The 144,179-nt window shown below is 45.1% G+C and overlaps 2 protein-coding genes and 1 long non-coding RNA gene across 5 annotated transcripts; all 3 read right to left on the bottom strand.

Annotated features, from left to right (window-relative positions):
* Positions 1 to 29,403: 29,403 nt before the first annotated feature.
* On the bottom strand, positions 29,404 to 32,357 carry LOC142217531 (uncharacterized). 3 transcript variants are annotated; one of them, XR_012717388.1, is made up of 4 exons: positions 32,294 to 32,357; positions 31,858 to 32,084; positions 31,425 to 31,519; positions 29,404 to 29,779 (listed from the first exon to the last, which is right to left on the bottom strand). It is a non-coding gene; the product is annotated as an uncharacterized LOC142217531 (long non-coding RNA). The 3 variants fall into 3 exon arrangements; XR_012717387.1 differs by lacking the exon at positions 32,294 to 32,357 and having other exon boundaries at positions 31,858 to 32,121; XR_012717389.1 differs by lacking the exons at positions 31,425 to 31,519; positions 31,858 to 32,084; positions 32,294 to 32,357 and adding exons at positions 30,249 to 30,297; positions 30,596 to 30,777.
* A 45,640-nt stretch (positions 32,358 to 77,997) lies between these two features.
* INHBB (inhibin subunit beta B) lies at positions 77,998 to 90,429 on the bottom strand. Its single transcript, XM_075284700.1, has 2 exons — positions 89,598 to 90,429; positions 77,998 to 81,149 (listed from the first exon to the last, which is right to left on the bottom strand). Exons 1-2 carry the CDS (start codon positions 90,232 to 90,234, stop codon positions 80,377 to 80,379), a joined length of 1,410 nt encoding a protein of 469 aa, XP_075140801.1. The 5' UTR covers positions 90,235 to 90,429; the 3' UTR covers positions 77,998 to 80,376.
* A 29,235-nt stretch (positions 90,430 to 119,664) lies between these two features.
* RALB (RAS like proto-oncogene B) lies at positions 119,665 to 139,887 on the bottom strand. The gene is made up of 5 exons (XM_075284697.1): positions 139,779 to 139,887; positions 126,317 to 126,490; positions 124,981 to 125,189; positions 122,600 to 122,777; positions 119,665 to 121,915 (listed from the first exon to the last, which is right to left on the bottom strand). Exons 2-5 carry the CDS (start codon positions 126,428 to 126,430, stop codon positions 121,796 to 121,798), a joined length of 621 nt encoding a protein of 206 aa, XP_075140798.1. The 5' UTR covers positions 126,431 to 126,490; positions 139,779 to 139,887; the 3' UTR covers positions 119,665 to 121,795.
* Between the last annotated feature and the right edge of the window lie 4,292 nt (positions 139,888 to 144,179).

Below are 144,179 nucleotides of genomic sequence, written 5' to 3'. Positions count from 1 at the left end.
GGACATAGGGAACCTTAGAGGCAGCCGGCCCTACAGGACCATGGTATGGACATGGGAGCCTTAGAGGTAGCCCGCGGCACAGGCCCATGGTATAGACATTGGAACCACAGAGGTAGCCCGCGGCACAGGACCATGCTACGGACATGGGGAACCTTAGAGGCAGCCGGCCCTACAGGACCATGGTATGGACATGGGAGCCTTAGAGGTAGCCCGCGGCACAGGCCCATGGTATAGACATTGGAACCACAGAGGTAGCCCGCGGCACAGGACCATGCTACGGACATGGGAACCACAGAGGTAGCCTGAGGCACAGGACCATGGTATGGACATGGGAACCTTAGAGGTAGCCCACCCTACAGGCCCATGTCACACAGCGACCACCTCTAGTCTATGTTTGTACCATATGTTCGTTAGATAATCGCTTACCTCGGGACAGAATTATACAACACAATTTTGGTGCATTGTGGAGTATTTAAAGAGAACCTGTCAGGTCGATTTGGAGGATCAAAGCACCCACAGGTCCTTATAGACTGAGGGTTTAGTGTCCCAAGCCCCCTGTATTAAATCCACCTGTGCCCGCATACCCTTAATGTTTACCTAGAGACGCGCCCAATGACTTTCACTGGACTCCTCTCTGGTAGACCCTGACTCCGGCATGTGTACTGAAGTTGAGGTGCCCTGCGCGATGCGGGTATACAGATTTTTATATTTTTATTGCGGGCATGGATGGCTTTATAACAGGGCAGCCTCTTTTTTCTGCCCCCCCCCCCCCAACACACACACACACACACACACACACACACAGTATATGACCCCCCTTTTTATAATCCATGACAGGATATATACCTCCAATTTTTATGCCCCCCTCCCCCACAGTATATGACCCCACCCAGTATATAACTCCTTTTTGCGTCATTCTCGCATCATATGACCTTTGACCTTTTTTCGCCCTCCCCCTACACAGTTTTGGACTCCCCCCCGACACGTACAGTATGTTAGACTGCTCACACCTCCAGAGCGCACTGTAGCCAATGCTGAAGAACGCCAGAACTGTGCAGTGCTGTGACGTAAGGATGGCGGTGGATGGCGGCCTGGACAGGGGCGTGGACAGGTGAGTAAGAATTATCATCTGCTGCCTACTGCAATATTACAATAAATAGCAGCTGATTTTAAAAAGATGACCCCCCCACCCCATGGACGATGCACCCCTGCCCCTTGTCCATGTACCTGTGGGTGGTGTAATGTCCTATATCGCCCTGACACATTCCCTTTAAGCCAAGACTCTTTTTCAGAGAATCCATGCCCATATGTCTAACAAGTCGCAATTATTATCCCAAACTAGATGCACCGCATTACTCCAAGGATGTCCAGACCGGCACCAATGTCTAGTTATAGTAAATCTGGTCACTGGGTTTGTTGTCTCTGTACGGTGACATTACATCTGCATTCTGTGGGCATGCTCTATTGCTATTATTGCAGGACATGGGTTACTGGTTGTGGATCCAGGGATAGCTCTCCAGTAGTCTACAGATTGCACTGAATTGTCAAGGTGACAAGTCCTCTTTAGGGTCAGCAGACAGGTCACTCCTGCCCCTGGGCTAGGTCTAGGCAGTACATGTGCTCCGAGCTGCCTGCACAAGACTTGATGCCACTTACTTGTGATTCACAACTTTCTCTCCAGCTGCTTTCCTTTGTAAAGTGAGTGTGACCATTGTCATGTCATGTGACTTCTATGGATGTGACAGTTATAGCCAGAAGGTGACTCACACAATCCCCTAAGGCGGCTGCTACATGGCACAAGCTGTGACTGACCCAAATCCTACTACTTGGGTCATTCTTGTAGGAGGGGGCACGTCACATCCAAACAGCCCCTGACACATCTGCCATAATCCCTCTTACCTATTAACCTTTATTTACAATGAAGGGTTCTGACGTTTCGGACTTTGTTCTATATTTTTGTAAGATCTCTGCTTGCCAACCTCAGTCTGTGAAGTGAATTCCCCGGCAGGACCCTGACCCAGGGGAGCGACTGAGCGCCAACATCCTCCGCCGAACTTCACAAAGCAGAGGGGACGTGAACCCACAATATCAGATGTTACAGTGTATCAAAACAATTAATATATCAAACAACTAGCCCCTGACCGCGACTTCATCTGCGTGTTGTTGGAGTCGATGATCCGCCTATGTTCAGCAAATTGCTGCTGCCGATGGTTTGCCTGCTCCGGCGTTTCGGCAGCTCTCTAGCTGTCCTGCTGCTGAACTTGTTCCTCCCACCGTGCCTGCGATTGTTCCGGCATCTCAGCAGCTCGCTGGGACACCCGTCAGCTCCGCTTGAGGAGACCTCTGTGACTTCTGGCCCCTTCATAGCTCTCATTGTTATAGAATTTTGCAACAAATAATTTTCTTTTTCCCGACATGTTTAAAAGTAGCAAACTGACAATTTGGATTAAAGGTGTTTTCCCCTCCAGTGTGTCAGCACTGCCTGGAGCAGATCAGATAATATGCAGATGCTTGTACACAATGGACTGAGGGTTAGCTGAGTGTTACATAGAGAGATAACAGACCTGGGACCTGAGATAAGCAGCTGCAGGAGCAGTGTAATATAGTATGTGACCATAAATCCAGAACAGTAGTGAAGCCATGTCATTTACCGGGATACAAAGTAGCCGATGTGTTAATCGAGTTTACACCTAATTCGTCATAAGGGAGCCTTCACACGGAGTTACGCTCCGCTCATTCAGACACGTAAACACATGTCAAAGTGCCGCTGTAAAACACAATCCCATAGACTTCAATGGGTGCCGGTCTTACGTTGAAATGAATGGGTTTAAAAGCCTCCCATCGATATCAATGTGTAGCGCGCGTAAGACCGGCGCACATTGAAGTCTATGGGATTGTGTTTTACAGTGGGCACTTTGACACATGTTTACGTGTCTGAATGAGCGGAGCGTAAACTCCGTGTGAAGGCTCCATAAGTCCGTTTTTTTCAGAAATTTTGTGTCTGAAAAAATGGATTGTTGATTAATGGCAAGTGTCCATTATTTTTTTAACATTGAAGTCTATGGGCAACGGACTAATAATGGATAGTAATGGACACCTTCATATCAAAATTCATCAGTAGTGTGAATCCTAGCCCTAAGGAACTCCAACCACAAGGGGCCGAGGAGAGGATATCACCAGCGAATGACACACTATAGGAGCGGAGTGTCCCTACGGACGACAGAGCGGAGCACAGTGAGGAGGAGATGATGGCTGCAGTGTCAGATGCTGCTGAGAGATCCAGAAGAATAAGACGAGAATATTTGGCTTTAAGTTTAGCTGTCAGGAGTTTCTTGGAGACTTTATACTCACAGCACTACATACAGACAGTATACAGAGCCATATAGCCTATTATGTAATATACCGGGTGGAATATTTCAGTCGCGTGCCCATGCTCATTCACTTTGCAATAACTTCTATTTTTGATAGATTTCTTATTTTGCAGTATTTTTCCTCACCTGCCTACATTTTTTGCACAGTACTGTTTGCAGACATTTACCCTGCATGTGCCATAGATCTGTTGTGTCCACCCCCACAATTCTCACAACACCCAGACCAGGGCTCATGTAAATTTCTGGTTTCTGCCTTTTGACTTCCTTTGAATATTTCATGCAAAATAAAATCTCTTTGCATGACATTTTGTAAACCATTCGTATCCTCGAAGTAACGGCCGAGCGTTTCCTCTACAGGGGCGTAGTCAGCAGGTGATGGATGGAGGTATAAAAAGTGATGGCATGAAACAGAAATAAAGGTAAACAGATGCAAATGTGAATAAGATGACCCCCTCCCCCTCCACAGCGGTGTAGGGGGGCAGTAGGAGCGCTTAATGCCGGGGTCCAATTGTAAAAGCTTATATTCTTATATCCCACCACCATAGAGGAACATCAGGGCTCCTCACAGGTGTAGGGGGTGGAGAGGCAGCAGCATTTGGTGCATGAGAAGGCATCAGAAAAACATGAATGGCATATGAGAGGTGAGGGGGGACAGTTGCAGATTTTGCATTGGGGCCAGCATCTTCTGTCACTGCTGTTCTCCTGTGACCCCTGATGGAATTTGGGGCTGCTTACCATTGCTACCTCTGCAGGGTGCAGTTGCTCCATTTGCAGCATATCAGTGTATAAGGTCTCGTCATCTGGAATCTGAGTGGCACAGAGCATGCCAAATGACCAGAACTAGATGGGTTTTATGTTTTGGAGGTGATGCCCCTGAATGGAGTATGACACAGCGACTGACAACACACAAGCATTTTCTGCCGTAGGTTTAGTCTCATCTCCTATAGCGGGGGTAGAGCGGTGGTACCTGGGCGGCTGTCACCTGCTGATCTCTACCACTCAGCACTACAATGACAAGCTGTGTTTTCTACCTATGACAAAGGTTATGAGAAGGTCAACAAGAAACTGGAGACGACCTACCTGGATGAACGAAGGAAAAACAAGGTGAAGGCCAGAGGAGCTGCCGAACCCCAGCAAGCTGCAAGTCTACCCGCTGCCCCCCTGGCCGCTCACACTTGTTATCTGGTCAGGCTTTGGTGTCAGAAATTGTCCCCTACATTGAGAGAACTTTATGGCCTTTCCCTTATATTTGATGGAGGGCAAAGGAGAATACTGGAACATTGGGGGAGAGAACAGCTCAGCCCCAGGGACATTGTGCAGATGGGGCAGATCTAAGAATATCTGGAAGAATTTACAGTTCTGCTCTAAATAAATTAAAGGGGTTTTCTTGGTCCAGAATATTAATGGGCTATTGATAGAAAAGGTCATCAATATCAGAAGGGTCCAAACGTCAGAACCTCCTCTGATCAGCTACATCAGCAATATTAGTAGTGATGGACGGTGCAGGGTATTGCAGATTTACTGGAATAAGCAGAACAATAAGCTGCAATGCAAACCAGTGCGAACCCTGCAGCTCCTTCTAATACAGTCCTATGAAAAAGTTTGGGCACCCCTATTAATCTTAATCATTTTTAGTTCTAAATATTTTGGTGTTTGCAGCAGCCATTTCAGTTTGATATATCTAATAACTGATGGACACAGTAATATTTCAGGATTGAAATGAGGTTTATTGTACTAACAGAAAATGCGCAATATGCATTAAACCAAAATTTGACCAGTGCAAAAGTATGGGCACCTCAACAGAAAAGTGACATTAATATTTAGTACATCCTCCTTTTGCAAAGATAACAGCCTCTAGTCGCTTCCTGTAGCTTTTAATCAGTTCCTGGATCCTGGATAAAGGTATTTTGGACAAACAATTCAAGTTCAGTTAAGTTAGATGGTCGCCGAGCATGGACAGCCCGCTTCAAATCATCCCACAGATGTTCAATGATATTCAGGTCTGGGGACTGGGATGGCCATTCCAGAACATTGTAATTGTTCCTCTGCATGAATGCCTGAGTCGATTTGGAGCGGTGTTTTGGATCATTGTCTTGCTGAAATATCCATCCTCGGCGTAACTTCAACTTCGTCACTGATTCTTGAACATTATTCTCAAGAATCTGCTGATACTGAGTGGAATCCATGCGGCCCTCAACTTTAACAAGATTCCCGGTGCCAGCATTGGCCACACAGCCCCAAAGCATGATGGAACCTCCACCAAATTTTACAGTGGGTAGCATGTGTTTTTCTTGGAATGCTGTTTTTTTTTGGACGCCATGCATAACGCCTTTTTGTATGACCAAACAACTCAGTCTTTGTTTCAACAGTCCACAGGCTTGTCCAAATGTGCTTTTACATACCTAAGGGGGCTCTATTTGTGGCGTACGTGCAGAAACGGCTTCTTTCTCATCACTCTCCCATACAGCTTCTCCTTGTGCAAAGTGCGCTGTATTGTTGACCGATGCACAGTGACACCATCTGCAGCAAGATGATGCTGCAGCTCTTTGGAGGTGGTCTGTGGATTGTCCTTGACTGTTCTCACCATTCTTCTTCTCTGCCTTTCTGATATTTTTCTTGGCCTGCCACTTCTGGGCTTAACAAGAACTGTCCCTGTGGTCTTCCATTTCCTTACTATGTTCCTCACAGTGGAAACTGACAGGTTAAATCTCTGAGACAACTTTTTGTATTCTGCCTATGAACAACTATGTTGAACAATCTTTGTTTCCAGATCATTTGAGAATGGGCTGTCCATGCTCGGCGACCATCAAACTTAACTGAACTTGAATTGTTTTGTAAAGAGGAATGGTCCAAAATCCCTTCATCCAGGATCCAGGAACTGATTAAAAGTTACAGGAAGCGACTAGAGGCTGTTATCTTTGCAAAAGGAGGATCTACTAAATATTAATGTCACTTTTCTGTTGAGGTGCCCATACTTTTGCACCGGTCAAAGTTTGCTTTAATGCATATTGCACATTTTCTGTTAGTACAATAAACCTCATTTCAATCCTGAAATATTACTGTGTCCATCAGTTATTAGATATATCAAACTGAAATGGCTGTTATAAACACCAAAATATTTAGAACTAAAAATGATTAAAATTAATAGGGGTGCCCAAACTTTTTCATAGGACTGTAGCTGATCAGTGCGGGTGTGAGAGCTGATCCCTATTCATCCCAACAATAGGCTATCAGTATTATAATCCCAGAAAATGGCAAATAACAGATCCAGCAACATCTATGTCTGTGCTACATATACTGCTAATAAATGCAGAAAAACAGGGTGACAACACCCCAAGCCTTTAGAATCTGATCAAATTAAAGGGGTTGTCCAGCTTTATAATAAATTCATCTAAATGGGATCAATTAACTCCAACAGAAGAACTGCAGGTTGTGGCTATCATTGAGCCCGTATATGGGTTCCTATTACTATATCAGCCCCTCCATGACCCAGTGTGTGCATGCAGTCAGTATCCCACATCTCTGGAGGTCGGAGTGGTCCTGCCAGTGACGTGTCAGCAGGTGATCTGCCATTGTAAGCTTTTGTTCACTGCTCCTGCTGTAATAATACAGGCTGACGCTCACATTTTCCCAGGGACTAACTGGTGACACTTGACACTAAAGCCTCTGCCGCACAAACTGAATTATTAAATCCTGACTTACAAAGTGCTGGCATTTTTCCCAAGTTACTTCTGGAGTTATGTTTGTCTAAAATATTAGCAGGGCTGAAAGACGTCCTCGCCGAACGAGAGCCGTGACGTGAGAAAAATGCAGTTACTAAAACATTACGGTGATGGCCAGGACTCAGGAGCGCTGACAATCTGCAGTCACTGTCCAAGACTGCAAAACGCCAGGCAAGGAGGTGACCAGGGATAGGGCATACCTCCAGCCATCAATACCTAGGTGACCAGGGATGGGGTGCACCTCCAGCCATCAATACCTAGGTGACAAGGGATAGGGCGCACCTCCAGCCATCAATACCTAGGTGACCAGGGATGGGGCACACCTCCAGCCATCAATACCTAGGTGACCAGGGATGGGGTGCACCTCCAGCCATCAATACCTAGGTGACCAGGGATGGGGCACACCTCCAGCCATCAATACCTAGGTGACCAGGGATGGGGCGCACCTCCAGCCATCAATACCTAGGTGACCAGGGATGGGGCACACCTCCAGCCATCAATACCTAGGTGACCAGGGATGGGGCGTACCTCCAGCCATCAATACCTAGGTGACCAGGGATAGGGCATACCTCCAGCCATCAATACCTAGGTGACCAGGGATGGGGCGCACCTCCAGCCATCAATACCTAGGTGACCAGGGATAGGGCGTACCTCCAGCCATCAATACCTAGGTGACCAGGGATGGGGCACACCTCCAGCCATCAATACCTAGGTGACCAGGGATGGGGCGCACCTCCAGCCATCAATACCTAGGTGACCAGGGATGGGGCGCACCTCCAGCCATCAATACCTAGGTGACCAGGGATGGGGCACACCTCCAGCCATCAATACCTAGGTGACAAGGGATGGGGCGCACCTCCAGCCATCAATACCTAGGTGACCAGGGATGGGGCGCACCTCCAGCCATCAATACCTAGGTGACCAGGGATAGGGCATACCTCCAGCCATCAATACCTAGGTGACCAGGGATGGGGCACACCTCCAGCCATCAATACCTAGGTGACAAGGGATGGGGCGCACCTCCAGCCATCAATACCTAGGTGACCAGGGATGGGGCACACCTCCAGCCATCAATACCTAGGTGACCAGGGATGGGGCGCACCTCCAGCCATCAATACCTAGGTGACCAGGGATGGGGCGCACCTCCAGCCATCAATACCTAGGTGACCAGGGATGGGGCGCACCTCCAGCCATCAATACCTAGGTGACCAGGGATGGGGCGCACCTCCAACCATCAATACCTAGGTGACCAGGGATGGGGCGCACCTCCAGCCATCAATACCTAGGTGACCAGGAATGGGGCGCACCTCCAGCCATCAATACCTAGGTGACCAGGGATGGGGCACACCTCCAGCCATCAATACCTAGGTGACCAGGGATGGGGCGCACCTCCAGCCATCAATACCTAGGTGACCAGGGATGGGGCACACCTCCAGCCATCAATACCTAGGTGACCAGGGATGGGGCGCACCTCCAGCCATCAATACCTAGGTGACCAGGGATGGGGCACACCTCCAGCCATCAATACCTAGGTGACCAGGGATGGGGCGTACCTCCAGCCATCAATACCTAGGTGACCAGGGATGGGGCACACCTCCAGCCATCAATACCTAGGTGACCAGGGATGGGGCGCACCTCCAGCCATCAATACCTAGGTGACCAGGGATGGGGCGCACCTCCAGCCATCAATACCTAGGTGACCAGGAATGGGGCGCACCTCCAGCCATCAATACATAGGTGACCAGGGATAGGGCATAACTCCAGCCATCAATACCTAGGTGACCAGGGATGGGGCGCATCTCCAGCCATCAATACCTAGGTGACCAGGGATGGGGCGCACCTCCAGCCATCAATACCTAGGTGACCAGGGAAGGGGCATACCTCCAGCCATCAATACATAGGTGACCAGGGATAGGGCATAACTCCAGCCATCAATACCTAGGTGACCAGGGATAGGGCATAACTCCAGCCATCAATACCTAGGTGACCAGGGATAGGGCATACCTCCAGCCATCAATACCTAGGTGAGCAGGGATGGGGCGCATCTCCAGCCATCAATACCTAGGTGACCAGGGATGGGGCGCACCTCCAGCCATCAATACCTAGGTGACCAGGGATGGGGCGCACCTCCAGCCATCAATACCTAGGTGACCAGGGATGGGGCGCATCTCCAGCCATCAATACCTAGGTGACCAGGGATGGGGCGCACCTCCAGCCATCAATACCTAGGTGACCAGGGATGGGCCGCACCTCCAGCCATCAATACCTAGGTGACCAGGGATGGGGCGTACCTCCAGCCATCAATACCTAGGTGACCAGGGATGGGGTGCACCTCCAGAAATCAATACCTAGGTGACCAGGGATGGGACGCACCTCCAGCCATCAATACCTAGGTGACCAGGGATAGGGCATACCTCCAGCCATCAATACCTAGGTGACCAGGGATAGGGCATACCTCCAGCCATCAATACCTAGGTGACCAGGAATGGGGCGCACCTCCAGCCATCAATACCTAGGTGACCAGGGATGGGGCGCACCTCCAGCCATCAATACCTAGGTGACCAGGGAAGGGGTGCACCTCCAGCCATCAATACCTAGGTGACCAGGGATGGGACGCACCTCCAGCCATCAATACCTAGGTGACCAGGGATAGGGCATACCTCCAGCCATCAATACCTAGGTGACCAGGGAAGGGGCATACCTCCAGCCATCAATACCTAGGTGACCAGGGATGGGGCGCACCTCCAGCCATCAATACCTAGGTGACCAGGGATGGGACGTACCTCCAGCCATCAATACCTAGGTGACCAGGGATAGGGCATACCTCCAGCCATCAATACCTAGGTGACCAGGGATAGGGCATACCTCCAGCCATCAATACCTAGGTGACCAGGGATGGGGTGCACCTCCAGCCATCAATACCTAGGTGACCAGGGATGGGGTGCACCTCCAGCCATCAATACCTAGGTGACCAGGGAAGGGGCGTACCTCCAGCCATCAATACATAGGTGACCAGGGATAGGGCATACCTCCAGCCATCAATACCTAGGTGACCAGGAATGGGGCGCACCTCCAGCCATCAATACCTAGGTGACCAGGGATGGGGCGCACCTCCAGCCATCAATACCTAGGTGACCAGGGAAGGGGTGCACCTCCAGCCATCAATACCTAGGTGACCAGGGATGGGACGTACCTCCAGCCATCAATACCTAGGTGACCAGGGATAGGGCATACCTCCAGCCATCAATACCTAGGTGACCAGGGAAGGGGCATACCTCCAGCCATCAATACCTAGGTGACCAGGGATGGGGCGCACCTCCAGCCATCAATACCTAGGTGACCAGGGATGGGACGTACCTCCAGCCATCAATACCTAGGTGACCAGGGATAGGGCATACCTCCAGCCATCAATACCTAGGTGACCAGGGATAGGGCATACCTCCAGCCATCAATACCTAGGTGACCAGGGATGGGGCGCACCTCCAGCCATCAATACCTAGGTGACCAGGGATGGGGCGTACCTCCAGCCATCAATACCTAGGTGACCAGGGATGGGGCGCACCTCCAACCATCAATACCTAGGTGACCAGGGATGGGACGCACCTCCAGCCATCAATACCTAGGTGACCAGGGATGGGGCACACCTCCAGCCATCAATACCTAGGTGACCAGGGATGGGGCGCACCTCCAGCCATCAATACCTAGGTGACCAGGGATGGGGCGCACCTCCAGCCATCAATACCTAGGTGACCAGGGATAGGGCATACCTCCAGCCATCAATACCTAGGTGACCAGGGATGGGGCGTACCTCCAGCCATCAATACCTAGGTGACCAGGGATAGGGCATACCTCCAGCCATCAATACCTAGGTGACCAGGGATGGGGCGCACCTCCAGCCATCAATACCTAGGTGACCAGGGATGGGGTGCACCTCCAGCCATCAATACCTAGGTGACCAGGGATGGGGCACACCTCCAGCCATCAATACCTAGGTGACCAGGGATAGGGCATACCTCCAGCCATCAATACCTAGGTGACCAGGGATAGGGCATACCTCCAGCCATCAATACCTAGGTGACCAGGGATGGGGCGCACCTCCAGCCATCAATACCTAGGTGACCAGGGATGGGACGCACCTCCAGCCATCAATACCTAGGTGAACAGGGATGGGGCACACCTCCAGCCATCAATACCTAGGTGACCAGGGATAGGGCATACCTCCAGCCATCAATACCTAGGTGACCAGGGAAGGGGCGCACCTCCAGCCATCAATACCTAGGTGACCAGGGATGGGGCGCACCTCCAGCCATCAATACCTAGGGGACCAGGGATGGGGTGCACCTCCAGCCATCAATACCTAGGTGACCAGGGAAGGGGCGCACCTCCAGCCATCAATACCTAGGTGACCAGGGATGGGGCGCACCTCCAGCCATCAATGCCTAGGTGACCAGGGAAGGGGTGCACCTCCAGCCATCAATACCTAGGTGACCAGGGATGGGGCACACCTCCAGCCATCAATACCTAGGTGACCAGGGATGGGGCGCACCTCCAGCCATCAATACCTAGGTGACCAGGGTTGGGGCGCACCTCCAGCCATCAATACCTAGGTGACCAGGGATGGGGCGTACCTCCAGCCATCAATACCTAGGTGACCAGGGATGGGGCGCACCTCCAACCATCAATACCTAGGTGACCAGGGATGGGACGCACCTCCAGCCATCAATACCTAGGTGACCAGGGATGGGGCACACCTCCAGCCATCAATACCTAGGTGACCAGCGATGGGGTGCACCTCCAGCCATCAATACCTAGGTGACCAGGGATGGGGCGCACCTCCAGCCATCAATACCTAGGTGACCAGGGTTGGGGCGCACCTCCAGCCATCAATACCTAGGTGACCAGGGATGGGGCGTACCTCCAGCCATCAATACCTAGGTGACCAGGGAAGGGGCGCACCTCCAACCATCAATACCTAGGTGACCAGGGATGGGACGCACCTCCAGCCATCAATACCTAGGTGAACAGGGATGGGGCACACCTCCAGCCATCAATACCTAGGTGACCAGGGATAGGGCATACCTCCAGCCATCAATACCTAGGTGACCAGGGATAGGGCACACCTCCAGCCATCAATACCTAGGTGACCAGGGTTGGGGCGCACCTCCAGCCATCAATACCTAGGTGACCAGGGATGGGGCGTACCTCCAGCCATCAATACCTAGGTGACCAGGGATGGGGCACACCTCCTGCCATCAATACCTAGGTGACCAGGGATGGGGTGCACCTCCAGCCATCAATACCTAGGTGACCAGGGATAGGGCATACCTCCAGCCATCAATACCTAGGTGACCAGGGATGGGGCGCACCTCCAGCCATCAATACCTAGGTGACCAGGGATGGGGCGCACCTCCAGCCATCAATACCTAGGTGACCAGGGATGGGACGCACCTCCAGCCATCAATACCTAGGTGACCAGGGATGGGGCGCACCTCCAGCCATCAATACCTAGGTGACCAGGGATGGGGCGTACCTCCAGCCATCAATACCTAGGTGACCAGGGATGGGGCGTACCTCCAGCCATCAATACCTAGGTGACCAGGGATGGGGCGCACCTCCAGCCATCAATACCTAGGTGACCAGGGATGGGGCGCACCTCCAGCCATCAATACCTATGTGACCAGGGATGGGGCGTACCTCCAGCCATCAATACCTAGGTGACCAGGGATGGGGCGTACCTCCAGCCATCAATACCTAGGTGACCAGGGATGGGGCGCACCTCCAACCATCAATACCTAGGTGACCAGGGATAGGGCATACCTCCAGCCATCAATACCTAGGTGACAAGGGATGGGGCACACCTCCAGCCATCAATACCTAGGTGACCAGGGAAGGGGCGCACCTCCAGCCATCAATACCTAGGTGACCAGGGATGGGGCGCACCTCCAGCCATCAATACCTAGGTGACCAGGGATGGGGTGCACCTCCAGCCATCAATACCTAGGTGACCAGGGAAGGGGCGCACCTCCAGCCATCAATACCTAGGTGACCAGGGATGGGGCGCACCTCCAGCCATCAATGCCTAGGTGACCAGGGAAGGGGTGCACCTCCAGCCATCAATACCTAGGTGACCAGGGTTGGGGCGCACCTCCAGCCATCAATACCTAGGTGACCAGGGATGGGGCGTACCTCCAGCCATCAATACCTAGGTGACCAGGGATGGGGCGCACCTCCAACCATCAATACCTAGGTGACCAGGGATGGGACGCACCTCCAGCCATCAATACCTAGGTGACCAGGGATGGGGCACACCTCCAGCCATCAATACCTAGGTGACCAGGGATGGGGTGCACCTCCAGCCATCAATACCTAGGTGACCAGGGATGGGGCGCACCTCCAGCCATCAATACCTAGGTGACCAGGGTTGGGGCGCACCTCCAGCCATCAATACCTAGGTGACCAGGGATGGGGCGTACCTCCAGCCATCAATACCTAGGTGACCAGGGAAGGGGCGCACCTCCAACCATCAATACCTAGGTGACCAGGGATGGGACGCACCTCCAGCCATCAATACCTAGGTGACCAGGGATAGGGCACACCTCCAGCCATCAATACCTAGGTGACCAGGGTTGGGGCGCACCTCCAGCCATCAATACCTAGGTGACCAGGGATGGGGCGTACCTCCAGCCATCAATACCTAGGTGACCAGGGATGGGGCGCACCTCCAACCATCAATACCTAGGTGACCAGGGATGGGATGCACCTCCAGCCATCAATACCTAGGTGACCAGGGATGGGGCGCACCTCCAACCATCAATACCTAGGTGACCAGGGTTGGGGCACACCTCCAGCCATCAATACCTAGGTGACCAGGGATGGGGCGTACCTCCAACCATCAATACCTAGGTGACCAGGGTTGGGGCGCACCTCCAGCCATCAATACCTAGGTGACCAGGGATGGGGCGTACCTCCAGCCATCAATACCTAGGTGACCAGGGATGGGGCGCACCTCCAACCATCAATACCTAGGTGACCAGGGATGGGATGCACCTCCAGCCATCAATACCTAGGTGACCAGGGATGGGGCGCACCTCCAACCATCAATACCTAGGTGACCAGGGATGGGATGCACCTCCAGCCATCAATACCTAGGTGAACAGGGATGGGGCGCACCTCCAGCCATCAAAACCTAGATATATAGAATGACCAAAAGAAGGATCTGCGCTCCACTTGTCCAATAGATTTCACACAGGTGTGTCCGAAATAATAAACGATTGAAATCGATTGGACGAGTGGAGCGCAGATCCTTCTTTTGGTCCTTCTATGTATTGTTCTCACCATCGGTGACGGAAATATCTGCTGCTACTATCCACCCCGGGAGGGAGCCCCCTGTGATTGGTTCCTAAGCACTATAAGTAGTTGTGAATATCTCACAACTACTCCAGGTGAGAGTCCTACGCACTAACAAATTGTCATCTCTCACCTGTAATACTACTATACTACACTAGATACAGCTTGGTGTTATTCTCTCTTCTTTTTGTTTCATCAAAGCTTAGATGACCAGGGATGGGACGCACCTCCACCTCGATGCGGGCCAGCACAACACACCTGCTGCAAACCGATCTGCCACATCACTGTCCATAGGCACACCTCCTAGATACTGCCCCCTGCAGGTCACATGTGTCTTTCATTGTCTACATAACACATTACATAACATCCAATGATCCATACAATGCCAAACTACAGCTCACTAACTTATTAAACCTGCGCTCTTACAGGAACTTGCCCAACTGATCAAGGTCTGTGCCCGCACCACCTTATAGTTACACAAATTTTCTTGCAGTAACATGGATGTGGAAATTGCCAGACCCATTACTGGACACCTGTAGACTATGGAGAAGTCTGCTCTTGTATTTAACCCTTTCCCGACATCCGCCATAACAGTAATAATAGCGACGCTCAGGAGCTCTACTGTAGTATTATCCAGGGAAGAGGGCAATGCCCACAGGCAGTGCCAGCAGTAATACCCTGGAGCCTCGATCACAGCTGGATCTACGGCCCCTGGAGCGAGATCGGGTGCGGGCTACTCACTTCCGTATTACTTCTATTACAAGTCGCTCAATGCAATGCACTAATTCCATACAACGTACATAAAACCATATACATATTTGGTATCCCCGGAAACATAGCATATTTTTCCAATTCCACCCCATTCTGATTTTTTTTTCCAACTTTCTAGTACATTGTACAGAATATTTAATGCTATTATTATCCAGTACACAAACATAAAGCCCTCATATAACTCTGTGAACGGAAATATAAAAATGTTATGGTGTGTTCTGAAAATCAGAAAGTGCTTGTGGCAGGAAAGGGTTAAAGGGGATTCCAGGAACATAAAAATGTTTAACTTTAATGTATACAATTAGATATGTTTGCCAAAATATTTATATATTATACATTATTATACCAACTCATTCTAGTTCTCTGTTGCATAATAGAAATCTACACAAATACCTAATAGAGTCTACATAAATCAGCCATCCCCTGCACCAGACGGGGTCTTTATTGAGGAATTAATTTCACTAATTATCTATCATTGATCCTCAGTTATATGCTGTAGTATACTCCAGAGCTGCACTCACTATTCTGCTGGTGCAGTCACTGTGTACATACATTACATTACTTATCCTGTATTATACCCCAGAGCTGCGCTCACTATTCTGCTGGTACAGTCACTGTGTACATACATTACATTACTTATCCTGTATTATACTCCAGAGCTGCACTCACTATTCTGCTGGTGCAGTCACTGTGTACATACATTACATTACTTATCCTGTATTATACTCCAGAGCTGCGCTCACTATTCTGCTGGTGCAGTCACTGTGTACATACATTACATTACTTATCCTGTATTATACCCCAGAGCTGCGCTCACTATTCTGCTGGTACAGTCACTGTGTACATACATTACATTACTTATCCTGTATTATACTCCAGAGCTGCGCTCATTATTCTGCTGGTGCAGTCACTGTGTACATACATTACATTACTTATCCTGTATTATACTCCAGAGCTGCGCTCACTATTCTGCTGGTACAGTCACTGTGTACATACATTACATTACTTATCCTGTATTATACTCCAGAGCTGTGCTCACTATTCTGCTGGTGCAGTCACTGTGTACATACATTACATTACTTATCCTGTATTATACTCCAGAGCTGCGCTCACTATTCTGCTGGTGCAGTCACTGTGTACATACATTACATTACTTATCCTGTATTATACTCCAGAGCTGCGCTCACTATTCTGCTGGTGCAGTCACTGTGTACATACATTACATTACTTATCCTGTATTATACTCCAGAGCTGCGCTCACTATTCTGCTGGTACAGTCACTGTGTACATACATTACATTACTTATCCTGTATTATACTCCAGAGCTGCGCTCACTATTCTGCTGGTACAGTCACTGTGTACATACATTACATTACTTATCCTGTATTATACTCCAGAGCTGCGCTCACTATTCTGCTGGTACAGTCACTGTGTACATACATTACATTACTTATCCTGTATTATACTCCAGAGCTGCGCTCACTATTCTGCTGGTGCAGTCACTGTGTACATACATTACATTACTTATCCTGTATTATACTCCAGAGCTGCGCTCACTATTCTGCTGGTGCAGTCACTGTGTACATACATTACTTATCCTGTATTATACTGCAGAGCTGCGCTCACTATTCTGTTAGTACAGTCACTGTGTACATACATTACATTACTTATCCTGTATTATACTCCAGAGCTGCGCTCACTATTCTGCTGGTACAGTCACTGTGTACATACATTACATTACTTATCCTGTATTATACTCCAGAGCTGCGCTCACTATTCTGCTGGTGCAGTCACTGTGTACATACATTACATTACTTATCCTGTATTATACTCCAGAGCTGCACTCACTATTCTGCTGGTGCAGTCACTGTGTACATACATTACATTACTTATCCTGTATTATACTCCAGAGCTGCGCTCACTATTCTGCTGGTGCAGTCACTGTGTACATACATTACATTACTTATCCTGTATTATACCCCAGAGCTGCGCTCACTATTCTGCTGGTACAGTCACTGTGTACATACATTACATTACTTATCCTGTATTATACTCCAGAGCTGCGCTCATTATTCTGCTGGTGCAGTCACTGTGTACATACATTACATTACTTATCCTGTATTATACTCCAGAGCTGCGCTCACTATTCTGCTGGTACAGTCACTGTGTACATACATTACATTACTTATCCTGTATTATACTCCAGAGCTGTGCTCACTATTCTGCTGGTGCAGTCACTGTGTACATACATTACATTACTTATCCTGTATTATACTCCAGAGCTGCGCTCACTATTCTGCTGGTGCAGTCACTGTGTACATACATTACATTACTTATCCTGTATTATACTCCAGAGCTGCGCTCACTATTCTGCTGGTGCAGTCACTGTGTACATACATTACATTACTTATCCTGTATTATACTCCAGAGCTGCGCTCACTATTCTGCTGGTACAGTCACTGTGTACATACATTACATTACTTATCCTGTATTATACTCCAGAGCTGCGCTCACTATTCTGCTGGTACAGTCACTGTGTACATACATTACATTACTTATCCTGTATTATACTCCAGAGCTGCGCTCACTATTCTGCTGGTGCAGTCACTGTGTACATACATTACATTACTTATCCTGTATTATACTCCAGAGCTGCGCTCACTATTCTGCTGGTACAGTCACTGTGTACATACATTACATTACTTATCCTGTATTATACTCCAGAGCTGCGCTCACTATTCTGCTGGTGCAGTCACTGTGTACATACATTACTTATCCTGTATTATACTGCAGAGCTGCGCTCACTATTCTGTTAGTACAGTCACTGTGTACATACATTACATTACTTATCCTGTATTATACTCCAGAGCTGCGCTCACTATTCTGCTGGTACAGTCACTGTGTACATACATTACATTACTTATCCTGTATTATACTCCAGAGCTGCGCTCACTATTCTGCTGGTGCAGTCACTGTGTATATACATTACATTACTTATCCTGTATTATACTCCAGAGCTGCGCTCACTATTCTGCTGGTGCAGTCACTGTGTACATACATTACATTACTTATCCTGCATTATACCCCAGAGCTGCGCTCACTATTCTGCTGGTGCAGTCACTGTGTACATACATTACATTACTTATCCTGTATTATACTCCAGAGCTGCGCTCACTATTCTGCTGGTGCAGTCACTGTGTACATACATTACATTACTTATCCTGTATTATACTCCAGAGCTGCGCTCACTATTCTGCTGGTACAGTCACTGTGTACATACATTACATTACTTATCCTGTATTATACTCCAGAGCTGCGCTCACTATTCTGCTGGTACAGTCACTGTGTACATACATTACATTACTTATCCTGTATTATACTCCAGAGCTGCGCTCACTATTCTGCTGGTACAGTCACTGTGTACATACATTACATTACTTATCCTGTATTATACTCCAGAGCTGCGCTCACTATTCTGCTGGTACAGTCACTGTGTACATACATTACATTACTTATCCTGTATTATACTCCAGAGCTGCGCTCACTATTCTGCTGGTGCAGTCACTGTGTACATACATTACATTACTTATCCTGTATTATACTCCAGAGCTGCGCTCACTATTCTGCTGATGCAGTCACTGTGTACATACATTACATTACTTATCCTGTATTATACTCCAGAGCTGCGCTCACTATTCTGCTGGTGCAGTCACTGTGTACATACATTACATTACTTGTCCTGTATTATACTCCAGAGCTGCGCTCACTATTCTGCTGGTACAGTCACTGTGTACATACATTACATTACTTATCCTGTATTATACTCCAGAGCTGCGCTCACTATTCTGCTGGTACAGTCACTGTGTACATACATTACATTACTTATCCTGTATTATACTCCAGAGCTGCGCTCACTATTCTGCTGGTACAGTCACTGTGTACATACATTACATTATTTATCCTGTATTATACTCCAGAGCTGCGCTCACTATTCTGCTGGTACAGTCACTGTGTACATACATTACATTACTTATCCTGTATTATACTCCAGAGCTGCGCTCACTATTCTGCTGGTACAGTCACTGTGTACATACATTACATTACTTATCCTGTATTATACTCCAGAGCTGCGCTCACTATTCTGCTGGTACAGTCACTGTGTACATACATTACATTACTTATCCTGTATTATACTCCAGAGCTGCGCTCACTATTCTGCTGGTACAGTCACTGTGTACATACATTACATTACTTATCCTGTATTATACCCCAGAGCTGCGCTCACTATTCTGTTGATGCAGTCACTGTGTACATACATTACTTATCCTGTATTATACTCCAGAGCTGCGCTCACTATTCTGTTGATGCAGTCACTGTGTACATACATTACTTATCCTGTATTATACTCCAGAGCTGCGCTCACTATTCTGCTGGTGCAGTCACTGTGTACATACATTACATTACTTATCCTGTATTATACTCCAGAGCTGCGCTCACTATTCTGCTGGTGCAGTCACTGTGTACATACATTACATTACTTATCCTGTATTATACTCCAGAGCTGCGCTCACTATTCTGCTGGTACAGTCACTGTGTACATACATTACATTACTTATCCTGTATTATACTCCAGAGCTGCGCTCACTATTCTGCTGGTACAGTCACTGTGTACATACATTACATTACTTATCCTGTATTATACTCCAGAGCTGCGCTCACTATTCTGCTGATGCAGTCACTGTGTACATACATTACATTACTTGTCCTGTACTGATCCTTAGTTACATCCTGTATTATACTCCAGAGCTGTGCTCATTATCCTTCAGATTTCAGAAATCTCCCATAATTTCCTACTTGCTTGGAGTCTGGACAGAACTTGTTCAGGAGATTTGTATTCAGAACATATAGTTACCCTCTGTTACTGACTTTCTTTTGCCTTGCTGATGGTTTCCTCTATGATGTAGATTAGATCTGTATATAGTGTTTTATGATGAATTCCTATCGTGTTGCCCTGATCTTATACGCATTACTTATCGTCGTCTCTCCCACCGACCTTGTAGTATAAGGAGAGTTCTGTTCTGTCAGGATGGGGAACCCAAGCAGGGCGTATGGACAGGACTTGTCTTCTTGGGCTCTGTCTATTGGTTGCTCACATTTACAAGTGGATTGTTAGAAACATTTAAGGTTCTTTATGTTGTGTTATTGGAGACCCCGGGGCCCATAACCTGTTCTTACATGGGGGCCCTCAGCTGCTTTGCTCTGGCCCAGTGCACTACTATGGTACTTGATCTTGGATTCCACCATCATTTGGCCTGGGCCTTGACTCTTTGATGCTATCACCCAGGTTATATGGAGTGTACTGAGCCAGACAATGGGGCCCATTCATCACTGCAATCATATCAGTGTTCTGAGGTAACTGCAGTGAAGAGAAGACAATCCCAGCTGAATGCCGCGTCTATTCATGGGGGTCACATCATGTGCACTTGACAATATTGGCTCTGTGTGACCTGGTCAGTTGCACATCAATAAGATTTGATGGTGACGGTTGCTGGACATTGCAAGGACTGTCAAGGAAACCCCGGACAACCCCTTTATAATTCTCAGCAAGATTTATCAAGTCTTTCCATCTATTCGGTTTTCACATCAGGCTCATCACTTATTAGACGAGGTTTATCTGCAGTACATTGTGCGCAGGACTCATCACACGATTGTGACTGTCTATGAAATTAGAACCACAGAATGCCGAGGTGCAAAGAAAGGCGAAGGTGCAAATAACTTGCACAAATGATAAGTGACCACCGAGGCTCATGTTTGCAATCCAACATTCTGCGCTCCCCTTCACATCTGAGCAGCTGCAGAACATTAAAATATATTCCTCAGCTGCTGCAGAACATCGTAATACACAAATAATATGGTACAGGACATCAAAAAGTAACACTGGTATGATAAGCTGCTGCGGAGCATCAAAATATAGACCCGCAGAACAGACAACTGCTGCCCCTTATGATGTTCTGCAGCAGCCTGGGTGTGTATTATGATGTTCTGCAGCAACTGAGGTGTATAATACCCTGTTTCCCTGAAAATAAGACCCCCCCTTCACCTTCTGGATCACATACAACCGGCAGTCATGCCGGCGCTCCGCTAAGGAAGCATCAGCATGACTGCCGATTGTTCCCCGCTCCAGCCGCTGCATAAGACATCCCCCGAAAATAAGAAAGGTCATATATTTCGTTTGATAATTAATTATAAGAAACTGTCTTATTTTCGGGGAAACAGGGTATGATGTTCTGCAGCAGCTGAGGTGTATATTGTTATGTTCTGCAGCAGCTGTGGTGTATATGATGATGTTCTGCAGCAGCTGAGGTGTATATTATGATGTTCTGCAGCAGCTGAGGTGTATATTATGATGTTCTGCAGAAGTCAAGGTCTGTATTATGAGGTTCTGCAGCAGCCGAGGTCTGTATTATGATGTTCTGCAGCAGCTGAGGTCTGTATTATGATGTTCTGCAGCAGCTGAGGTCTGTATTATGATGTTCTGCAGCAACTGAGGTCTGTATTATGATGTTCTGCAGCAGCTGAGGTGTATATTATGATGTTCTGAAGCAGCTGAGGTCTGTATCATGATGTTCTGCAGCAGCTGAGGTGTATAGTATGATGTTCTGCAGCAGCCAAGGTCTGTATTATGATGTTCTGCAGCAGCTGAGGTGTGTATTATGATGTTCTGCAGCAGCTGAGGTGTGTATTATGATGAGGTTCTGCAGCAGCAGAGGTCTGTATTATGATGTTCTGCAGCAGCTGAGGTCTGTATTATGATGTTCTGCAGCAGCCAAGGTCTGTATTATGATGTTCTGCAGCAGCTGAGGTGTATATTATGATGTTCTGCAGCAGCTGAGGTCTGTATTATGATGTTCTGCAGCAGCTGAGGAGTGCATTGTGCTACACATACACGTATTCATTTGTCAATCATCTGGATAAATGGAGGTAGTTGTAGAACAATAAGGAAGGGGAACCTGCGGCTTTTCTCAGTCCCTGCACAAATATCGTCTATTTAGCTGCGGATTATTCGATAAATTAAGTAGCAAAACGCGTTGTGAAGAGTTTGTTTTGCTGAAGCGCGGGCTATTCACAGCGGATCCCCGTCCTCTCCGGCAGCTGCACAGGACGATTATTTCGGCTTAGCATGCAGGCTACCCAACAACAATGGCTTAAGAATGCAATCCAAATCAAAGAATCCTTGTCTCTGTGCTGAAGATACTGTCAGCGCTGATGGACATTTCAACCTTCTGATAAAAATGAAAAGCCGACAAAGGGGAAGACGACAATCTAAGAACGGGAACCAATGACATCAAAGGGAATCACTCGGCTCAAAACTTAAAAGGGGGAATGTTCCACCTGACGCCTTAATCCTTATCTAAACAGATGACACACAAAGTCTCTTCTCATCCCCGAGGCGCAGCAGAGATTCCCCTCAGAACAGCACAACGGACATAAAGTGTGCAAGATACAATATAACACATACCAAGGGGATAATGTTCTGCAGCAGCTGAGGTGTGTAGTATGAGGTTCTGCAGCAGCTGAGGTGTGTATTATGAGGTTCTGCAGCAGCTGAGGTGTGTATTATGAGGTTCTGCAGCAGCTGAGGTGTGTATTATGATGTTCTGCAGCAGCTGGGGTGTGTATTATGAGGTTCTGTAGCAGCTGAGGTGTGTATTATGAGGTTCTGTAGCAGCTGAGGTGTGTATTATGAGGTTCTGCAGCAGCTGAGGTGTGTATTATGAGGTTCTGCAGCAGCTGAGGTGTGTATTATGAGGTTCTGCAGCAGCTGAGGTGTGTATTATGAGGTTCTGCAGCAGCTGAGGTGTGTATTATGATGTTCTGCAGCAGCTGAGGTGTGTATTATGAGGTTCTGCAGCAGCTGAGGTGTGTATTATGAGGTTCTGCAGCAGCTGAGGTGTGTATTATGAGGTTCTGCAGCAGCTGAGGCGTGTATTATGAGGTTCTGCAGCAGCTGGGGTGTGTAGTATGAGGTTCTGCAGCAGCTGAGGTGTGTATTATGAGGTTCTGCTGCAGCTGAGGTGTGTACTATGAGGTTCTGCAGCAGCTGAGGTGTGTATTATGAGGTTCTGTAGCAGCTGAGGTGTGTATTATGAGGTTCTGCTGCAGCTGAGGTGTGTACTATGAGGTTCTGCAGCAGCTGAGGTGTGTAGTATGAGGTTCTGCTGCAGCTGAGGTGTGTATTATGAGGTTCTGCAGCAGCTGAGGTGTGTATTATGAGGTTCTGCAGCAGCTGAGGTGTGTATTATGAGGTTCTGCTGCAGCTGAGGTGTGTATTATGAGGTTCTGTAGCAGCTGAGGTGTGTATTATGAGGTTCTGCAGCAGCTGAGGTGTGTATTATGATGTTCTGCAGCAGCTGAGGTGTGTATTATGAGGTTCTGTAGCAGCTGAGGTGTGTATTATGAGGTTCTGCAGCAGCTGGGGTGTGTATTATGAGGTTCTGTAGCAGCTGAGGTGTGTATTATGAGGTTCTGCAGCAGCTGAGGTGTGTATTATGAGGTTCTGCAGCAGCTGAGGTGTGTATTATGAGGTTCTGCTGCAGCTGACGTGTGTATTATGATGTTCTGCAGCAGCTGAGGTGTGTATTATGATGTTCTGCAGCAGCTGAGGTGTGTATTATGAGGTTCTGCAGCAGCTGAGGTGTGTAGTATGAGGTTCTCCTGCAGCTGAGGTGTGTATTATGATGTTCTGCAGCAGCTGAGGTGTGTATTATGAGGTTCTGCAGCAGCTGAGGTGTGTATTATGAGGTTCTGCAGCAGCTGAGGTGTATATTATGAGGTTCTGCAGCAGCTGAGGTGTGTATTATGAGGTTCTGCAGCAGCTGAGGTGTGTATTATGATGTTCTGCTGCAGCTGAGGTGTGTATGATAATGTTCTGCAGCAGCTGAGGTGTGTATTATGAGGTTCTGCAGCAGCTGAGGTGTGTATTATGAGGTTCTGCAGCAGCTGAGGTGTGCATTATGAGGTTCTGCAGCAGCTGAGGTGTGTATTATGAGGTTCTGCAGCAGCTGAGGTGTGCATTATGAGGTTCTGCAGCAGCTGAGGTGTGTATTATGATGTTCTGCAGCAGCTGAGGTGTGTATTATGAGGTTCTGCAGCAGCTGAGGTGTGTATTATGAGGTTCTGCTGCAGCTGACGTGTGTATTATGATGTTCTGCAGCAGCTGAGGTGTGTATTATGATGTTCTGCAGTAGCTTAGTCATATTATGACTGAGGTATGTGTAATGATCAGAGATGGGCGAACTCCTCAGGATTCGTTTCAGCCGAATGTTCAGGTCCCTGATTCTTTTCATGTCGATCAAGTTCAGCACAAACCGCAACTTAAATTGTCTTAAAACATATTGTGCAGTCCTGTCAGGGCGACTAGAGAAGTACCTGGCGCTCTTGTCGTCCGGTTATAGGACAGCACTGCTGCTATTGATTGTGTCATCGACTCTCCTGTGATTGGCCCAATTGAATTTATCGCCAGAGCCACCATGTTTTTTACTATCCCTGTACGGTGAATGTGATATGTGATAGAGAAGAGATAAGCAGTGTCTATGTAGCGCCGCTCATCTCTGTATAATCATTAGGTTTATTATTTACTGACACACCTGGCCCTTCACATTGCCCTGTATGTAGGAGCCGGAGGTGTAACTTGCATTTCCTTGGCCCGAGTGTAACATAAGTAATGGGCCCCGCCTGCCTTCTGAATATAGAATAGTAGTATATTGTAGAGATGAGCGAATATACTCGGCCGCATGGCTCCCGCTGCAAAAACACTTCTGGGGCTTCGAATTTTTACTGCCCCTCCCACCTTCCCTGCCGCCGGGAGCTATGTGGCCGGGATATTCCATGGAGTATATTCGCTCATTTCTAGTATATTGTATGTTGCAGAGAGATCTTTAGGGTCCCATCAGAGTCCTGGGCCTGGCAGCATCTTCTACCGCTATACCCCCTATAGCTACACCCTTGGAAGGAGCGGAGATTGAAGCTGCTGTTCCCTGGTCCAGAATATATACCAGATGTCACCATGAGAGATGTTGAGTATCATCTACATCTACACCCTGGTACCTGCAGGACCCAATACGTTTTCTCATTAGCTGGAGCCCTAGTACATATTTGGACTCAGAATCATTAGGCATTGTGGGGTCCTGGGGATCAATGAGCGTCACAACCCCCATTGCCCAGGTACATACTTCCCAACTTTTTAAGAACTGAAAGAGGGACAAATTTACATTACGCGCCGTGGCAAATTTATCCCCACCCACTTTTATGTTGACTCCGCCTATTCTCATTCATTTTTCATGTGCTCCCACACAGTATAATCCTCCTACAGTCACCCGTAAATTATGTCCCCCCCTCCATCTCTGCCCCCAGATTCATGTCCCCTCCATCTCTGCCCCCAGTTTCATGTCCCTCCATCTCTGCCCCCAGATTCATGTCCCCACATCTCTGCCCCCAGAATCATGTCCCCCCATCTCTGTCCCCAGATTCATGTCCCCCCATCTCTGCCCCCAGATTCATGTCCTTCCATCTCTGCCCCCAGATTCATGTCCCCTCCATCTCTGCCCCCAGATTCATGTCCCCCATCTCTGCCCCCAGATTCATGTCCCCTCCATCTCTGCCCCCCGATTCATGTCCCCCCATCTCTGCCCCCAGATTCATGCCCCCCATCTCTGCCCCAGATTCATGTCCCCCATCTCTGCCCCCAGATTAATGTCCCCCCATCTCTGCCCCCAGATTCATGTCCTTCCATCTCTGCCCCCAGATTTATGTCCCCCCATCTCTGCCCCCAGATTCATGTCCCCCCATCTCTGCCCCCAGATTCATGTCCCCCATCTCTGCCCCCAGATTCATGTCCCCCCATCTCTTCCCCCAGATTTATGTCCCCCCCATCTCTGCCCCCAGAATCATGTCCCCCCCATCTCTGCCCCCAGATTCATGTCACCCCATCTCTGCCCCCAGATTCATGTCACCCCATCTCTTCCCCCAGATTTATGTCCCCCCATCTCTGCCCCCAGATTCATGTCCCCCCCATCTCTGCCCCCAGATTCATGTCACCCCATCTCTTCCCCCAGATTTATGTCCCCCCCATCTCTGCCCCCAGAATCATGTCCCCCCCATCTCTGCCCCCAGATTCATGTCACCCCATCTCTGCCCCCAGATTCATGTCCCTCCATCTCTGCCCCCAGAATCATGTCCCCCCCATCTCTGCCCCCAGATTCATGTCACCCCATCTCTGCCCCCAGATTCATGTCCCTCCATCTCTGCCCCCAGAATCATGTCCCCCCCATCTCCTCTGCCCCCAGATTCATGTCACCCCATCTCTGCCCCCAGATTCATGTCCCCCATCTCTTCCCCAGATTCATGTCCCCTATCTCTGCCCCCAGATTCATGTCCCCCCATCTCTGCCCCCAGATTCATGTCACCCCATCTCTGCCCCCAGATTCATGTCCCCCCATCTCTTCCCCCAGATTTATGTCCCCCCATCTCTGCCCCCAGATTCATGTCCCCCCCATCTCTGCCCCCAGATTCATGTCACCCCATCTCTGCCCCCAGATTCATGTCCCTCCATCTCTGCCCCCAGAATCATGTCCCCCCCATCTCTGCCCCCAGATTCATGTCACCCCATCTCTGCCCCCAGATTCATGTCCCCCCATCTCTTCCCCAGATTCATGTCCCCTATCTCTGCCCCCAGATTCATGTCCCCCCATCTCTACCCTCAGATTCATGTCCCCCCATCTCTGCCCCCAGATTCATGTCCCCCCATCTCTGCCCCCAGATTAATGCCCCCCCCATCTCTGCGACCAGAATCATGTCCACCATCTCTGCCCCCAGATTCATGTCCCCCCGTCTCTGCCCTCAGATTCATGGACCCCCTTCATTATGTTCCACCTCAATGTTTAACACAAAACCCCCTTATACTCACCTTTTCCTCGCTCCCCCGCCACTCTCTCCGCAGTTTCACTCAGAGTTGTGAGCGCGATGTGACGTTATCACATCGCACATACACAGCCACCAGCCAGAGCGCCGCAGCAAAGCAAAGAGCTGAGCTGTGACAGCTCCTTGCTTTAGTCGTGTATGTATTCATGCCGACCGGGACCGCAGGACAGGACACCGAAATCGTGAATGTCCCGTGGAAATGGGGATGGTTGTGAGGTATGCAGGTAGGACAGCCACTACTGCACCCCACAAGCCTCCACACTGTATGGGCAGTAGGAATGAGGCCCTTTCCAAGCGATGACACAGATAGAGATTAAAGGACATGTTGGACAATGTGCTTACGATTAAACAAGATATTGTGACAGAGCGGTGGGTGTGGTCTGCGGACACGGGGGATGACTCCCAGCTATAATGGTTTATGAGAAGTCTTAGCTTCATGGTAGCTTGCGGCATTAACACTCTATCCCTGTCAATCTTCTGTTCCTTTGTCCTGAGAGCTCCTGGAGTGAGGCCATCGCTCAGTATTTGCACATATTAATACACTCAGTCATGGGCCGTAGCAAAGAGGTGAGCGTACAGGAACAAACATCTCATATCCCAAAATTATTTGCATTTATTATTCATTTTATACCAGTATTTGCTACAATCCAGACCCCTAATGCTACAATGTTGTATCAAAAGCCATAAAGACCAGCAAATTACACAAATCTATCATTTTCTGTGCAGGGCATTCCAAAAGTGTTAAACTTGGGCATGACTTACCTGGAGGGTGGCATCAATATATATTAGATTCCTTAAGTGAGTAAGGCTAGCGGGCAGCAGGCAGCAACCAAAAAGTGATGTGGTAAAAACCATGGCGGAAACGCATCACGGTTTTTCCCACAGCGCTTTTCACAGAAAGTTTGCAAAGTTTTTGTTTGGTTCATGACCATTCACATTTTCAAGGTTAATAAGTCTTAATATTTTGCACAAAAAGTTGCAACATTTTTTTACACTTTGCTCTCTTGAAAAGTGATTGCGGAGAGGGCGGGCAGGAGAGTGGCAGGAGGCGCAGGAGGGTGGGCAGGAGGGGGGGCATCAGCCGCATCAGATTTATCATCATATATGCCAGAAATTTGTCGTAAATGATGGGAGAAATGTACGCTAGTTATAAGCTGTCACAGCCCGGGGAAGGGGGCGCCACTTATCTATAATGGAGCAGCCTCCACTGGCTCTCAGTGATGTCACCGCTCTCTAGTATACGGATAGGCTGTATTCTCAGTGATGTCACTGCTCTCTAGTATACGGATAGGCTGTATTCTCAGTGATGTCACCGCTCTCTAGTATATGGATAGGCTGTATTCTCAGTGATGTCACCGCTCTCTAGTATATGGATAGGCTGTATAGTCAGTGATGTCACCGCTCTCTAGTATACGGATAGGCTGTATTCTCAGTGATGTCACCGCTCTCTAGTATACGGATAGGCTGTATTCTCAGTGATGTCACTGCTCTCTAGTATACGGATAGGCTGTATTCTCAGTGATGTCACCGCTGCTCTCTAGTATATGGATAGGCTGTATTCTCAGTGATGTCACTGCTCTCTAGTATACAGATAGGCTGTATTCTCAGTGATGTCACTGCTCTCTAGTATACGGATAGGCTGTATTCTCAGTGATGTCACCGCTCTCTAGTATATGGATAGGCTGTATTCTCAGTGATGTCACCGCTCTCTAGTATATGGATAGGCTGTATTCTCAGTGATGTCACCGCTGCTCTCTAGTATATGGATAGGCTGTATTCTCAGTGATGTCACTGCTCTCTAGTATACAGATAGGCTGTATACTCAGTGATGTCACCGCTCTCTAGTATACGGATAGGCTGTATTCTCAGTGATGTCACTGCTCTCTAGTATACGGATAGGCTGTATTCTCAGTGATGTCACCGCTCTCTAGTATATGGATAGGCTGTATTCTCAGTGATGTCACCACTCTCTAGTATATGGATAGGCTGTATTTTCAGTGATGTCACCGCTCTCTAGTATATGGATAGGCTGTATTCTTAGTGATGTCACTGCTCTCTAGTATACGGATAGGCTGTATTCTCAGTGATGTCACCGCTGATCTCTAGTATACGGATAGGCTGTATTCTCAGTGGTGTCACCGCTGATCTCTAGTATACGGATAGGCTGTATTCTCAGTGATGTCACCCTCTCTAGTATACGGATAGGCTGTATTCTCAGTGATGTCACTGCTCTCTAGTATACGGATAGGCTGTATTCTCAGTGATGTCACCGCTGATCTCTAGTATACGGATAGGCTGTATTCTCAGTGATGTCACCGCTGATCTCTAGTATATGGATAGGCTGTATTCTCAGTGATGTCACCGCTCTCTAGTATACGGATAGGCTGTATTCTCAGTGATGTCACCGCTGCTCTCTAGTATATGGATAGGCTGTATTCTCAGTGATGTCACCGCTGATCTCTAGTATACGGATAGGCTGTATTCTCAGTGATGTCACCGCTCTCTAGTATACGGATAGGCTGTATTCTCAGTGATGTCACTGATCTCTAGTATATGGATAGGCTGTATTCTCAGTGATGTCACTGCTCTCTAGTATACAGATAGGCTGTATTCTCAGTGATGTCACTGCTCTCTAGTATACGGATAGGCTGTATTCTCAGTGATGTCACCGCTCTCTAGTATACGGATAGGCTGTATTCTCAGTGATGTCACCGCTCTCTAGTATACGGATAGGCTGTATTCTCAGTGATGTCACCGCTGATCTCTAGTATACGGATAGGCTGTATTCTCAGTGATGTCACTGATCTCTAGTATACGGATAGGCTGTATTCTCAGTGATGTCACCGCTCTCTAGTATATGGATAGGCTGTATTCTCAGTGATGTCACTGCTCTCTAGTATACGGATAGGCTGTATTCTCAGTGATGTCACCGCTCTCTAGTATATGGATAGGCTGTATTCTCAGTGATGTCACCACTCTCTAGTATATGGATAGGCTGTATTCTCAGTGATGTCACCACTCCTAGTATATGGATAGGCTGTATTCTCAGTGATGTCACTGCTCTCTAGTATATGGATAGGCTGTATTCTCAGTGATGTCACCGCTCTCTAGTATATGGATAGGCTGTATTCTCAGTGATGTCACTGCTCTCTAGTATATGGATAGGCTGTATTCTCAGTGATGTCACCACTCTCTAGTATACGGATAGGCTGTATTCTCAGTGATGTCACTGCTCTCTAGTATACGGATAGGCTGTATTCTCAGTGATGTCACCACTCTCTAGTATACGGATAGGCTGTATTCTCAGTGATGTCACCGCTGATCTCTAGTATACGGATAGGCTGTATTCTCAGTGATGTCACTGCTCTCTAGTATATGGATAGGCTGTATTCTCAGTGATGTCACTGCTCTCTAGTATACGGATAGGCTGTATTCTCAGTGATGTCACCGCTGATCTCTAGTATACGGATAGGCTGTATTCTCAGTGATGTCACTGATCTCTAGTATATGGATAGGCTGTATTCTCAGTGATGTCACCGCTGATCTCTAGTATATAGATAGGCTGTATTCTCAGTGATGTCACCGCTCTCTAGTATACGGATAGGCTGTATTCTCAGTGATGTCACCGCTCTCTAGTATACGGATAGGCTGTATTCTCAGTGATGTCACCGCTCTCTAGTATACGGATAGGCTGTATTCTCAGTGATGTCACCGCTCTCTAGTATACGGATAGGCTGTATTCTCAGTGATGTCACTACTCTCTAGTATACGGATAGGCTGTATTCTCAGTGATGTCACCACTCTCTAGTATACGGATAGGCTGTATTCTCAGTGATGTCACCGCTCTCTAGTATATGGATAGGCTGTATTCTCAGTGATGTCACCACTCTCTAGTATACGGATAGGCTGTATTCTCAGTGATGTCACCGCTCTCTAGTATATGGATAGGCTGTATTCTCAGTGATGTCACCACTCTCTAGTATACGGATAGGCTGTATTCTCAGTGATGTCACCGCTGATCTCTAGTATACGGATAGGCTGTATTCTCAGTGATGTCACTGCTCTCTAGTATATGGATAGGCTGTATTCTCAGTGATGTCACTGCTCTCTAGTATACGGATAGGCTGTATTCTCAGTGATGTCACCGCTGATCTCTAGTATACGGATAGGCTGTATTCTCAGTGATGTCACCGCTCTCTAGTATATAGATAGGCTGTATTCTCAGTGATGTCACTGATCTCTAGTATATGGATAGGCTGTATTCTCAGTGATGTCACCGCTGATCTCTAGTATATGGATAGGCTGTATTCTCAGTGATGTCACCGCTCTCTAGTATACGGATAGGCTGTATTCTCAGTGATGTCACCGCTCTCTAGTATACGGATAGGCTGTATTCTCAGTGATGTCACCGCTCTCTAGTATACGGATAGGCTGTATTCTCAGTGATGTCACCGCTCTCTAGTATACGGATAGGCTGTATTCTCAGTGATGTCACCACTCTCTAGTATACGGATAGGCTGTATTCTCAGTGATGTCACCACTCTCTAGTATACGGATAGGCTGTATTCTCAGTGATGTCACCACTCTCTAGTATACGGATAGGCTGTATTCTCAGTGATGTCACCGCTCTCTAGTATACGGATAGGCTGTATTCTCAGTGATGTCACCGCTCTCTAGTATACGGATAGGCTGTATTCTCAGTGATGTCACCGCTGATCTCTAGTATATGGATAGGCTGTATTCTCAGTGATGTCACCGCTGATCTCTAGTATACGGATAGGCTGTATTCTCAGTGATGTCACCGCTCTCTAGTATACGGATAGGCTGTATTCTCAGTGATGTCACTGATCTCTAGTATATGGATAGGCTGTATTCTCAGTGATGTCACTGCTCTCTAGTATACAGATAGGCTGTATTCTCAGTGATGTCACTGCTCTCTAGTATACGGATAGGCTGTATTCTCAGTGATGTCACCGCTCTCTAGTATACGGATAGGCTGTATTCTCAGTGATGTCACCGCTCTCTAGTATACGGATAGGCTGTATTCTCAGTGATGTCACCGCTCTCTAGTATATGGATAGGCTGTATTTTCAGTGATGTCACCGCTCTCTAGTATATGGATAGGCTGTATTCTCAGTGATGTCACCGCTGATCTCTAGTATACGGATAGGCTGTATTCTCAGTGATGTCACCGCTCTCTAGTATATGGATAGGCTGTATAGTCAGTGATGTCACCGCTCTCTAGTATACGGATAGGCTGTATTCTCAGTGATGTCACCGCTCTCCAGTATATGGATAGGCTGTATTCTCAGTGATGTCACCGCTCTCTAGTATATGGATAGGCTGTATTCTCAGTGATGTCACCACTCCTAGTATATGGATAGGCTGTATTCTCAGTGATGTCACTGCTCTCTAGTATATGGATAGGCTGTATTCTCAGTGATGTCACCGCTCTCTAGTATATGGATAGGCTGTATTCTCAGTGATGTCACTGCTCTCTAGTATATGGATAGGCTGTATTCTCAGTGATGTCACCACTCTCTAGTATACGGATAGGCTGTATTCTCAGTGATGTCACCGCTCTCTAGTATATGGATAGGCTGTATTCTCAGTGATGTCACCACTCCTAGTATATGGATAGGCTGTATTCTCAGTGATGTCACTGCTCTCTAGTATATGGATAGGCTGTATTCTCAGTGATGTCACCGCTCTCTAGTATATGGATAGGCTGTATTCTCAGTGATGTCACTGCTCTCTAGTATATGGATAGGCTGTATTCTCAGTGATGTCACCACTCTCTAGTATACGGATAGGCTGTATTCTCAGTGATGTCACCGCTCTCTAGTATATGGATAGGCTGTATTTTCAGTGATGTCACCGCTCTCTAGTATATGGATAGGCTGTATTCTCAGTGATGTCACCGCTGATCTCTAGTATACGGATAGGCTGTATTCTCAGTGATGTCACCGCTCTCTAGTATATGGATAGGCTGTATAGTCAGTGATGTCACCGCTCTCTAGTATACGGATAGGCTGTATTCTCAGTGATGTCACCGCTCTCCAGTATATGGATAGGCTGTATTCTCAGTGATGTCACCGCTCTCTAGTATATGGATAGGCTGTATTCTCAGTGATGTCACCACTCCTAGTATATGGATAGGCTGTATTCTCAGTGATGTCACTGCTCTCTAGTATATGGATAGGCTGTATTCTCAGTGATGTCACCGCTCTCTAGTATATGGATAGGCTGTATTCTCAGTGATGTCACTGCTCTCTAGTATATGGATAGGCTGTATTCTCAGTGATGTCACCGCTCTCTAGTATACGGATAGGCTGTATTCTCAGTGATGTCACTGCTCTCTAGTATACGGATAGGCTGTATTCTCAGTGATGTCACCACTCTCTAGTATACGGATAGGCTGTATTCTCAGTGATGTCACCGCTGATCTCTAGTATACGGATAGGCTGTATTCTCAGTGATGTCACTGCTCTCTAGTATATGGATAGGCTGTATTCTCAGTGATGTCACTGCTCTCTAGTATACGGATAGGCTGTATTCTCAGTGATGTCACCGCTCTCTAGTATACGGATAGGCTGTATTCTCAGTGATGTCACTGATCTCTAGTATACGGATAGGCTGTATTCTCAGTGATGTCACCGCTCTATAGTATATGGATAGGCTGTATTCTCAGTGATGTCACTGCTCTCTAGTATACGGATAGGCTGTATTCTCAGTGATGTCACCGCTCTCTAGTATATGGATAGGCTGTATTCTCAGTGATGTCACCACTCTCTAGTATACGGATAGGCTGTATTCTCAGTGATGTCACCGCTCTCTAGTATATGGATAGGCTGTATTCTCAGTGATGTCACCACTCTCTAGTATACGGATAGGCTGTATTCTCAGTGATGTCACCGCTGATCTCTAGTATACGGATAGGCTGTATTCTCAGTGATGTCACTGCTCTCTAGTATATGGATAGGCTGTATTCTCAGTGATGTCACCGCTCTCTAGTATATGGATAGGCTGTATTCTCAGTGATGTCACCGCTGATCTCTAGTATATGGATAGGCTGTATTCTCAGTGATGTCACCGCTCTCTAGTATACGGATAGGCTGTATTCTCAGTGATGTCACCGCTCTCTAGTATACGGATAGGCTGTATTCTCAGTGATGTCACCGCTGATCTCTAGTATACGGATAGGCTGTATTCTCAGTGATGTCACCGCTCTCTAGTATACGGATATTCTGTATTCTCAGCGATGTCACCGCTCTCTAGTATATGGATATTCTGTATTCTCAGTGATGTCACCGCTCTCTAGTATATGGATATTCTGTATTCTCAGTGATGTCACCGCTCTCTAGTATACGGATATTCTGTATTCTCAGCGATGTCACCGCTCTCTAGTATATGGATATTCTGTATTCTCAGTGATGTCACCGCTCTCTAGTATATGGATATTCTGTATTCTCAGTGATGTCACCGCTCTCTAGTATACGGATATTCTGTATTCTCAGTGTTGCACAGGCTTTATTCTCGATGACGTCACTCGTTCCTAAAAGCTTTGTATAATGCTGATGCCTGTAAAGCTGTGTTCACATTATGTCACTTGGTGCTCACGCTCTGCCCATCACCTGCGCTCGTTCCTTATGATTCACTTCTATAATCTGTTACTTTCTGAACAGAACTTTCCAGTTTAACAAATAATGAAGAGAAGAAGCAGCAGCAGCAGTGGTAATACTCTGCAGCTAAGGTGTGACGGCGGCCATCAGCAGGGTCTCGTGTTCATACCTGCAGCAGGTTTCCGTCACTCTCGCCGCCTCGGGACTTTGATTAAGCGTCCTGGTCCTGTAATATTGATGAGTGAACGCAGAGGAATATCTGGTGTCCTCTTCTTCTTCTCACCCTAATGTGTCTGATGTTTGTTTTGAGCCTGTGCTGAGCGCTGAAGGGTTGGCGCTGCCCCATTAAATAAGAATCCCTTTCCCTTTGATACCTCTTGAAAGGAGGATGGATTACTGCTCATTTTATCGGATTACATTTATGGGAATTCCTTGGGCTTTTGACTCCCTGATTGATGCATTTTTACCAATCGCATTAGTTTCTTTGTCCCCGGTTATCAACAATGCACCGAGGTTTGTGAACATAACAGGATCAAAGGGTGCGAGGTTTGATTGCTCTAATGCCTTTTATCTTGTCCTGTCGTATGTCTGCTATTGTATGAATTAGCGCGGCATAATGGAGAACTGAGGCGTCTGCTCCGAAATATCCTGGGAGTGATTCGCTTCATGTCCGGGCAGTATGTATGTTGTTAGTACATGAGGCCATGGGGGCAGAGGAAGGATCCCTGACACTATGACTGTCGGCCCTAACTAGGCTGAGGCCTCACACTTATGGGGTAAGACTTAGGTCCAGGTCACATCTGCTTTCGGGTTTCCCCAAATGGAAGCCTATCCACATAAAAAATCAGTCACCTGCGGAAATCCACAGACCCCACAGACTATAATAGGGTCCGTGTGGTTTCTGAGATCAGTGCTGCATAGAAGGGAATAGAATGGCCAGAACGTAGATGTGAACTGGGCCCTAGCTCAATAAATCATATATCCTCCAAATATATATATATACACACACCATACCTCCCCAGGGGGATTCAAACCCCAACACTTTAGGGAATGCAAAGAAAAATCCAGGGGACGCAATAATTCCGCTTGGACCATCACTCACATCCAATAGCCCCACGTCCGTCTTATCTCCAGGACCCCGGATAGTTCTTCATGTCACAGCCAGTTCTGCTGCTCCAGTGAGTGACATTACAGTAGCCATGTGGCTACATAACATTACATAACCCCTGCCCTGACCTCCTCCAGCCTGTACATGGACCTGTTCAAGCAAAGCGCCCCCTAGTGAGAAAATGTCCCGACCGAGAAAAGGTAACAGAATATGACGTAGCATATACGCTCTCACACATGGTAGAAGGGCCTTCAGTGCCCCTATGTAATATAATGCAGTGCTAATGTATGGCAGCTGGAGAAAAGTATGGGCCAAGTATAGCATAATAATGTAATGTATGTACACAGTGACTGAGCCAGCAGAATAGTGAGCGCAGCTCTGGAGTATAATACAGGATAAGTAATGTAATGTATGTACACAGTGACTGCACCAGCAGAATAGTGAGCGCTACTCTGGAGTATAATACAGGATAAGTAATGTAATGTATGTACACAGTGACTGTACCAGCAGAATAGTGAGTGCAGCTCTGGAGTATAATACAGGATAAGTAATGTAATGTATGTACACAGTGACTGTACCAGCAGAATAGTGAGCGCAGCTCTGGAGTATAATACAGGATAAGTAATGTAATGTATGTACACAGTGACTGTACCAGCAGAATAGTGAGCGCAGCTCTGGAGTATAATACAGGACAAGTAATGTAATGTATGTACACAGTGACTGCACCAGTAGAATAGTGAGCGCAGCTCTGGAGTATAATACAGGATAAGTAATGTAATGTATGTACACAGTGACTGCACCAGCAGAATAGTGAGCGCAGCTCTGGAGTATAATACAGGATAAGTAATGTAATGTATGTACACAGTGACTGTACCAGCAGAATAGTGAGTGCAGCTCTGGAGTATAATACAGGATAAGTAATGTAATGTATGTACACAGTGACTGAGCCAGCAGAATAGTGTGCGCAGCTCTGGAGTATAATACAGGATAAGTAATGTAATGTATGTACACAGTGACTGTACCAGCAGAATAGTGAGCGCAGCTCTGGAGTATAATACAGGATAAGTAATGTAATGTATGTACACAGTGACTGTACCAGCAGAATAGTGAGCGCAGCTCTGGAGTATAATACAGGATAAGTAATGTAATGTATGGCCACAGTGACTGCACCAGCAGAATAGTGAGCGCAGCTCTGGAGTATAATACAGGATAAGTAATGTAATGTATGTACACAGTGACTGAGCCAGCAGAATAGTGAGCGCAGCTCTGGAGTATAATACAGGATAAGTAATGTAATGTATGTACACAGTGACTGCACCAGCAGAATAGTGAGCGCTACTCTGGAGTATAATACAGGATAAGTAATGTAATGTATATACACAGTGACTGCACCAGCAGAACAGTGAGCGCAGCTCTGGAGTATAATACAGGATAAGTAATGTAATGTATGTACACAGTGACTGTACCAGCAGAATAGTGAGCGCAGCTCTGGAGTATAATACAGGATAAGTAATGTAATGTATGTACATAGTGACTGTACCAGCAGAATAGTGAGCGCAGCTCTGGAGTATAATACAGGATAAGTAATGTAATGTATATACACAGTCACCAGCAGAATAGTGAGCGCAGCTCTGGAGTATAATACAGGATAAGTAATGTAATGTATGTACACAGTGACTGTACAGCAGAATAGTGAGCGCAGCTCTGGAGTATAATACAGGATAAGTAATGTAATGTATGTACACAGTGACTGTACCAGCAGAACAGTGAGCGCAGCTCTGGAGTATAATACAGGATAAGTAATGTAATGTATATACACAGTCACCAGCAGAATAGTGAGCGCAGCTCTGGAGTATAACACAGGATAAGTAATGTAATGTATGTACACAGTGACTGTACCAGCAGAATAGTAAGCGCAGCTCTGGAGTATAATACAGGATAAGTAATGTAATGTATGTACACAGTGACTGTACCAGCAGAATAGTGAGCGCAGCTCTGGAGTATAATACAGGATAAGTAATGTAATGTATGTACACAGTGACTGTACCAGCAGAATAGTGAGCACAGTTCTGGAGTATAATACAGGATAAGTAATGTAATGTATATACACAGTCACCAGCAGAATAGTGAGCGCAGCTCTGGAGTATAATACAGGATAAGTAATGTAATGTATGTACACAGTGACTGTACCAGCAGAATAGTGAGCGCAGCTCTGGAGTATAATACAGGATAAGTAATGTAATGTATGTACACAGTGACTGTACCAGCAGAATAGTGAGCGCAGCTCTGGAGTATAATACAGGATAAGTAATGTAATGTATGTACACAGTGACTGTACCAGCAGAATAGTGAGCACAGCTCTGGAGTATAATACAGGATAAGTAATGTAATGTATATACACAGTCACCAGCAGAATAGTGAGCGCAGCTCTGGAGTATAATACAGGATAAGTAATGTAATGTATGTACACAGTGACTGTACCAGCAGAATAGTGAGCGCAGCTCTGGAGTATAATACAGGACACAGTTCTGGATCAGTAATGGTAATCACTTTAAAATGTATTTCAGTAGACCATGTGCAGTAAAATCCAGAAGTTATTTGTGGTTGACTGAAAATTTCTACCAAAATGCAAATCACTTGCTTCATTTAACCTCTTGGTGATTCATCGGAAGCTTTGGATGAAACATTATTACAGATATAAAGTAGTTGGTGCTGAAGTTTCCAAACTACAGAAATTTCCAGCTAGCCCTAAAGGGTTCTGGGTTCTTTACTGACTTCTTCATCTTTTTTAACGTTTGGGATCTCTGTGCCAAAATTTAAGGTGAATTTCCCCTTTAATGAACTGGAATTTACCTTTTAAAGTTTCAGTCATTGAACAATTGCTGCATCCTAGAGAGGCTGGGGGTTGTGATTACATTTGTATGCAGAGTCCCAGCAGTGACGCCTGAGTCCTCCAGCGACTGCTCCTGCAGCAATGAAACCCCCTTTTTATTTCCGACATCAAAGAGCGGCTTATTATCCTGCTGAAAGGGAAGGACTGAGATTTTAATAGTTTCTCTCTTTTTTTTTTTTTTTTTTTTCTTCCCTTGAAATAATAAGTGCAAGCACAAGCCCGGACTTACAAAGTCACACCTCTTGATCTGAAGACGTTGGCTTATGGAGAAACCTGCTGGAAAGACACCTCTTAAGAGTTTCCATTGATGGCGTCAAATAATTCTTTGGCTAATACCCGTGATTGATTTCTACTCGCAGCCGGCGAGGTTAAACTGTTTCTAAAAAGGTTTCGACATCAAAGCCGAGATGTCCAGATTAGTGCAGAGACCTCTCCATAGGTGAATGAGAGGCAAGGCCCGTAATGTACTTCAGGGTCTTTTAAGTTGTTCCACTTGGGAAAGTTACCTGCTTCTTGGGAAATGACCTGCACGGGCGGCTTCACACAGGCCTCCCGCTGAGTCCTCGCCATCTTCGCCTCTCTGGGGCTTCACTACAAGTCGGACGTTGTCGTAATAAACATTCCCTGTAAATATTTACCAAGGAGAACTGAACATTTCCACTTATCTACCGCTTCCCTTCAATAGGGTCATTATATGGAGAAGATGACGAAAGCCAGATCTTCATCAAACCAGAGCGACATGGCGCCTCGCGCAGGATCTCATCTACAGGGGGAGGCCAGATGGCTTTTACAGATAAATTCCAACTTAAGGGAACATTGTATGAAAATAATTGTGCAAAATCAGATAAAATGACTGAAAATTGCTGCTGTTCTGTCTTGGTTTAACAGTCACCTATTAAAGTGGGTTGATCCTCCCCACTCATACGGGGGGGGGGGGAGGGGGGGGGTCTTCTCGGTCTCAGTCTTTGCTATCAGTTTTTTGGGTCCATTCTTAGCATTTACCCAGATAAATATTTGGCTAAGTTCACACCTGCATCAATAGGAGTCTCTGAGAGAAAAGTCTAGGGAGCTCTGTGGGTAACCACTGAACTTTAAGGCCCCACGGGATGTAAATGCCGTGATTTGCCCACAGCGGAGTTGCTGCGGGAAAAATCGTGGCATTTTACAGTGCAAACAAAGTGGATGGGATTCATGCTATTCCCATGCCAACCTTGCGGAAAAAACGCAGTGCGGACACGCTGTGATTTGCAAAGCCATTGCAGCAAATCGCAGCATGTCAATTATATCTACGGAAACGCCGGCGGCTTTCCTGTATATATAATGGGAAGAGAAAGTCCGCAGAGGAAAACTCAGTGAACTTTCTCTTCAAAGTGCTGCGGAAAGAACCGCAGTGCGATCACACCGCGGTTCTTTCCGCAGCGCTTTATCGCTGCATTTACAGCCCGTGGGGCCTTAGCCTTAAGGTATGGGATCTCCGTGGTTCAGGTCCCCCAGCAGACCCAAATGACAGAGAGCCTGGCACAAGTGGGGACTGGGGTTGAGCCGATCTTGAGATTTCAGGATCGTTTTTACAATCTGATTTTCGATCATTTTCCAGCCGATCCCGATTGTGAAATTTGCTCGATTGCCGATCGGGGTCGGTTCTGTAGCAAATCCTCAGCTGTGAGTAAGGCGAGGTTCACATCTGCTTCAGACTCCATTGGAGACTACACTGCAAAAACCACAGAAATTTGGTGACTCTGAAAAATCCAATATTATTATTTCTGACATTTTTGGATTTGTCGTTGCTAATGGACGTTGTGTCCGGTCATTTATTAACCATCTCTTTGCCAGGCTTTGACATTGCAGATAATGTTTCATATTTATTGCATTGGTAGAAGAATCCTCCTTGCTTTATGTCCTGTCGTCTTCTGCTCCTCCTGTTGTAATATCTGGATCTCCTTAGAAGGTAACGGGAGAATTTAGGGTCATTCCATGTCAAGTGGACCAGTGCTCCCTACTCGACATCTCCAGTGAAAGGTCAACAGTGCCCCAGGTATTTGATATCTGCCCCTAAAAATTTACAGAACCTCGTTTCAAACATACATGAACATCCATATAAATTGTAAATTGGTCAGGCTCCTCCCACTAAACCTCATTCACTTTAAAAAAAAAAGTGCCCAGACTGGCATAAAATGTCAGAAAGAGGCAACTGCTCCTGCAAAAATGGCGGGCGCTAAACTTTGCAACTGTTTATGCCACAAAAGTCGTGCAAAGATCTGGGGCCCCACATGGCGTAAATGCCACGGAAAAGAACGCTGCGTTTTGCAATCTCTTAGTTTTGGAATTCAGAACGTGCTCACTGCGTATATTTTCTTGCAGCATGTGAAGGGAAAAGTGACTGTAACTGGTAACAAAAGTCCAAAACATGAAAACTCAGTAACCTGCGGCACATGTGGCTGGGATCTGTGGCGATCCTGGACGATTTAGTTCATGGCTTGTATTTTGCTTTCCTCCACGTTTCCACTCGGCGGACTGTTCTTAATGTGGAGGATTCAATCACCTCCTCTGCGGGCGGCTTCCTGCCTATTTTCCCCTGTGTATTTGTGTTCATTCAGGGGGCCCCTGGCTTTTGAGCTGTGTCCCCTCACACTTTTTGCAAGCAATGAGTGAGGTTGTTAGTTAGATGTAATATACTATTAGTGGCGGGGACAATGGCGCTGCTATTTATTGCAATGTTATTGTCGGCAATTGATTGATATCTTGATTAATTTCCAGAAGGCGTTCCACCAGGTGTTAACTCCTCGCAGACTGGAAGCTGTGTCCATGCGCTTCATGGTATATTAGGAGCACAGACATGCTCAGTGACTGCCGTGAGCCTTTGTTTGCATTGGCAGGCTGTGGAACTCCCTGCGGCTGCCGCCATAAAGACGTTTCTGTTAGAAGCCGGAGAGCTCATTGTCGAAAAATTGTCCCTCAAAAAAAATTAGCATGGTACAAGGACGAAGGCATCATGTTGCACAAATGACAGCTGCCTGGCTGAAACAATGGGGACGAAATGGCTTTTTCGAGCGGAGCATTTCTCATGTAAATTTCCTTGCACGCTGCCCCATAGGAGAGAACGGATAAAACCAACTCTACAAGACGTTCTCCTGGAGGACGAAGCTTCTGCGCCTGGTCAAAGCCACGTCATGGCCTGCAGGCATTAAAGGGGCTCCCTGCTCTTTGGGAAATAAATCTCAGTCATTGCATAGAGAAGACTTCTGCAACTTCCTAAAGTAGTTTAGATTTCAGCTCTGCATCATTTTCATCATCTCGACTTCCCGTGACTGGACAGGAACCTTCTTGCTTAAGACTGAGGCCACATGAAGTGAAACACAGTGTAAAATAACATAAAATAACATAAAATAACACTGCTTCGCTACACAATATTTGTAGGAAAAATTGACATGCTGCGTTTATCTTTGTGGACAAGATTCAGGTTGAGGCCCGACATTGTGAAACGCAGCTTTTTTTGTTGCACATTTTGCTGGGTTTTTTGAGCAAAGAGAGAGGTATAAGAACCACTGAGCCACCTTACTGAGCACTGAGTAGCCATACTAACCACTGAGCCACCTTACTAAGCACTGAGCAGCCATACTAACCACTGAGCCACCTTACTGAGCACTGAGCCGCCATACTAACCACTGAGCCACCTTACTAAGCACTGAGCAGCCATACTAACCACTGAGCCACCTTACTGAGCAGCCATACTAACCACTAAGCCACCTTACTAAGCACTGAGCCACCTTACTGAGCACTGAGCCACCTTACTAAGCACTGAGCAGCCATACTAACCACTGAGCCACCTTACTGAGCACTGAGCCACCTTACTAAGCACTGAGCCGCCTTACTAAGCACTGAGTCGCCTTACTAAGCACTGAGCCACCTTACTAAGCACTGAGCAGCCATACTAACCACTGAGCCACCTTACTGAGCACTGAGCCGCCTTACTAAGCACTGAGCCGCCTTACTAAGCACTGAGCCGCCTTACTAAGCACTGAGCAGCCATACTAACCACTGAGCCACCTTACTGAGCACTGAGCCGCCTTACTAAGCACTGAGCAGCCATACTAACCACTGAGCCACCTTACTAAGCACTGAGCAGCCATACTAACCACTGAGCCACCTTACTGAGCACTGAGCCGCCATACTAACCACTGAGCCACCTTACTAAGCACTGAGCAGCCATACTAACCACTGAGCCACCTTACTGAGCAGCCATACTAACCACTAAGCCACCTTACTAAGCACTGAGCCACCTTACTGAGCACTGAGCCACCTTACTAAGCACTGAGCAGCCATACTAACCACTGAGCCACCTTACTGAGCACTGAGCCACCTTACTAAGCACTGAGCCGCCTTACTAAGCACTGAGTCGCCTTACTAAGCACTGAGCCACCTTACTAAGCACTGAGCAGCCATACTAACCACTGAGCCACCTTACTGAGCACTGAGCCGCCTTACTAAGCACTGAGCCGCCTTACTAAGCACTGAGCCGCCTTACTAAGCACTGAGCAGCCATACTAACCACTGAGCCACCTTACTGAGCACTGAGCCGCCTTACTAAGCACTGAGCAGCCATACTAACCACTGAGCCACCTTACTGAGCACTGAGCAGCCATACTAACCACTGAGCCACCTTACTAAGCACTGAGCAGCCATACTAACCACTGAGCCACCTTACTGAGCACTGAGCCGCCATACTAACCACTGAGCCACCTTACTAAGCACTGAGCAGCCATACTAACCACTGAGCCACCTTACTGAGCAGCCATACTAACCACTAAGCCACCTTACTAAGCACTGAGCCACCTTACTGAGCACTGAGCCACCTTACTAAGCACTGAGCAGCCATACTAACCACTGAGCCACCTTACTGAGCACTGAGCCACCTTACTAAGCACTGAGCCGCCTTACTAAGCACTGAGTCGCCTTACTAAGCACTGAGCCACCTTACTAAGCACTGAGCAGCCATACTAACCACTGAGACACCTTACTGAGCACTGAGCCGCCTTACTAAGCACTGAGCCGCCTTACTAAGCACTGAGTCGCCTTACTAAGCACTGAGCAGCCATACTAACCACTGAGCCACCTTACTGAGCACTGAGCCGCCTTACTAAGCACTGAGCAGCCATACTAACCACTGAGCCACCTTACTGAGCACTGAGCAGCCATACTAACCACTGAGCCACCTTACTAAGCACTGAGCAGCCATACTAACCACTGAGCCACCTTACTGAGCACTGAGCCGCCATACTAACCACTGAGCCACCTTACTAAGCACTGAGCAGCCATACTAACCACTGAGCCACCTTACTGAGCAGCCATACTAACCACTAAGCCACCTTACTAAGCACTGAGCCACCTTACTGAGCACTGAGCCACCTTACTAAGCACTGAGCAGCCATACTAACCACTGAGCCACCTTACTGAGCACTGAGCCACCTTACTAAGCACTGAGCCGCCTTACTAAGCACTGAGTCGCCTTACTAAGCACTGAGCCACCTTACTAAGCACTGAGCAGCCATACTAACCACTGAGCCACCTTACTGAGCACTGAGCCGCCTTACTAAGCACTGAGCCGCCTTACTAAGCACTGAGCCGCCTTACTAAGCACTGAGCCGCCTTACTAAGCACTGAGCAGCCATACTAACCACTGAGCCACCTTACTGAGCACTGAGCCGCCTTACTAAGCACTGAGCGCCTTACTAAGCACTGAGTCGCCTTACTAAGCACTGAGCCGCCATGCTTCCTGCGCTCACTATTCTGCTGGTGCAGTCACTGTGTACATACTGTACATTACATTACTTATCCTGTATTATACTCCAGAGCTGCGCTCACTATTTTGTTTTTGTGAACATTTGGGTCACATGATTTTGGGTGTATCACTTCTGTTTGTACAGATTGCACTCACAGACAACGTGTCATCCTTACACACTAGCGGTTACCCGTATTGTACCCAGTCTAGAATTATATAGCCAGGCTGATATATGCCATCTGCACGGATACCTTGTAACAGCCTGTCAGGAATGGAGAGAGAATTGTGCCGATGACAGAAGATATCTTGATGTCTAGATCTACACACAGTATCTCTCAGGTTCACGCTAGTGTCAGCTGTCCATTGCTCTGGTCTGTCAGAGGACCAAAACAATGGATAGGCTAAAATAGCAGCTACCTGCAGAGCCAAACAGACCCTATCGAACATAATGGGATCCGTCAGGTGTCTGTTGTGGCAGGAGAAGGCGTCCTGAGCGCTGGGCTTTTTCATCTGCCAATTTTAGGCAGACACTGCATTGAGTCCAATGCTTCCACTGGTTTTCAGACTCTGAATCTAAATTACAGTGTTTCTATTAACTGACAGCAAGCAGAGATCTCCAAAATGAACCTTAATGTCCATGAACCAAGACAAGGTGAAGGTGGCTGACTTACCATGTCTGCACATTCTATAGTTCGACTTCTCCTGTAAAATGCTGCAATAACCCCCCACAAATTGGTCACTTTTGCTGCCGCTCACCTGCAGGTTTCAGTCAGAAGTTACTTTTGCATTGCAAAGGTCAAAATCCATGGATGAAACCTGCAGAGCATGATACCTCTCCATTGTCAGATCCCACATCCACCCCTAGTTCTTCTGTCTCACTTTACTGCCACCAGAAAATGCAGATCCCTCCTAGGGCCGGCAGCGGCTGGAGTTCATGCCATGACCATGAGTCACTATACACCGCGGTGGTGGCATCTTCCCATGTTCCGGTGTAAGGTGACATCATGCCTATTGATATAAGATTGGTTATGAGGATGTCTATGGCCCTCAGTGTTTGCATTGCATAACAAGTAACACAATGAAGTCACTAAAATCTATTCTCAAACAATTTGTCTATTTTTTTCGGAGTGGGGAGGGGATGTGAACAATTGCATGCTCTGTAATGTTAAATAAACATTTGCGTTGGCTGCGGACGGAGCAAAGTGCATTAGAAACTCTCAGAGAGTATTGGTGGAGAAGCCAAGTGATTGACACATGTCCCGGAAGAAACTCTGCGCAGTCATATCATGTTTCCTTATTCTGCGTTTGTTTGCACTGTAAGGGTGCATTCACACTGAGTAAACGCTAGCTTATTTTGTAGAGTAAAATTACACTTGTAAATTTTGCTATCCCATTGACTTCAATGATATTTTTTTACAAGTGTAAAAATACGCCTGTAAAAAATACGCCTGTAAAAAATACGCCTGTAAAATGTCATTGAAGTCAATGGGATAGCAAAATTTACAAGTGTAATTTTACTCTACAGAATAAGCTAGCGTTTACTCAGTGTGAATGCACCCTTAATAAGATCTGGTATTGGTTTTCAGTTTTCTTGGTGTGATTTATGCCTTGTTTTTTGGATGACTAAGGGAGCCTGCACACAAAGTTATACTCTGCTCATTCTGAATGTAAAACTCGTTCAGAATGAGTGCGTAAAAACCAGATCCCATTGATTTCTATGGGTGCTGGCATAACGCGCGTATCACATTGAAAGCAATAGGGGGAAAAAACCCTCCCATTGATTTAAATGGGTAGTGCACGTATGCCGACACCCATAGAAATCAATGGGATCTTTTTACGTGATCATTCTGAACGAGTTTTATGTTCAGAATGAGCGGAGCGTAACTCCGTGTGCAGGCTCCCAGGCAGACCAGACTAGTGCTCCTAGAATTTTTAGGCTTTGCAGAAGGATGTGAACTTAAAAGGAATGTGTCACCAAAAATGACCTATTTTTCCTGCAGATATGACATAACAGTAGTTATTAGATATAATAAGTGATTCTTAGATTCAGGCATCTTCTTCTGGAAAAATGAATATACAGCAATAACCTCACACACTTCTAACCAGCCCTTACATGCAGGGGGCAATAAACCACTAAAGTGTAAATCCCCAAAGTAGACTCTGTGCAGAAGTGTAAAGTGGGTTTCCCACAAAAGTGAAGCATATCCATATGATAGGGCATAACATGCAGATCAGTGGAGGTATGACTGCTTAGACCCGCAATGGGAAGGAGATTGGGCGCTTTCATCCCCTGTTCTGCATGGAGCGGTGTTCATCAGAGTGTGCTCCATTCAGTTCAATGGGAGTAATGGAGAAAGCCAAAGTACAGCACTTAGCTCTCTGCAAGGCTCTCACTGCAATGAATGTGCTGTACGTCAGCTATCTCCAGCGCTCCTGTAATAATATATATATAGCCTCACTATACAAGCTCACCACTATAACAATGTGCTTCAGTGTCCAGCCATAAGGATAAGAAGCACAAGACCTGCTCAGTTTTGGCTCAGACTATTCCAGACATTTCAGAATCCCCAGGGTCAATGTCAGTCCAGTATGAACAAGGGGCTTGGAATGACCAGCAGCGATCACAGGCAAACTGACTAGATGGCACTCAGAAGCCTTGTCATGTAGCCTGGGGCCACTTCTCACATGTCCAGGCCTCCATAATCTCCAGTATTTTGATATTACAACTGGATTTGTTCTCCTAATGTAAAAGAAGCTCCGATGAACCAGCACGCCCCTCCATTATTATTATCTGCCTAAATCCTGCCCATTGTCTTCAATACAAGATATTATACATGCACTTTGTAAAATAATGCCTGGTAATGCTTACTAGATAAATGTACCAGTCTTACCTCGCAACGGAAGGCTTTTCATACGAAAACTAGTGTCACAAAGAGGTTTGATGGGGTCACGAATGATATGACGTAGATTGTAAAAACTTATTATATAACTTGTATACACATATAGGAAATCTCAAGTGAAAAATTAAAACTCATCTGTCTCACAGGGCGTGTATGAACTCCTTCTCCATAGCTTGTACTGTCTCCGATCTCAAAGTGTTCAATACTAATTTGTTTTCAATATTGTATCAGCTGCTAACTCTATGGTACTTTCTATTATACTCCAGAGCTGCGCTCACTATTCTGCTGGTGCAGTCACTGTGTACATACATTACATTACTTATCCTGTATTATACTCCAGAGCTGCGCTCACTATTCTGCTGGTGCAGTCACTGTGTACGTACATTACATTACTTATCCTGTATTATACTCCAGAGCTGCGCTCACTATTCTGCTGGTGCAGTCACTGTGTACGTACATTACATTACTTATCCTGTATTATACTACAGAGCTGCGCTCACTATTCTGCTGGTGCAGTCACTGTGTACATACATTACATTACTTATCCTGTATTATACCCCAGAGCTGCGCTCACTATTCTGCTGGTGCAGTCACTGTGTACATACATTACTTATCCTGTATTATACTCCAGAGCTGCGCTCACTATTCTGCTAGTACAGTCACTGTGTACATACATTACATTACTTATCCTGTATTATACTCCAGAGCTGCGCTCACTATTCTGCTGGTGCAGTCACTGTGTACATACATTACATTACTTATCCTGTATTATACCCCAGAGCTGCGCTCACTATTCTGCTGGTGCAGTCACTGTGTACATACATTACTTATCCTGTATTATACTCCAGAGCTGCGCTCACTATTCTGCTGGTACAGTCACTGTGTACATACATTACATTACTTATCCTGTATTATACTCCAGAGCTGCGCTCACTATTCTGCTGGTGCAGTCACTGTGTACATACATTACATTACTTATCCTGTATTATACTCCAGAGCTGCGCTCACTATTCTGCTGGTACAGTCACTGTGTACATACATTACATTACTTATCCTGTATTATACACCAGAGCTGCGCTCACTATTTTGTTTTTGTGCACATATGGGTCACATGATTTTGGGTGTATTACTTCTGTTTGTACAGATTGCACTCACAGACAACGTGTCATCCTTACCCACTAGCGGTTACCCATGGCCAATCTTTATACATTGTGCATTTACCCTGGTGTAACCCCAGTATCACACTGCACTTCCCAGTTACATCTCCTAGACAGAACCAACATTCTGCCCATATTGCACATGCAAAAGAAACAATACACAAATGATTTTCCAATACTAAGGCCTGGTTCACACCTACATTGGAGACCGCTTGGGGACCCCTGAATGCATTAAAAAATAATTAGCAAAGAAACCACATGGACCCAATAGACTACTACAAGCAGCACTTTTCTCTCTGCGTAATTCGTGTGGACACCACGTGGAAATTACACAGACCCCATTATAGTCTATGCAGTCGGTCTGGTTTCTTTGCTAACCGCTTTTTAATTACAGTCACAAAACTTTATTTACATTGACGATCCCTACTATGCCTGGACCATTAACACTTTGGTGACGGAGGTGCGAGGCGTTCTGTGTCTCAGGTTATGCGGCACACTCCTGCGGATACATACATCATTATGAAGGCCATAATTCTGATACATTGTTGCCTTTGACCAGGCAGGCAATAATTCTGTTTACCCAGGATTTACATTGGTGTGCCAGCTGCAGAGAGAGGTTTATTTGCCCACAATAAGGATATTACTGAGGAAATTGTGCAACGATAGCGGGCGAGCCCAACGTCTACACTGCTCCAAATACACAATGAGAGACAATGACACAAAGTGTAAAGCAATGATGGAAATTTACTGAAACAATCTATGTAAGCTCATACGCAAAAAATAGCTTCATCTGTACCTGGGAAAGATTGGTGATGAACATAATGGCCACACCCTGGTATGATCAGAGGGTTACTTGCTACGATCTACAGCAGCAAAACTATGGAAGGGATTAAACAAATCTCATCCACATGCTGCGATTAAAAATTGCTGCGATTAAAGGGATCCTATCATTCAGAAGTAATTTTTTCTGCCTAACACGTCAGAATAGCCTTAAGAAAGGCTATTCATCTAATACCTTTAGAAGCGGTCTCTGGCCTGCCGTTCAGTAGAAAAGTAAGTGGCCATTTTCTTGTGGCCTGTGAGCAAGCGAAGTAGGCTCTGCCCAAGGCCTACAATTTTCAAAGCCTGCACCGGAAGAAGACACAGTAAGACGACGTTCCTGACGAAGATGGTGGTGACGCTGGAGAGTTCTCTGGCAGCATTAGGAACGGCCCAAGTGCTGCCTGAGTGCTGGGGCCCGCCCCAGTGCTGCGAGAGAACTTATTTGCATACCGGTAAAAACCGATATTTCTACCGAACGGTGGGCCGGAGACCACTTCTAAAGGTAGGAGATGAATAGCCTTTCTTAAGGCTATTCGGACGTGTTAGGCAGAAAAAAATTATCTGAATGATAGGATCCATTTAAGAACTTCCTACACATTTCCTATTCCTTATGTAGCCATTCTTGGCTTTGGTTTAAAAAACTGCAACAAAAAAAGCAGCGTTTCCGCAACGTGAGGCCTTAGCCTGAAGGAGATTCTGCAGCATGTTTGCACAGTGTGGCCTCGCAGCTCTTCCATGGGTTGTCTTCAAGCATTCCTAGACCTCAAATTGGCCCAGGTCTCTCACACGGAGGCTGAAGAAATTCGATTGCGTAGCCCTGGTTGATAATCTGGAGGATCCATGGATCTGTGATGTTTTGATGCCAGTTTACAGAAAATTGAGATCGCCAACCTCCTACTGGAGTGTAAGCCACAGAGGGCCCCCCCGTCAAAAGTTGGTCTTCCTTTTGGGCTCTTCCCTAGGGCCCCCACGACCAGCTCCCCCTCGGACGATACCTGGAACGTCTCTGCCCCTGCTGGAATCTATAATAAGAGGTAGTGCCTCGACCTCTAGACGAGGGAGGTCTCCTGCCTCTGGAAGCTTGCGGGAGCGACTTCCCTCTACCTTCGGCTAACCCCTCCATGATATCATCCAGCCCCCGGGCGAACACCTTCCCGGGTTCAAAGGGAAGGGAGCATAGCGCAAACTTCGAGGCGACATCCGCTCTCCATGGTTTCAGCCATACGGGTCTTCTGGCCGCGGTGGTTAGGGCCATTGACTTGGAAGCCAGCTTCAGTTGCTGTCTAGAAGCCTCCCTTAGATAGTCGGAGGCTAAATGAAGGTCGCTCATGGAGGCAATGATGTCATTGCGGTTTACTCCGGTGTCAATGTCCCGCTGCAGACGCTCCAGCCGGGCTTGAATATTATCTGCCACTTCCGTAGTGGCGATGGAAACCGCAGCTTGGGCGGCGGCCGAGGCATAGGCCTTCTTAAGGGTGGAGTCAACTCTCCTATCCAGGAAATCCTGAAGATTCGACCCGTCATCCAGCGGGATTACGGTCCGACGGGACAATTTTGAGACCGCCAGGTCCACCTTCGGTGGAGGTCCCCAGTGCCCCAGTTGCTCCGAGTTGATGGGATACACGGATTTAAAGGCTCTTGTAGTGACGTAAGCTTTTTCAGGATGCTTCCACTCCTGCTCCATCAAACTGACCATGGAGGCGTCCACATGAAAAGCCCTCTGCCCTCCAGAGGTGGACGCGGAGGCTTCCCCTTCAACATCCTGGTCCCACGATCGGATGGACCTCAGCAGCCTATGGGTTTTATCCCGGTGAAACAGGGGTCTGCTGGAATCTGAGGACATTTGCTCCTCTGAATGAATGGAATCATCCTCAACTTGGAGCCTCTCCATAGAGGGCAAGGAGACAGAGCGTCTTTCCAGCCGTTGTTTCTTACTTGTGAGCTGAGATAAGGTGGCACGTATGTCTTTTAAAGAATCATCCTAAAAAGAAAGGATGCATAAGCCGAGTGAAAAAACCTTCCCACGTTCACGGCTATCGTACTCACCATATAATCCTTGACCCATGCTAACACATGGAAGTGTGCATCTGAAAAAGGGGTCTGACTGGAAACCCGGCCATAGAAGAAAGGTTCCGGCCGGAGAAGTGTTCCTGCAAAAGTAACCTTCTCACTGACTTCACCAAGGGGAAGCACAGAACTCTGCAAGAGAAGCACAGGAACCCGGACACGGGCCTGTAAAGAGGGAGTCGGACCCCGGTAAGCTGAATCTGACCCCTTAGGAGGACAATGTCCTCCCCACCTGTCCTGGTCACACAGGACAGAAAAAAAACACGCAGGGGAGAGAAGATTGTGTCCTCTTAAAGGGGTCAGCCATGTGAATTAGATACTGGCTAATTAAAAATCCGCCTGTCCTACCAGCGCACAGGGGCAGAAAACCGCAATTGTGCTGCCGGTATGGACGTCACGGAAATAAGGTTCCCGCTCAGTTTTGCTGTGGATTCCATGGCACAAGCTAAGGCTCTCGAAGCTGGCGGGTTTCAATGTCCTGTACCCCAAGTCTCAGTGTGTCACTGTCCTGTATGCCAGGCTTAATAAATTTGCCCCATAGTGTACAGGGACAGAGGCAGAAGTAAGTTCATTGTATATATACATGTTCACAGCTTTTTTCTGCTGCAGTTTTTCAAACCAAAACCAATAGGATTCATAAAAGGAGAGAAGATATAAAGGACGGGTGCTTCACATACTACAGCCAATAACCTGAATGTGAAAACCCAACTAAAACCTACTATAATAATGATTGCTGACAATATACACAAAGTATTTATATGTGTCATTGCTCCATATAAATGGACTATACTTCGTTCCTGCGTACAAGTGTCTAAGAATTGTCGCTATACAAAGATCATCCTGCATCTGTAAGACTCTGCTAGAGAACTGACTGGGTGGTCACAAATGGTGAAGCCGTTGACGGCTACAGGACGGGGACTCTGAGTATGGAGTTATAGGAGAGCGCCCTGGGCTCCCATCCACAACGCTCAGAGGTTAAAAGAAGTCACAAAATACATGAAAGTAATGAATATGTACCCCATATAATACAACTAAATATCTAATCCTATCCTGTGTGATACAGTATACGGAGCTGTGTATCTAATCTTATCCTGTGTGATACTGTATACTGAGCTGTGTATCTAATCCTATCCTGTGTGATACCGTATACTGAGCTGTGTATCTAATCCTATCCTGTGTGATACTGTATACTGAGCCGTGTATCTAATCCTATCCTGTGTGATACTGTATACTGAGCTGTGTATCTAATCCTATCCTGTGTGATACTGTATACTGAGCTGTGTATCTAATCCTATCCTGTGTGATACTGTATACTGAGCCGTGTATCTAATCCTATCCTGTGTGATACTGTATACTGAGCTGTGTATCTAATCCTATCCTGTGTGATACTGTATACTGAGCTGTGTATCTAATCCTATCATGTGTGATACAGTATACTGAGCTGTGTATCTAATCCTATCCTGTGTGATACTGTATACTGAGCTGTGTATCTAATCCTATCCTGTGTGATACTGTATACTGAGCCGTGTATCTAATCCTATCCTGTGTGATACTGTATACTGAGCCGTGTATCTAATCCTATCCTGTGTGATACTGTATACTGAGCTGTGTATCTAATCCTATCCTGTGTGATACTGTATACTGAGCTGTGTATCTAATTCTATCCTGTGTGATACTGTATACTGAGCTGTGTATCTAATCCTATCCTGTGTGATACTGTATACTGAGCCGTGTATCTAATCCTATCCTGTGTGATACTGTATACTGAGCTGTGTATCTAATCCTATCCTGTGTGATACTGTATACTGAGCTGTGTATCTAATCATATCCTGTGTGATACTGTATACTGAGCTGTATCTAATCCTATCCTGTGTGATACTGTATACTGAGCCGTGTATCTAATCCTATCCTGTGTGATACTGTATACTGAGCTGTATCTAATCCTATCCTGTGTGATACTGTATACTGAGCCGTGTATCTAATCCTATCCTGTGTGATACTGTATACTGAGCCGTGTATCTAATCCTATCCTGTGTGATACTGTATACTGAGCTGTGTATCTAATCCTATCCTGTGTGATACTGTATACTGAGCTGTGTATCTAATCATATCCTGTGTGATACTGTATACTGAGCTGTATCTAATCCTATCCTGTGTGATACTGTATACTGAGCCGTGTATCTAATCCTATCCTGTGTGATCCTGTATACTGAGCTGTGTATCTAATCCTATCCTGTGTGATACTGTATACTGAGCCGTGTATCTAATCCTATCCTGTGTGATACTGTATACTGAGCTGTGTATCTAATCCTATCCTGTGTGATACTGTATACTGAGCTGTGTATCTAATCCTATCCTGTGTGATACAGTATACTGAGCTGTGTATCTAATCCTATCCTGTGTGATACTGTATACTGAGCTGTGTATCTAATCCTATCCTGTGTGATACTGTATACTGAGCCGTGTATCTAATCCTATCCTGTGTGATACTGTATACTGAGCCGTGTATCTAATCCTATCCTGTGTGATACTGTATACTGAGCTGTGTATCTAATCCTATCCTGTGTGATACTGTATACTGAGCCGTGTATCTAATCCTATCCTGTGTGATACTGTATACTGAGCCGTGTATCTAATCCTATCCTGTGTGATACTGTATACTGAGCTTTGTATCTTATCCTATCCTGTGTGATACTGTATACTGAGCCGTGTATCTAATCCTATCCTGTGTGATACTGTATACTGAGCTGTGTATCTAATCCTATCCTGTGTGATACTGTATACTGAGCTGTGTATCTAATCCTATCCTGTGTGATACTGTATACTGAGCTGTGTATCTAATCCTATCCTGTGTGATACTGTATACTGAGCTGTGTATCTAATCCTATCCTGTGTGATACTGTATACTGAGCCGTGTATCTAATCCTATCCTGTGTGATACTGTATACTGAGCTGTGTATCTAATCCTATCCTGTGTGATACTGTATACTGAGCTGTGTATCTAATCCTATCCTGTGTGATACTGTATACTGAGCTGTGTATCTAATCCTATCCTGTGTGATACAGTATACTGAGCTGTGTATCTAATCCTATCCTGTGTGATACTGTATACTGAGCCGTGTATCTAATCCTATCCTGTGTGATACTGTATACTGAGCCGTGTATCTAATCCTATTCTGTGTGATACTGTATACTGAGCTGTGTATCTAATCCTATCCTGTGTGATACTGTATACTGAGCTGTGTATCTAATCATATCCTGTGTGATACTGTATACTGAGCTGTATCTAATCCTATCCTGTGTGATACTGTATACTGAGCCGTGTATCTAATCCTATCCTGTGTGATACTGTATACTGAGCTGTATCTAATCCTATCCTGTGTGATACTGTATACTGAGCCGTGTATCTAATCCTATCCTGTGTGATACTGTATACTGAGCTGTGTATCTAATCCTATCCTGTGTGATACTGTATACTGAGCTGTGTATCTAATCATATCCTGTGTGATACTGTATACTGAGCTGTATCTAATCCTATCCTGTGTGATACTGTATACTGAGCTGTGTATCTAATCATATCCTGTGTGATACTGTATACTGAGCTGTGTATCTAATCATATCCTGTGTGATACTGTATACTGAGCCGTGTATCTAATCCTATCCCGTGTGATACTGTATACTGAGCTGTATCTAATCCTATCCTGTGTGATACTGTATACTGAGCCGTGTATCTAATCCTATCCTGTGTGATACTGTATACTGAGCTGTATCTAATCCTATCCTGTGTGATACTGTATACTGAGCCGTGTATCTAATCCTATCCTGTGTGATACTGTATACTGAGCTGTGTATCTAATCATATCCTGTGTGATACTGTATACTGAGCTGTATCTAATCCTATCCCGTGTGATACTGTATACTGAGCCGTGTATCTAATCCTATCCCGTGTGATACTGTATACTGAGCCGTGTATCTAATCCTATCCCGTGTGATACTGTATACTGAGCTGTGTATCTAATCCTATCCTGTGTGATACTGTATACTGAGCCGTGTATCTAATCCTATCCTGTGTGATACTGTATACTGAGCCGTGTATCTAATCCTATCCTGTGTGATACTGTATACTGAGCTGTGTATCTAATCCTATCCTGTGTGATACTGTATACTGAGCTGTGTATCTAATCCTATCCTGTGTGATACTGTATACTGAGCTGTGTATCTAATCCTATCCTGTGTGATACTGTATACTGAGCCGTGTATCTAATCCTATCCTGTGTGATACTGTATACTGAGCCGTGTATCTAATCCTATCCTGTGTGATACTGTATACTGATCTGTGTATCTAATCCTATCCTGTGTGATACTGTATACTGAGCTGTGTATCTAATCCTATCCTGTGTGATACTGTATACTGAGCTGTGTATCTAATCCTATCCTGTGTGATACTGTATACTGAGCCGTGTATCTAATTCTATCCTGTGTGATACTGTATACTGAGCTGTGTATCTAATCCTATCCTGTGTGATACTGTATACTGAGCCGTGTATCTAATCCTATCCTGTGTGATACTGTATACTGAGCTGTGTATCTAATCCTATCCTGTGTGATACTGTATACTGAGCTGTGTATCTAATCATATCCTGTGTGATACTGTATACTGAGCTGTATCTAATCCTATCCTGTGTGATACTGTATACTGAGCCGTGTATCTAATCCTATCCTGTGTGATACTGTATACTGAGCTGTATCTAATCCTATCCTGTGTGATACTGTATACTGAGCCGTGTATCTAATCCTATCCTGTGTGATACTGTATACTGAGCCGTGTATCTAATCCTATCCTGTGTGATACTGTATACTGAGCTGTGTATCTAATCCTATCCTGTGTGATACTGTATACTGAGCTGTGTATCTAATCATATCCTGTGTGATACTGTATACTGAGCTGTATCTAATCCTATCCTGTGTGATACTGTATACTGAGCCGTGTATCTAATCCTATCCTGTGTGATCCTGTATACTGAGCTGTGTATCTAATCCTATCCTGTGTGATACTGTATACTGAGCCGTGTATCTAATCCTATCCTGTGTGATACTGTATACTGAGCTGTGTATCTAATCCTATCCTGTGTGATACTGTATACTGAGCTGTGTATCTAATCCTATCCTGTGTGATACAGTATACTGAGCTGTGTATCTAATCCTATCCTGTGTGATACTGTATACTGAGCTGTGTATCTAATCCTATCCTGTGTGATACTGTATACTGAGCCGTGTATCTAATCCTATCCTGTGTGATACTGTATACTGAGCCGTGTATCTAATCCTATCCTGTGTGATACTGTATACTGAGCTGTGTATCTAATCCTATCCTGTGTGATACTGTATACTGAGCCGTGTATCTAATCCTATCCTGTGTGATACTGTATACTGAGCCGTGTATCTAATCCTATCCTGTGTGATACTGTATACTGAGCTGTGTATCTAATCCTATCCTGTGTGATACTGTATACTGAGCTGTGTATCTAATCCTATCCTGTGTGATACTGTATACTGAGCTGTGTATCTAATCCTATCCTGTGTGATACTGTATACTGAGCTGTGTATCTAATCATATCCTGTGTGATACTGTATACTGAGCTGTATCTAATCCTATCCTGTGTGATACTGTATACTGAGCCGTGTATCTAATCCTATCCTGTGTGATACTGTATACTGAGCTGTATCTAATCCTATCCTGTGTGATACTGTATACTGAGCCGTGTATCTAATCCTATCCTGTGTGATACTGTATACTGAGCCGTGTATCTAATCCTATCCTGTGTGATACTGTATACTGAGCTGTGTATCTAATCCTATCCTGTGTGATACTGTATACTGAGCTGTGTATCTAATCATATCCTGTGTGATACTGTATACTGAGCTGTATCTAATCCTATCCTGTGTGATACTGTATACTGAGCCGTGTATCTAATCCTATCCTGTGTGATCCTGTATACTGAGCTGTGTATCTAATCCTATCCTGTGTGATACTGTATACTGAGCCGTGTATCTAATCCTATCCTGTGTGATACTGTATACTGAGCTGTGTATCTAATCCTATCCTGTGTGATACTGTATACTGAGCTGTGTATCTAATCCTATCCTGTGTGATACAGTATACTGAGCTGTGTATCTAATCCTATCCTGTGTGATACTGTATACTGAGCTGTGTATCTAATCCTATCCTGTGTGATACTGTATACTGAGCCGTGTATCTAATCCTATCCTGTGTGATACTGTATACTGAGCCGTGTATCTAATCCTATCCTGTGTGATACTGTATACTGAGCTGTGTATCTAATCCTATCCTGTGTGATACTGTATACTGAGCCGTGTATCTAATCCTATCCTGTGTGATACTGTATACTGAGCCGTGTATCTAATCCTATCCTGTGTGATACTGTATACTGAGCTTTGTATCTTATCCTATCCTGTGTGATACTGTATACTGAGCCGTGTATCTAATCCTATCCTGTGTGATACTGTATACTGAGCTGTGTATCTAATCCTATCCTGTGTGATACTGTATACTGAGCTGTGTATCTAATCCTATCCTGTGTGATACTGTATACTGAGCTGTGTATCTAATCCTATCCTGTGTGATACTGTATACTGAGCTGTGTATCTAATCCTATCCTGTGTGATACTGTATACTGAGCCGTGTATCTAATCCTATCCTGTGTGATACTGTATACTGAGCTGTGTATCTAATCCTATCCTGTGTGATACTGTATACTGAGCCGTGTATCTAATCCTATCCTGTGTGATACTGTATACTGAGCTGTGTATCTAATCCTATCCTGTGTGATACTGTATACTGAGCTGTGTATCTAATCCTATCCTGTGTGATACTGTATACTGAGCTGTGTATCTAATCCTATCCTGTGTGATACAGTATACTGAGCCGTGTATCTAATCCTATCCTGTGTGATACTGTATACTGAGCCGTGTATCTAATCCTATCCTGTGTGATACTGTATACTGAGCCGTGTATCTAATCCTATCCTGTGTGATACTGTATACTGAGCTGTATCTAATCCTATCCTGTGTGATACTGTATACTGAGCCGTGTATCTAATCCTATCCTGTGTGATACTGTATACTGAGCTGTGTATCTAATCCTATCCTGTGTGATACTGTATACTGAGCTGTGTATCTAATCATATCCTGTGTGATACTGTATACTGAGCTGTATCTAATCCTATCCTGTGTGATACTGTATACTGAGCTGTGTATCTAATCATATCCTGTGTGATACTGTATACTGAGCTGTGTATCTAATCATATCCTGTGTGATACTGTATACTGAGCCGTGTATCTAATCCTATCCCGTGTGATACTGTATACTGAGCTGTGTATCTAATCCTATCCTGTGTGATACTGTATACTGAGCCGTGTATCTAATCCTATCCTGTGTGATACTGTATACTGAGCCGTGTATCTAATCCTATCCTGTGTGATACTGTATACTGAGCTGTATCTAATCCTATCCTGTGTGATACTGTATACTGAGCCGTGTATCTAATCCTATCCTGTGTGATACTGTATACTGAGCTGTGTATCTAATCATATCCTGTGTGATACTGTATACTGAGCTGTATCTAATCCTATCCCGTGTGATACTGTATACTGAGCCGTGTATCTAATCCTATCCCGTGTGATACTGTATACTGAGCCGTGTATCTAATCCTATCCCGTGTGATACTGTATACTGAGCCGTGTATCTAATCCTATCCTGTGTGATACTGTATACTGAGCTGTGTATCTAATCCTATCCTGTGTGATACTGTATACTGAGCTGTGTATCTAATCCTATCCTGTGTGATACTGTATACTGAGCTGTGTATCTAATCCTATCCTGTGTGATACTGTATACTGAGCCGTGTATCTAATCCTATCCTGTGTGATACTGTATACTGAGCCGTGTATCTAATCCTATCCTGTGTGATACTGTATACTGATCTGTGTATCTAATCCTATCCTGTGTGATACTGTATACTGAGCTGTGTATCTAATCCTATCCTGTGTGATACTGTATACTGAGCTGTGTATCTAATCCTATCCTGTGTGATACTGTATACTGAGCTGTGTATCTAATCCTATCCTGTGTGATACTATATACTGAGCTGTGTATCTAATCCTATCCTGTGTGATACTGTATACTGAGCTGTGTATCTAATCCTATCCTGTGTGATACTGACTGCTGAGCTGTGTATCTAATCCTATCCTGTGTGATACTGTATACTGAGCCGTGTATCTAATCCTATCCTGTGTGATACTGTATACTGAGCTGTGTATCTAATCTTATCCAGTGTGATACTGTATACTGAGCTGTGTATCTAATCCTATCCTGTGTGATACTGCTGAGCTCTGTATCTAATCCTATCTTGTGTGATACTGTATACTGAGCTGTGTATATAATCCTATCCTGTGTGATACTGTATACTGAGCTGTGTATCTAATCCTATCCTGTGTGATATGTGATACTGTATACTGAGCTGTGTATCTAATCCTATCCTGTGTGATACTGTATACTGAGCTGTGTATCTAATCCTATCCTGTGTGATACTGTATACTGAGCTGTGTATCTAATCCTATCCTGTGTGATACTGTATACTGAGCTGTGTATCTAATCCTATCCTGTGTGATACTGTATACTGAGCCGTGTATCTAATCCTATCCTGTGTGATACTGTATACTGATCTGTGTATCTAATCCTATCCTGTGTGATACTGTATACTGAGCTGTGTATCTAATCCTATCCTGTGTGATACTGTATACTGAGCTGTGTATCTAATCCTATCCTGTGTGATACTGTATACTGAGCTGTGTATCTAATCCTATCCTGTGTGATACTATATACTGAGCTGTGTATCTAATCCTATCCTGTGTGATACTGTATACTGAGCTGTGTATCTAATCCTATCCTGTGTGATACTGACTGCTGAGCTGTGTATCTAATCCTATCCTGTGTGATACTGTATACTGAGCCGTGTATCTAATCCTATCCTGTGTGATACTGTATACTGATCTGTGTATCTAATCCTATCCTGTGTGATACTGTATACTGAGCTGTGTATCTAATCCTATCCTGTGTGATACTGTATACTGAGCTGTGTATCTAATCCTATCCTGTGTGATACTGTATACTGAGCTGTGTATCTAATCCTATCCTGTGTGATACTGTATACTGAGCTGTGTATCTAATCCTATCCTGTGTGATACTGTATACTGAGCTGTGTATCTAATCCTCTCCTGTGTGATACTGTATACTGAGCTGTGTATCTAATCTTATCCAGTGTGATACTGTATACTGAGCTGTGTATCTAATCCTATCCTGTGTGATACTGTATACTGGGCTGTGTATCTAATCCTATCCTGTGTGATACTGCTGAGCTCTGTATCTAATCCTATCTTGTGTGATACTGTATACTGAGCTGTGTATCTAATCCTATCCTGTGTGATACTGTATACTGAGCTGTGTATCTAATTCTATCCTGTGTGATACTGTATACTGAGCTGTGTATCTAATCCTATCCTGTGTGATACTGTATACTGAGCTGTGTATCTAATCCTATCCTGTGTGATACTGTCTGCTGAGCTGTGTATCTAATCCTATCCTGTGTGATACTGTATACTGAGCTGTGTATCTAATCCTATCCTGTGTGATACTGTATACTGAGCTGTGTATCTACTCCTATCCTGTGATACTGTATACTGATCTGTGTATCTAATTCTATCCTGTGTGATACTGTATACTGAGCTGTGTATCTAATCCTATCCTGTGTGATACTGTCTGCTGAGCTGTGTATCTAATCCTATCCTGTGTGATACTGTATACTGAGCTGTGTATCTAATCCTATCCTGTGTGATACTGTATACTGAGCTGTGTATCTAATCCTATCCTGTGTGATATGTGATACTGTATACTGAGCTGTGTATCTAATCCTATCCTGTGTGATACTGTATACTGAGCTGTGTATCTAATCCTATCCTGTGTGATACTGTATACTGAGCTATGTATCTAATTCTATCCTGTGTGATACTGTATACTGAGCCGTGTATCTAATCCTATCCTGTGTGATACTGTATACTGAGCTGTGTATCTAATCCTATCCTGTGTGATACTGTATACTGAGCTGTGTATCTAATCCTCTCCTGTGTGATACTGTATACTGAGCTGTGTATCTAATCTTATCCAGTGTGATACTGTATACTGAGCTGTGTATATAATCCTATCCTGTGTGATATGTGATACTGTATACTGAGCTGTGTATCTAATCCTATCCTGTGTGATACTGTATACTGAGCTGTGTATCTAATCCTATCCTGTGTGATACTGTATACTGAGCTGTGTATCTAATCCTATCCTGTGTGATACTGTATACTGAGCTGTGTATCTAATCCTATCCTGTGTGATACTGTATACTGAGCTGTGTATCTAATCCTATCCTGTGTGATACTGTATACTGAGCCGTGTATCTAATCCTATCCTGTGTGATACTGTATACTGATCTGTGTATCTAATCCTATCCTGTGTGATACTGTATACTGAGCTGTGTATCTAATCCTATCCTGTGTGATACTGTATACTGAGCTGTGTATCTAATCCTATCCTGTGTGATACTGTATACTGAGCTGTGTATCTAATCCTATCCTGTGTGATACTATATACTGAGCTGTGTATCTAATCCTATCCTGTGTGATACTGTATACTGAGCTGTGTATCTAATCCTATCCTGTGTGATACTGACTGCTGAGCTGTGTATCTAATCCTATCCTGTGTGATACTGTATACTGAGCCGTGTATCTAATCCTATCCTGTGTGATACTGTATACTGATCTGTGTATCTAATCCTATCCTGTGTGATACTGTATACTGAGCTGTGTATCTAATCCTATCCTGTGTGATACTGTATACTGAGCTGTGTATCTAATCCTATCCTGTGTGATACTGTATACTGAGCTGTGTATCTAATCCTATCCTGTGTGATACTGTATACTGAGCTGTGTATCTAATCCTATCCTGTGTGATACTGTATACTGAGCTGTGTATCTAATCCTCTCCTGTGTGATACTGTATACTGAGCTGTGTATCTAATCTTATCCAGTGTGATACTGTATACTGAGCTGTGTATCTAATCCTATCCTGTGTGATACTGCTGAGCTCTGTATCTAATCCTATCTTGTGTGATACTGTATACTGAGCTGTGTATCTAATCCTATCCTGTGTGATACTGTATACTGAGCTGTGTATCTAATCCTATCCTGTGTGATACTGTATACTGAGCTGTGTATCTAATCATATCCTGTGTGATACTGTATACTGAGCTGTGTATCTAATCATATCCTGTGTGATACTGTATACTGAGCTGTATCTAATCCTATCCCGTGTGATACTGTATACTGAGCCGTGTATCTAATCCTATCCCGTGTGATACTGTATACTGAGCCGTGTATCTAATCCTATCCCGTGTGATACTGTATACTGAGCTGTGTATCTAATCCTATCCTGTGTGATACTGTATACTGAGCCGTGTATCTAATCCTATCCTGTGTGATACTGTATACTGAGCCGTGTATCTAATCCTATCCTGTGTGATACTGTATACTGAGCTGTGTATCTAATCCTATCCTGTGTGATACTGTATACTGAGCTGTGTATCTAATCCTATCCTGTGTGATACTGTATACTGAGCTGTGTATCTAATCCTATCCTGTGTGATACTGTATACTGAGCCGTGTATCTAATCCTATCCTGTGTGATACTGTATACTGAGCCGTGTATCTAATCCTATCCTGTGTGATACTGTATACTGATCTGTGTATCTAATCCTATCCTGTGTGATACTGTATACTGAGCTGTGTATCTAATCCTATCCTGTGTGATACTGTATACTGAGCTGTGTATCTAATCCTATCCTGTGTGATACTGTATACTGAGCTGTGTATCTAATCCTATCCTGTGTGATACTATATACTGAGCTGTGTATCTAATCCTATCCTGTGTGATACTGTATACTGAGCTGTGTATCTAATCCTATCCTGTGTGATACTGACTGCTGAGCTGTGTATCTAATCCTATCCTGTGTGATACTGTATACTGAGCCGTGTATCTAATCCTATCCTGTGTGATACTGTATATTGAGCTGTGTATCTAATCCTATCCTGTGTGATACTGTATACTGAGCTGTGTATCTAATCCTATCCTGTGTGATACTGCTGAGCTCTGTATCTAATCCTATCTTGTGTGATACTGTATACTGAGCTGTGTATATAATCCTATCCTGTGTGATACTGTATACTGAGCTGTGTATCTAATTCTATCCTGTGTGATACTGTATACTGATCTGTGTATCTAATTCTATCCTGTGTGATACTGTATACTGAGCTGTGTATCTAATCCTATCCTGTGTGATACTGTCTGCTGAGCTGTGTATCTAATCCTATCCTGTGTGATACTGTATACTGAGCTGTGTATATAATCCTATCCTGTGTGATACTGTATACTGAGCTGTGTATCTAATCCTATCCTGTGTGATATGTGATACTGTATACTGAGCTGTGTATCTAATCCTATCCTGTGTGATACTGTATACTGAGCTGTGTATCTAATCCTATCCTGTGTGATACTGTATACTGAGCCGTGTATCTAATCCTATCCTGTGTGATACTGTATACTGAGCCGTGTATCTAATCCTATCCTGTGTGATACTGTATACTGATCTGTGTATCTAATCCTATCCTGTGTGATACTGTATACTGAGCTGTGTATCTAATCCTATCCTGTGTGATACTGTATACTGAGCTGTGTATCTAATCCTATCCTGTGTGATACTGTATACTGAGCTGTGTATCTAATCCTATCCTGTGTGATACTATATACTGAGCTGTGTATCTAATCCTATCCTGTGTGATACTGTATACTGAGCTGTGTATCTAATCCTATCCTGTGTGATACTGACTGCTGAGCTGTGTATCTAATCCTATCCTGTGTGATACTGTATACTGAGCCGTGTATCTAATCCTATCCTGTGTGATACTGTATACTGAGCTGTGTATCTAATCCTATCCTGTGTGATACTGTATACTGAGCTGTGTATCTAATCCTATCCTGTGTGATACTGCTGAGCTCTGTATCTAATCCTATCTTGTGTGATACTGTATACTGAGCTGTGTATATAATCCTATCCTGTGTGATACTGTATACTGAGCTGTGTATCTAATTCTATCCTGTGTGATACTGTATACTGATCTGTGTATCTAATTCTATCCTGTGTGATACTGTATACTGAGCTGTGTATCTAATCCTATCCTGTGTGATACTGTCTGCTGAGCTGTGTATCTAATCCTATCCTGTGTGATACTGTATACTGAGCTGTGTATATAATCCTATCCTGTGTGATACTGTATACTGAGCTGTGTATCTAATCCTATCCTGTGTGATATGTGATACTGTATACTGAGCTGTGTATCTAATCCTATCCTGTGTGATACTGTATACTGAGCTGTGTATCTAATCCTATCCTGTGTGATACTGTATACTGAGCTGTGTATCTAATCCTATCCTGTGTGATACTGTATACTGAGCTGTGTATCTAATCCTATCCTGTGTGATACTGTATACTGAGCCGTGTATCTAATCCTATCCTGTGTGATACTGTATACTGATCTGTGTATCTAATCCTATCCTGTGTGATACTGTATACTGAGCTGTGTATCTAATCCTATCCTGTGTGATACTGTATACTGAGCTGTGTATCTAATCCTATCCTGTGTGATACTGTATACTGAGCTGTGTATCTAATCCTATCCTGTGTGATACTATATACTGAGCTGTGTATCTAATCCTATCCTGTGTGATACTGTATACTGAGCTGTGTATCTAATCCTATCCTGTGTGATACTGACTGCTGAGCTGTGTATCTAATTCTATCCTGTGTGATACTGTATACTGAGCTGTGTATCTAATCCTATCCTGTGTGATACTGACTGCTGAGCTGTGTATCTAATTCTATCCTGTGTGATACTGTATACTGAGCTGTGTATCTAATCCTATCCTGTGTGATACTGACTGCTGAGCTGTGTATCTAATCCTATCCTGTGTGATACTGTATACTGAGCTGTGTATCTAATCCTATCCTGTGTGATACTGACTGCTGAGCTGTGTATCTAATCCTATCCTGTGTGATACTGTATACTGAGCCGTGTATCTAATCCTATCCTGTGTGATACTGTATACTGATCTGTGTATCTAATCCTATCCTGTGTGATACTGTATACTGAGCTGTGTATCTAATCCTATCCTGTGTGATACTGTATACTGAGCTGTGTATCTAATCCTATCCTGTGTGATACTGTATACTGAGCTGTGTATCTAATCCTATCCTGTGTGATACTGTATACTGAGCTGTGTATCTAATCCTATCCTGTGTGATACTGTATACTGAGCTGTGTATCTAATCCTCTCCTGTGTGATACTGTATACTGAGCTGTGTATCTAATCTTATCCAGTGTGATACTGTATACTGAGCTGTGTATCTAATCCTATCCTGTGTGATACTGTATACTGAGCTGTGTATCTAATCCTATCCTGTGTGATACTGCTGAGCTCTGTATCTAATCCTATCTTGTGTGATACTGTATACTGAGCTGTGTATCTAATCCTATCCTGTGTGATACTGTATACTGAGCTGTGTATCTAATTCTATCCTGTGTGATACTGTATACTGAGCTGTGTATCTAATCCTATCCTGTGTGATACTGTATACTGAGCTGTGTATCTAATCCTATCCTGTGTGATACTGTCTGCTGAGCTGTGTATCTAATCCTATCCTGTGTGATACTGTATACTGAGCTGTGTATCTAATCCTATCCTGTGTGATACTGTATACTGAGCTGTGTATCTACTCCTATCCTGTGATACTGTATACTGATCTGTGTATCTAATTCTATCCTGTGTGATACTGTATACTGAGCTGTGTATCTAATCCTATCCTGTGTGATACTGTCTGCTGAGCTGTGTATCTAATCCTATCCTGTGTGATACTGTATACTGAGCTGTGTATCTAATCCTATCCTGTGTGATACTGTATACTGAGCTGTGTATCTAATCCTATCCTGTGTGATATGTGATACTGTATACTGAGCTGTGTATCTAATCCTATCCTGTGTGATACTGTATACTGAGCTGTGTATCTAATCCTATCCTGTGTGATACTGTATACTGAGCTATGTATCTAATTCTATCCTGTGTGATACTGTATACTGAGCCGTGTATCTAATCCTATCCTGTGTGATACTGTATACTGAGCTGTGTATCTAATCCTATCCTGTGTGATACTGTATACTGAGCTGTGTATCTAATCCTCTCCTGTGTGATACTGTATACTGAGCTGTGTATCTAATCTTATCCAGTGTGATACTGTATACTGAGCTGTGTATCTAATCCTATCCTGTGTGATACTGTCTGCTGAGCTGTGTATCTAATCCTATCCTGTGTGATACTGTATACTGAGCTGTGTATCTAATCCTATCCTGTGTGATACTGTATACTGAGCTGTGTATCTAATCCTATCCTGTGTGATACTGTATACTGAGCTGTGTATCTAATCCTATCCTGTGTGATACTGTATACTGAGCTATGTATCTAATTCTATCCTGTGTGATACTGTATACTGAGCCGTGTATCTAATCCTATCCTGTGTGATACTGTATACTGAGCTGTGTATCTAATCCTATCCTGTGTGATACTGTATACTGAGCTGTGTATCTAATCCTCTCCTGTGTGATACTGTATACTGAGCTGTGTATCTAATCTTATCCAGTGTGATACTGTATACTGAGCTGTGTATATAATCCTATCCTGTGTGATATGTGATACTGTATACTGAGCTGTGTATCTAATCCTATCCTGTGTGATACTGTATACTGAGCTGTGTATCTAATCCTATCCTGTGTGATACTGTATACTGAGCTGTGTATCTAATCCTATCCTGTGTGATACTGTATACTGAGCTGTGTATCTAATCCTATCCTGTGTGATACTGTATACTGAGCTGTGTATCTAATCCTATCCTGTGTGATACTGTATACTGAGCCGTGTATCTAATCCTATCCTGTGTGATACTGTATACTGATCTGTGTATCTAATCCTATCCTGTGTGATACTGTATACTGAGCTGTGTATCTAATCCTATCCTGTGTGATACTGTATACTGAGCTGTGTATCTAATCCTATCCTGTGTGATACTGTATACTGAGCTGTGTATCTAATCCTATCCTGTGTGATACTATATACTGAGCTGTGTATCTAATCCTATCCTGTGTGATACTGTATACTGAGCTGTGTATCTAATCCTATCCTGTGTGATACTGACTGCTGAGCTGTGTATCTAATCCTATCCTGTGTGATACTGTATACTGAGCCGTGTATCTAATCCTATCCTGTGTGATACTGTATACTGATCTGTGTATCTAATCCTATCCTGTGTGATACTGTATACTGAGCTGTGTATCTAATCCTATCCTGTGTGATACTGTATACTGAGCTGTGTATCTAATCCTATCCTGTGTGATACTGTATACTGAGCTGTGTATCTAATCCTATCCTGTGTGATACTGTATACTGAGCTGTGTATCTAATCCTATCCTGTGTGATACTGTATACTGAGCTGTGTATCTAATCCTCTCCTGTGTGATACTGTATACTGAGCTGTGTATCTAATCTTATCCAGTGTGATACTGTATACTGAGCTGTGTATCTAATCCTATCCTGTGTGATACTGCTGAGCTCTGTATCTAATCCTATCTTGTGTGATACTGTATACTGAGCTGTGTATCTAATCCTATCCTGTGTGATACTGTATACTGAGCTGTGTATCTAATTCTATCCTGTGTGATACTGTATACTGAGCTGTGTATCTAATCCTATCCTGTGTGATACTGTATACTGAGCTGTGTATCTAATCCTATCCTGTGTGATACTGTCTGCTGAGCTGTGTATCTAATCCTATCCTGTGTGATACTGTATACTGAGCTGTGTATCTAATCCTATCCTGTGTGATACTGTATACTGAGCTGTGTATCTACTCCTATCCTGTGATACTGTATACTGATCTGTGTATCTAATTCTATCCTGTGTGATACTGTATACTGAGCTGTGTATCTAATCCTATCCTGTGTGATACTGTCTGCTGAGCTGTGTATCTAATCCTATCCTGTGTGATACTGTATACTGAGCTGTGTATCTAATCCTATCCTGTGTGATACTGTATACTGAGCTGTGTATCTAATCCTATCCTGTGTGATATGTGATACTGTATACTGAGCTGTGTATCTAATCCTATCCTGTGTGATACTGTATACTGAGCTGTGTATCTAATCCTATCCTGTGTGATACTGTATACTGAGCTATGTATCTAATTCTATCCTGTGTGATACTGTATACTGAGCCGTGTATCTAATCCTATCCTGTGTGATACTGTATACTGAGCTATGTATCTAATTCTATCCTGTGTGATACTGACTGCTGAGCTGTGTATCTAATCCTATCCTGTGTGATACAGCCGCTTTATCTAATCTTGTGTGTCTGAGGAGCTGCTGCGTATCTAAATCTGTTATGGGTGATTCTGCCTGCTGAGCTACGATGTATCTAAGCCTATAAGGCAGATAAGTGACTTTTAGGGCCTTTCGGCCTCTTTATAAAGCAGGCGTACACCAATCCATATCTGATGTGCATTGTAAATAATATTTCAGACCTGCTCCCTACCCTGATCCGTCCTCATCTGTACAATGTGTGGGGCGAGGTGCAGAATGGGGAATGTGGCGCACAATATAGGGCCGTGTGCCACAATATCATCCCTCTACACTGCAATACTGAGGTACCGTGTGTCAGAATAAAGAACATTTAAAGGGGTATTCCACAGTCTTAAAACTCCTTAAAATTCTGCCAAATACAGAAATAATGAAGTTGTAATGTAATAACAATACTATCATATGTAATAATGAATACTAGGAATGTCTGTAATACTATTAATATGTAATATAATGCTCGGTGCCTCAGTGTTTCTGATGTGATGACCCATAACTTGTGACACAGGAGCAATGGGGTCCAGGACATATGGGAAGGATGTAAAGAGCTTTGTATCTGGTAGAACTTTGAGGTGACAGGAAAGTGTCCTATAACATATAAATGTAATAAGTGACAGCCTTGTCTTGTATCCTCCAGTCCTGAGTCCATTGTTAAGGAGGACGCCTGCAGATGATGGAGTTTTCATGTCTTGTATCTATGATGTGATACATTGTTGCAGGCTGCATTAACCCTCTCCCTGCATTCCATCACACGCTGCTGCATTATTCTATAGAGACCACCCCATACAGATAGGCTAATAGGTTGTGGCCTCTCCAGACAGCTGGCAGATGTACAGACAGGACAATATCATGTGAATGATGAAATCGACTTCACCGTGTCCCAAAATATGGGAATATCTCAGCCCCACTGAGTATCTGACCTACAATTGTTCTGTTGAAATCTTCTTCTTTACCATGACCTAAAGGTAGACGGAGACGCAGCCCCATCGCCTATGACCAGATCCATTTATGGATTATTTATGGATTGATCCGTATTTGTGCAGGCTATAGGTTATAGATATATATATATAGCGCTTTATTTACTATCCTGTTTATTGTGTTGATGTGGCCTATAGAATGGGGCGAGGACGCCTTTGGGTGATAGTTTTGATATATGTATGTTGTTTTTGTAGTTGGTGTATTTTGCATTTAATAAATTGATATGTAGTATTATGGAATATTGTAGTATGTGTGAAGGAAGTATGTAGGAAGTGTATATTGCTGATATAGATATATGTATGAATTATGAAGTGGAAAAATCGTGTCAGTAGACGTTATAATATGGCTTAGGTCACTGTTGCATAATAATAAGGAGAAGGAGAAGAAGAAGAAACTCAATTTTGTAAAAGATATAAAGAGAGAGGGAGAATACAATATACAAAGAGTCATAGGTGACTACAAGGTGTCAGGTCCTGAATAAGTTTACTGGGTGGGAGGATTGTCAGTTATCTTGAATGTTTTCCACTTGTGAATAATTTTTCTTTTTTCGCAAATGGTCTTATAATCCTTCCCAGATTGATGGGCAGCAACAATTGCTTCTCTAAGATCATTGCTGATGTCTTCTTGGAATTGTTTCAATATCTGCCTGAATGCTCCGGACCAGCAAACTACCAAAACTGCTGCTATTACTGAGCTGGTCACACCTGCTTGTGTTCAATGTCTTCTACTCACTCTCTTAATTCCTAAGGCAGCAGTAAGGGTGGGCTTCATGTTTCACACGCGATTTCGGTATTTTGGTCTAGATTTATGACATGGTGTAATATGTTGTGTATTGTTTTTCAGCTGAGCTGGTATTGTATAGTGATTCAAAGATGGTGGAGCCTGATTTACTCATGACTGTATACAAGATAGACAGTAAATATGATATATACAACATAGATATGAGAGGGATAGATAGATAGATAGATAGATAGATAGGTCAGAGAGAAGTGTTACTATGTAGAGATCTGACACCCTGTGTTTTGGGTGATGCTCCTTGGATACTTCCGCCCTATGTTTTTGCACACAATAGCAGCAGGTGTGAGCTGAATGAGGCCTCGATATATTTGTAAAAAAAACTCTAATCTGGTCTTAGATGATGGAATAGCCATTACATGTTACAACTGATGAGTAATGTTCCTGCAGGCCTTGTGCTCAATGGAAGAGTCGTTGCTGCTATTCATGGACCTTCCTGGGTGTCGGATTCAGCGCAGATATTCTGGACATTGAGTGTGTGACACACTGCTGTGCATAATACCTGTGCTATAGGTGGAAACACAAAACGTCAGCTGAATGCATTTCGAGCCTTATAACATGACAGCCCCGGGGCACATAACTCTTTTCCCATGACAAGATCCCAAAAGTAACGAGTGACAAAGCATGTGAACAGGATATGAATGGAGGAGCGGCGCTCTCCTTGTATATATTTAGTTGTCACCTAGCAGCAGGGGCTTTGTTAGGGTCATAAGAGATCTGGAAAGCAAACCCCAATGCATATGTCCACAATTCCCGAAGCCCCCACTCCACTACATCCCAAGCCAAACGTACTGCTAAGATGAGACTTAGGCCGGGTTCACACGGAGTATTCTGGCTCGTCATTTGGTACGTAGATGCCGTACGCAAAATAGCGCCACGTGTACGGTACCGGCTCCCATTGAAAACAGTGGGAGCGTATACGGCCCGCAAATCCTCCCGCGGTGTCTACTTACCAAATGACGAGCAAGAATACTCCGTGTGAACCCAGCCTAAGACATAAACCTGTCCAGCTCACCAGTCCTAGGTCTCCTAACTCATGAACCATTAATCCAGCACTCTGGGAAATCAGATGCAGCCACAGGAGGCAGCCATCCCTATTACATTCAGTGAGATCTCTTCCTTGTCTTCTCCATTTGTCCCAGACCATTATGGACACATCTTTTATCTTCAGAGTTTGCCACACAAGTATCTTAGGTATCTCACTTTTCCATTATCTCCTCCAATCTGGTTCCCTTACAGTGTCGTCCTGCTACTGCCCCTAATACTCTGCTGCTCGGCACCCTCAAATAGTGCTAAACAGTTGGCTCTTACCAATACTTGTACCCTACAGATAGCGCCCCCTAAAATAACTAGTGTCACACATAGTGCCCTAAGACGTATTGTGCCCTGCAACTGTTGCCCCAGACAATAATCGTCCTCCATAATAATAATAATAATACTCCACCCGGGCTCTTCACTAGTTGTTTCCAGAAACCTCTTTTCAACCTCTTCTCAAACATGTAGTGTCCTCCTGATAACCAGCCATGATGTCCTTATTGTGGTCGGGTTATCTTCTCATACATGTAGTGTCCTCCTGATAACCAGCCATGATGTCCTTATTGTGGTCAGGTTATCTTCTCATACATGTAGTGTCCTCCTGATAACCAGCCATGATGTCCTTATTGTGGTCAGGTTATCTTCTCATACATGTAGTGTCCTCCTGATAACCAGCCATGATGTCCTTATTGTGGTCGGGTTATCTTCTCATACATGTAGTGTCCTCCTGATAACCAGCCATGATGTCCTTATTGTGGTCGGGTTATCTTCTCATACATGTAGTGTCCTCCTGATAACCAGCCATGATGTCCTTATTGTGGTCGGGTTATCTTCTCATACATGTAGTGTCCTCCTGATAACCAGCCATGATGTCCTTATTGTGGTCAGGTTATCTTCTCATACATGTAGTGTCCTCCTGATAACCAGCCATGATGTCCTTATTGTGGTCGGGTTATCTTCTCATACATGTAGTGTCCTCCTGATAACCAGCCATGATGTCCTTATTGTGGTCGGGTTATTTTCTCATACATGTAGTGTCCTCCTGATAACCAGCCATGATGTCCTTATTGTGGTCGGGTTATCTTCTCATACATGTAGTGTCCTCCTGATAACCAGCCATGATGTCCTTATTGTGGTCGGGTTATCTTCTCATACATGTAGTGTCCTCCTGATAACCAGCCATGATGTCCTTATTGTGGTCGGGTTATCTTCTCATACATGTAGTGTCCTCCTGATAACCAGCCATGATGTCCTTATTGTGGTCGGGTTATCTTCTCATACATGTAGTGTCCTCCTGATAACCAGCCATGATGTCCTTATTGTGGTCAGGTTATCTTCTCATACATGTAGTGTCCTCCTGATAACCAGCCATGATGTCCTTATTGTGGTCAGGTTATATTCTCATACATGTAGTGTCCTCCTGATAACCAGCCATCATGTCCTTATTGTGGTCGGGTTATCTTCTCATACATGTAGTGTCCTCCTGATAACCAGCACACAGGTGACAGCACCCACCGTATCATATATGCAACTGCGCTTTTCATACCTGGTGAAAGGTCCTCTGGTAATAGTCTGTCTGCCTGCAGCTACCACTAGAGGGCGCAGCCGATCTACCCCAATGGAGGCTCCAGGCAAATACAATTTTATCATTTAAGGCTCCGTTCCCACGGAGTAACACGCCGCGCATTCAGACACGTATACACGTGTCAGAGTGTGAGCGCTCAAAACAGATCCCATTCACTTCAATTTCTAATAAAAAAATTTATGTAGATTAATTTGATATAAAAAGTGTAAAATGCTTACAAATATTCATGGACTTTAAAACAGTGCAGTTCTTTTAAGCTGCTGGGGACAGTGTGGGGCTTGGCTGCAGTTATATTCTCTACGCCCTTCATTGCTATGGCTCCCTAGAGTAAGGCACTGGCTGCATATAAAGGAATGTATTAAATATTCCCGGTGACAGGTGCATTGTTATAAGGGATGTATGATCTGTTTGCTTGCGGGTGACGTTCTCTTGGTGTAAGGATGTGCAGTGAGTCAGGCAGATCTGGGAACAGGATCCGTGTGTCAGGGCAGTGTGAGGTCGCATGTATCAGAATGGAGCTTTTGTTCTCCTGATGTCACTTGCTGCAATCAGATCTGGTTAAGTAAAAAGTACAGGGAAACAGTATCCTCATTAGCATGGAGGGAGCCGAGAGGACTCTGATCCCTGTATCTATGGAGGCCGCACTCAGGACAGGTTCCCAGTGCTTGTTTTGCAGCTGCCGGAGAATTCTTTGCACCGGCTATTGCAGGTTATTCATACGGATGGGCAAAATGTGTTCAGAATGTTCTTTTCTTCTTTATGTGCATGTGTAATGATACTGACTAACTGCTTATTCTTTACTTTAATCATCTTGTCCTGACAGTATACTCCAGTCACACCCAGAGCTGCATGCACAACTAATTAACTGAGATGATGGTTAAAAAGCATACACACATGCATTACACAATTCATTCGGTTTTAATAATGAAAGTCAATGACAGATTTATGAGTATGAATATTTTGTTCATTTTCCTTCAAAAAAATGGAAAACTGCACAACAGTATAAGCAGACCGGATGCTGAGAATACAAGTGCGGGGGCTTTCATGGCAGAGCGGGTTCAGGGGAGACATCAGGGCCTTGATTATGTCACGCAGCCGTTTCTGCACAAATGGTCTGCAAATTAAAGTCTACCCTGCTATGGAAGTAAAGCGGCTCTAAAGTCTCCTCTGTCACACCACGGACTGTCCAGGCTTGTCTACATTTATATAGATGATGAATACAAGGTATCCAATAAACTGATGTGTACAGTCATGTAAGAGTTAATAATAAGGTTGGGGTTCACAGCTTCGTCCCCATATTACGGCCTTGTTTACATGACTGATCTATTCATTTCTATGGTCGCATATACATGGCAACGCTCAGGACAGCTCCTATTCCTGCCTGTATTGTGGCCTGTGCTCCCTGACGGCAGTGAATTGGGCCATGAATGGGACCGGCGGCACATGGGTATCATCATAGCTCGGTCTTATAGTCTAAGCATTATTATACTACATACTATCAGCCTTTCAATAGACTGATCTGGCCGATGTCAGAGGATCACTTATGTCACATAGAATAATTTGATGATTAATTTGAGGTGGATTCGTCTCCTGACAAGTCTGGTTGCTCGAGAAAAATTGGGATACACCTGCTGAGTTGTCAGAAAGTGGGTCTTTAGCTACCCCTCGGCCTGAGATGTCACTGGAGCTTAGCAGGGCTCCAGCCGATCTGTATCTCATCGCAGCTTTATTCAGATTTCTATGAAATAAGTGAAGGTGGATTTTATCTAAAGACTCCATTTATTTACCCTGTAAACAACATCATGTACCTAGTCCCAAAAAGCAAATTTACCCTCCGTGCTGAGAATGCCAGCAACACCTGGCGCCATGTTTCTCACTAATAAAACACATATACAGTAAATGTCACTCTATCACATAGACCAGAATATCTTGTAGAACTGCATGCTTCCCCTATGCTAAGCCGCCGCAGGTTGTTAGTGATGTGTACAAAGTGTATATGACCAGGGATAACCCAGGCGGGATCCCTTCACTGACTTCCTATAGGGAAAAAGTAAACACCGGCCTCATTTATCAAAACTGTAACAGAAAAAGTGACCTTGTCGCCCATAGCATCCAATCAGAGCCCGACTTCTATTTCCTAAATTGCTTGGAGCAGTACAAGACGCATGTGCGCTACAACGGTCACCGCACACAACACACTCTCACAGCTTCTTGGCAATCTGAAACTTTGGAACATTCCCACTCCCCGAAGAATATTCTTACCACACAGCAAAACTACAAATTCTTTTCGTTTCCCACCCTGGGCGGAGCTTAGTTGTCAAATGACAATAAAGAGGAATATAAGGGGTTAAGTATTATACACATTTACTAGTGTTATGCAAGATACTAAAGCTGCAATAATGCGAGGACGACCTCTCCTACAACTACAGGAATAGCTGAGAACATACAACATGAAATCTGGGTGTTTGACATTTTCTGGTTCCTACCCTAGAAGTCATACAAGACAATTTGGGCTGCACTTTGTGACCACGTAGATTTTATGAAGGCTGCAAAGACTTTGGAGATGATTATCATGAAGAGGAGCCACTTTAATGACTTTTTGCAATAAATTTATCGCAATGTCTCACACTGGGTCATGCATTTGGTGTAATTCTTGCTCTTATTTGTGCTCCAGAATTTTTTGGTGAATCTCATCCCCAGTTTACGGAAAAGATTGCAGCGTGGACACGCTGCGATCTGCAAAGCCATTGCGGCTTTGCAAATCACAGCATGTCAATTATATCTACAGAAACGCTGGCGGCTTTCCTGTAGATATAATGTTAAGAGCTTTCTCTTTCTCTCTCTCCGCAAAAGAAAACTCTGTGAACCTTCTCTAAAAAGCGCTGCGGAAAGAACTGCAATGCGTTCACGCCACGGTTCTTCCCGCAGTGCTTTAGCGCTGCGATTACAGCCCGTTGGGCTTTAGACTTAAGGCCCCATATTGCAGAAATGCAGCTTTTTTTGTTGCAGATTCAGCTGGGGGAGGGTGGTTATTGAGCCAGCCATGAGTGGGCTGAGCAGAAGGGAGAAGTATAAGAGATTCCTAGATACTTCCCATTCCTTCTGTAGCCATTCTTGATTTTGGCTCAAAAAACTGCTACAGAATCTGCAACAAAAAAAATCTGCTTCCCAAATGTGGGGCGTCAGCCTAAAGGAGAATGAGCTGCTATGAATAACCTGCCTAGTGTTTGACCTTTTTACTGTACAAACCTGGTGAAATGCGGAGATAAAACTTATTCTGATTGTAATACAAGTAAGTTGTTTCAGTTAGTAGAAGACGGATTGTGTGGTACGATTGATGCTCAGGTCACAACTGTGCTCGCTGCCCATTGTTCTTTTCCATCGGAGGACCAGAAGTACAGACAAATGGACCACAAAACAAAGATTTATGACGGATCTGTGCTGCTTGAGCCCCGGGGCAAATGTGAATCCAGCCTGAATCTGGTTAGCCTGATAAGAAGGGTTTCTTTATCAATAAATCGCCTGTACTAATCATATATACAAAGTAGGTTATAAAAATTAGTGACCACTCCAAAGGGTCGTCCAGGAAATGTTATTTACCTGTGCTATGGAGGAGGAGGGGAGACCCTGGGGGCCGGTGCTGATCACATGACCCTGGGTCAGAACCAGCCCAGAATCTTCAGGTCCAGAATGAAAAAAAAAAACCCTGCCGAAATTAATGAAATAAAACTCTGTGGACAACCCCTTACCAATGAAATATATATAAACCCAAAAATCTACCCAGATATCTACACAATTATAACAACAGGAATAATTACCTCTGAGGGTCATTTATTGTAAAATGTGGACCGTATTAAAAAATAAAAGCAATGACAAAAACTGCACAAGAAAAAATTCAACTTCTTCCATATAGTAAAGGTCTCACGTCGCCAAAGAAAAGAGAACTCGGAGGAAAAAACAAAAGACTAAAGGGGTCTTCCCATCTCGGACATCAGATCCAGACAACCTTGACTATTTTCAGAGGTCGTGGACATGAATGGAGGAGAGTCAAACGTTAGTGGCCACCTCTCCATTCACAGCAGCCATGACAGGAGTCAGAGGACCCAAAAGTGGGACACGTATGAATTGTACTGTACATATCTTAGAGCTCTAACAGGCTTGGACATTAAAGATTTTATTTTATGGCCTATCTATGAATATTTGATCAGTGGTGGTCCAAGAGCCAGCTCCCGCACAGATCAGATATCTGATCGGATGGTCTGCGCAGGGGCCAACTGTTGGCCCCAAACCCATGTTTATGACCTGGCCCCTTTAAGAGGCCAGCTGCTACATGAATGCTGAATTGTCTTCTGCCAATAGCCAAAATCAGGTATTCACTTGCATTTGATATGGAGTTGACGACAATGATCTATTTTTGTTTACAAGGGTTTCTTTATTTAATCTGTACATAACAAGGAGATGCCGGAGACAGCAAATCTAAGGGAACAGTGTTTGGTTTTAAATTATTATTATGTAACAGAACCTAAAGCGAACGGCTTATTAAATAAACAAACAGGTCATTCAGAAATGTGCATTTCTTATACTACAAGAGTCACTTTTGCTCCACAGCCCACGTGCGCTTTCTATAGAAAAAAGACAACAACATGTTGGAATGAAACAAAATAAATGCATTGGTTTCCCGTGACGGGATGCAGGCCCATAGGAGAGGCAGCTAGTTATATACAGTATACATGAGCCTCAAAGCTTCACCGTTACTCTATCACATTGGCCTCTTTGGTTCCAAAATGACGTATAATACAATGAAAATGTCTTTATTCTGTTGCTATAAAAATATCCATTTATTCTCTTACAAATGGCAGTTGTGGCTTGTCATGCATCAGATCAGTGCAAAACGTTTCAACAATCCTTCGCTTACGCAAAAAAAGAAGAAAAAGCGAATGAATTTATTTCAAGTATAAAAAAATATATATTAGAAAATAAAATAAGAACTTCTGTCTGGAGTCCATTGTGCCCGGTGCGATGTCATTGAAATGCATAGCTCAGTGTGGTTGTTGGGCAGGATCATGTTCGGCTTCTTTCATACGCCAGCCCTCTGCATAGTGATGAGATCACACACCAGACCTGAGCCTCATATTCCCATAGACCAGTCCTTAATGTGATACATAACACACCAGTGCAGGGTCCCAATATCCCAGTGACATGATACATATAGATCTACAGATGTAGCAGGCATCAATTTAGCATTTATGTCTTTGGGGTTAGACTAACCTGCAGTCCTATGTAAGACCACAGATATCATGAGATGCAAAAAATACATGACAAACTCAGTTCTGCTACACCTATACATATATATATATAGTAGGGATGGACAAACATACTTCGGGAACCATTTTAAGAGTCTCTTCACATCTGTGTTCATCAGTTTCGTTGTATTGCTCCATCAAAGTGCTGGATCGGTTATAGGGTGGTCCCCAACAGGGCCTGACAGAAGCCACTGAGTTACAATTGTTCTGCCCCCACCATAGCAGATTTGCACAGAGGCTTAGTTGATCATTCTTTCCCGTTAATAGAGTATATAGGCCACCGGGCTCCTGGAATTCGTCCACCCTGGATGCTATAGCAGTCTTCGTTCTGATGATATAATATACAGTTTGATACAACCATACACCTTGCAGAACTGTCGACCTTCCCACAAGACCTCAGTAACAATAATTACTCTGTCTTAAGAAGGGATATGGTAATACTTGTATACTGAGAATTGTCATCTCTCTAACATCCTGGATTTTTACTGGTGCCAAATGCATGTGACCATGTATTTAATAATTGTGCAGCCAGGTTACAATGAGTAGATGTGAGATTAACCTCCTGGACTGCAGCGAGTGGCCCCTGCAGTATGGAAAAGGCTAAGTAAGAATAAGTGCACTGCCAAGTACCATGATAACAGGTAGTGAGAAGAGCAAGTGCTCCTGTTGAAATGGGTACCTAGTGGTTTGCAAGTGCTGAGTTGTCTGGAGCCCCCCACCCGTCCCTGTCATTTGACACAAAGGGATCATTATATCCATCTGTACCTTCATCTGGATTCTCCCTGTTTGTTTAACCCCCTCAGTGCAAGATGAAATTGCAGAACAATGATTTAGCAGGCCATTGTGTTATCAAAGGGGTTACAAAAATAATATATAAATATATATATTTATACGTATATATATCTGTATATCCATTCATTTCTGTTGTCTCCTGTACATGCCAGCTTGTGCATAAGGTAACACAGTCACATACGTCCATACAGTAGAAAAGCAGAACACTCCATATCTCCATCGCTGGTTTCCAGACCACGTGTGGTTAATCCACAGTCAGATGCATAAAAGGAGTTCATTCGGGAAGACCAATGTCAGGCTGCCCGACATTCAGAATAACTATACATTCCTCGCTGCAAGTGCTGGAAGTGGGTCAAGGAAAATACTCAGACAGCCAGAACCACCATGTCCTGGAGGGTCCACGTCCTCGGTCGGTCACTTAAGAAAGATGTCCTGGAATGTGCTAGTCTTCATCCCTTGACGCATTACAGTGGACTGAAAGGTCTGTGGAAACCTCTTGGCTTTCTCCTCTGGTGTCACAGTGTTTACAGATGTCTCAGTGAGTGGACATATGAGCTGACAATCTCATAAGCCATGTTTTATAGATGCCTGTGAAGACAATAAGACGCCCCCAGACTGGCACTTGTCTCAAGTTATCTCTCCCCCAAGCGTCACTGTGACACAATATCCCATTGGTTGAAGTACTGGCGAAATTGGTCATTGTCCAGCGACTCCAATCACGCACATCCACACTCCTCCACGATCATGTTAGGTACGTCCCTCTTGACAATATTGTATTCGTCATCAAAGTACAACATGGACATTGTACTTAGTTTGGTTGGAATACAACAAGAGTTCACTGTCCCTGGATTCAGACCTCTCATCCTGTACTGATTCACCACCGCGGTGTGAAAGGAAGACGCAGAGCCCGGCACACCAGCCAAGTAGGCAGGGCAGCTCCCCTCGCAATAATTGCCATAGTAACCTGATGGCGCTATGATCCAGTCATTCCATCCAATGATTCGAAAGTCAATAAAAAACTGTTGCCTGCAACACAGGTTTGTACGTCCATCACACTCAAGACCTCTTTTCCGTATCCGATGCTTGTTGTCAGCAAGTCTAGCGTGAACCACCAGAAAGGGGCGGTGGGATTCTTCTCCGGGATCCACATACACTGGGATTACAGACCATTCCTCACAGCCATCACATTGAACTTCCAAGTTAAGCCTACGGTCACCCTGCTCAAAAAGAGCTTGGATGGTATCAGTTAAAGGGAAAGTGTGCCAACCACTTCTCCTGATATCCACTCTCTTCTCCACCAGGCTCATCTTGGCTGGGTTGGCAGGATCTTTAAAATGAAGTTTTATCCGAATTTTTCGTCTTCCGCTTTTTTCCAAGACTTCAGGAAGCTTGAGGTACAGCCAAAGGTTGGACTGAAAGACGTACAAGTTCTGGTTTCCTTCATTTGAAATAATGAATGAAAGACGGACTCTGGAAGTCGTGACGTCATCTGTAGAAAGCAGAGAGAAAGGTATAAAGACTGACAACCCCACGTGCCAACAGAGACATCTATTACATACATTACACATTCATCTGGAGTCCAGTTATTTGCTGCTGTGAGGGCACCAAGACCAACACAAGCCCCAATATAGTCACCGCTACAGATCATGGAAGGATAGATAAGAGATAGATAGATAGATAGATAGATAGATAGATAGATAGATAGATAGGAGATAGATAGATAATAGATAGGAGGTAGATAGATAGGAGATAGATAGATAGATAGATTCACACTGAGTAAACGCGTGTGTATTTTTGCAAAATACACATGTAAAAATACACGTGTAAAAATAAGACTCCCATTGACTTCAATGACAATTTACAGGCGTATTTTTACACGTGTAAAAAATATAATTGAAGTCAATGGGATAGCAAAATTTACAAGTGTAATTTTACTCTACAAAATAAGCAAGCGTTTACTCAGTGTGAACAGATAGATAGATAGATAGATAGATAGATAGATAGATAGATAGATAGATAGATAGATAGATAGAGTGTTGGCCAAAAGTCTTGGCCCCCTGCAGTTCTGTCAGATAATCTTCGGTGTCCCCCAGATAATGATTACACAGCACAGACTCTTTGGTAATATCTTCAGTTATTTTGCTTGCAATGAAAAAACACAAAAGAGAATGAAAAAAAAAAGTCACATCATTGATCATTTTACACAAAACTCCAGAACTGGTACGGACAGAAGTATTGGCGCCCTCAGCCTAATACTTGGTAGCACAACCTTTAGACACAATAACTGCGCACAACCGCTTCCGCTAACCAGCAATGAGTTTCTTACAAGGCTCTGCTGGAATCTTAGACCCTTCTTCTTTGGCAAACTGCTCGCGGTCCCCCCTGAGATGTGAAGGGGGCCTTCTCCAAACTGCCACCAAGAGATCTCTCCCCTCCCCCACAGGTGTTCTATGGGATTCAGGGCTGGACTCATTGCTGCCACTTTACAAGTCTCCAGGGCTTTCTCTCACCACCATTTTCTAGTGCTGACCTGAATGTTCCTGTGTCTACCGTGCGCAGTGTCATCAAGAAGTGTAAAGCCCATGGCCCTGTGGCTAACCTCCCGAGATGTGGACGGAAAAGAAAAATTGACGAGAGATTTCAACACAAGATTGTGCGGATGGAGAATAAAGAACCTCAACTAACATCCAAACAAGTCCAAGCTGCCCTGCAGTCCGAGGGTACAACAGTGTCACCCCGTACTATCCAGCGTCAGCGTCTGAATGAGAAGGGACTGTATGGTAGGAGACCCAGGAAGACCCCACTTCTTACCCACAGACATAAGCCAGGCTGGAGTTTGCCAAAACTTACCTGAGAAAGCCAAAACCGCTCTGGAAGAATGTTCTCTGGTCAGAGGAGACAAAAGTAGGAAAAGGCCTCAACATAGAGATTACAGGAAAAAGAGAAGAAGACGCCCCCTACAGTCAGACATGGCGGAGGTCCCTGATGGTTTGGGGTGGCTTTGCTGCCTCTGGCACTGGACTGCTTGACCGTGTGCATGGCATTATGAAGTCTGAAGACGACCAACACATTGTGCAGCATCATGTAGGGCCCAGTGTGAGAAAGCGGGGTCTCCCTCAGAGGTCAGGGCTCTTCCAGCAGGACAAGGACCCAAAACACACTTCAGGTCAGCACTAGAAAATGGTGGTGAGAGAAAGCCCTGGAGACTTGTAAAGTGGCAGCAATGAGTCCAGCCCTGAATCCCATAGAACACCTGTGGGGGAGGGGAGAGATCTCTTGGTGGCAGTTTGGAGAAGGCCCCCTTCACATCTCAGGGGGGACCGCGAGCAGTTTGCCAAAGAAGAAGGGTCTAAGATTCCAGCAGAGCCTTGTAAGAAACTCATTGCTGGTTAGCGGAAGCGGTTGTGCGCAGTTATTGTGTCTAAAGGTTGTGCGACCAAGTATTAGGCTGAGGGCGCCAATACTTCTGTCTGCACCAGTTTTGGAGTTTTGTGTAAAATGATCAATGATGACTTTTTTTTCATTCTCTTTTGTGTTTTTTAATTGCAAGCAAAATAACTGAAGATATTACCAAAGAGTTTGTGCTTGTAATCATTATCTGGAAGAACAAGAGTATTATCTCACAGAATTTCAGGGGGGGCAATACTTTTGGCCAACACTGTAGATAGATAGATAGATAGATAGATAGTCCCTGTATAACATGTATCTCTATAACACTGTGCCCAGTCCCTGTATCTCATGTGTCCCTATAATACCGTGCCCAGTCCCTGTATCTCATGTGTCTCTATAATACTGTGCCCAGTCCCTGTATAACATGTGTCTCTATAATACTGTGCCCAGTCCCTGTATAACATGTGTCTCTATAATACTGTGCCCAGTCCCTGTATCTCATGTGTTTCTATAATACTGTGCCCAGTCCCTGTATAACATGTGTCCCTATAATACTGTGCCCAGTCCCTGTATCTCATGTGTCTCTATAATACTGTGCCCAGTCCCTGTATCTCATGTGTCTCTATAATACTGTGCCCAGTCTCTGTATAACATGTGTCTCTATAATACTGTGCCCAGTCCCTGTATAACATGTCTCTATAATACTGTGCCCAGTCCCTGTATCTCATGTGTCTCTATAATACTGTGCCCAGTCCCTGTATAACATGTCTCTATAATACTGTGCCCAGTCCCTGTATCTCATGTGTCTCTATAATACTGTGCCCAGTCCCTGTATCTCATGTGTCTCTATAATACTGTGCCCAGTCCCTGTATCTCATGTGTTTCTATAATACTGTGCCCAGTCCCTGTATCTCATGTGTCTCTATAATACTGTGCCCAGTCCCTGTATCTCATGTGTCCCTATAATACTGTGCCCAGTCCCTGTATAACATGTGTCTCTATAATACTGTGCCCAGTCTCTGTATCTCATGTGTCTCTATAATACTGTGCCCAGTCCCTGTATCTCATGTCTCTATAATACTGTGCCCAGTCCCTGTATAACATGTGTCTCTATAATACTGTGCCCAGTCCCTGTATCTCATGTGTCTCTATAATACTGTGCCCAGTTCCTGTATCTCATGTGTCTCTATAATACTGTGCCCAGTCCCTGTATCTCATGTGTCCCTATAATACTGTGCCCAGTCCCTGTATAACATGTCCCTATAATACTGTGCCCAGTCCCTGTATCTCATGTGTCTCTATAATACTGTGCCCAGTCCCTGTATCTCATGTGTCTCTATAATACTGTGCCCAGTCCCTGTATCTCATGTGTTTCTATAATACTGTGCCCAGTCCCTGTATCTCATGTGTCTCTATAATACTGTGCCCAGTCCCTGTATCTCATGTGTCTCTATAATACTGTGCCCAGTCCCTGTATAACATGTGTCTCTATAATACTGTGCCCAGTCCCTGTATAACATGTGTCTCTATAATACTGTGCCCAGTCCCTGTATCTCATGTGTCTCTATAATACTGTGCCCAGTCCCTGTATCTCATGTGTCCCTATAATACTGTGCCCAGTCCCTGTATCTCATGTGTTTCTATAATACTGTGCCCAGTCTCTGTATCTCATGTGTCTCTATAATACTGTGCCCAGTCCCTGTATCTCATGTGTCTCTATAATACTGTGCCCAGTCCCTGTATCTCATGTGTCTCTATAATACTGTGCCCAGTCCCTGTATCTCATGTGTCTCTATAATACTGTGCCCAGTCCCTGTATCTCATGTGTCTCTATAATACTGTGCCCAGTCCCTGTATCTCATGTGTCTCTATAATACTGTGCCCAGTCCCTGTATCTCATGTGTCCCTATAATACTGTGCCCAGTCCCTGTATCTCATGTGTCTCTATAATACTGTGCCCAGTCCCTGTATCTCATGTGTCCCTATAATACTGTGCCCAGTCCCTGTATCTCATGTGTTTCTATAATACTGTGCCCAGTCCCTGTATCTCATGTGTCTCTATAATACTCTGCCCAGTCCCTGTATAACATGTCTCTATAATACTGTGCCCAGTCCCTGTATCTCATGTGTCTCTATAATACTGTGCCCAGTCCCTGTATCTCATGTATCTCTATAATACTGTGCCCAGTCCCTGTATAACATGTGTCTCTATAATACTGTGCCCAGTCCCTGTATAACATGTCCCTATAATACTGTGCCCAGTCCCTGTATCTCATGTGTCTCTATAATACTGTGCCCAGTCCCTGTATCTCATGTGTCCCTATAATACTGTGCCCAGTCCCTGTATCTCATGTGTCTCTATAATACTCTGCCCAGTCCCTGTATAACATGTCTCTATAATACTGTGCCCAGTCCCTGTATCTCATGTGTCCCTATAATACTGTGCCCAGTCCCTGTATCTCATGTGTCTCTATAATACTGTGCCCAGTCCCTGTATCTCATGTGTCCCTATAATACTGTGCCCAGTCCCTGTATCTCATGTGTCCCTATAATACTGTGCCCAGTCCCTGTATCTCATGTGTCTCTATAATACTGTGCCCAGTCCCTGTATAACATGTCCCTATAATACTGTGCCCAGTCCCTGTATAACATGTATCTCTATAATACTGTGCCCAGTCCCTGTATAACATGTGTCTCTATAATACTGTGCCCAGTCCCTGTATCTCATGTATCTCTATAATACCGTGCCCAGTCCCTGTATCTCATGTGTCCCTATAATACTGTGCCCAGTCCCTGTATCTCATGTGTCTATAATACTGGGCCCAGTCCCTGTATCTCATGTGTCTCTATAATACTGTGCCCAGTCCCTGTATAACATGTATCTCTATAATACTGTGCCCAGTCCCTGTATCTCATGTGTCTCTATAATACTGTGCCCAGTCCCTGTATCTCATGTGTCTCTATAATACTCTGCCCAGTCCCTGTATAACATGTATCTCTATAATACTGTGCCCAGTCCCTGTATCTCATGTCTCTATAATACTGTGCCCAGTCCCTGTATAACATGTGTCTCTATAATACTGTGCCCAGTCCCTGTATCTCATGTCTCTATAATACTGTGCCCAGTCCCTGTATCTCATGTCTCTATAATACTGTGCCCAGTCCCTGTATCTCATGTGTCTCTATAATACTGTGCCCAGTCCCTGTATAACATGTGTCCCTATAATACTGTGCCCAGTCCCTGTATCTCATGTGTCCCTATAATACTGTGCCCAGTCCCTGTATCTCATGTGTCTCTATAATACTGTGCCCAGTCCCTGTATCTCATGTGTCTCTATAATACTCTGCCCAGTCCCTGTATAACATGTATCTCTATAATACTGTGCCCAGTCCCTGTATAACATGTGTCTCTATAATACTGTGCCCAGTCCCTGTATCTCATGTCTCTATAATACTGTGCCCAGTCCCTGTATCTCATGTGTCTCTATAATACTGTGCCCAGTCCCTGTATCTCATGTGTCTCTATAATACTGTGCCCAGTCCCTGTATAACATGTGTCTCTATAATACTGTGCCCAGTCCCTGTATCTCATGTCTCTATAATACTGTGCCCAGTCCCTGTATCTCATGTCTCTATAATACTGTGCCCAGTCCCTGTATCTCATGTGTCTCTATAATACTGTGCCCAGTCCCTGTATAACATGTGTCCCTATAATACTGTGCCCAGTCCCTGTATCTCATGTGTCCCTATAATACTGTGCCCAGTCCCTGTATAACATGTGTCCCTATAATACTGTGCCCAGTCCCTGTATCTCATGTGTCTCTATAATACTGTGCCCAGTCCCTGTATAACATGTGTCCCTATAATACTGTGCCCAGTCCCTGTATCTCATGTCTCTATAATACTGTGCCCAGTCTCTGTATCTCATGTGTCTCTATAATACTGTGCCCAGTCCCTGTATCTCATGTCTCTATAATACTGTGCCCAGTCCCTGTATCTCATGTGTCTCTATAATACTGTGCCCAGTCCCTGTATAACATGTGTCCCTATAATACTGTGCCCAGTCCCTGTATCTCATGTGTCCCTATAATACTGTGCCCAGTCCCTGTATAACATGTGTCCCTATAATACTGTGCCCAGTCCCTGTATCTCATGTGTCCCTATAATACTGTGCCCAGTCCCTGTATCTCATGTGTCCCTATAATACTGTGCCCAGTCCCTGTATAACATGTGTCCCTATAATACTGTGCCCAGTCCCTGTATCTCATGTGTCCCTATAATACTGTGCCCAGTCCCTGTATAACATGTGTCTCTATAATACTGTGCCCAGTCCCTGTATAACATGTGTCCCTATAATACTGTGCCCAGTCCCTGTATCTCATGTGTCCCTATAATACTGTGCCCAGTCCCTGTATCTCATGTCTCTATAATACTGTGCCCAGTCCCTGTATAACATGTGTCTATAATACTGTGCCCAGTCCCTGTATCTCATGTGTCTCTATAATACTGTGCCCAGTCCCTGTATCTCATGTGTCTATAATACTGTGCCCAGTCCCTGTATCTCATGTGTCTCTATAATACTGTGCCCAGTCCCTGTATAACATGTCCCTATAATACTGTGCCCAGTCCCTGTATCTCATATGTCTCTATAATACTGTGCCCAGTCTCTGTATCTCATGTGTCTCTATAATACTGTGCCCAGTCCCTGTATAACATGTGTCCCTATAATACAGTGCCCAGTCCCTGTATCTCATGTGTCTCTATAATACTGTGCCCAGTCTCTGTATCTCATGTGTCTCTATAATACTGTGCCCAGTCCCTGTATAACATGTGTCTCTATAATACTGTGCCCAGTCCCTGTATCTCATGTGTCCCTATAATACTGTGCCCAGTCTCTGTATCTCATGTGTCTCTATAATACTGTGCCCAGTCCCTGTATAACATGTGTCCCTATAATACTGTGCCCAGTCCCTGTATCTCATGTGTCTCTATAATACTGTGCCCAGTCCCTGTATAACATGTGTCCCTATAATACTGTGCCCAGTCTCTGTATCTCATGTGTCTCTATAATACTGTGCCCAGTCCCTGTATCTCATGTGTCCCTATAATACTGTGCCCAGTCTCTGTATCTCATGTGTCTCTATAATACTGTGCCCAGTCTCTGTATCTCATGTGTCTCTATAATACTGTGCCCAGTCCCTGTATAACATGTGTCCCTATAATACTGTGCCCAGTCCCTGTATCTCATGTGTCTCTATAATACTGTGCCCAGTCCCTGTATAACATGTGTCCCTATAATACTGTGCCCAGTCTCTGTATCTCATGTGTCTCTATAATACTGTGCCCAGTCCCTGTATAACATGTGTCCCTATAATACTGTGCCCAGTCCCTGTATAACATGTGTCCCTATAATACTGTGCCCAGTCTCTGTATCTCATGTATCTCTATAATACTGTGCCCAGTCCCTGTATCTCATGTGTCCCTATAATACTGTGCCCAGTCCCTGTATAACATGTGTCTCTATAATACCTTGCCCAGTTTCTATATACCATGTGTCCTTAAAATACTCTGTTCCGTCCTCAGAGGAACACATGACATTCTCTTACACATATATTCTGCACAGTCCTTGTGAGTTACACCATTCTTGTCCTCCTGTCCCCTTTAAATTACATAAACCCCTATACCGTATTCACATACTCACCATTATAGGTAAACCCTAACTTTTTACCCTGTGCCCCATCCTCATACATATTGTACCTCAAAACTATACCCCATTCCCATCTATTATCTGTACATTCATTCTTTATTACACTGTGCATTTATACCTTGTACCACTATTTTCCTATATACTGTTCCTCTAGTACTTAAATTCTCCAACATATTGTTCCTTTGTACTTTATACTCCCTCTATATAGTGCACCTCCGTCATCCTACATGCTGTCCATCTATATAGTGGACTGCAACCCTCTTGAACGCTGTCCCTCTATGCAGCATACCTCAGTCTTTCTATATATCATCCCTCTATGCAATATACTTTGACCTTCCTATATATTTTCCCTCTGTGCAGTGTACCCTGACCTTCCTATACTGTCCCTCTATAAACTGTACTTGGATTTTATTTTTATATTTTCTGCTCTGTACACTGCACCCTGATCCCCCTATATTGTTTGCTCTATATACTGTTCCCTGTACCTTCTATATTCTTTGCTCTTTATAATGTGCCCTATACCTTCTATTCTGAGCCCTATATACTATGCTCTGCACCTTCTATATTCTATGCCCTTCACCTCCTATATTCTCTGCTCCATACACTGTTCCTTTTATATATTTTGCCCTATACAGTGTAACCTGTTCCTCCTATGTTCTGTGTCCCACAAACTGTCCCCTGATGCCCTCTACATTATGTACATGCACTGTACGCCAAGCCCCTCTACACTCTGTCCCAAACTCATTACCCCTATAGATGGAGCCCTCATCTGACATATTGGTCCTCCTATATACAATGCCCCCATACATTGTACATCAGTCTCCTACTTGTGTCTCATACCTGCCTCGGCGAAGCTGATGATCTCGGAGGTGGCGCTGTGCTCAGAGCTATCGGGGCCAGACATGCCGTGCCCGTCCAGGCTGGGGATCTCCAGGCGCCCGTCCTCCCGTAGGCGCCCGGCGTGCAGCTTCCTCAGGGCAGTCAGCATGGCGGCCCGGGGCACCGCATGAGTGATGTTCGGCCGCTCCCGCATCTGTAGTCGGGTCAGAATGTGCCGCTTCACCGCCTCTACAAAGTCTTGTTCCATCCCGGCCGCTTCCTCCGGTGGCCGCAGCCCACAAGATGCACAGGTGTCCGTGGAGGAAGAAGCTGGAGGAGGTTCGGGAGCTGCTGCGGGGCTCCCGACTGTGCACAGGACCAAGAGGGCGAGCACTAGTGCAAGCAGAGTGCTGTGCCGCGGAGCTGACCATCTAACCGGGAGAGCCAAAGCGCTAAACCGCGGAGCTGACAGTCTAACCGGTGTGGCCATGGTGCTGAGCCGCGGAGCTGACAATCTAACCGGTGTGGCCATGGTGCTGAGCCGCGGAGCTGACAATCTAACCAGTGTGGCCATGGTGCTGAGCCGCGGAGCTGACAATCTAACCGGTGTGGCCATGGTGCTGAGCCGCGGAGCTGACAATCTAAGCGGTGTGGCCATGGTGCTGAGTCGCGGAGCTGATGGTCACCTGCCTCTGCACAGATCCACTGCCTCCTTTCCCGGGGGCTCCACAGTCCAGGATCAGGGCACTCCCCCAGTAAGAAGCTGCAGAGATCCCCTATACTTGTAAAGCGTCCTCTGCTGCACCCGGCAATCTCCTAAATCTTCTGTTCTCCCTGACAGAGCTCCGGAATCTCTTTGATCCTGGAGGGTCTCTCTGCTCCTGAGGCTCCTCTTTGGGGTCTTTGGATCCTGAGGCTCCTCTGAGTACGTTTCTCCACGTGTGCAGTGTAGACCGGGCGGCAGTGCAGTGAGCCGGCTGTGCAGTGCGCACTGTCCCCCCGCAGCTCTGCCTGTCACTGCCCCGGCCCAGGCTTCCTATTCGTCACTCGGCGCTTCCTATTTATCCCGTGAGAACCTGACACAACACACGATACAGGACACAGCACTCTGTCACAGGCTGTTTGCAAACACTCAGCTCAACCAATGGGGGCGTAGCATTCATGGGGGGGGAGGGGGCATTACATACAGGACTTTATATACCCCCCCTCTTCACCCCAATTACTGGGGAGGAGCACAGTAGGACCCCAGCCCCTGCCTTATGATGGGAATTAGTACATGTAAGACCCCATTACATGTAGTACTAGGAGAATTACTACATACAGGACCCCATTACATGTATTATTATAGGAATTCGTACATACAGGACCCCATTACATATAGTACTATGAGAACTAGTATACACCCGGACCCCATTACATGTAGTACTATGAGAACTAGTATACACCCGGACCCCATTACATGTAGTACTATGAGAACTAGTATACACCCGGACCCCACTCCCAGTAGTGCTGCAAGAATTAGTAATAAAGTGAGGCCAAGGGGGAACCTCCACTCCCCACCAGGGATCATTACTACAATTTATTATTGTGGATAATTGGGGCGGTATCCTGCAGGATGATAACATGATATCAGGTGAGAAGAAGGAGTGCAATGCACATGAAACGGGGCACAGTGTGTGAGTGCAGGGGTTATATACATGGAACAGGCTTAGCCTGGCCCACAGGTGAACAGACGAATCCCCTGATGGGCCGCCAACTCACCCTAATTGTACATCATACAGGCTATGGGCCAATATAATGAAGGAGAACAGACGAATCCCCTGATGGGCCGCCAACTCACCCTAATTGTACATCGTACAGGATATGGGCCAGTATAATGAAGGAGCCCAGGAATTAAACAATCAAGGCAAGTGCGAGGCAAAAACTTACTGCTGAAAGACACATTTTAGGAATATGCAAATGAATGTCAGGTAATATTTGCAGGTAGCTGCATAGGGGGTCCCTATGGCATAAGTAATGTTACAGCGCAATATAGCACAGTGGGTACAAATCCAAGCATAGGAAGCTTCTTCTGAACAGCGAAACAAATCAAAATGTTCATTTCAAGGCAACGTTTCGATTCACATCCAGAACCTTTCTCAAGCACAAAACAGTGATACTGACCTCTATATAAAGGGGGTACAATCCACAGTGCAATTACTCCAATCAAAATTTCACATTACAAAAAAGTCCTAAATTACAAAGCGTAGACACACATATCAACTGCGCATGTCCGCGCATGCACAATAGCGCTATACACGTTGGACCTCCATATTGGAATCTGGCAAGTACACCAAGTTCTAAGGCGCATGCCAGACATGTGTGGAACACCATTATATTTAACCACAGGACTCAGGCTGCATAAATGCTCATTATATGGGTCCAAATGGAAGGATAGATGAACATAATAAGTGTGAATAAGGTCCATAAAAGCAAATAACACAATGTGCTATAGATTTAATGTGGTTCATAAAAATATCCAACACAACACGGTGTATAGCAATGGTTTATGGCAAATCCTACTAATATTATAAATGTGATAGTTTGTGTGTTCGGAGGTTTGTTCCTCAATCACGCAAAAACGGCTGAGCGGATTTGGATGAGATTTTTCCCATAGATACTCTATAACCTGGAGTAACACATCGGCTACTTTGTATCCCGGTAAATGACATGGCTTCACTACTGTTATGAATTTATGTTCACATACTATATTACACTGCTCTTATCTCAGGTTCTGATAAAGCCAGGTCTGTTATCTCTCTGTGTAAACACTCAGCTAACCCTCAGTCCATTGTGTACAAGCATCTGCATATTATCTGATCTGCTCCAGGCAGTGCTGACACACTGGAGGGGAAAACACCTTTCATCCACATTGGAAGTTTGCCAATTTTAAACATGCCGGGAAAAAGAAAATCTAATTTTTTGCAAGCAATGAGAGCTATGAATGTAGGCAGAAGCCAACAGAGCTCTCCTCAAGCGGAGCTGACAGGGATCATCAACGCCAACAGCACGCTCATTATATGGCCTCCCAGCAAGCTGCTGAGATGCTGGGACAATCATAGGCACAGTGCAAGGAACAAGTACAGCAGCAGGACAGCTTCAGAGCTGCCGAAATGCTGGAGCTGGTAATCCATCGACGGCAGCAATTTGCTGAATATAGGCGGATCATCGACGCCAACAACATGTAGACAAAGTCATGGGCAGAGGCTAGTATATGAATAATAATGGAAAAAATGAAAAATAAAGAAGACAAAATACAGAAAAAAAAATCTATCTATCTCCTATCTATCTGCCTATCTATCTATCTCCTATCTATCTATCTATCTATCTATCTATCTATCTATCTCCTATCTATCATCTATCTATCTCCTATCTATCTATCTATCTATCTATCTATCTATCTCTCTCCTATCTATCTATCTATCTATCTATCTATCTATCTATCTATCTATCTATCTCCCATCTATCTATATATCTATCTCCTATCTATCTATCTCCTATCTATCTATCTATCTATCTATCTATCTATCTATCTATCTTTCTATCTATCTCCTATCTATCTATCTCCTATCTATCTATCTATCTATCTATCTATCTATCTCCTATCTATCTGCCTATCTATCTATCTATCTATCTATCTATCTATCTATCTATCTAATATCTATCAGACACACTTGTTGCACATATTGATGACTATCACTTTCTTTCCGGTCATTATAACGCTGCCGAAATGACAGGAATGTTTTTGCAGTTTTTTCCCTTTTTATCTGACAGCCCCTTCTTTTTAACCCTTTCCCTCCTTCTTCTCCTCCAATACATTACACAGTATATTTTCATTAGGTTTGGTGCACATCGTGTCCTTTTCCAGAATCAACAATATAATCATTTTAATTACTTTTTTTTTTGCATGTCACCCAAACTTAAACAAATAATATTGTGCTTGGCCTTGCCCCTCCCCCTTCACGCAGGCTGTTATTAGCGATGGTAACAATAGCGCCATTATTAGCGTTATCTGCTATTATTATAATCATCAGCGTTTTAATCCTTTTATAATAATAGTTTTTATTGCTCTTTTATATTCATTAGTTGAACAACCAGATGGAGCAGGTTGATTTGAGCTGAGGATAACGCAGAGGTTAGCAGAGAGCGCCACCTGTCTGCTGCAGATGGGATACACACAGTTATGAAATATATATACAAGTATTAGGGAGCTGGGAGGAAATCTGCCGCTCTTCTGAGAAAACACGACAGAATTGCTGATAATACAATCAATAAAACGGAATCAAGATGAAGTCTCAATTAGGCTGATGAAGCAGGGTGCGAAACGCACGTCGGGGCTCTGGGTGGAGGTCGCAGTGGTAAGCATGTTGTAGAGGTAAGGCCTCCTGATGTAGCTGCGGTTGGTGGCGAAACGCGCGTCAGGCAGTTGAGTATTTATCCCATTGACGGTAGCTGGAGCTGTCCCTCCTTCAAGGGCTATCTGTTACTATCAATATGTCTGTAGGTATGTACATGTAGGTATGTATGTAAGTGTTTAAGCATATATATATTCGGAGCTATACATGCCGTTATGGCTATTATTTGGCTGATATTCCACTAGCATCTGCCCGTGACTTCGTCTGCGGGTTGGTGTTGGCGCTGAGCCGCTTATATTTAGCCAATTGCTGTTGTGGATGATCAGCCTGCTCCCGCGGCTCAGCTCTGCTACATCGCTGCATTGCGCAGCATACTCAGTTGTATGTACATCTCTGCATATGGAGAGCATGCTCAGCTGTGCTACAGCGCAGCCTAAGCTCTGCTACATAGGGCTGAAGGGATGTTGCTGAAATGTACCAAAGTTCTCCCCCATCAGAGGCAGAACAACACATTCCCTGTAGTACTCACTGAATCTCTACACCCGATATACTCCTCTTGCCCACAAACAGCCTGCATGTTCTGTAGTCTCCTGATCTTCTATGAGACTCCATTTTCTTCAGCTTTCACACTGTCCATCTTCATCCTATATAGCCCCACCCACAAAATAGTGTGTAGCTCCGCCCACTGCTTAGCATGATCCTATCTGAGAATGGCTCAAGGACCTGTGATGACGTCATCACAGGTCCTTTAGTGTTGTGTGAACCTACATTCCTTCACTGTGGTCATGTAGTGATGTCATTTACCGGGATAAAAAGTAGCCTATGTTTTAATCGGGGTTCCTATCTATGTATGTGGCAAATTTCAGGCAAATTCGTTCAGCCGTTTTTGCGTGACTGAGGAACAAACAACCAAACCCACAATTAGTAGGATAGGATTAGTAGGACTAGGTTACTCTAGTACTATCCTGTTGCATTTATTCTTGTGATATTTTGTACTTCTACATATATGATTTTTTTTTACTTTTTGGGGGATTCACTAGTTGCTGCTTTTTTGAGGGTTTGCGGTATTTGTCCGCTGTTTGTCTCCATGTGTCATTACATGTTTTTTATTATTATTTTTTGATATTTAATAAAATATATTTGTGGATTATTTTATATTTATATTATATAAAGATATGAATAGTCCATATTTCCCCCCCGAGGGACACAAAACATGTAATATTGTGGTTGCCCAGGCTCGTGTATATGATCCCTGTGTAGCCTGATCGGGGACCTGCCGTGTCTTGGAGATCATCTACACCATCATAGTGAACGTCTCGTCTTGCTAAATAAGCCCCAGTGGGTTTTTATTGCTGATTTCAAAGTGTTTTCTGCAGTTTTAGCACCAAAGCAAGATCTGAAATTATGGTGAGGGGTTGGGGGGGTCACACACTGGGATTAATTCACATATTGACTCCTGTCAGTTCCTAACTGCGAACCTTGTCACAAACCTCAACCTCAGATTTTAAGAAACCTGGCCACACGTGGAGAATGGTATGAAGCAGAGAAGCGGCACTCTCTCCTGTTACATCTCTCAGGGCTTGAGTTCTGCCGCCCTGCTGGTCACTACCGGTCCTGCATCTATGATGTCACATATCATTACAGCCAATCCAGGACGGCTTTAACCATGGGGCAGATGACACACCTGCACCAGGCCCCATAGTGAGGAGGGGGCGCTGCCTTATGGCAGTCACACATTTTGGCGCTGTCTCGCTCTTCCGGGCTGAGGGTCCAGATTTCTCCTGTATCTGCATCCTCAGGACGCACACGGGGTACAATATGATGGTGGCAGGTGTATATATTAGACACGGGTGACAAATAACCCTATGCTGTGGTTCTCCATGCACAACACCACAGTATGTGACGCCATCACTGCAGGATCTCATGGCAGTGCAGGATAGCTCTCTATTTTATACCATTCCTCACCGGCACCAAATCTTCCCAAAATACCGAAAAAACAAGAGGGTTAGTAGCACCAGTCACCAAAATCTCATCCCAGGACACCCAACACCGAGGCACTGTGGACTCTTACCTTATAATGGATGTGGCGCGGTGTGTGAGGGGTCCGTGTAGGATACGTCAGCCCTGGTGAGGACCCTCGTCCTTTACTGTAGAGGCAGCCTAACCAGCATGGCGTTACCTCAGACAATGTTCAGTACAACAGGAGATATATGGCAGGTGTCATGGCCAAGCCAAAGATTCGTGTCTGCAGAAGATTGGTGTCCTTACTCCAGGGATGGGTAATGTCCATTAGCTCTTCTCTGAGGTGTCCACCATTGCAGCATCTAGGAATATTCTTCTCTATAGTCAGTCACCTCACCATTCCCGCGCATTTCCTCTCTCTTTACCTCAGATCTCCCTCAGTCAGCTCCTCACCTCACCATTCCCGCGCATTTCCTCTCTCTTTACCTCAGACCTCCCTCAGTCAGCTCCTCACCTCACCATTCCCGCGCATTTCCTCTCTCTTTACCTCAGACCTCCCTCAGTCAGCTCCTCACCTCACCATTCCTGCGCATTTCCTCTCTCTTTACCTCAGATCTCCCTCAGTCAGCTCCTCACCTCACCATTCCCGCGCATTTCCTCTCTCTTTACCTCAGATCTCCCTCAGTCAGCTCCTCACCTCACCATTCCCGCGCATTTCCTCTCTCTTTACCTCAGATCTCCCTCAGTCAGCTCCTCACCTCACCATTCCCGCGCATTTCCTCTCTCTTTACCTCAGACCTCCCTCAGTCAGCTCCTCACCTCACCATTCCCGCGCATTTCCTCTCTCTTTACCTCAGATCTCCCTCAGTCAGCTCCTCACCTCACCATTCCCGCGCATTTCCTTCGACAATTCCCTGACGTCAGCAGTAAGCTCCTCCCATCCTGGGCGGTCCCACGCTCCTCTTACTATACAGTATGCGGCTTGTTTAGCCCCTCCCCATACCTGTCAGGACTCCTCCTCCTGTCAGGTAGGCCCCGCCCCTGCAGTTCTGAGGTGTCGCGCGGCCTTTCCTGCCGGACGTTCCCTGACCGCACAGTGTGATTACATGGTGAGCTTCACACGTCTTGTAGAAGACGCCATTACCTCCCTGACGGAGGAGAATCCGCAGCACCTGAGTACGGTAATGGCCGCAGTCTGAGGTAAGGTCTCCTGTCAGCGCCTCATGTATCATGTCCGGGGCTCAGCCTGAGGAGTCTCCAGTGTTATCAGCCGGGTGTCATGGCAGAGGGGCAGCAGATCTACTATAGTATATATATATATCATATAAGGGGCAGCAGATCTACTACTATAGGAGATAGATAGATAGATAGATAGATAGATAGATAGATAGATAGATAGAAAGATAGGTAGATAGATAGATAGATAGATAGATAGATAGATAGATAGATGATAGATAGATAGATAGATAGATAGATAGATAGATAGATAGATAGATAGATTAGATAGATAGGAGAAAGATAGATAGATAGATAGATAGATAGATAGATAGATAGATAGGAGATAGATAGATAGATAGATAGATAGATAGGAGATAGATAGATAGATAGATAGATAGATAGATAGGAGATAGATAGATAGAAGATAGATAGATAGATAGATAGATAGATAGATAAATAGATAGATAGGAGATAGATAGATAGATGATAGATAGATAGATAGATAGATAGATAGAAAGATAGGTAGATAGATAGATAGATAGATGATAGATAGATAGATAGATAGATAGATAGATAGATAGATAGATTAGATAGATAGGAGAAAGATAGATAGATAGATAGGAGATAGATAGGAGATAGATAGATAGGAGATAGATAGATAGATAGGAGATAGATAGGAGATAGATAGATAGATGATAGATAGATAGATAGATAGATAGATAGATAGATAGGAGATAGATAGATAGATAGATAGATAGATAGATAGATAGATAGATAGGAGATAGATAGATAGATAGGAGATAGATAGATAGGAGATAGATAGATAGATAGATAGATAGGAGATAGATAGATAGGAGATAGATAGATAGGAGATAGATAGATAGATAGATAGATAGATAGATAGATAAATAGATAGGAGATAGATAGGCAGATAGATAGGAGATAGATAGATAGATAGATAGATAGATAGATAGATAGGTAGGAGATAGATAGATAGATAGATAGATAGGAGATAGATAGATAGATAGATAGATAGGAGATAGATAGATAGATGATAGATAGATAGATAGATAGATAGATGATAGACAGATAGATAGATAGATAGATAGATAGATAGATAGATAGATAGATAGATGATAGATAGGAGACAGATAGATAGATAGATAGATAGATAGGAGATAGATAGATAGATAGATAGATAGATAGATAGATAGATACATAGGAGATAGATAGATGATAGATAGATAGATAGATAGAAGATAGATAGATAGGAGATAGATAGATAGATAGGAGATAGATAGATAGATAGATAGATAGATGATAGATAGATAGATAGATAGATAGATAGATAGATAGGAGATAGATAGATAGATGATAGATAGATAGATAGATGATAGATAGATAGATAGATAGATAGATAGATAGATAGATAGATAGATAGATAGGAGATAGATAGATAGATGATAGATAGATGATAGATAGATAGATAGATAGATAGGAGATAGATAGATAGATAGATAGATAGATAGATAGATAGATAGATAGATAGGAGATAGATAGATAGATAGATAGATAGATAGATGATAGATAGATAGATAGATAGATAGATAGGAGACAGATAGATAGATAGGAGATAGATAGATAGATAGATAGATAGATAGATAGATAGGAGATAGATAGATAGATAGGAGATAGATAGATAGATAGATAGATAGGAGACATAGATAGATAGGAGACATAGATAGATAGATAGATAGATAGATAGATAGGAGATAGATAGATAGATAGATAGATAGATGATAGATAGATAGATAGGAGATAGATAGATAGATGATAGATAGATAGATAGATAGATAGATGATAGATAGATAGATAGATAGATAGATAGATAGGAGATAGATAGATAGATAGATAGATAGGAGATAGATAGATATATAGATAGATAGATGATAGATAGATAGATAGATAGATAGATAGGAGACAGATAGATAGGAGATAGATAGATAGATAGATAGATAGATAGATAGATAGATAGATAGGAGATAGATAGATAGATAGATAGATAGATAGATAGATAGGAGACATAGATAGATAGGAGACATAGATAGATAGATAGATAGATAGATAGATAGATAGATAGATTGATAGATAGATAGATAGATAGATAGATAGGAGATAGATAGATGATAGATAGATAGATAGATAGATAGATAGATAGATGATAGATAGATAGGAGATAGATGATAGATAGATAGATAGATAGATAGATAGATAGATGATAGATAGATAGATAGATAGATAGATAGATAGATAGATAGATAGGAGATAGATAGATAGATGATAGATAGGAGACAGATAGATAGATAGATAGATAGATAGATAGATAGATAGGAGATAGATAGATAGATAGGAGATAGATAGATAGATAGATAGATAGATAGGAGATAGATAGATAGATAGATAGATAGATAGATAGATAGATAGATAGGAGACATAGATAGATAGGAGACATAGATAGATAGATAGATAGATAGATAGATAGATGATAGATAGATAGATAGATAGATAGATAGGAGACAGATAGATAGATAGATAGATAGGAGATAGATAGATAGATAGATAGATAGATAGATAGATAGATAGATAGATAGGAGATAGATAGATAGATAGATAGATAGGAGACATAGATAGATAGGAGACATAGATAGATAGATAGATAGATAGATAGATAGATAGATAGATAGATAGATAGATAGATAGATGATAGATAGATAGGAGATAGATAGATAGATGATAGATAGATAGATAGATAGATAGATGATAGATAGATAGATAGATAGATAGATAGATAGATAGGAGATAGATAGATAGATAGATAGATAGATAGGAGATAAATAGATAGATGATAGATAGATAGATAGATAGATAGATAGATAGATAGATAGATAGGAGACATAGATAGATAGATAGATAGATAGATAGGAGATAGATAGATAGATAGATAGATAGATAGATAGATAGATAGATAGGAGATAGATAGATAGATAGATGATAGATAGGAGACAGATAGATAGATAGATAGATAGATAGATAGATAGATAGATAGGAGATAGATAGATAGATAGATAGATAGATGATAGATAGATAGGAGACAGATAGATAGATAGATAGATAGATAGATAGATAGATAGATAGGAGATAGATAGATAGATAGATAGATAGATAGATAGGAGATAGATAGATAGATAGATAGATAGATAGATAGATAGATAGGAGATAGATAGATAGATAGATAGATAGATAGATAGGAGATAGATAGATGATAGATAGATAGATAGGAGATAGATAGATGGGAGGTAGAGAGATAGATAGATAGATAGATAGATAGATAGATAGATAGATAGATAGGAGATAGATAGATGGGAGGTAGAGAGATAGATAGATAGATAGATAGATAGATAGATAGGAGATAGATAGATGGGAGATAGATAGATAGATAGATAGATAGATAGGAGATAGATAGATAGATGATAGATAGATAGATAGATAGATAGATAGATAGATAGATGATAGATAGGAGATAGATAGATAGATAGGAGATAGATAGATAGATAGATAGATAGGAGATAGATAGATAGATAGATAGGAGATAGATAGATAGATAGATAGATAGATAGATAGATAGATAGGAGATAGATAGATAGATAGATAGATAGATAGGAGATAGATAGATAGATAGATAGATAGATAGATAGATAGGAGATAGATAGATAGATAGATAGATAGATAGATAGATAGGAGATAGATAGATAGGAGATAGATAGATAGATAGATAGATAGGAGATAGATAGATAGATAGATAGATAGATAGATAGATAGATAGGAGATAGATAGATAGATAGATAGATAGATAGGAGATAGATAGATAGATAGATAGATAGATAGGAGACATAGATAGATAGGAGACATAGATAGATAGATAGATAGATAGATAGATAGATAGATAGATAGATAGATAGATAGGAGATAGATAGATGATAGATAGATAGATAGATAGATAGATAGATAGATAGGAGATAGATAGATAGATAGATAGATAGATAGGAGATAAATAGATAGATGATAGATAGATAGATAGATAGATAGATAGATAGATAGATAGATAGATAGATAGGAGACATAGATAGATAGATAGATAGATAGATAGATAGATAGATAGATAGGAGATAGATAGATAGATAGATAGATAGATAGGAGATAGATAGATAGATAGATAGATAGATAGATAGGAGATAGATAGATAGATAGATAGATAGATAGATAGATACAGACAGCGGGGCCACGTTGTCCAGACACTTTGTAGGGCTGTCTGTAGGTTACTGTGGAGCGCTCGAGGCTGATTTGCTCATCCATAATACAATAGTTCTATTTCATGGCTTCCTTTGGTCTCTTCTCCCGTTACAGCTCCTGATCCTGGTTCTGGTCTGGATTGACAGACTCCCTGTAATGGACAGACTGCAGCCAATGACAGGTGAGTCTATCCATGAGGTCGGGACATGGAGGGTTTTTCATCTACCGGCACTTTTATTGTCTTACCTGAAAGAAATGCCATTGTCCTAGAATCAGAGTAACAAAAGCTCAGCATCCAAAATACCTGGGGCCTGAGACCCCAAATGGTGTAAAAAAAAGCGCTTTTGTGTGGGCAGGACCAGGTGGGGGGACTTCATATCCGAATATATCTTGACATTATCTGCTCCAGCTCCCCGGGGTTTCTGATGCACCACAATGACCAGCAGGCCTGTGCACAGGTTACTGAAGTATAAAACTTCCTGAATACCCCCCTAGTGTGTGCACTTGGGATTAGAGTGTGAGCTCCTGGGGCACTCTATGCTATATGTGTAATAGGTAATAACCTAATAACTGAGCTTTAGCAGAGATTTACCTAAAGTGCTGTAAAGGAAAGTGAAGGCCTTGTAATCTGCAGCAACCAATGATGTCACCGGGACCCAGAATAATGGGGGGCAACAGGAAGCTCAGCCTGTAATCACATTCATCTCCTACTGTCCCTATTAACTGACCTGAACCATTGCATCCGGCCGGAGGATTATCCTGGCAGGGACCTGACCCATTTACCTTGTCGGAAGCTCAAATGTTTTATTACCAGGATGTACTTTCCTAATGGTGATGGCTCGTTGCTCCAAACATAAAAATCCTGGTGCCGCTGACACCTCACACAGCGCTGCGTCCTATAACTTAAAGGACATCACTTCCGCTGCGTCTGCATTGTAAGTCAGTTACTCAGACCTTCCCCCTGAATGCAGCTCTTTGCATTGTTTACATGCCGACACCGCGCCGATCGCCATACTTGTCATTATCAGTGATCAGTCTCCTCCTAGTCTGTGCAGAACCCTCAAGGTCCGGTCTGCAAAGTACAGCGACTGAGCAAGTCTTCTACGAACCTATTGATCCCACATCTATAGGGATCTACTGTCACCAGAGTAGGTTTGATTTTTTCCACTTCACTTCGTTTCAGATTCTTTTCCAGGATCGATTTACAGACTGTTGTTAATGATACGTCATGGAAGATCTTGGAAATTTCCCTCCTACCTTTTTCAGGTCCCCCCCATCTTGGATCCCATATGTTGAGTGTGGGTGGGAGGTTTTCTTCCATTAATGTATGCACACGGATGTTGGCGTGATGATGTCAGAAGCTCTCCATGTGCTCGTCATTTAATGTGCTGCATATATTGAACACTCATCAGTAAGAAAATTGAGGCCTTCAGGGTAGTGCGTTCAATCATTGTGAACCAGGTGAAGACACGGGCGTTTTCTCGAGCACAACCCAGCAGCTCCTGTCACAGCGCCACAGCCCCGATGCATCTGTCAGCCCCTGAGGCTTCATTTTCAGCGAGTTATTTTTGGAAAGTTTGTGGTTTACGCCCATGATCCTGAGTGCAGCAAGGTACATTCACTGCGGCCTGGACCGCGCTGAGGCGCCTGCGTTTTAATTTCTGGTATTGATTGAGCTCCCCCACCCTATGGTATAATCCTTTAATAGGGCGCCGCGGACGCCACAGCAAATCGAATGTTGGCAGGTAACACTCCAGAGAGGCTTCTTCCCTCTCATTTACAGCACATTCCTGAAGCTTACAAATAAACTGTAAATTTGACAAACGGGTTAAAACTTGAAAATGCCGCCTTCCAGCAGAGTTAAAGGCAACGCAGAGAATGAGAAAACTCCTGCCAAAGCTTAGCAGAAATGAAATCTGTACGTCAAGTCCTGTTAAAGGGACGGTCAACTTCTAAAGCTTCATCATCATCATCATCCTCGCTTAATGAAAAGTTCTGCAACTTTGTCACAGACTTTGTGATAAGATCTCTGCTTGCCGTTAAGTGAATCGGGACGTTACATCCACAGTCTTACGTCATGTCTGGTTTTAACACTTCTCAGACCTGAAGTTTTGTGACAATGGGTCTAGTCTAAGCAATCTAGGCATCGGAACCAGTATAACCATCTTTGGCCTGTTCATTTTCTTCAATGTATCCAGGTTATCTTATCTGACGTATACATTATAACCAGGGGCATAGGTGACACTTTTAGAACTTCCCCTTGCAGGCCCCCTGCCCTTCTATAAGTTCTGATGTGATAATGGCAATTCACCATCATTGCACAATGGTCTAGCGTGGTGCAGAAGAGATCAGGAAGGTCTTCTGTCTCCAGCCGCAAATCACACGAAGACATTTCTGCCACTTCAGATGCTGGAAAGCTTTAACAGCAGGGCTTAGGGGCGCAGCGGTAACCTGGTCCTTCTAAATTGTCATGAACCTTCAACAGCCGATCTAGTACATTGGAAACTCATGACAACTGTACAGGGGGAGAGGTTAGTGGATGCACTGATCATGTCGTGTGGACACACGTGGCTGACCCCACGTTTAACCCCTGATCCTGCCATGTTTCCCTACTAAGCACTAAACTTCTAGGACACAGTGCAAAGCCATCACTCATGACTAGAGACAGGCATTAGGCATTCCTTGACCTGGGGGCTTATCTTGCAAGTTGTATTAGTTATGATGTCATCACTCATACACACGTGAGGCTTAACATCTATCCTATATATATCTTTATCATGTCATTCATGTCGCCGCCATACTGAACTTCTTGAAGTAACCTTAATATGGAAAGAATATGCAAATCTGTCTTCCATGATGTAATTAGGAAGACAGTGCCTCAGTCATGCAGCCCAATAGAGGGCGTTCCCTTTATCATCATGCCCGACCTTCCCAGAGGCCTTTGCTGCAATGCAATGATGTGGGATTTTACCAAGTACAGTCTCTCAGCCGATATCCCCTTAACCCTGTCTAGAAGCCTCTCACCTCTGCCAAGTCAGTCTTCTCTGCGCCGGGCTGAAGAGATCCAATCAGATCAAAACAGCTGTCCTCGGCTGAGAGACTGTACTTGGTAAAATCCCACATCATTGCATTGCAGCAAAGGCCTCTGGGAAGGTCGGCCATGATGTTAAAGGGAGCGCCCTTTATTGGGCTGTATGACTGAGGCACTGTCTTCCTATTTACATCGTGGAAGACAGATTTGCATATTCTTCCCATGCTCCTTTGCACAGTGGAGCGCAAAATGGCTTAATAAGACTCCACACACCTAAATAGTGGTCTCTCCCTAAGGAGTGACGATATCCCCTGAACATTAATATAACAGTCCTAGCTATGAGGACGTAATACTACATAGCAGCACATATAGCATGGCAAACATCACATGGCGTAACATGTATAATGAAATCACACAGCCGGCCATATACTTTATATTGCTGCCTCACTCATCTCTCACGTAGACATGCACGGTGGGCTCAGCTATGCCGTACATGTATTTGGGAGAAAGCCCAAGCCAGACACTTCTATCTCCTCCATACTCGTCTGGCAGCTGCTGATCTCCTGAGATTGTAGTTGAGTCGCCCCCATTCACATTAGATGGTTGGCCAGTCCAGTCGGCAGATTATAATTATGATCAGATTAAATCTGAATGGCCAGCATGAGTCAGTAAACTTCTACGTGTCGTAGGTAGCCATCCACATTAGACTAAAGTTGAGAAAAATTAACAATTTCAGTCATAGTGAATATTTGATCCATTTAGTCAGCGATGTGCTCGTCTCAAAAAACATCTTTTGTTACTTTCTTGAAAGAATGTGCCCCCCAAAAAATTGTGCCTGTTATTTGGGAATCCTTTATTCAGCAACCGTAGCTTCTCCGGCTTCTCTTATTTAATGTGTGTTGACCTTTATGATCATGGCCATGAGTCCCAATTCTTGCCCTTTCCCAGGTTCTGCTTGAAACAACAGGCCATAAAATTTGGAGCCTTGTTTTTTCTTCTGGCTGCAGCACCAATCTTGTGTCCTAAGGTCTGACCATAAGTTGAGAAAATGTCACCTATTTTTTGTGATGCGTGTCTTACTATAGAGCGATTATACACCCCTCTCCTGTTAGTGTCCTCTCCTCTGCTCCAAATACAGCTGTGCCCCCCTTCCCATTCCAGGAGATCCCACATAACAACTGCGCTTCATGACAAACACATACGACCCCGGTAAGATTGTGCCCAGATTTGTGAACCTCGCATTCCTTCCTGCTTTCCAACCAGGAATGTAATTGAATCTGTGCTTCTTAGAGAGGTGTTTTCAATCCCGTTATTGAAAGAGACCCTGCGGGGGCAGCCGCCAGGGTGAGGCAAGAGAAATAAAAAAAAATAAAAAAAACTGCCATTAGACCTCTCTAATCCCCCTGACAGAGCGCAGCCTATTGATGGCCGCACAAGGCCCTACTGCTCTCAGGCATTGGCCGGCATAGAACCTGCGCTCCGTGCGCCGCTCTTGTTTGTTAGGTGCTAATGTGAGAACTCGTTCACATACCTCGGAGGAGGCCGGCACCGATCCTGCCCATTGAGCGAGTGGAGACCTGCCCTGCTATACATGAATACGAGCGGGGACACTGCTCTGCTTGACGGGTTAAATGTATTTATATCTAATTAGGTGCGCCCACTGTGAGACAGCCGAGGCTTCTATTCAGGGACGAGCAGGCCAGCTCTATGTGCGGTGAGGAAGGGATTGAAAGGCTCCTATGAAGTGGAACTTATGTCAGTGCAGCGCAGGCCGGGACATAATAGGCATCTTGTTCGCTCGCTGTATTGCTGGCTCTCTCTTGTTTCGCTCACAGAGGCCGTGCATACTCGTATTGTGATTAAAATAAACGCAGGAGACTGACAATGACATAAAAAAAAACGGCCGGGAAAAGAAGGATTTGGGCGCAATTATTTCTGTAAGATTACGATGAATTTGTTACATAAAGTCCCTGCTTTACCCCTCGCTTTCTAGAACACACGCTCCAGTAAAGCCGCCGCCTTACCCCACAATACATCCCGCTGCTGTAATTACCATTGATTCATCACTCGATACTGTTACTATAAATAACCACATTGGTTAATTAGAAAATCCTATAGAATATTTCGGTAACATTGTTCAGAGATTTCCTCATCGAGGGTCGTTGTCCAAAAGTACTTAAAGAGGCAGCAACGGGGCTAATTCTTCTGTACGAGGGGCCACACGGTGGCTCAGTGGTTAGCACTGCAGCCTTGCAGCGCTGGAGTCCTGGTGTTCAAATCCCACCAAGGGCAAAAAACCATCTGCAAGGAGTTTGTATGTTCTCCCCGTGTTTGCATGGATTTCCATCCCATATTCCAAAGACATACTGATAGGGAAAAATGTACATTGTGAGCCCCTATGTGGGGCTCACAATCTACATTTAAAAAAAAAAAAAAAAAAAATTCTTCTGTACGAGGGGATATCTGTGAAAGGAAGTGTATACACTGGAAGACTGCGGTATACAGCACAAAGTGATAGCATTATAGTCATGTACATACAGCAAACTTGGATATCTGCGCTGTTATTTCATCTGCCCCCCTTAGAATTTTACAATGTACTTTTCTTATGGAGAATCAAAGTGCAAAGGGCGTTGTAGAGTTAGTGGCTGCTATACAGGCGCTCATCTCCAACACTAACAAGGGTCAGTTACTAATCTACCTATCACTATATCTTTGACGCACGGGGAGCACATGCAAACCCCATAAAGATGTTGCCATTGGTTGGATTTGAGCCTAGAAACCCAGTAAAGCAACAGTGCCAACAACTAAGCCACCCTGCTGCTATTGAGGTGCAGGTGTCACCGGTGTATTACCCATGGAATAAAGGCACACTAAGCCTGGTTACTGTTGCATCTGTTCTCATGAAAGATTGGTTAGAAGACATGTTAAGGAAGACACATGAAGCTGGAAAGAACAAATAACTGAAGGCCTGGGTCCACAGCCATCCGCAGTTAAAGAAATGGTCTACAAATCTGTGAAATTCTTGACAGTTTCTGCTCTCCCTAGGAGTGGAATTCCTGTGAAGATCACTTGAAGAACACAATGGGCACTCCGAGGAGAAAAAGACCCTAAGGGAAACAGCAAAAGGCTCTACAAACTTCAAAATCCTCCGTCCATGTCTCTGCGATTAGAAAAACACTGTATGAGGATTTTGTTCATGAGTGGACACCACGAAGGAAGTCACTGCTCTCCAAGGAAAAACATTGTTTACTCAAGACTACCTGGATTTTCCACAAGGCTTCTGGGCACATGGTCTATGGACAGATGAGGCAAAAGTGGACCTGCACACCAGAAACGCACAATGCGCTACGTACACTAACACCTCATGCCAGCTGTGAAGCACGGTGGATGGTTTGGGGCTGATTTGCTACCTCCGGGGCTAAATGCCTTCTGTTCATTGAAAGGATAAGGAATTGTAATCTAGCAAAACATTTTACAGCAGAATTTAATGGCTGTCACCCATGACCTCAATCTGAAGAGGATTTTGGGTGATGCAACAAGACAATGACTCACAACAAGTAAATACACAAAGGAAAGGCTGAAGAAGAAGAAGAGCTGCACTTACAGAAACTTGTCAGAGTGTTTGGAGCCGCTAAACCACTAACTGTGCCCAACAAATGAAACAACGGCCTGTGTGATATTAGTTTATTTACATTGTATTTATCTACGACTAGCAATACCCGCAACTTCGTCCGTGACCCCCGCCTTCCTTGTGTGACCCACCTACAACACGGCTCTGGCCCCTCCTCTATTGTCTTGCGGCTGCCGCTACCGCGGCCTCCCTCTTCTCCCTCTGCCGCGAAACCCTGCCTACCCCCTTCCCCCCCGGCGTCCCCTTCCATTTCCCCCGCCCTGCCTGTACCTGCGACCCGGTGCTCCTCACCCCCGCCACCCTGGTGTTCCCCTCCTCCCTCCCCTGCCTCGTACCACGATTGCGGCCTCCCCCTCCTCATGCCTCCCAGACGCGACCCTAGTGGCCCCCCCACTGCCCTGGCGCGACCCCGTTTCCCAAGATTCCATCACACAGGTCTCTTACTGCTGGGGTCAGGTGTCATCTAATATGTCTTGTATTCCCTGTAATTTACAAGATGTCTAATTGCTGTCAGTGAATAGGAACATCTTCAGGCTTAAAATCCATCCTGACCCCATCCTTCTCACAGCTGAGGGTTTGTATCTAGTGTAGACAATGCTCAGTATACAACTGGGACTCCAGACTAATGCATTATACCAACACTGATACATTGTAGCAAACTCTCAGCACAAAGAACAGATTGGTGCTGCCAATGTGTTTGGTTCATAGACATTAGACACACACTATTTACACCTGGCTTGACTATTTTTGTATGCAAAATGCAAAACACATTAGGCCCCTTCCCCAGAAGTGGTTATTACATGACCATAGAATCTGGGACCATCTCTTATATATATAAAAATCCATTTCTGTCTGTCTGTTCTTTATGTGCAACCAAACAACTGGACTGATCTTCACCAAATATGGCACACAGGTACATCAGGTGTCCGGGAAGGTTTTAGACCGGGTCTCAGCTCTCTAGGACATACCGTTCCTGAGATACAGTATTCCCAAAAAAATACTTGCATTAGCCAAGTCTTTCACTCATATTCCAACTGCGGTCACACGGTCACTTATCAGCCAATAGAGGCTTGCAGGTGCTTAGTCTCCACATACACACAGCTTTACTCCATGTTTCCATAACAAGCCATTTTTTTTCACTGCTGTAGGTCAGCTTTAAAGGGGCAGGGCGCTGTGAATGACACTGTTACACAAGGACACATACACACTGCTTTACTCCAGGTATCCATAACAACTGATCACAGGTTTTTCACTGATATCCAAACTGAGATACACAGGATCACATGACGCTTATGGACCAATGTAAACTTGCAGGTTCTTCAGTCTTGACATACACACAGATTTACACCAGCTTTTTTCTATAGCCACTCTCCTGCAGCAAAACACATGGCTGCTGCTCAAGTTAATGAAAACTCTCACCAGTGTTTTTTTCCAACACTCACACAAACGACATACAAAACAGACCAGTGCAAAACTGTCCGATCCTTATAGGGCCACTACGCAAACAAAAAATGAAATATACCTGTGCAAAGCCGGATCCTAGTTAATAAATATGACAACAAATATGCATAGAACAATAAAAAAAACAATAAGGGTAAGTACACACAGAGGAAAATGAAGAGCAATTCCTCTTCGGCTGCGGTATAGCCGTGACGGAGCGTCTATGCAAGTCTAAAGCCATGGCTAGATCAAGCAGCATGCTGAATTTTTCATTGATAACATAGAGAGGTAGATTTGGGGTGGAACACACGGCATATTCCTATATGTGAACATACCCTAATTGGTTTGCACCTTGTCAGCTTAGTCATTTGTGTGTCTTTCCCTGGTGGAGAGGAATCCACGAAACAGAGACTGCAATCCTGACGTTTCATCCAGTGCTTTCAGTTACACAATTACAGACATCTGATCGACCCCATTATAGTCAATGGCAGAGGTGTAACAAGAGGCCGCAGGACCCCAATACAACATCTGTAACAGATCCCAAAACAATAATGTATCAACTATAGGACTGGTCTCCTCATATTAGAAAGAGACCCCTAAGACTCTTGGATCCAGATCGCATCCTCTGTTCCCCCTTAGGTTGCGCCCCTGTCAGTCCCTTGGGCTCCATTGGTGTCCGATGGAGCAGATTGTTGGACACTCAGATCACAGATTTGAACCAAGTAGAAGTCTCCATGTACATGAGCATGACCATGCTCCGTGTGCTAGCCGTGTTTACCTATGGTATATAATATGGGTCTAGGGTATATATTGGTATGGTATATAATATGGGTCTGGGGCAAATTTGCTATTTGCTGTCTGTTTTGCAGGTCAGGCTCACTGAAAGCAATTATTTGGTCCATGACACGTGTATATCATCCATGCCATATTAGCACAGACCGCACACATGCACCTGTTTCGTGTGACATAGGCAGAGCTCTCACATAAGGCCAGGGCTACACGACGACTTTACCCATGACTTACTTGCTGCAACCAGTCATCACATGACCATGCCACCGCTCCTTCACTAATGCTAAGGGCTAGTTCACATGGGCACAGAGGGGGCGGATTATGGTGCGGAATCCACGTCATAATCCGACCCCTCATAATGGTGGTCTATGGGGACCACGAGCGGCATGTTGCCGCTAGTGGATAAAAGAAGCAAGCTGCCCTTTCTGCATGCAGAATCAATGAGCCGTGGTGTCCGCCTCGTGGCAGCAAACTCCGGGGTCAGCCCATTCGTTTGAGCCAACTCTGGAGGGGGAAGCTGCAACAGTAGTGGCCGGCGGATTTTGGCCCGAGAGTGACGTGGCTTCCCGCGTCACTCTTGGTGCCAAAATCCGCCCTTCTGCTCCCTGTGTGAAAGACGTCGCACTGTGACCCCGAAGGATTCCACAAAAATGTACTTTCTTTTGCAACCAGAAGTTGTGGTGGCAGCACACTCTACATTAGTGGACGAGTCTCTGGGCCACAGACCCCACCAAATTATTAATAAATACTAAAAAAAAAAAAATGATACACCCAAAAATGAACGGTAAATAAAAGGGAGAGAAATGGAAAATGTCCCCGGACTCTTCATGGCAGGTAGGGCAGCGTTAGGGTGCACGGTTGGAAGGTCGCAGCATTTCAGAGCTCTAGATGTGATGGGGGGTGTAGAGAGGAGACCATATCGCCCCTGTATCCTCCTGCCTTGTACACTATGGTGCCCATTACACATGATGGTTGGGAGTGATTGCTCTTAGGCTTGTGCTGAGTACTAGGCCATGATCCGGCTGTGATCGCAGTAGCAGACTGACATTCGCAGCTGGATTCTGTGTATCTGCACATTTCAGAGGGATCCCACCGTGGCTGTGTCAGTGCACACTGCTATACACGTGACGCTGATGTGACAGGACCGGTCAGACTGGTTCTGGTCTCTTGTTACACCCATTGTCATTACAGAGAGAACAACAGGCAAGAACCTCGGAGCGGCAGATGTGCTCAGTGTCAGTGCTGTGTACACACATGTAGAGGTACGTATACTATTATATCATAGATGTCTCCCACTTAGGGGTCAGATCATTACATGTAGTCAGTAATATGTAGAGGCTCAGGTTTCTACTCTTTTTTTCCCTCATACTTTACACTGCAGCTCTGTTCAGTCTGGATTAGGTAATGCATCATACATCAGTATGTCCCCATACTTTATACTGGGGTACAGCAATGATTAGTGACTGCAATGTAACCGCATTGTCTGTAATAACCTAAATCCTCCTCCGGCCTCTTCAGAGGCTCTGACTGCTCCTCCATACTTTATACCGCAGCTATGATCAGTAACTCCAGCTTAGCTGCATTGTCTATTGGAGTCTGAATCCCACTTGGGGCCGCTGCTCCCTACAAACCCTAGTGAGAGAGATGGAGCCTGAAGAGTCCGCCATTAACCTTACAGTGGCCTCACTAATTCTAGTGACATTGTACATAGTAAGTGTCATTCAGCCTCAGTGGAACAGCGCCCCCCAGTGCTCACACAACTAATCCATTAACTCCTGCATTAGAAGAGTCAGTGGATTGTCCTTATACATTGGCGTCTTACTTGATTCTGTGGATTCAGCTTTTTCTCCGGGATTTAGGGGATTTGATGCAAATGTATTTTTTTATTTTGCTTACTTATATAGCGCCATCATATTCCACAGCTCTCTGGTGACATTGTGTTCACTGTCCCATATAGGTCTCTGAAATCTGTAACGGTATGTCTGTATGAGGAAACCAGAATACCCCACTCAAGCACGGGGACAACACGCAATCTCCATGCAGATGTTGCACATGGCTGCATTTCAACCTAGGACTCAAGCACTGCAAGGCAATGGTACTAACCACTGAGCCATCAACCGTGCTAACCACTGAGCCACCAACAGTGCTAACCATTGAGCACCAATAGTACTAACCACTGAGCCACTAATGGTTCTAACCACTGAGCCACCAACGGTTCTAACCATGAAACCGCCAACGGTGCTAACCACTGAGCTACCAACAGTGCTAACCACTGAGCCACAAAAAGAGTTAACCACTGAGCCACCAACAGTGCTAACCACTGAGCCGCCAACAGTTCTAAGCATTGAGCCACCAACGGTGCTAACCACTAAGCCACCAACGATACTAACCACTGAGCCACCAATAGTACTAACCACCATGTAAACATTAAAGGGGAGTATGATTCATTCTGCACATTATCAGAAGTCTGTAGATTGACACAGTATTGATAATGGCTGCACTGCCAAGTCATCACAAGCAGGTATAACATGTGAAGCGTCAGCCCTACTGTGATATTGCGACACATAGTCACAACAATGTAAGTTTACGATGATTTGCTCATTGACATGACCCTTGTGGGGACCTTATGGTGGGGGCACTGGGTGGTCGGGGGCTTCACCTGGTATGTGTTGGGTCTTTTATTACCACATTTCCCCCTTGGGCATTTTGCCCTGGTTCCAGAAAACCCCTTTAACCCCTTCCTGAACCAGCCATTTCTTATTTCTTTTGTCGTTGTTTCTCACTCCCCTCCTTCCCCTAGTCCTGACTTGTTTATTTTTCTATTATGAGGGCTTTTTTTTGCAGGATAAATTCTACTTTATAATTCTTATTATTCTGTACAATGTAAAGGGGAAGCCAGAAAACTTTGCGTCAAACTGCAAAGAAACTGCTTTTGTGCATTATTCTTTTAGGTTGTGCTTGTATAGTGTTATGTTATATATATATATATATATACATATATATTTATATATACTAGCATATGCCCGCGACTTCGTCTGCGTGTTGGTGCTGAGGCACTTATGTTTAGCCAATTGCTGTTGTGGATGATCCGCCTGCTCCCGCATCTCGGCTCTGCTACATAGCAGCATATGCGCAGCATACTCAGTTGTATGTACATCTCTGCATATGGAGAGCCTACTCACCTGTGCTACAGCGCTGCCTAAGCTCTGCTACATCTGACCATTTGGATTATAGGGGTTTTCTTATGTCAGTGTCTGAGCAGCTTCTGTGTTACAAAGGGCTGAATGGATGTTGATGAAATGTGCCACAGTTCGATCAGCCTGCTCCTGCGTCTTGGCTCTGCTACATTGCTGCATATGCATAGGATACCCAGCTGTATGTACATGTTTGCATATGGAGAGCCTACAGAGGTGTGCTACAGTGCTGCGTAAGCTCTGCTACATCGGGCAATTATGATTACAAGGGTTTGGTTATGTGACTGTGTGAGAAGCTTCTGTGTTACAAAGGGCTGAACAGATGTTGCTGAAATGTGCCAAAGTTCTCCCCCATCAGAAGCAGAACAACACATTCCCCGTTGTACTCACTGAAACTCTACACCCGATATACTCGTCTTGCCCACACACAGCCTGCATGTTCTGTAGTCTCCTGATCTTCTATGAGACTCCATTTTCTTCAGCTTTCACACTTGTCCATCTTCATCCTATATAGCCCCGCCCACAAAATAGCATGTAGCTCCACCCATTGCCTAGCATGATCCTATCTGAGAATGGCTCAAGGACCTGTGATGACGTCATCACAGGTCCTTTAGTGTTGTGTGAACCTAAATTCCTTCACTGCGGTCATGTAGTGACGTCATTTACCGGGATAAAAAGTAGCCTATGTTTTAATCGGGGTTCCGATCTATGTATGTGGCGAATTTCATGCAAATCCGTTCAAGCGTTTTTGCATGATTGAGGAACAAACATCCAAACACACAAACTTTCTCCTTAGTAGGATAAGATAGGATAGTAGGATGCCCGGTATATTTAGGTGCGGAGATTCAGAAATTTTATTACCGCAATGCTATCTTAGGATTGTCTGACTTTTTTGCTGGGGGCTAAATAATGGTTAAGCCATTTAGATTTTTTTCGCTCACCGCACAGTATAAATATTCTTATATGCTCCTGTTTTATACAGTTCCGTCGCAGCGATACCCAATGTTTATATTTGATCTTATTTTGTAGTATAATATACTGCAGTATATTGAGAAATCCATTCATTCCTATTACTGGCCTTTACTGGGGCATCATAAAGACAAGCCCGGAGCCTTCCATAAGGAAATGGATAGCATCCCCCAGATCTGGCATCAGAGGACAGGCACCCAGTAAAACATGGTGGTCCCTCGGTGCCGCCGGTGATCACATTTGACAGAGGCACCAGAAGGGTTAATGCCAGAGACCAGACAGGACATTGGGTACGGACTGTAATGCTGCAGAGACCTAACAGCAAGTCCCGACATCCGCCATACTATTACGGTAATGCTTGCAAAGGATTAACAGTCCATGATGGGGGTTGTATCGTGTGCGTAGGCCATAAATGTCCCAGATGGGAAAACTCCTTTAAGATGAGCAATGCTGCCGTCACTGTGGACGCCATGATGTATAGTCTGTGTGGTGTGCACATGGCGATGACGAATCCTTGGGAATATTCCCATGATATTCATGTGAGGGCATCCTAAACCCTTAATCTGACGATGTCGCAAATCTTCGTTCACCCGTTTGCATTTTTGCAACTCAATTTGATGCTCACAAGTCGGCTCCTGCCCCCAAGCCTATCAAGGGGGATGACGCTCAGGCGTAACTGCTGCATTAAGAGGTGCGGGCGATACAGTGATGTCATCAGGAAACCATCGCTCATTACCGGCACAAGGAATTCATTTCCCCATAAAATCCACAAATCCTCGAGTCATTGTCTTATTAGATGTTTCTTAATGAGCCACTTGACAACCAGTATGGCCGCCATCACAACTCCCCAAGGGGTAGTCGACGACTTTCCTACACTCCTGGGTGAACAGTCTCTCTATTGACAATCAGTGGTGACATCAGTTGTATTTGAGTCTACAGATATATTTGGGGGACCTCTGTAGGCTCGGTGTTACCTCCGTCCTCTCCATCATTATTTATAGGTGATCTTAGAGAGAGGGGTCACCATTGTCTGCGCCACTTATAATAACTTTGCCGCCACAGTCCAGACTGTACGACTAAGAAGGCTGACGGTGGCTGAGACTCCTCGAGTTACCAGCAGGTGGAGTCGTGTCAATGGTGAGCTCAGGATGTGGCGTGGGAGGCGGCTGGCATACCTTGTGAGAAGATGGATGTAGAGACGTGAGATATTTATACAAGGATCACTCTGCATGTCGGAAAGGCCGCAATAGCTGATAAATGATCCGCACTCCTGGAGCCGGACATTCACTCCTATATATAGTCCAGGGGACGAGTGTGCTTAGCTTCTGCAAGAGAGTGGAAGGAGCATCGTCTGCCAGCTGCACAGAGTATTTCAGGAGAGGAGTGTGCTGATCTTGTGTGGGGAAACCAGAGAGGGGCATTTAGGTCCTGAGCAGCACAGAGTATTTCAGGGAATGATCTAATTTTATGCAATGACACAAACTGAGGGTTACAGGGCCAGCGGTACAGAGCAGAGGCTTAACGTGAAGCTCCTGGGCCTAATATAAGATCTGTAATGAGGCCCCCACCTACCTTGTGCCATTTGGAATAGTGGTATATTTCATGTGGCAGACAGACCCCTCAGGACACCCCCTATAGCTAAAGAGGGGAGTGCGGAGGTCACAGACTGAGGACAGCTAAAGACAAGCCTTTACAGTCCAAAAAAATATAGTCCTGGCCTGCGCTCTGTCCGGAAATCCAGTGTCAGTATCATATTTATGCCGGGTTTGCGTCTACGCCGGGCGTTTTGGCCGCTAATTTCAGTTAAGAATAATTCCAAGGACCCTACAGACCCTATAGGCAATGGAGTCCCTCGGCTTCGTTCATGTCTGCTCTTTTTGTGGTCTGTTTTTCCGTTTTCCTGGTCCCAACCCACCAGAAGAACAGAAACCTGGCGCAGATGTGAACCTGGCCTTATGTATGATGCTGAGGCTCCACCGCCCCGTGGGAACGTCACTGTCAGGATTCCAGTATAGGACGGTAGACCCCGGCTGAGATATCTGTGTTACTGGGCCTTCAGGTCTGGGTAATATATATGATATGCAGATGGAAGTTTACAGACTGTAAAGGTCGTAGGCAGCCGGTCTAAGCATTACATAGTGAACACGCACAATAGTGCAGGATCTCAGTCAGGACGGGTAACATGGAGGAGGAGGAGAGACCTTCATCTCTGCAGGGAGAATCTTACAAGGTTTGCAGAACTAGAAAATTATGCAATAAATCCAAAAAGATACAAACAACATCCTTCACGTGAGAACAGCCCATAACACGGGACCTGTGCCAAGATGAACCGTGTGAACCAACGCAACCCTCACTGGGGTACATTGTAACGTCACTGACATTCCTGCGCTGTGAACAGAGCCGGCCCCTACCTGAACTGACAGGTTTTTACGTCATTGCTTTTGTTGGACTATGAGCTGCTACAGTATAGAAAAGTATCAGAGGATGGGGAAATATTCACAGGTTATTTGGCTCAAAAGATATGGGAAAAAAAAAGAAGTTCATCTATGAGGGAACAATGGGAGCGGAGGAAAATAGGGCAAGTGCCTACAATGGCGGAGAGTCTTCATAGATAGGCAGTGGCCTCCAGGTCACATCATAACTTGTGGATGATTGCAAATGAATTGGGGAAAAAATGAACCCTGGTCACTTATACTGCTGCACGACAGGGACCTAAGGGTATGTTCACACGGCGGAAACCTTTACCGCACAGTACATCGGCATCCCGTCGCATCCTGCTCCTGATCCGGCCTAATAGGGAGTGAGTCTCGAGTCGCGGACGCCATGGCTGACACAGCTGTGGAATCCACGGCAAAATAGGGCATGTCGCTTCTTTTTCCCACGAGCTAGCAGAAAAAAAAGCGAGCAGCTCCCATTGAAGTGAATTAGAGGCTTTTTTGCAGGCAGATTTTGAGGCGGATTCCGGGGCAAAATCCTCCTACAAAAAACTCTGTCTATAGGGGATGTGTCTGAAATAGGACCCTTTAAAGGGATTTTATCATTAGAATCCTGTTTTACACTAAACCCTATTCTTCCCCTACCTTTACATGTCTTCTCTGCGCCGCCGTTCCTTAGATGTCCCGTTTTTCATTCATATGCTAATTAGTTTTCTCCAGCACAGGGGGCGTCCACAGCACTCAAACAGCACAAGGGGCGTCCCCATTACTGCAAGAAACCTATGCAGCGCCACCTTCTTCTTGATCGCCACCTCCGCCTCTTCTTTCCTATTCAGCCACAGGAAAATGGCCAACTGTGCATGTCCGTCGACCATTTTTTTGTGGCCTCTCCCGTTTGGCCACAAGAAAATGGCGACGGACTTGTGCAGTCGGCGCTTTTTGAAGACGATGGGACAGGATAAGGAAGAAGAGGTAAACCAGAAGAAGGCGGTGGGATTGGAACACCTTGAAAACCCTTTTAACCCTCCATTGGGAGAACTATTAGGTCTATTGGAAGTAAAGACTGTACATCTGTCTTCATAAATCTGCCCCAATGTTCCCATTTACTCAAGCAGGGCTCTTAACAACGATGAAGAATATTGGAGTACAGAGTCTATTAAAAAGTTGTAGAAGCAATAATTCTGCAATAAGATGTCTGCACATATAAGAGAAGCCGCCGTAGTAGACACATCAGCTGTAATATGGCGGCTTCCCAGGTGGACGGTCACGATAGGATGCACAGAAGAGCCATTTGTCATGTAGAACCGACTTTACTTGCCGAACATCCGTACAACATTGTGCATGTAGAAGCTTCCCCTGGACGCTGTGACGGGGGCTTATACATTCTCACAGCCAGAGAAGATGCTCCGGGTCCCTGGAGTGAAGGGGTTAAACCAATTCCAGAATCTTCTCTATAGGATCATTAGAATCAATCTCCTACCAGAAAATCAGAACTGTCAAATCTCAAGTCTTCAAAAGGCTCAGCCGACAAGACGTGCGGAGTCCTGGGCTCTTCCTCCCCTTCATCCTATACATTATCCTTTATGTTCAGCGCCTACAGATGTCAGTGTACCAGGGACTCAACAGAGACGACGTTCACCCTCAAACAGAATCCAAGATGACTGGCGCAGACGTGGCCGCTCTTCATTATTAATGACGACAACCAATGATCAGAGGTGGCTGCATTATTCAGTACAGGGTGAAGGCTGACGTTGCAGGGGAGGACAGCGCAGCAATGTACAGCTTATAGAAAGCAGCGGACTGCTCATGGAACCGTTTGATCCCGAACAACCTTCCTACACTGGCTTTGGAGGATGCAGAATTGAAGTGGTTCCAAGATAAATCCATGAGAATCCCGCTTTTCTATCCACTTCATTCTAGTACCTGGAAGGCAGAAACCATCAGACGCCGTAGCGAACATGATGAAGGCCAAGGCCATGGCACCCACTAAAGAGTCACCTCTGCGTGGTCTGATGGGAATATTCACAGGTCATCACATGGATGGAGGGGTCGTGCCTATGGAAGTCACATGAAGATGGTGCCTACTACTAACAGTCATGGGACAGGGTGTGGGCACCAGAGGCAAGGCAGCGCCCTCTACTGGATTCATGTTAGGCCAGGGAGCACCTACCCACAGGCTACACATAAGACAGGGGTAATGTCCTGCATAGACGCTGCCAAGAGAGGGGACATTTCTGTCTCACAAAACCGACTGTCCAGAACAGAATATCAGGAATGAGAATCTTTTAGAGCAACTCCAAGTATTCAGAGGCAGACTGGTTACTAGAGATGCCCGACAACCTGAAAGGAGGATGTGTCTGTAGTAAGCAGATTGTCAGACAGGACTATGCCTTGTCACATTGTATCATAGGTCAGCCAGGCTCCAGCTTCATACAATGCACTGCACTGATACATTGCAGCAAACTATCAGAACAGGAGATCTGAGGATTATCTAGACTGGATACAACTGTACAAACCCTCAGCTGTGACAAGGCTGTGGCTACAAACACGAGCATTCCCATTTACTGACAGCAAGAAGAGATCTGGACAATAGTCAAATTTGTGAAGTTTTTCAGCGATTGGAGAGTGGCTACACGATAGTGCGGCCTGCGTCTGTATAACCAGGAGACGAAACGTAAAATGTACCAATTTATTATTATACAGTAGAAATACGAATCAGTGCGATTAGCATGGAAGAGAAAAAAAATAAAAAATAAAGTGGAATATCCCCCCTCCCCCATACACATGTAGAAAATTCCAGGCCGCCATGTCTTAGGATGGAAACAGAGAGGTCGGCGGCCGTTTTAACACCTCACAAGAGTCGCTTACTGGCTGCTCTGACACGAGCCGGGGCTACGGGGCCCGGCCCCACCTCAATATAATTCATCTCTATCAAAAATACCCTCAAGATCTCAGAATAAACGCTCTGGTGCTTGGCACATTGTCTATGGGCACAGACGGACATAATACTGCTCGTAATACTAGTATAATGGCACGCGTCACCCCTCCCCCATTACAGGGAACCCCTCCATAGGTTCACTTATACATTTAGTGTTCTGTTACAGATCTGGGGGCAAATGAATATACAAACCACCTATAGAGCCCTATACAGAGCTGCCATAGACCAAACTACTTACTTAAAGGGGGTTTCCAGCTACAACTGGATGGTTTGTGGGGTCTGGTGTCCGATCCCCTAAGATCACATACTGATGCCCTCTTCTGTGGCTCGATAACCCCTCTAAAGGGGGCGCCCCACTTCTTACAAGCCCCGTGGTAACAAAAGCACAGGCATTCACTGGTCACAGTGATCAGATCTCTTCTTGCTGTCAGTGGGCAATGTCTGATGGACAAACCTCTTCTGAGCTAAATATTCTGGACAGAAGACTGATCTTTTGTTACAATGTATCAGTACAAGAGAAGGGTTTTACCAATGTATTTAGCTGCCAGAGGATTGTCTAGAGTGGACAGAACTGTGAGAAATATTAATTCTTGGAGATTCCCACTCACAGCAAGCAGAGATCTTGAAAGACGTATTGGAAAGTGGGCGCGCTCCTAATAGATAAGGATTAGGTGTTATTTACCTAAAAGTGGAAGCGCCCTTTAAGGCCGGCATCACCCAATGGCCCTAGCTTGCTTGTGTGCTTGATTTTGCCTTGCATTATACTCCAGCCACATCCAAAGCTGCACCAAAAATTCTATCAGTTTCTTCCGGTCACTGTATGAGCGCGACACACTCCATTGCTTTGCACTGTGGCAATAAATGAGTTACAGCAGGCACTGCAAAAGAGTCTAGCGGGAGAACAATATCCCCCATAATGCACTGCAGCGGCTGCACATGTGCATCTCAGGACGCAGCTGCAAACCCCGCCTCCTGCATCATGTGATGATTATAGGAGATTTAGCCTAAAGTGCGGCACATGAGACCCCCTATGACCTCTATCATGTTCACAAGCAACAATCGGCAGCATTGCGAATGCAGCTCTGAATGTAACTGGAGTATAAGACTCAATGTATTAACAGCGTTACCCAACCTATGACGTCCAGGAAGCGGCTCCCAGGAGGGAACTTCTCCCCGCGCTGCCATGTTTGAAAAATGTTATTCATTGCAACAGAGTTTACGGCTTCTGAAAAGCGCAAAGAGGATTGCACCAAGAGGAAATTTGGCAATTGAAACAGAGAACCCAAAAAAATGCAACTGATAGTGATGAGGAGAGGCGCAGAGAAATCCTCCATCATAGATCTAGGGGTCAGAACCTAAGGATGGCAGGAGTTGTAGTACGCACCCTCCATCTGCACGGGGGTAAATATTCTCAGAATTTATGACACCTCCGTGCTAACCACAGGAATCTGCTGCCCATACTCAGATACATCAAGGAACATGGCGTTCAGAACTGCTGCTCCGGAACTACCGTATGAACGGCGGTTTTCTCCGCACAACACCCACTGTATAATAATTTTCTGGGAGTGAAATGTTTACTTTTTTGTGTAACGGAAAAAAAAAAAAAATTTGTTCTCTTTTGGCAAAAATAAAATAAGAAGAGAAAGTGAAACCCCGGCGTTATAGATGGAGGAGATGAAACAAGGCCGCCCCTCCCCCCCGTCACGTGGTAGGGTCCGGCGGCGGTCTCGCTGCTTAGTCTTTATAGCACTGAATGAATTAAATACTAAAACGTTGCATTAGAAAAAATAACAAATCAGAGACTTGGGTTTGGAGCAGGGGGTGTCGCTCGCTGCAGCCCTTCACAGGTGGAGTCTTCGGCGGCACGGTCACAGTAGACAGCATCGTTGTTTGAAGCTTTTCTTGCTTTTTCCGCTTTTCTTTCCATTCTTGTCCTTGTTTTCAGACATCTTCTTAGCCCGGATTTCTCGCATGAGGTCGAAGAACACCTGAAAAAAAAAAGCACTAGGTTTAATGTAAGCGGGGGTGGGGTATACAGCCATAGTGTGCAGTTAGCTCCGCCCCTGAGGAGCTACATTACCCAATAAGGCCACCTATTGTACTGCTCTCTACAGAGAGATTATTACATGACCATATACTCCATGGTAACCGGTATGTGGAGGGTTAGGGCTAGTTCACACGTGAGTATAAGGGGAGGTTTTTGACAGCGGATTTCGTGTCCAAAACCTCCCCTTATAATGGTGGTCTATGGAGACCGCCGGGCTTCTGTTCTCCGCTAGCGGCGAGCTGCTGCTAGCGGAGAAAAGAAAGGACATGTCCTTTCTTCAGGCGGAAGCCGCGCAGGCTCAGCCGCGCGGCTTCCGCCCCCGGCAGCTCCCTCCTATGTCGGCTCATTCATTTGAGCCGACAGCAGAGGGTTAATCTGCGACAGCGATGGTCGCGGCGGGCGGGTTTTGACAAGAGAGAGACGCGGCTCGCCGCGTCTCTCTCTGTGTCAAAACCCGCGCGGGCAGTTCACGTGTGAACTAGCCCTTAACGTGCTTTCCAGGGAGAGTTCGCATAGGACTGATCATATACTGTAATCCTCTAATCTATGTATGGCCAGATGACAGCATATAGATCTGCAAGAGCAAATATGACTGGTATGAATGGGGGATGGGGACTATTCTTACCTTGTCTACATTGGCTCTGGTTTTGGCAGAGGTCTCCACGTACTGCACACCCCACTCCTCGGCCTTGCTCCGGGCGATGTCCACAGGGACCTGTCTCCGGTCCTCCAGGTCAGACTTGTTTCCCACGACCAGCAGAGGAATCTTGTCCTCTTCAGCCTTCACACGCAGGATCTGCTCCCTGCAGGGGTGAGAGTTTCAGGAGGGTGATGAACGGGTCTGACATCTTTATATCTCGAAACAAAGGGGGGAGGGAGACACCGAGTAGCGCTATAGTGGAGATCCGCTATAAACGCTGATAATAAATGAAAGTATAGAAAATAACAACCACATATAAAGGATTATAAATGTATACACCCAGGCGGACACCGGACACCAATACCATGAACGGGAGACAAAATACCCAAATGAAAGATTAGGCCTGCGCTCTCTGGTCAGGAAGGACGAACAAACTGCGGCAGTAACAGTAACGGCGTTATTAGTACAGTCACAACACGGACGCGTTTCAGGCACACACACAGCCCATTTTGCAAGTGCATAAACTATTTCGAAGTTCCCTGAAATCATCAAGTATTTCTTCTCCAATTCAGGCTGCAGACAGGTGGATAGAGAAGACTCTGCAGATTACTTGCAATGAAGCCAAACCCAGGAGTGGATTCGCGTCCGCGTTGCGCCTTTACCAATAAAGTCGTTACTGCTGCTGCCACCGTTTGTTCGTCCTCCCTGACCGGAGAGCGCAATCCTAATCTTTCATTAGGGTATTTCGTCTACAGAAAAAGTCAGTGCCATAAAAACTGCAGGGTACAAATGGTGGCAGGTCCTGGGCCTTGTGACCTGCACCAAATATATCCTATACATACAGCAGCACAGATAACACCCAACTGGTTACCATCATCAGCACCCTCTGTCTCCTCTACTTTTACTGAATGAAGACCCAAAAACTGCCTCTGAGGGTCCATCACTGGGTCAGTAGAGAACATAGTGACATACAGAGGCTGAAAACCCTGAGCTGGTCCCGAGGGCCACAGATCTCCAGCTCTGGACTCATAAGAGGTATCTGCACCCTCACACTGATGCCCTCCCGCTGCGGCAGGAATCGGCCCCTTCACCAGTCAGATCCGGTTACATTTTATTAATTCCTGTCTTCTGCTGCTACAAAGGGAGAAGCCCCGATGCTGCGCAGGTTGCGGCACGTTGCGGGTCAGTGTACCGATGCTCAGGGTGTTACAGTCCTGTCTGTTCTTGTCTTTAGAAACAAAACTAAATTCCTCAACAGCAGAAAAATCACTGAAAAAGACGAAATTGTCAGCCAAAATCTCCCACACTTAACCCTCACATGGCCACAGCGCACTGAGAAAACCAGAGCCCAAAGAGATCCCCAAACCAAAATATAAAGTCACTTATATATCATAACATGACATTGTAGACTCACTGCAGAGCGGTCTAGGAAAATACTCAACTGATGCCTACAAAATGTATAATTAATGCTGCAATATTATATAAATATGAGATATAGCGTTACATCCTGTATTATACTCCAGAGCTGCGCTCACTATTCTGCTGGTGCAGTCACTGTGTACATACATTACATTACTTATCCTGTATTATACTCCAGAGCTGCGCTCACTATTCTGCTGGTACAGTCACTGTGTACATACATTACATTACTTATCCTGTATTATACTCCAGAGCTGCGCTCACTATTCTGCCGGTACAGTCACTGTGTACATACATTACATTACTTATCCTGTATTATACTCCAGAGCTGCGCTCACTATTCTGCTGGTGCAGTCACTGTGTACATACATTACATTACTTATCCTGTATTATACTCCAGAGCTGCGCTCACTATTCTGCTGGTGCAGTCACTGTGTACATACATTACATTACTTATCCTGTATTATACTCCAGAGCTGCGCTCACTATTCTGCTGGTGCAGTCACTGTGTACATACATTACATTACTTATCCTGTATTATACTCCAGAGCTGCGCTCACTATTCTGCTGGTGCAGTCACTGTGTACATACATTACATTACTTATCCTGTATTATACTCCAGAGCTGCGCTCACTATTCTGCTGGTACAGTCACTGTGTACATACATTACATTACTTATCCTGTATTATACTCCAGAGCTGCGCTCACTATTCTGCTGGTACAGTCACTGTGTACATACATTACATTACTTATCCTGTATTATACCCCAGAGCTGCGCTCACTATTCTGCTGGTACAGTCACTGTGTACATACATTACATTACTTATCCTGTATTATACTCCAGAGCTGCGCTCACTATTCTGCTGGTACAGTCACTGTGTATATACATTATTGTGTGTGTATTATATATATATATTACGTATCCTGCATACAGTTTTTGGACTGACCTGAACTCGCTGGTGGCAGTAAAGGACTCTTGCTCAGTGATGGAGAACACCAGCAGGAATCCCTCTCCGCTGCGGAAGTAGTTGTCCCGTATGGCTGCGTAGTCCTCTTGCCCGGCTGTGTCCAGGATGTCTATCTGCACCTCCTCCCCGTCCAGCACCACTTTCTTCCTGTAGCTGTCGGCCTTTGTGGGCTCATAATCCTCCACAAACTAAGGAAGAGACAAAAAAAAATAGTGGACCCCTTTAACCTCTTAATGGCCAGGCTATTTTATGCCTTAAAATTACCTTTCCAGTCCGCGGACACATGCGGTTTTATATACCGCTAGAAAGGCAGCAGTGCTTCAGCTCCTGACAGTATTCATCCATAGACTAGTACTAGGGGGCGGTCCTGACGCCCAGCGTCAAGGCTCCGCAGTAAGGAGCGCCCCCTCTGACAGTATTCGTCCATAGACTAGTACTAGGGGGCGGTCCTAACGCCCAGCGTCAAGGCTCCGCAGTAAGGAGCGCCCCCTCTGACAGTATTCGTCCATAGACTAGTACTAGGGGGCGGTCCTAACGCCCAGCGTCAAGGCTCCGCAGTAAGGAGCGCCCCCTCTGACAGTATTCGTCCATAGACTAGTACTAGGGGGCGGTCCTAACGCCCAGCGTCAAGGCTCTGCAGTAAGGAGCGCCCCCTCTGACAGTATTCGTCCATAGACTAGTACTAGGGGGCGGTCCTAACGCCCAGCGTCAAGGCTCCGCAGTAAGGAGCGCCCCCTCTGACAGTATTCGTCCATAGACTAGTACTAGGGGGCGGTTCTCACAGCGTCAAGGCTCCGCAGTAAGGAGCGCCCCCTCTGACAGTACAGAGCTATGGGTACTGGCACCGATAACTCATCCCCAGGGGCAGAGAACGGGGAAGGCGATCAGTGAATCCAGCGCACTAGCAGTATATATGTATACATGTGCCTGAGGACAGGACAGCGCCTCTCTAATGTCCAAGCAATTTCTTTCCTTTCTTCGTCACATTACAGCACTGTTTCCATCGATACAAGGCCTTGACTTTTGCAGCAGGACTTATATTTTTTAGAGACACGGTTTGGGGCTGTAAAACTTATTAACTCTTTGTGGAGGAGAATGGAAGATGAGGTCATTATTTCTGCATTCTAAGTGTCCTGACCTGCAGGTGCCGGGACCACGTGCGCAGTAAGAAGACCTACTAATAGTTCTTGTGTTGCCACGTCCTGAGGTCCCTGTGACGGACCCTTCTGCAGGATGAATTGATGTTGTCACTGCAACATTGCAAACACTGTTGCAACCACACAGGTCACATGACCCCACAGACTAAGTTACTCACCTCATCATACATGAACTGCAGGGTGAGCGCAGACTTGCCCACTCCTCCACTACCGACCATGATGACTTTGTGTAGGACCAGGGAACTCTGGGTTTTGTTCTTGTTGGCTGCCATCTTGAATGATTCCGGCGGCTGCAGTCATGCACCAAGTGATGTCTTGTTTAATTCCAGCAACTGCAAGATACAAAGAATCATCTCTGTAATCAGTATGTAGATAACGCAGCAAGACAGGGGGCAGCAAACAACAGTCAGATAGAAGTCTAACGCCATAGTATAGCGCAGGACACGTGGCAGGGAGCCCCCTAAAAAGGACCCCAACACAACATCATTATATGAGTGTGACCATGTGACGACCCGCACACGTCTGATTCATGGACATTACTCTGGACTTGGCTAATAACTATTATACTGCACAGCATAAGGTGGTACTGGAAACAGTCAGTAAGCTGGTGGATACACACTGCCCTCATGGCTTAGCAGAATTTCTAAAATACAGGGGGTACACCGTGACTGCACCAGCAGAATAGTGAGCGCAGCTCTGGAGTATAATACAGGATAAGTAATGTAATGTATGTACACAGTGACTGCACCAGCAGAATAGTGAGCGCAGCTCTGGGGTATAATACAGGATAAGTAATGTAATGTATGTACACAGTGACTGCACCAGCAGAATAGTGAGCGCAGCTCTGGAGTATAATACAGGATAAGTAATGTAATGTATGTACACCGTGACTGCACCAGCAGAATAGTGAGTGCAGCTCTGGAGTATAATACAGGATAAGTAATGTTATGTATGTACACAGTGACTGTACCAGCAGAATAGTGAGCGCAGCTCTGGGGTATAATACAGGATAAGTAATGTAATGTATGTACACAGTGACTGCACCAGCAGAATAGTGAGCGCAGCTCTGGAGTATAATACAGGATAAGTAATGTAATGTATGTACACAGTGACTGCACCAGCAGAATAGTGAGCGCAGCTCTGGGGTATAATACAGGATAAGTAATGTAATGTATGTACACAGTGACTGCACCAGCAGAATAGTGAGCGCAGCTCTGGGGTATAATACAGGATAAGTAATGTAATGTATGTACACAGAGACTATACCAGCAGAATAATGAGCGCAGCTCTGGAGTATAATACAAGATAAGTAATGTAATGTATGTACACAGTGACTGTACCAGCAGAATAGTGAGCGCAGCTCTGGAGTATAATACAGGATAAGTAATGTAATGTATGTACACAGTGACTGTACCAGCATTATAGTGAGCGCAGCTCTGGAGTATAATACAGGATAAGTAATGTAATGTATGTACACAGTGACTGCACCAGCAGAATAGTGAGCGCAGCTCTGGGGTATAATACAGGATAAGTAATGTATGTACACAGTGACTGCTCCAGCAGAATAGCGAGTGCAGCTCTGGGGTATAATACAGGATAAGTAATGTAATGTATGTACACAGTGACTGCACCAGCAGAATAGTGAGCGCAGCTCTGGAGTATAATACAGGATAAGTAATGTAATGTATGTACACAGTGACTGTACCAGCAGAATAGTGAGCGCAGCTCTGGAGTATAATACAGGATAAGTAATGTAATGTATGTACACAGTGACTGCACCAGCAGAATAGTGAGCGCAGCTCTGGAGTATAATACAGGATAAGTAATGTAATGTATGTACACAGTGACTGTACGAGCAGAATAGTGAGCGCAGCTCTGGAGTATAATACAGGATAAGTAATGTAATGTATGTACACAGTGACGGCACCAGCAGAATAGTGAGCGCAGCTCTGGAGTATAATACAGGATAAGTAATGTAATGTATGTACACAGTGACTGCACCAGCAGAATAGTGAGCGCAGCTCTGGAGTATAATACAGGATAAGTAATGTAATGTATATACACAGTGACTGTACCAGCAGAATAGTGAGCGCAGCTCTGGGGTATAATACAGGATAAGTAATGTAATGTATGTACACAGTGACTGTACCAGCAGAATAGTGAGCGCAGCTCTGGAGTATAATACAGGATAAGTAATGTAATGTATGTACACAGTGACTGCACCAGCAGAATAGTGAGCGCAGCTCTGGAGTATAATACAGGATAAGTAATGTAATGTATGTACACAGTGACTGTACCAGCAGAATAGTGAGCGCAGCTCTGGAATATAATACAGGATAAGTAATGTAATGTATGTACACAGTGACTGCACCAGCAGAATAGTGAGCGCAGCTCTGGAGTATAATACAGGATAAGTAATGTAATGTATGTACACAGTGACTGCACCAGCAGAATAGTGAGCGCAGCTCTGGAGTATAATACAGGATAAGTAATGTAATGTATGTACACAGTGACTGTACCAGCAGAATAGTGAGCACAGCTCTGGAGTATAATACAGGATAAGTAATGTAATGTATGTACACAGTGTGACTACACCAGCAGAATAGTGAGCGCAGCTCTGGAGTATAATACAGGATAAGTAATGTAATGTATGTACACAGTGACTGCACCAGCTCCCTATAGTAATGACACATTAGAGTCTTTGCAGCTAGATTACATGGTGCTATATACCCTCTATATACCCTCCGGGGCCCCCTCGCCCTCCTCTCCATCTAGCATAAGCTTTACTGGAGCAGATAATTTTGTTTAATCCCGTATTAGACAGTTGTAAATCCCGATATCTGAAGAGTGAGGCCAAGTTCCTGCAAACGCTGCACAAAACTTTCCATGTTTACTCCAGAGACCCCGCACTGGATCCTGGTATGCGGCACACATGACCCCCGGCGCTGCCCGACCACAGCTCTGCCTCAGATATTTTGCAGAACTTACTGGATTACTTGTTATTAATGATTCAGTTTTCGTTTCTATTAATGTCCTTGGAAGGATTTTCCACCCACAGAAGTCACACGTAGGAAAATAAATCATCTATCACCGAAGCGGAAGTGCAAAGTAGGAAAGACTCGCAGGTTGTGTCCACTGACAACTCAGTCACTAGCAAAAATACATTCTATTAGTGTATGGGTGTCAGAACCAATAAGACGGTTATCAGCCATGTCAGGAGAGGACGACTGTAGGACAGGAGAATACAATCTATTACTATCTGTTATCAGCCATGTCAGGAGAGGCCGACTGTAGGACAGGAGAATACAATCTATTACTATCTGTTATCAGCCATGTCAGGAGAGGAGAGGCCGACTGTAGGACAGGGGAATACAATCTATTACTATCTGTTATCAGCCATGTCAGGAGAGGAGAGGCCGACTGTAGGACAGGGGAATACAATCTATTACTATCTGTTATCAGCCATGTCAGGAGAGGAGAGGCCGACTGTAGGACAGGGGAATACAATCTATTACTATCTGTTATCAGCCATGTCAGGAGAGGAGAGGCCGACTGTAGGACAGGGGAATACAATCTATTACTATCTGTTATCAGCCGTGTCAGGAGAGGAGAGGCCGACTGTAGGACAGGGGAATACAATCTATTACTATCTGTTATCAGCCATGTCAGGAGAGGAGAGGCCGACTGTAGGACAGGGGAATACAATCTATTACTATCTGTTATCAGCCATGTCAGGAGAGGAGAGGCCGACTGTAGGACAGGGGAATACAATCTATTACTATCTGTTATCAGCCATGTCAGGAGAGGAGAGGCCGACTGTAGGACAGGGGAATACAATCTATTACTATCTGTTATCAGCCATGTCAGGAGAGGAGAGGCCGACTGTAGGACAGGGGAATACAATCTATTACTATCTGTTATCAGCCATGTCAGGAGAGGAGAGGCCGACTGTAGGACAGGAGAATACAATCTATTACTATCTGTTATCAGCCATGTCAGGACAGGCCGACTGTAGGACAGGGGAATACAATCTATTGCCAGCCATGTCAGGAGAGGAGAGGCCGACTGTAGGACAGGGGAATACAATCTATTACTATCTGTTATCAGCCATGTCAGGAGAGGAGAGGCCGACTGTAGGACAGGAGAATACAATCTATTACTATCTGTTATCAGCCATGTCAGGACAGGCCGACTGTAGGACAGGGGAATACAATCTATTGCCAGCCATGTCAGGAGAGGAGAGGCCGACTGTAGGACAGGGGAATACAATCTATTACTATCTGTTATCAGCCATGTCAGGAGAGGAGAGGCCGACTGTAGGACAGGGGAATACAATCTATTACTATCTGTTATCAGCCATGTCAGGAGAGGCCGACTGTAGGACAGGAGAATACAATCTATTACTATCTGTTATCAGCCATGTCAGGAGAGGAGAGGCCGACTGTAGGACAGGGGAATACAATCTATTACTATCTGTTATCAGCCATGTCAGGAGAGGCCGACTGTAGGACAGGGGAATACAATCTATTACTATCTGTTATCAGCCATGTCAGGAGAGGCCGACTGTAGGACAGGAGAATACAATCTATTACTATCTGTTATCAGCCATGTCAGGAGAGGAGAGACCGACTGTAGGACAGGGGAATACAATCTATTACTATCTGTTATCAGCCATGTCAGGAGAGGAGAGGCCGACTGTAGGACGGGGGAATACAATCTATTACTATCTGTTATCAGCCATGTCAGGAGAGGAGAGACCGACTGTAGGACGGGGGAATACAATCTATTACTATCTGTTATCAGCCATGTCAGGAGAGGAGAGGCCGACTGTAGGACAGGGGAATACAATCTATTACTATCTGTTATCAGCCAGGAGAGGAGAGGCCGACTGTAGGACAGGGGAATACAATCTATTACTATCTGTTATCAGCCATGTCAGGAGAGACCGACTGTAGGACAGGAGAATACAATCTATTACTATCTGTTATCAGCCATGTCAGGAGAGGAGAGGCCGACTGTAGGACAGGAGAATACAATCTATTACTATCTGTTATCAGCCATGTCAGGAGAGGAGAGGCCGACTGTAGGACAGGAGAATACAATCTATTACTATCTGTTATCAGCCATGTCAGGAGAGGAGAGGCCGACTGTAGGACAGGAGAATACAATCTATTACTATCTGTTATCAGCCATGTCAGGAGGGGAGAGGCCGACTGTAGGACAGGAGAATACAATCTATTACTATCTGTTATCAGCCATGTCAGGAGAGGAGAGACCGACTGTAGGACAGGAGAATACAATCTATTACTATCTGTTATCAGCCATGTCAGGAGAGGCCGACTGTAGGACAGGGGAATACAATCTAAGCTTTATGTCACATAGCTTCAGTGCTGAGACCCAGAAACATTGCCATTATATGTGATATCAGGCTCGGTTTACACTAGTATCACAGTCTTATTCAGACCTGCCGGGGGACCTGAATGATGGATAACCGGGACTTCTAATACAGCAGTTACACACAGACATTGGTGGTCTCCATTCACTACAATGGGGTCTGCCCACTTTCAGTTCCTCCGTTCAGGACTTTTCTCTTGGCAGATTTTTAGTGGCTCCAGCGCAAATGTGAACCCAGCCTGACTAATATTAGCTGCAGGCCTGGACGTTACTGATATCAGCCGTCCTCCTATAATGCTCCAAGACTATTATCAGCAAAGTCACTTTACGCTGACTGCCCCTTTAATATCCTACGGAGGGGGGGTTAAGCTTCCTGCCATTGTTCCTCCATGGACATACAGTATAAACTTCCCATCTGAGTATCTGGCCAAATGAGTACACAAAATCCAGGACGCAGAGAGACAACCACGGGAAAGTAAACCAACATGTGACACCCCCTCACCAAACCTCCATTTTGTAGCAGGGAATGAACTTCTGGTCCTGAAGCCAATGAGAAGTCAGGACAGAGCGGATACAGATATGAGATTCTGTATGTCGCAGCCTCCCATACACCAACATACCAAAAAAGGGATTCAATTCAATATCACAACAAAAAAAACCCGTAAACTGTATGTTGTGGCTGATAACAGAGAGCAGGCGAAGATCACAGAGACTGTGCAGGAACAGATGTGCAGATTGTGACTATATACTGGAGGGGATTTATCAGGTCTGGGATATTGCAGACTTTGGCTTACTTGGGTTCACAATAGCCCTGGACATTTGTTCTGGTTCGCTGGAGGACTCCAATGCCGAAGTCAATAGACTCAACGTTACTTGTACAAAATTTTTGCAACATTTTATCTTTTCCATTCCTCGCCTTACTCATGACCAGCGAGTGGCTGACTTTACGAAAAAAAAAAGGTGCAAAAACTGTGACGTTGTGACTGCGGTAAGTGGGTGGCGCAGACAGTAAAGTAACAGGACAGAAGAAGACCTGGCGAAACCTTCCTAATACTACCCAGCATGAGCCTGGTGCTCCATTTTTCTACAATAAAGATGCGAGACAGGAATTTAAAGGTCTACATAAAGAAAGAAAAAGCGGAACAAGAGGGAAGGAGACAAAAGTCGGCACTTCCCCAAACACAGTGCCAGGCCTTCTCACCAGTGCCAGGCTGTGACTTGTCTCCTCTGTAAGACGACGTCTGATGAAGGTCGTTTAGACGGAAACGTTACCTTCTTTATGGATTGTCACACTTGGAGCGTTCACCATCTCACATTATCAGGGTGTCGGGATCTCTTTTTGATATATGATGGGGTAGCGCTCTCTCCGTGCCGGAGTCATGTGACACTATTGTCTAAATGGGGCAACCATATGACACCCAATATAACACCAAGTCTGATGAATAGATCTAGAAGTGCCAGGGCAGAAGAGGAGCCCACCACCCAAACAGAGCAACGGGCAAGACTCGCACCCCTGCCCCATGGATCATGTGAAGCGGGTGACAGAGCAGGTATCACCACTGTGGCACCCCCACACTTAAAGGGAGTGTGTCACCAGGCCCAGCCTCAGCCCCAGAGATAGATTAGGGACGCCTGAATGAAACATTTGTTTCCCCCTATGAGCCGCTGCCTCCTCGGGACAATAGTGCTGTGGCAATGAAGGCGCCAATTCCCAAGGGATTCCCACCATATGATTCAGGTGACCCTAACCGAACCATTGGGGGCTGGGGACAAATTGCCCTTAAAGTAAGACAGGTAGTACCCTAAATACTTAAAGGAGCCAGGGCAGCGCCCTATAATGTTGTTGCACCACCAGCTGTGCCAAATACAACCCCAACACAGCCCTATACAGTAGATGTGCCCCCACACAGCTTATATCAATATTAAACTATCCCCCCCACCCCCCATCTATAATGCTGGCTATAAGGCTATAATCTATACGGCCCCCTGAGAAGCCTCTTACCCTCCACGAGATGTTCTCCGCACGCTGTATTTCATGGATACTGGAGCCAGGCTGGGCAGACGGAGCGTGTTGTAAGAACAGTCGCCTCCTGGCACCGGGCCATAGCAAGAAAAATGAATTTCTCTGGATATAAATGACTGGAATTATAAACTAATAAGTTTGCTGGCATCTGCGGACGTCACGGAGTATGTAAGAAGGGATAGGAGACCCAGCTGTGGTAGTGGGGGTCAGGATCTGTGCCCAGCCCTCACTCTGTGTCTGGGTGTGACAGGTCTAGAGGTGATGATACGTGACACAGATGGAGGAAGCTGGACCCCCCCCTACCCCCCCACAGCAGAATACAGCTCTGCACTTTCTAACCAACTTCAGTCCTACCAGCCGGCGCCTGCAGCATCTCCACATAATCCAACATGGCTGCCAGCACCGGGATGCTTCATATCCTGCAATAATCACATTACCAATGAACTCCATGTAGACACGAAAGCCTCTGACTAATGGACAACACCTTCCATTTACTGTAACCGTGTCTATAAATGTCCTGTAAGGAGACGGATTCCTATTCTGAGATAGACAGAGGATGACTATACACTAGGCAGGTAAATGCTATTGTTCTCCGTTATCAGCTGCAAGAAGTTGACAGTAGTGTTCATCGATAGGACGATGGATTTTGAGGAGGAGCCCACCCCGCGCCTCTTAGCTCCTATGGGAGTCAGTAGCAGATTACCTTCACTAGCTGATTTAGCAAAACCCATCGAAATTAATGAAAAAAAAACAAAATCCCTGACAAGATTTGCAAACCCCTGTTTTTAGCGACTTCACACATTTCATTTCTAACGCCCGTTACAGTCGTCCATCATAGAAGAATAATAGTAGCAGAGTCCACAGACTGAGCCCCCTCCAAGCCACACTGAAACACTGTAACAAATCCCCAGAACAGTACAGAGATGATCCTGCTGTGTTTAGCTAGCAGAGATTGTTACAATGTATCCTGCCCAAACAAATGGACATCACTTTGTATTTCACAATCTGTTTTTGCTGTCAGTGAATGGAAATGTCAATCTTGTATTAAGTTGTACTGGCCTAAAACTTCCCATAGCTGAGGGTCTGTTACATTTTCACTGTAAACAATCGTATATGAGTTAAAGCACCACATGACAAGCATGAATAGATTTCCTGTTTTGAGAGTCTGCTACAATATATGAGTTCAGGCAGATCTGCGCAGTAGAGAGTCGCCGCTGAAGGGGAGGCCGAGGGTCTCGTACTTTTATGTACAGCTCGGCCCTGTGTCATGGCAGGGTTTCAGGGTTTGGCCTTCTAAAAGTTTCACAAGACCCAGCGGTGACTTCTGAGGCAGAACATACGTCACTGGAGAGCGCACTGCGACCTATGGCAGACAGGGGCGGGGATGGGACTTTATTAAGAGACCCCAGATCAGTAGAGATCTCACTTATCACAGATGTCTTCATTGTACACAAGCAAAATAATTGCAATTGCAGAAATCTTCAATAATCGCCAGCTCCTATGGGGCTCCGTGTCCCAAAAGTGACAATGCCAGCCTTCAACGCTCCATAGACTTCAGACATCACTACTAAGACAACCATGTACGGCTGTATTCACACACACTGGTTGCATTTTTTGCTGCAGTGAACAAACTATTCAGCTTTGCCCAAAACCATCCACAAGGAATGCAACTCTACAGCAAGTATGAATGTACCCTAAAGGGTGGGCAGACACAATCACTCCAAAAGCATTCTGCCTTATAAAATGAGTCCTACTTCTCCAACCCCAACACAATCTGCTCACATATGGGGCCCAAGCAGAAAAACAATCATGATAACATGGAGTAGAACCCGAACCCTGCAACACCGGGCACCCTTCCCATCACAACCTGCAGCGTCATATGTCCTCTAGGCAGGGTCAGAACTCACTGCAAGGATGAAGGCCGCCCCTTTAAGAGCACAGCTCTGGGATCCATGCTCCACTTTCTGTTTATATCAAACCCTGCCCTGTAAAATATAGAAACCAGTAAGAGGCTAGAGAGCTTATCTCTCCCCAGGAATAAGTGAGGCAGGGAGTGCCTCCATATTAGTAATACACTATCTTTATTTAGGCCTCGGTAGCGAGCTGGGTGGATCACTGCTTATTACATACAGATTACAAGGATCAGCTCGTTCTAAGTCAAGTGTAATATCGCCACAAGTTCTGGAACTTTCTCATAGACATTATAGATTAGACTTTTTTTTTTTGCCTGTACTGAGGGTCTGCACAAATGTATCAGAGAAGGTTTCTGAGTTAGTAAAGCCAAGAGATTTGCTCATCCAGATGATTCCTTTTCAGGTTATTTGCTTTATTGCACTGATATATGGTCAGCGACCAGCGGCTCCCGGAGGGTGTAGGACTACAACTCTCAGCATGGCTCAGCCGAATATTGTCACCGGCTATATGGTTTATATTTCCAACAGATGGCAGATCATTGGAATCACTGTCCAGTCTCCAAGGTTATGTAAAAGCCATCTGATAAGTGTCCCTCTAGTCACTGTATATTACTGTATGGAGGGGTCAGCCGCTCCGGGAGTCACTCAGCCATATCACTGCCCTTCATAAGTCCTCCAGGTAAGAAAAGTAACAGGAGGGGGGTAAAGAGGCTCAAACTGGACAGAGGATTGGGGTTCCTTTTACTGCAAAGTAGAAGTGAATCCACAAATCCTAAAATCAGAATCCAAAGCAGAGGAACAGAGGAAGCGACTGTACCCCAAAACACTGAGCAGAGGAACAGTAGAATGACTGTACCCCACGATACTGAGCAGAGGAACAGAAGAAGCGACTGTACCCCAGGACACTGAGCAGAAGAACAGAAGAAGCAACTGTACCCCAAGACACTGAGCACAGGAACAGAAGAAGCGACTGTACCCCAAAACACTGAGCAGAGGAACAGAAGAAGCGACCGTACCCCAGGACACTGAGCAGAGGAACAGAAGAAGCGACCGTACCCCAGGACACTGAGCGGAGGAACAGAAGAAGCGACTGTACCCCAGGACACACAGCAGAGGAACAGAAGAAGCGACTGTACCCCAGGACACTGAGCAGAGGAAGAGAAGAAGTGACTGTACCCCAGGACACTGAGCAGAGGAAGAGAAGAAGCGACCGTACCCCAGGACACTGAGCAGAGGAAGAGAAGAAGCGACCGTACCCCAGGACACTGAGCACAGGAACAGAAGAAGTGACTGTACCCCAGGACACTGAGCAGAGGAAGAGAAGAAGCGACCGTACCCCAGGACACTGAGCAGAGGAACAGAAGAAGCGACTGTACCCCAGGACACTGAGCAGAGGAACAGAAGAAGCGACCGTACCCCAGGACACTGAGCAGAGGAACAGAAGAAGTGACCGTACCCCAGGACACTGAGCAGAGGAAGAGAAGAAGCGACTGTACCCCAGGACACTGAGCGGAGGAACAGAAGAAGCGACTGTACCCCAGGACACTGAGCGGAGGAACAGAAGAAGTGACTGTACCCCAGGACACTGAGCGGAGGAACAGAAGAAGTGACTGTACCCCAGGACACTGAGCGGAGGAACAGAAGAAGTGACTGTACCCCAGGACACAGAGCAGAGGAACAGAAGAAGTGACTGTACCCCAGGACACTGAGCAGAGGAAGAGAAGAAGTGACTGTACCCCAGGACACTGAGCGGAGGAACAGAAGAAGTGACCGTACCCCAGGACACTGAGCAGAGGAACAGAAGAAGCGACTGTACCCCAGGACACAGAGCAGAGGAACAGAAGAAGTGACTGTACCCCAGGACACTGAGCAGAGGAAGAGAAGAAGTGACTGTACCCCAGGACACTGAGCAGAGGAACAGAAGAAGTGACTGTACCCCAGGACACTGAGCGGAGGAACAGAAGAAGTGACTGTACCCCAGGACACTCAGCGGAGGAACAGATGTTACAGCTATATCCCAGGACATAGACTGTGCAGAGGGATAAAAGCAGTAGCTGTAACCAAGGACACACAGCAGAGGAACAGAACAACTGGCTGTATCCCAGAATACAAAGCAGAGGGAAGAGAAGCAGCAGCTGTACCCCAGAACACAGACAGAACAAAGGAAGAAAAGCAGCGGCCATATTCCAGGACACAGTTTTATGGTAATAGAGAACAATCTGCTTTTCTACTACCAGAGATGCCACAATAAATTCTGCTCCAACTGTCTATTACTCCGCACAAAGCTGCAGAATGTTATAGAGCAATGTGGAAACTACACTTAGGGAGCCTTCACACGGAGTAAACGCGCGTGTATTTTTGCAAAATATACGTGTAAAAATACACATGTAAAAATAAGACTCCCATTGACTTCAATGACATTTTACAGGCGTATTTTTACACGTGTAAAAAATATCATTGAAGTCAATGGGAGTCTTATTTTTACACATATATTTTGCAAAAATACACGTGCGTTTACTCCGTGTGAAGGCTCCCTTACAATCCAATAAGCTGAAATGCTTTTATACAGATGAGAATACCATAGGTATGTGGGTCCCTTATAACTGGAGCGGGGTCCTGTCTATTTTAGCCACACCCACTGATAAATAACACAGAACTCAGCATCACACTCCAAAGACAGTCATGTCATCTGCAGAATAGTTAGGGCTAAGCTGCTGCACATGACTCTGAGATCACCCAGCTCAATGCCAGGCGGCAGCTGGAGAAGTGTAAAGCCATCAACTCCAGAGCAGAGGAAATGCGTTCTCTGGAAAGACGATGCAAGCGCTAACATCTGGAGGTCTGATGGAGGAATCTAGATGCCAGAAGTAAACATCCTGCCCAGATATAGAGGGAGGGATAATGGTCCCAGGGGCCGCCATGGTTTAGGTCTTCAGCTTAATAAGGCAAACAGTTGCCTGGTGACCACAGTAAGGTCTATAGTCTGGAGAAGATGACCCTAAGCTATACCCCCTCCAACACACGACTGTGAATCCGGCCTCAGCCTCAACATCAGCGCCCCTGACCTCACTAAGCTGTGGTGACTGTATGGTCAGGATTCTGTGTGACCAGGACAGGTCATGCTGGGAGTTGTAGTTTTGCAGTAGCTGCAGAGAAGACGACAGCTCTAGAGTAAGATGCCCCAGAAGATCAGGAGATCTGTGCTGTGGAATCTAATCTGGTGCTGCCAGAACCAAAACGCTCCCTGTTCCCGTTGTCTCCTTGAAGCAAGCCCTGATCTCCTGAGGAGCCAACCAAAATGAAGCCAAGAGACAGAGGTGCACGTATAGTCCTACCATATGCAAAAACCGGTTCTCACACTGGGCTCATGTCAGCAAGTCTCGGGGGGGGGTTCGACTACCCAACCAACCCAAAAGGCAATGAACAATCAAAATTTGGACTGATGATACAGGGGCAGTATAGAGGCCGAGAAAAGGAGATGGAGGCGGGGGACAGTATATAGGGGCCAAGAGCAGTAGGGCAGTATATAGGGGCCAGGCGCAGGAGGGCAGTATATAGGGGCAGGAGGGCAGTATAGAGGGGCCGGGAGCAGGAGGGCAGTATATAGGGGCCAGGAGCAGGAGGGCAGTATATAGGGGCCAGGAGCAGGGGGGCAGTATATAGGGGCAGGATTGCAGTATAGAGGGGCCGGGAGCAGGAGGGCAGTATATAGGGGCCAGGAGGGCAGTGTATAGGGGCCGGGAGCAGGAGGGCAGTATAGAGGCCGGGAGAAGGAGGGCAGTATAGAGGCCAGGAGAAGGAGGGCAGTATATAGGGAGCAGGAGGGCAGTATATAGGGGCCAGGAGCAGGGGGGCAGTATATAGAGGCCAGCAGCAGGAGGGTAGTATAGAGGCCAGGAGCAGGGGGCAGTATAGAGGCCAGGAGCAGGAGGGCAGTATATAGGGGCCAGGAGAAGGAGGGCAGTATAGAGGCCAGGAGCAGGGGGCAGTATATAGGGAGCAGGGGGCAGTATATAGGGAGCAGGGGGCAGTATATAGGGAGCAGGAGGGCAGTATATAGGGGCCAGGAGAAGGAGGGCAGTATAGAGGCCAGCAGCAGGAGGGCAGTATATAGAGGCCAGGAGCAGGGGGCAGTATATAGGGGCCGGGAGCAGGAGGGAAGTATATAGGGGCCGGGAGCAGGAGGGCAGTATAGAGGCCAGGAGCAGGGGGCAGTATATAGGGGCCGGGAGCAGGAGGGCAGTATAGAGGCTATGTGTATGTGCTGTTCCGGGTGTCCAGGCTCCTCACCTCCGGGTGTCTTCTCTCCGCCGCTCCCGGCTCCTGACTCGGTCTTCTGCTCTCCGGGCGCGGCTCCGCTTCCTGCAGCCGCTACAGCTTCCCGACTGGGACAATCCTCTACAAGTCGAAGCTATGGAGCATCGGATGGGACAAACCTCAGTAGGAAGTGAAGGGCAGCAGGATGTGCGCAGGCGCAGTGTCGGCTGTCAGTCGGTGATCGGGCGGAGCCGCAGTCTGAGGAAATTTCTGCTATAGAAACCGCGGAGACCGAGACTGAGGAGAAAGGCGACAAATGCGGGGCCGACAACGGGGGGATATAGAGGGGGAGCCGGGGCACATGGACTCATACCCCCCACAGCTCTAGGTCTGTTCAGACTTCTGGTTTCTATCGTTGCGATTCCATGCACAGATTTCTGTCTGATTTTTGGACTCGCCCATGAAAGCCAAAGGTCGAGTTACCAAGAAAGCCATTTGTGTTCTGTCCATATTAGGCCATTGGTAGGAGACGCGCTCAGATTTGCGTTCCTGTGGTCATGTGACCTTCCGCAGTGCGCTAGATCGCCTTCCGTTTTTTAAAAAAAAGACATAAAAATATAGATGACATCAGAGGCGTAACCTGGGTGGACCAAACCATACACCTACATCAGTGTGGCTCAATATATATCGGGGGAGGGGGGTCCTCAATCCATGTCCAGTATGGCTGTGTGTCCCCTTCACAATGTAAGAGGCGAAACCTGAAACAAGCGCCCAACCATCGTGAGTCAAAGTCGCTGAGAAAACCTGACAGATTCAGGTCTGTAGTGCGCTGTCCGCTGTAGGCCCGTTCTGTGTGCCCTTAGTCTTAGACTAAAGCCCCACGTGGCAGAAACACAGCGGTTTTTTGGTGCAGATTTTGCAGCGTTTTTTTTTTTTTTAGGCAAAGTCAGGATTGGATTCAGCAGCAGGTAGAAGAACTTCCTCCATGTTTCCCGTTTGTTTTGCAGCCGTTCTTGGCTTTGGCTCAAAAAAACGCAACAAAATCTGCAACAAGAAAAGCTGTTTCCACAACGTGGGCCTCAGCCTTAAAGGGGTTTTCCTTAGGTAACCGCTTTTTAATGCATTTAGGTTTCCATTTGGGAGGTCCCCAAGCAGACTCCCCTGAACGGAAACCAGAACACAGATGTGAACCCGGCCCAAGACGTATTGGATGGTGACAGAGCTCTTGCCATACGGCAGTATCAGTGATTTGTTTTGGAGGTCTGGACTGTGAAACACCCCCTTTAAATGCAGCAGAAATCTAGACTGCGTCTCCTCAGTGACAGATTCTTTATTATCAGGCTCCTGACTTGCAGCCTATTCACTACTGAGGAGGGTGGTCGTGTCCTGTGCAGGAAACTATCACTATGGATTACACTTAGGAAAATGTCCATTTCCTGCAGCCAAGAAATCTTACACGGGGCCGAGGTCACAGGAAGAAGTGAAAGGTTCCACAGGAAGACGTATCAGGAAAGCAGTGAGGGACACTCCGGTTACATAATACTGTTGTAAATACCACACCCCTTAGTCTTGTGCCCCCCATGATACTGGTAAATACTACTACATACAGCACCCCAAATCCTGTGCACACTGTGATACTACTACATACAGCACCCCAAATCCTGTGCACACCGTGATACTACTACATACAGCACCCCAAGCCCTGTGCACACTGTGATACTAGTATATACAGCACCCCATGATACTCTTATAGTGCAGGACTCTCAGGTTACAAAACACTACGACAAATACATTACCCCCAAACAGTGTGCACACCATGATACATGAACCCAACATGGACCGGTGGAGTAGACAAACTAATGGGGGGGATTTATTAACCCATCTACATCAGTCTTCTGCATAGACAGGCGTGACTGGCATGGTTTTGGTGCATGCCCCTTTTTTGCACCAGAGATGTGCCACATTTACTCATTCTGTGCCTCAGTCACCGTTTTCTGTGAAATAGGCAGAACAGAGAGCAAGTCCGGGCAGTTCCTGACTGGCGTAGATTTCAATTCTGGTGCACGGAAGATTGTCTGATTTATTAAGCGTCTGGAGAATCCTAATAATTCAGGCTCTCCTCACACCAATTGGGGGCTTTATTAAGACTAGTTTAGTTATGTAATGGGCTACATGGGCTGTTCCCTCACATCATCAATTCAGCCATTTACATTTGGAATCTGTTGCTGTTGCTGTGAACCCACAACATGCGGTCAAAGGATCTCTCATTGGAATTGAAACCAACCATCATTAGTCTGAAAAAAGAAAAGAAGAAATCCATCCGAATGAGAGTGGAAATGTTAGGAGTGACAAAATCCAGTTTGGTATATTCTTTTTTTTAAAAAAATTGCTTAGGAACCCAAAAATGTCTGGACATCTATCAAAGACATCTGTAATAGGAGTATCACAGCCCACCATAAATAAAGGAACGCTCTGCAGGTAGTCGTTGTATCGCAGTATCTAAGCCTACCATAAAGAGAAGAACGCTCTGCAGGTAGTCGGTGTATCGCAGCATCTAAGCCTACCATAAAGAGAAGAACGCTCTGCAGGTAGTTGGTGTATCACAGTATCTAAGCCCACCATAAAGAGAGGAATGCTCTGCAGGTAGTCGGTGTATCACAGCATCTAAGCCCACCATAAAGAGAAGAACGCTCTGCAGGTAGTCGGTGTATCGCAGTATCTAAGCCTACCATAAAGAGAAGAACGCTCTGCAGGTAGTCGGTGTATCGCAGTATCTAAGCCTACCATAAAGAGAAGAACGCTCTGCAGGTAGTCGGTGTATCACAGTATCTAAGCCCACCATAAAGAGAAGAACGCTCTGCAGCTAGTCGTTGTATGACAGTATCTAAGCCCACCATAAAGAGAAGAACGCTTTGCAGGTAGTCGGTGTATTGCAGTATCTAAGCCCACCATAAAGAGAAAAATGCTCTGCAGCTAGTCGTATCACAGTATCTAAGCCTACCAAAAAGAGAAGAACGCTCTGCAGCTAGTCGTTGTATCACAGTAACTACCATAAAGAGAAGAACGCTCTGCAGGTAGTCGGTGTATCACAGTATCTAAGCCTACCAAAAAGAGAAGAACGCTCTGCAGCTAGTCGTTGTATCACAGTAACTAAGCCTACCATAAAGAGAAGAACGCTCTGCAGGTAGTCGGTGTATCACAGTATCTAAGCCTACCATAAAGAGAAGAACGCTCTGCAGGTAGTCGGTGTATCACAGTATCTAAGCCTACCATAAAGAGAAGAACGCTTTGCAGGTAGTCGGTGTATCGCAGTATCTAAGTCCACCATAAAGAGAAAAACGCTCTGCAGCTAGTCGTATCGCAGTATCTAAGCCTACCATAAAGAGAAGAACGCTCTGCAGGTAGTCGGTGTATCGCAGTATCTAAGCCCGCCATAAAGAGAGGAACGCTCTGCAGGTAGTCGGTGTATCACAGTATCTAAGCCTACCATAAAGAGAAGAACGCTCTGCAGGTAGTCGGTGTATCACAGTATCTAAGCCTACCATAAAGAGAAGAACGCTTTGCAGGTAGTCGGTGTATCGCAGTATCTAAGCCCGCCATAAAGAGAGGAACGCTCTGCAGGTAGTCAGTGTATTGCAGTATCTAAGCCCACCATAAAGAGAAGAACGCTCTGCAGCTAGTCGTATCGCAGTATCTAAGCCCACCATAAAGAGAAGAACGCTTTGCAGGTAGTCGGTGTATCGCAGTATCTAAGCCTACCATAAAGAGAAGAATGCTCTGCAGGTAGTCGGTGTATCGCAGTATCTAAGTCCACCATAAAGAGAAAAATGCTCTGCAGCTAGTCGTATCGCAGTATCTAAGCCCACCATAAAGAGAAGAACGCTCTGCAGCTAGTCGTATCACAGTATCATAGTAGAATGTTCTGCAATGGCCGAGTCAGTCACCAGATCTCAACCTGATCAAGCCTTTCCCTCACTTAGGACAAAACTTAAGGCAGAAAAACCAACAAAGAAGACACAACAGAAGACACTGCAGTAACGACCCGGCAAAGCCTCGCACAGGAGGAAGGCCAGTGTCTGTGATGTCCAGGGCTCCAGACTTCAGGCCCTCAATGTCTGCAAAGGATTCTCTACAAAGTATTACAAATGAAGAGTTTATTTCTAATGATGTCAATTTGTTCAATTATTTCTGAGCCCCTGAAAAAACCTGAAAGTCTTCACTTCGGTTGTGTCTCAGGATTGTCACTACAAACGCAATGTGGCGTCCGAGACCGAATCCTGAAGATTGTTTCCCTGGCCAAATATTTCTGGGCCTCGTGTACATGTGGCGCATCTTTACACATCTAGTTTGGGCTGAAATTTTTCCAATTTACTGTACATGTAGGTTGTGGATTCTCAGATAAGGGGTGAAGCTTAAATGCTCCAAAACTACCGT

The sequence above is a fragment of the Leptodactylus fuscus genome, chromosome 8, assembly GCF_031893055.1.
Source record: "Leptodactylus fuscus isolate aLepFus1 chromosome 8, aLepFus1.hap2, whole genome shotgun sequence".
NCBI classification, from domain to species: Eukaryota; Metazoa; Chordata; class Amphibia; order Anura; family Leptodactylidae; genus Leptodactylus; species Leptodactylus fuscus.
Note: the sequence above shows the minus strand (reverse complement) of the source record. Positions and strands in the feature narration are given on the sequence as shown.

What these genes read in the sequence shown, in the direction of transcription:
- INHBB (XM_075284700.1), bottom strand. Translation starts at nt 90,234, where the DNA reads ATGGCCACACCGCTTAGATTGTCAGCTCCGCGGCTCAGCACCATGGCC. An exon ending in CATCAGCTTCGCCGAGGCAG is followed by an intron (nt 81,150 to 89,597) that starts GTATGAGACACA and finishes TGCTTTCTACAG; the next exon opens with ATGACGTCACGACTTCCAGA.
- RALB (XM_075284697.1), bottom strand. Translation starts at nt 126,430, where the DNA reads ATGGCAGCCAACAAGAACAAAACCCAGAGTTCCCTGGTCCTACACAAA. An exon ending in ACTGCCACCAGCGAGTTCAG is followed by an intron (nt 122,778 to 124,980) that starts GTCAGTCCAAAA and finishes TCACCCCTGCAG; the next exon opens with GGAGCAGATCCTGCGTGTGA. An exon ending in CCAGAGCCAATGTAGACAAG is followed by an intron (nt 121,916 to 122,599) that starts GTAAGAATAGTC and finishes TTTTTTTTTCAG; the next exon opens with GTGTTCTTCGACCTCATGCG.